The sequence below is a fragment of the Triturus cristatus genome, chromosome 7 (genome assembly GCF_964204655.1).
Source record: "Triturus cristatus chromosome 7, aTriCri1.1, whole genome shotgun sequence".
NCBI classification, from domain to species: domain Eukaryota; kingdom Metazoa; phylum Chordata; class Amphibia; order Caudata; family Salamandridae; genus Triturus; species Triturus cristatus.
The window spans coordinates 682,640,895-682,785,073 of NC_140590.1; positions in this window are offsets into that span (position 1 = coordinate 682,640,895).

Here is a 144,179-nt window from a genome sequence, read left to right on the forward strand (position 1 = left end):
TAAAGATATAATTTCCAATTGACAAGCTAGTTCACAGAGTACTCTGATACATTTATGTCTATTTTATTTTAGTTCAAGTGAAAACAGAGTTACCAGCATCAGCCAAGCCAAAGTTATGGAAACAGAAGAACAGTATGTTTATATTTATAGTACTAAATTATAATTAATTTTTGCAAGGGCGTTCACAAAAATGTGTATGTTTTCTTTAAGGGTATCTTAGATTTATATTTTGTATTTTACAGGGACATTTGTCACTCACAACAAAAATCAAGAATTGATGCTGCAGCGTACAGTTGTCCTAAAATTGATAATGCATCATCTCTTAAAAGAATGCTGGAAGTATTTCCAGTGTCTCTAAATGGGCAACCACCAAAAAAGAAGCTCCGCGTTGAACTGGCTGGGGAGCATGCACGGTACTGCTATCGCAGTTGGAGAAATGTGCAAAAAACATTGCGAAAGGACGAAGTGCTGAGTAAGTCTCCTTTTAAAGGAAGTTTATGAACAGGGTGTATATTTGATGTAAAAATATATCATGTTATATGAATCTGAAGTACTGTTTTATTTCTTTTTCTGCAGAGCACTTTATGAGACGACAGCCAACAGAACATCAAATAAAGCAATTCTTCAAGAAAATGGAATGGAACAAGAACCTGCCAAGAGTAAAAGACATTATTGAGGGCTGGGTTCCTACAGCAGCCACTAAAGGGGAAGTCAGCAATCAACAAATAGCATCGTTGGTGGAAAGTCAGCTATGGAGAGGGCTCCATGTCACAACTGATGGGACAAAGGGGAAGAAAGTAATCACTACACAAGTCTTCAGAAAAGGTGACATAATTTGCGATTACCACGGGATGGTAATCACAGCAGAGCAAGGGAAAAAAATTATGCAAGAGACGCAAGAAGATGAGATGGGGTACTTATTCTTCTTTCAGGAACCCTCTGGTAGGAAAATGTGTGTTGATGCAAAAACAGTGCCCTGTGTGTGTCACCCAACAGAGCAAACAATTGGACGGTTGATAAATCATTCTAGGAAAGTGTGCAACATTAAGCCAAATCACAAAACATTACTGGTATTTGGCCAAATGCAAAATGTAATTTTATTCACTGCATTAAGAGATATTAATGTTGAAGAAGAGCTGCTGTTTGATTATGGAGTGTCAAGAAAATCATTTAGGGGAGAAGGAGAAGATTTAAACTGGTTAGATACATGATCAAAAAAAGAATAAAAGGCTCTGATCTGATGCATTGAAGGGGTTTTTAATATTATCAGGGTGACCATCAGTTAACATTTAACATTTATTTTCAGCTATGTTTAATTATATTTAAATGTATGACTACAGTGGAGTGATGTGACACGCCAAGTGATTCTTCTTTACCTACATGTTTTGTCTATGTCACCAGCACTATTTTTAAAAGATCCTGAGTAAATCCAGATTCTAAGGCACTGGCTGAAACATGTTGGAGTCGTAACTCACGACCATAACATCATCTAGCCTTATTGAACCGCTGACGATCCTCCAGGTACATGTCTGACTCCTATTTCTGACATTTCAAGGTATTTGGTGTCAAACTCATTTTTCCATTACAGGCCAGAGAGCTCAGACTGGACCCAAGGACCACATAGTAACCTCAGATGACATACCAGGAGTGTCTAAGACCCAGTTCTTCCCTGCAGGGAGGACTTTTTGAAGTTTTTGGGTTTAAGGGGCAAAAGTCACTTCTTCCACCCAGCCCAAGGTGCTCAAAATCGGGTACGATATCAGGTTTTTCCCTTGGCTGGAAGCTGAAAAAAAACTTTATATAATACCAAAGGTATATATATCACATGAAAGCATCAGATCTGATCTTTCTAACAAGTGTATTTATGTCTTGTACACTCAAACAGTGTCTCTGATATCCAGTATGAGCTATTTGAAAAATTAGCAAAACTCGCTAAAAGTGCTCACTATTAGCAAGTTTTGCTAATTTTCAGTATCAACCCTAATGACTGTTTTTAGGTCCCTGTGGCCACCAGGACCCTATATTATATCTTAGGTGATATAGCAAGAGTGGCTAGGGCTCATTTCCTGCCTCCAGGTACATGTCTGACTCCTATTTCTGACATTTTGAGGTGTTTGGTGTCAAACTCATTTTTTCCATTATAGGCCATAGAGCCCAGAGTCACATCACATTTCTAGTTCTGGAGCCAAGGACCCCATAGTGTACCTCAGATGACATAGCAGGAGTGTCTAAGACCAATTTCTGGCCTCCAGGGGTGACTTTTTGAAGTTTTTGGGTTTAAGGGGCAAAAGTCACTTCTTCCACCCAGCCCAAGGTGCTCAAAATCGGGTACGATATTATGTTTTTACCTTGGCTGGAAGCTGAAAACAAACTTTATATAATACCAAAGGTATATATATCACATGAAAGCATCATATCTGACCTTTCTAACAAGTGTATTCATATCTTGTGCACTCAAACAGTGTCTCTGATATCCAATCTGAGCTATTTGGAAAATTAGCAAATCTTGTCAAAAAAATATTTTTGGACGATTTATGCTAATTTTCAGTATCAACCCTCCTGACTGTTTTTGGGTCCCTGTTGCCACCAGGACACTATATTATATCTCAGGTGATATAGCAAGAGTGGCTAGGGCTCATTTCCAGCCTCCAGGTACATGTCTGACTCATATTTCTGACATTTTGAGGTGTTTGGTGTCAAACTCATTTTTTCCATTATATGCCATAGAGCCCAGAGTCACATCACTTTTCTAGTTCTGGAGCCAAGGACCCCATAGTGTACCTCAGATGACATTGCAGGAGTGTCTATGACCCATTTCTAGACTCCAGGGGTGACTTTTTGGGTTTAAGGGGCAAAAGTCACTTCTTCCACCCAGCCCAAGGTGCTCAAAATCGGGTACGATATCAGGTTTTTCCCTTGGCTGGAAGCTGAAAAAAAAACTTTATATAATACCTAAGGTATATATATCACATGAAAGCATCAGATCTGACCTTTCTAACAAGTGTATTTATGTCTTGTACACTCAAACAGTGTCTCTGATATCCAGTATGAGCTATTTGGAAAATTAGCAAAACTCGCTAAAAGTGCTCACTATTAGCGGGTTTTGCTAATTTTCAGTATCAACCCTAATGACTGTTTTTGGGTCCCTGTGGCCACCAGGACCCTATATTATATCTCAGGTGATATAGTAAGAGTGTCTAAGGCACATTTCCAGCCTCCAGGTACATGTCTGAGTCCTATTTCTGACATTTTGAGGTGTTTGGTGTCAAACTCATTTTTTCCATTATAGGCCATAGAGCCCAGAGTCACATCACATTTCTAGTTCTGGACCCAAGAACACCATAGTATACCTCAGATGACATAGCAGGAGTGTCTAAGACCAATTTCTGGCCTCCAGGGGTGTCTTTTTGAAGTTTTTGGGTTTAAGGGGCAAAAGTCACTTCTTCCACCCAGCCCAAGGTGCTCAAAATCGGGTACGATATCAGGTTTTTCCCTTGGCTGGAAGCTGAAAAAAAAACTTTATATAATACCAAAGGTATATATATCACATGAAAGCATCAGATCTGACCTTTCTAACATGTGTATTTATGTCTTGTACACTCAAACAGTGTCTCTGATATCCAGTATGAGCTATTTGAAAATTAGCAAAACTCGCTAAAAGTGCTCACTATTAGCGAGTTTTGCTAATTTTCAGTATCAACCCTAATGACTGTTTGTGGGTCCCTGTGGCCACCAGGACCCTTTATTATATCTCAGGTGATGTAGCAAGAGTGGCTAGGGCCCATTTCCAGCCTCCAGGTACATGTCTGAGTCCTATTTCTGACATTTTGAGGTGTTTGGTGTCAAACTCATTTTTTCCATTATAGGCCATAGAGCCCAGAGTCACATCGCATTTCTAGTTCTGGAGCCAAGGACCCCATAGTGTACCTCAGATGACATTGCAGGAGTGTCTATGACCGATTTCTAGACTCCAGGGGTGACTTTTTGAAGTTTTTGGGTTTAAGGGGGCAAAGTTGGAGTCTCCATGAAGTGAAAAATGACTAAGTCCAAAAAAGGTCAAAATGGTGTTAAAATTAAAAAAACATACTGCTACAGTGGCCCAATGGCATGCTAAACATATAATGAATGATATAGAATGAATAGTTTTACAAAAACATTGGAAAATTGTTATTTTAAATTTCAGGGGGACAAGGTCACGAAAGTCATGGAACTCCGAGCGGGGTAAAAGTTCAGCTTGATGGCCCTCCCCATGGAGGTCAAAAATTTTATCACATCAAAATCATTTAAAAACTATATAGGTGTAATTGCAGTGTCCTAATTGCTATATAACTGCATTTGCACTGTTCTGTGTACCTCCAAAATCAATTCCCAACACTTTTGAAGTCTCCATGAAGTGAAAAATGACCAAGTCCAAAACCATCATTGGTGCATCAAAGTGTTCAAAAAAGGTCAAAATTGTGTTAAAATTAAAAAAACATACTGCTACAGTGGCCCAATGGCATGCTAAACATATAATGAATGATATAGAATGAATAGTTTTACAAAAACATTGGAAAATTGTTATTTTAAATTTCAGGGGGACGAGGTCACGAAAGTCATGGAACTCCGAGCGGGGTAAAAGTTCAGCTTAGTGGCCTTCCCTATGGAGGTCAAACATTTTATCACATCAAAATCATTTAAAAACTATATAGGTGTAATTGCAGTGTCCTAAATGCTATATAACTGCATTTGCACTGTTCTCTGTACCTCCAAAATGACTTTCTAACACTTTTGAAGTCTCCATGAAGCAGAAAATGGCTAAGTCCAAAGAGCATCAAAGTGTCCCAAAACTGTCAAAAATGTCTAAAAATGTAAAAAAAACAAGTGCTACAGTGGCCCAATAGCATGCTAAACACATAATGAATGACACAGAATGAATAGATTTACAGATAACTTGGAAAATGCAATTTTAAATTTTAGGGGGACAAGGTCACGGAAGTCATGGAACTCCGAGCGGGGTAAAAGTTCAGCTTGATGGCCCTCCCCATGGAGGTCAAAAATTTTATCACATCAAAATCATTTAAAAACTATATAGGTGTAATTGCAGTGTCCTAATTGCTATATAACTGCATTTGCACTGTTCTGTGTACCTCCAAAATCAATTCCCAACACTTTTGAAGTCTCCATGAAGTGAAAAATGACCAAGTCCAAAACCATCATTGGTGCATCAAAGTGTTCAAAAAAGGTCAAAATTGTGTTAAAATTAAAAAAACATAGTGCTACAGTGGCCCAATGGCATGCTAAACATATAATGAATGATATAGAATGAATAGTTTTACAAAAACATTGGAAAATTGTTATTTTAAATTTCAGGGGGACGAGGTCACGAAAGTCATGGAACTCCGAGCGGGGTAAAAGTTCAGCTTGGTGGCCCTCCCTATGGAGGTCAAAAATTTTATCACATCAAAATCATTTAAAAACTATATAGGTGTAATTGCAGTGTCCTAAATGCTATATAACTGCATTTGCACTGTTCTCTGTACCTCCAAAATGACTTTCTAACACTTTTGAAGTCTCCATGAAGCAGAAAATGGCTAAGTCCAAAGAGCATCAAAGTGTCCCAAAACTGTCAAAAATGTCTAAAAATGTAAAAAAGCAAGTGCTACAGTGGCACAATAGCATGCTAAACACATAATGAATGACACAGAATGAAAAGATTTATAGATAACTTGGAAAATGCAATTTTAAATTTTAGGGGGACAAGGTCATGGAAGTCATGGAACTCCGAGCGGGGTAAAAGTTCAAACTTCCCCCCCCTTATGGAGGTCAAAATTTTAAATTAATCAAAATCATTTAAAAACTATATAGGTGGAATTGGAGTGTCCTGAATGCTATATAGGTGAATTTGCACTGTTCTGTGTACCTCCAAAATGAATTTCTAACACTTTTGAAGTCTCCATGAAGCAGAAAATGACTAAGTCCAAAGACCATTCGGAGCATCAAAGTGTTCCAAAATGGTCAAAAATACATAAAAATTAAAAAAACAAAGTGCTACAGCTGGCCAATAGCAAGCTAAACACACTATGAATGACACAGAATGAATAGTTTTACAAATTACTTGGAAAATGCCATTTAAAATTTCAGGGGGACAAGGTCCCGAAAGTCATGGAACTCCGAGTGGGGTAAAAGTTCAACCTTTCCCCCCTTATGGAGGTCAAAATTTTAATACATCAAAATCATTTAAAAACTATATAGGTGTGATTGCAGTGTCTTGGATACATGCCACATGAATTTTAAACACATTAGGAGCATCTCTGATCAAATTAATCATTAAAATCCCAAAGCTCCACCGGTGCTTCAAAGTGCTCCAAAACGCTCAAAAATGGTGGAAAATGAAAAAAATTCATCATTTCCGAGGCTTTATAACATTCCTTAGATAATGTATATCTTCAATTAATTTTAAATCCCTTTATTAAAAAAATACCTTTTTATGCTCCACCTGTGCAACGCCTCAAGTCTGAGAAGCTGCACCAGTGGAGCAAAAGCTACACTGGTGCAGCCGAAGCTGCACTGGTGCAACAAGAGTCAAGCTCTGTAGCTTGACTTGACTGGCTGCTCTTCATCACGGAGTGAGTGAGATTATAGAGCAAGAGATAAATCAATAGGCCACTTTAGGGCATTAATAGGGCACGTATGTGGAAAACTGTAACACATTGGGACATGACTGCACACTAGGAGAGTACTACTTCCGCCCCCGGCAGCTGAGGGATGCAGGCACTCTGGGGCATATTATCAAGGACGGCGTTAAAATTATCACCGCTTTAGCGGCAGAAAGCTGGGGCTAAAGCGGCGATAATGGGCTTGATAATATGCTGTAGAGAATTCCAATAGAAGCCCAGGCTGACACCAGAACATGGGCTTCTATGGGAATTCTCAAGGGCATATTATCAAGCCCATTATCGCCGCTTTAAACTGCCGCTAAAGCGGCGATAATTTTAACGCCGTTTCTTGATGATATGCCCCTCTGTTATTACAAGAAGAATATAACGTTATCTGGCAAGAAAGTTCAGTGAGTTAGATGTTTGTTATTGTCATCTGATGTGAAATAAAGTTTACATGCCAGTAAGGCTAGCTCAAACTTTTCTTCCTTTGTACTTAATTATTTCATCTTTGCTGACGCTTCATAATGAGCTCAAACATAACTGCACAAGGCTACTAGCTGGCTTATATGCCCCTATCAAGACGTATAAAACCTTTTTATAGCTAGTTAGAGTTTATCAGCTGCAGTATCCACATAATTGTCTACTCTCTGTATATTTGCTAGACCCCCAAGCCCTTCCAGCAGAGGGTGCTATAAGTACAGCTGCATCACCAGCATGGGTGACTACAACTCTTTGTCCTGTAACCGTTACAAAAAGAGAGCCGCTAACCTGTGGCACAAACATTTACTCGACCTAGGTTCCACAGCGACAAAGTTAAATGAGACTGTGTCAATGCTTGCACCTTTTTTCTCATGAGAAAAAGAGACAAATCTGCAACTCTAGTTCTGCTTGTGAATGACTAGAAAACAACATAGAGTTAAAGACAAAGCGATTCGCATTCCTGAAAGTTCCCATCCAGGGTAATTTGCAAATGGAGTGATCACTGAGTAAGACACATCATTGGATTACCATACAATGAATGCATCAAAGCTATGAACGTTTCACCATCACCCTGCTATAAGCAAATGTGTTCCTTCCCCTGCCATAAAGGAATCTGTGCCCCCTCTGAAGATATGGAATGTCAAATACCTGTGCCCTCCAAGGGTGGCAGAGGTTGTTTCTTCATCATGGAATTATTTTCTTCGGTTTGGGTGGTGACCTCATAAAGGGACCTTAGAGCACAAAAAATAGGAATATAAAAGTGAAGCCTGCAATAACTATAAAACAACCAGACTCACATTCTCTTATTGCATTCTCATTTGGAATTAGTAAGGATCCTAGGATCTCTGGTTGACTCAACCATATAACCAAACAACCTCGGAGTTGATAAACTGCTATTTATATGCGAGAATGCTTTGGAAATTAATGCAGAATTACAGATAATTATGCAATTACTCCTGCCTGCGCAATTGGGGGGAAAAAATCCTACCGCAAGGGTACATTTAGTGATCGGCCGCTCAAGTAATAGCGTTCTGCTGCTTTAGAGCTATTTTCTAGTGCAAAAATGCATTCTCACATCCATTCTGCGCTAAGAAAATTGCACTAAATGCTGGGAGTAAGTTGAGGAAAAATCCTACCCCAAAAGCACATTTAGCCCAGGGGCATTTTATTGTAAGAAATAGCGCCAAACTCAGAATTACTCTCTCACTTAGGGGCATATTTACTAGGACAGCGATAAATAAACGCAAAGCGCGCTTAGCGCTTAGCGCTTGTTTATTTATCGCCGTCTATCGCAGGAATTTATTGCCCTGGTAACGCGTTATTAACAACGCGTTACTCCAGGGCGATAATATTCCAGGGAAATGGGCCAACATCGCTGTAAAACCAGCGATGTTGCACCCAAAACGGAGATAGCCTTGGTGATACGACCCAGTGGTCGTATCACCATAATCCACCTCCCATGTTAGCTATGCCTTAGTCAGGAATTTAACAGACGTTAAATTCCTGCGTTAAGGCATAGTTAAACGGAATTTAAAATATCGCCACCCCTCGTTGATGATATCACGAAGCTGGGGTAGCGATATTTTCCCATGGTGTTTTGTCATGCACGCCTCCTTTGCATCTCTTTAGAGATGCAAAGCGAGGCGTGAAAAAAACAGGAGCTGAAATAAGGAAACATGCATTAGCGTGTCCTTGCAAATAATGCGATAATTATGTCGCCAGCCCTATGCCCCTTAATTCTGCATAATCTCACAGAATTCTTTGGTAATTCTGTGTGATTACTCTACATGAAATTACACTAGCTGCACCTACCCCTAGAGGATTCTACTAAATCTACTGGGTTCCAATAAAGAGAATTATTTGTAAATCTCTATGCATGGAGCAAATAATTTATCATTGTTCATGTCCATACTTCCAAGCAAACAGAAAGTCTACTTATTGGTCTGGCATAGGTTGTGTTCTGTCTGGCACCCTGCACCACCTTTTACCTGTGCTTAAATTCACGCCAAACCTATTTGGAGGTCTATGCTTCAGGGTTTAGGGCAAAGAATTTTAGAATTGTTTGCCCCTGTGTTTCAGGTTGGTTTAATATTATCCTATGTTTAGAAAGCAATATCAAATATCTGCATGCCTCATACACTGTAGACCAGTTTTGAAAGTGACTTACTTTCAATTTCTTAGCTTGTGTATTTGCAACAAATTAAATCTGTATATTGATATGACATACATTTTTCTGCATATCTGCAAAAAATGTTGTCTCTCTCGGGCCACTCTTTGGGTTTGACCCCAACAGGTTGCAGTACGTTTTAACTTTTGAACTATCTCAAATTATGTTACATTTAATGGAAAAAATATATGGACCCCACCAGCATGTCATAGAGGTCCAGGACTCTCTAATGAGCATTCCTTATCTGTAGATCTCTCCCTGCAGATACCTTCTGGGGAGATAGGCCTTTCCACCACCAAGATCCAGCTGGCACAAGTATCCTGTAAAGCAGTGACAGGGACACTTTCACTGTGACCCTCCAGAAGTACTTACTGAAAATCTTGGGATCAGCATCTTATATTCTGGTTCCATCTCCTAAGTAAGGGACACTAAGAAATGCTCTTTGATTCCTATTGGGCCACATTGAACTGGTGGAATTGTTTAATCTTTGTAAAGAACATCACCTTTTTTCCTTTGAGTCACATGCTCTTGCCAGCCCTACCCAATGAAGTGTGAAAAACTGCTTTGTAGGCTTGGAATTTTAGTGGGTGGTGAGAACAAAAACTGAGGGCTTACTTCTGAAGTTTGTGTGTGGGGAAAGTCAAATACAGTAATTATAAGACTAGTACACAACAAATGAGATTGCCCGTCACGTCTAGCTCTTCAGTAGGAAAAAAATAGGAGTGTGTTTAAAGTACATTTCTCTAAAATATAACCACTACTATTGTTAGTGCATAGGAATGGCCTAGGTGCGGAACATCTAAACAGAGACAACTCTGGGCTAGCAAAGAACTGATTGCCTTATTCTTAAATTACAGCATATTCTACAGCAGTTGTATATGTTTACCTGTCTTTTGGTGTTACAGTATGTTGGGGCATTCAAGGGGCGTGCAGCCCTCTAGTTGCCATCAAGTCTTTCATTTCTGCTGCATCAGGGAGCCAGTTGGAAGGCACATTGCACAATGAGATGTTGAAAATGGAAAGCAGTGCAATGGCATGACTTGGAAATCAATATTGTTGCTGGCAGATCTGTGGTTAGGAGCTGTCTGCTTCTCCACAAGTCTTCTTGAATTCTCGCACTTAATCAGTGGTTGCAGCTGGGTTGTCACACTCATAGGTCTCTCTCACACATGAGATGATGCAGAGAGATCAGCACATAAATCTTTACTGAGGTGTTATCTTTATGGCACGGTTTAGCTGTGGCAGCAGCACTCCAATCTACGGATCAAGGGGCATATTATCAAGACAGGCGATAAAATTATCGCCGCTTTAGCGGCAGAAAACTGCAGCTAAAACGGCGATAATGGGCTTGATAATATGCTCTATGGAATTCCAATTAAAGATCAGGTTAGATGTCCTTCACATCTAACATGGGCTTCAATTGGAATTCCATAGAGCATAATATCAAGCCCATTATCGCCGTTTTAGCTGCAGTTTTCTACCGCTAAAGCGGCGAGAATTTTATCGCCTGTCTTGATAATATGCCCCCAAGTGTTTTTTCCAGCAAGTGCAGCAAGGTTTCAGTTCACAAGGCAGTCAATCTTTTTTATCAAGCAAGAGTACATTTTTATTATTCAGTGCTGAAGTATGATCCTTTCCTTCAGAGGAGCAGTCAAACCTCTATCCCTGATCCAGCCACTGTTTCTTTGCTCGTAGTTAGAGGTCCTTACAGTAAAGAATTGCATCTGGTATCTGGCTTACAGGGCAAATCTAGAAGCAGTGTCAGTTTGACCCGAGCTAGCTTGCCACTCAAATTCAAAGCTACACTGAAATATTTGGGGCAATCCATTCACAAATGCGTGAAACCTAGTCACAGAAGGCACTGCATAAAGACTCCTGAATTTGTGCATCAGAACCATACCACCACTCACAAAACAGGGGTTGTTTTTGAGTTCAGCTATCCCTGCCCAAGGTCAGCACAGGATGTGGGAATTTGTTGGCAATCAGTTCCTTTTGTGAAGATGCTTTGTAGTCAGCTTGCCCTTGGCTACAGCTCTTTGTGCAGGTGTTCCATCAACAGGCCTCTTACCAGTCACTTGAAACTGTCTTTACATAAGGAAGGGGAACACAGATACATCTTTCTGCACAAATGAAAGAGATGTGAATCCAATTCCAGGCACATAACACTTAGCATGCAAATGCTAATGCAGGATGAGGGTCAGAGGCGAGAAAGCTCAGAGGCGCATTCATAAAGAAGAGTCATCCTTTTTTCTGGAAACCACTAACTCTGTGAAGTGCCCTACAACCCTTGGGCTACAAACTTTCAGAGGGTTTCTAACACTGGGGTATACCACCCCCACTACTTACACATGCTTCTCACACTTATGTGTACCACAAAGCCCCCAGGGAGGACGGCTTACCACCCAATTCTATCCGTGGACCAGGGCTGATGTGGTAAACCTCCTTCACCGTGCCTTTATAGAGGCCAACCGGTCTGGCTCAATGGGCCTCCTTTCCAGTAAATCCCTGATCACAGTTCTACCCAAGCTGGGAAAGGACCCACTCCTCTGTAGTAATTGTAGAATCCTACTTAAATGAATACCAACTCTGTCAGCACATATGATGAAAGAGAAAATGTATTATAATATGTGCAGCATGGGGACAGGCAGCTTGGCAGGCGAATGTTCAAAAAGGAGAAGTCTCACACAATCTTTTATTGTCTAAAACCACAGAAAGGTGGTGTAGTAAACGTCCAATTTAATCACAAGAATACTACAGTTTCTCAGAAATGATGGACCGAGGTGTCACATGCTCATCACCAGACTCCACAGGTTACACAATTATTGAACACCGAGCCAATCAGGAGAGGCCAACACCGAGTGACACTTGCATTTTGTAAGATGGTGAGGCTTTTCCATCCCACGTTTCCTTTGATTGTGACAGTTGGGACTTTCCAAGCTAATGCAATTTGCTAGTAATGGTAACTGCTGTCTGAAAGATTTGTAATATTTGTCCAATCAGAGCCAAATAAGCTTTGCCACTTCTAAATAAGGTGTGGCCAAATGCCTGTTGCTTAACTAGCATCATGTGCCGTGTGGATGATGTCCTTGAGCAAGCCTTGCATTGAGATACCAGCTGACTTACAGTAAAAGTAGATCTGTTCACCACAGGTCATTTCTCTTCTATGCATGTTCTATAGGCCATCTGTAGGCATTAGGGAGCAGAAGCAAAATGGCTTCCACATTCTTCAGATACTCAATCACTAACCTGTACCCTAGCTCATTCTTTGTCGTTATTTCCGTACCCTCTTCTCCAATGTAATTCCTAGAGAGGAGTGTATGTGATGTAGCACCCCTTGCCATGCAATGTCCACAACTACTCATTAGTGCAGACAGGCGAGCAGGGCATACCTGGATAATTATGCATAGCATAACCAACAGTGCTATTCCTAATATTACTTCCAATATCCATGACCCCCAGCCATTAAACCATGTCAGGGCTTGTTCCCATATGCCCCCATGTGTGTGTCATGTGCCTCATCTTTCACTTCCTTTATCTTATTGATCGCTTTGTTTATGTTGGCGCTGTTATCCGGAATGTAGGAACAACATGTCTGGTAGATGAACTGGCATAACCCTTCTTCTTTGGTGAGAATGATGTATGAGGCAATAAAGTTTTGAATAATTACCACCCTCATGGCAGCAAGCTCCTCTGTAATGTTACCCAAAGCTGGCGTTTTTTAACTTTCCAAATCTTCTATCCTCCTTGCCAACTGATGTATCCTACAGGATGTGTATACCACCCCAACACTGGGCATCATTACTCCACAGCCCATCATAACACTCTCAAGATTGACAGAGATGTCAAGATCTTGGCAAGCATACTGGGAGCCCGCCTTAAGTGTGTTCTTCCCTCTCTCATTGATCACACTCAGGTCGGGTTCAATCTGAGCCACTCATCATGCAACCATATGCAAAAGCTGGCACACAGCCTGGATCGTGTTGGACCTGCCGGAAGAGGCTCTGCATCTGTCGCTGGATGTCGAGAAGGCCTTAGCCAGAATAGAGTGGGATTATCTGTTTGCAGCATCCCGCAGGTCTCGGCTTGGCATAGATTTTATTTCCAGAGTTTGCTGGCTGAAAGACTCCCCCTCAGCACAGGTCGACTGGGATGGCTTCCTGTCACAACCTTTTCCAGTCCACTGCGCCATGTGCCAAGGCTGCTAGCTCTCCATGCTGCTTTTCCTCCTTGCTATGGAGCCCTTGGGGGTGGCACTGTGCCAGTCGGACCGGATTGTGGGAATACCCACACCCGGGGGGCCTTTCAATCAATCAATCAATCAATCAATCAAGGACATTTATAGAGCGCACTACCTACCCATAGGGTCTCAAGGCGCTGGGGGGAGAGGGGTGCCGTTACTGCTCGAACAGCCAGGTCTTCAGCTTCTTCCTGAAGGAGAGGTGGTCTTGGGTCAGTCGCAGGTCGGTCGAGAGGGAGTTCCAGGTCTTGGCGGCCAGGTAGGCGAAGGACCTTCCTCCTGTTGTCGCTCTTCGGATGCGGGGGACGGCGGCGAGGGCGTGGTTGGCTGAGCGGAGGTGGCGTTTGGGAGCGTAGAAGTTGATTCGGTTGTTGAGGTAGCTCGGGCCTTGGTCGTGTAGGGCTTTGTGTGCGTGGGTGAGGAGGCGGAAGGTGATTCTTTTGTTGACGGGGAGCCAATGCAGGTCTCTGAGATGTCCGGAGATGTGGCTGGTTCGCGGGATGTCGAGGATGAGTCTGGCTGAGGCGTTCTGGATCCGCTGGAGTCTCTTCTGGAGCTTGGCGGTGGTGCCGGCGTAGAGGGTGTTGCCGTAGTCCAGTCGACTGGTGACGAGGGCCTGGGTGACGGTCTTCCTGGTCTCGGTGGGGATCCACCAGAAGATCTTCCGTAGCATGCGTAGGATGTTGAAGCACGCCGAGGAGACGGTGTTGACTTGCCTGGTCATGGAGAGAGAGGAGTCCAGGATGAAGCCCAGGTTGCGTGCGTGGTCTGTCGGTTTGGGTGCGGTGCCCAGGGCGGGGGGCCACCAGGAGTCGTCCCAGGCGGAGGGTGAAGAGCCTAGGATGAGGACCTCCGTCTTGTCTGAGTTCAGTTTCAGGCGGCTGGTCGTCATCCACTCGGCTACCTCTTTCATCCCTTCGTGCAGATTGGCTCTGGCGGCGGCGGGGTCGTTGGTCAGGGAGAGGATCAGCTGGGTGTCGTCGGCGTAGGAGATTATGTTGAGGTTGTGTTGGCGTGCGATGGCCGCGAGGGGGCTCATGTAGATGTTGAAGAGGGTGGGGCTCAGCGAGAATCCTTGAGGGACGCTGCAGATGACTTCGGTGGCCTCTGACTTGTACGGTGGTAGACGGACTCTCTGTGTTCTTCCGTCGAGGAAGGAGATGAGCCATTCCAGAGCCTTCTCCTGGATTCTGACGTTGCTGAGGCGCTGTACTAGGGTGCGGTGGCAGACAGTGTTGAATGCCGCGGAGAGGTCTAGGAGGATGAGGGCCGCTGTTTCTCCGTTGTCCATTAGGGCTCGGATGTCATCGGTGGCGGCGATGAGGGCGGTCTCGGTGCTGTGGTTGGCTCGGAAGCCAGACTGTGAGGGGTCGAGGGATCCATTCATCTCAAGGAAGGCGGCCAGCTGCTTGTTGACGGTCTTCTCGATGACTTTGGCTGGAAACGGGAGGAGCGAAATGGGGCGGTAATTCTTGAGTTCGGTGGGGTCCGCTGTGGGTTTCTTGAGTAGAGCGCTGAGTTCGGCGTGCTTCCAGCTCTCAGGGAAGGTGGCGGTGTCGAAGGATGTGTTGATGATGTCTCGCAGGTGGGGTGCGATGACAGCGTCGGCTTTGTTGAAGACGTGGTGGGGGCAGGGGTCGGTCGGAGATCCTGAGTGGATGGAGTTCATCGTGCGGACAGTGTCTTCGGTGCTGATCGGAGTCCAGGCGCGGAGGGTGGTGGTGGGGGGTGGTGGTTCGGTCGTGGTGTGCGTTGGTTGGTTGTTGAAGCTGTTGTGTATGTCCGCGATCTTGTTGTGGAAGTATGAGGCGAGGGAGTTGCAGAGGTCTTGCGATGGGGTGATGTCGTTGTTTCCTGCGCTGGGGTTGGAAAGCTCTTTCACGATGTTGAAGAGTTCCTTGCAGTTGTGTGCGTTGTTGTCCAGCCGGTCCTTGAATGCAGTTTTCTTGGCGGCGCGGATCAGCTGGTGGTGCTTCCGGGTGGCAAGCTTGAAGGTGGTCCTGTTGTCCGGTGTTGGTTCCCTTCTCCAGACTTTCTCGAGGGCTCGGCAGTTCTTCTTGGAGCTCTTGAGTTCGTCGGTGAACCATGGGGCTTTCTTGCTGCCGGGTTTGCTGGGCCGGGTCCTCAGTGGGGCGAGCTCGTCCGCGCAGTTGCTGATCCACTTCGTGAGGTTGTCTGCGGCCTGGCTGGGGTTCGCTGAGCTGGCAGGAGGGTGCTGGCTCAAGGAGGTGGTGAGCTGGTCGGCTGTGATCTTGTTCCAGCTTCTGCGGGCAACCTGTTGCTGGTGGTGGTGGGTCATCGTTCTTTTGAAGGTGAAGTGGACACAGCTGTGGTCCGTCCATTGAAGCTCTGTGGCGTGGCTGAAGGCGATGTCTGTGCTGGATGAGAAGACTGCGTCGAGTGTGTGTCCGGCGAGGTGGGTGGGGGTGGACACCAGCTGCTTGAGTCCAAGATTGGCGAGGTTGTCGAGCAGGGTGCTGGTGTTGCGGTCGTTGTTGTTCTCCAGGTGGAAGTTGAGGTCCCCCAGGAGGATGTAGTCAGCGGAGGGGAGGGCATGCGGGCTGACGAAGTCGGCGATGTCCTCGCTGAATTGGGTGCGTGGTCCCGGAGGTCGGTAGATCAGGGTGCCTCTGAGGGTGGTCTTCGGGTCGGTGTGGATCTGGAAATGCAGGTGTTCGGCGGTGGTAAGGGTGTTGTCGGTGCTGGTCGTGATACGGATGGTGTTTCTGTGGATGATGGCGATGCCTCCTCCCATCTGGTTGGCGGTGCGGTCCCTCCGGGTGATCTTGTAGCCCTCTGGGATGGCGATGGCGATGTCGGGTGCTGAAGAGGCGTTCATCCAGGTCTCCGTGAGGAAGGCAATGTCAGGGGCTGTGGTGTCGAGGAGGTTCCAGAGTTCGATGGCGTGTCTGTGGACGGAGCGGGTGTTGAGCAGGATGCACTTGAGGTGGGTGCTGCTGGTGTTCGACTTGGCGGGTGCTGGTGCGGGGCAGGTCCGGATGCAGGTGAACTTGCAGGCGTGGCAGCTGAAGGGTCCGTGGGTGCGTCGTGGTGTGGCTTGGTAGCATCCTGGGAGTCGACCGGCGTTGAGTGCGCTGAGGTTGGCGGCGGTGTACGTCAGGCGGGTCGGTCGGGGTCTTCGAGGGCCAGGGGTCCTGGCACTGGGCGCGGTCCAGGCGCGGACGGGCGTAGACGGGCTTTCCTTTGGCGCGCCTTCGGCGCACAATCGGCGCGCCCGCTGCGCGTGACCGCTGCGCGTTCGCACGGTCGCCATATATGGGGAAGTGCGCGGGGGGGCGGAGCAGCTGGGAGGCGGGAGCGGGGAGGGTACACAAAGAAAAGGGGCGGGGCTAGCGGTGATGGCGGGAAGCGGGGAGCGGGGAGGGATGAGACGGGGACGTGAAAAAAACGAAGGTGAAGTCAGGCACAAGTGGGGAAAGAAAACAAATCAACAGCAAACAGCACAATACAAATTAGCAGATCACTATGGCAACAACGGGGAGACGGGTGCGTGAAGAAAAAACGAAGGCGATATCAGGCACAAGTGGGGAAAGAGAAACAACAGCAAACAGCACAATGCAATACAATACAAATTAGCAGATCACTATGGCAACAACAGACAGGAAGCTGGCACAGACCACGCCGCTCGATGTTAGGGGGCGTGATCACGCGGCGGAGCCGGGGCAGCGAGGCAGAAGGCGGGGAGGCACACGCAGCAGCTGGTGGCCGTGCGGCGCGGGGGTGTCCCAGAACTGGGTCACACTCACCTGCGTCGCACGGTCGCCATATATGGCCAAGTGCGCGGGGGGGGGGGCGGAGCAGCTGGGAGGCGGGAGCGGGGAGGGTACACAAAGAAAAGGGGCGGGGCTAGCGGTGATGGCGGGAAGCGGGGAGCGGGGAGGGATGAGACGGGGACGTGAAAAAAACGAAGGTGAAGTCAGGCACAAGTGGGGAAAGAAAACAAATCAACAGCAAACAGCACAATACAAATTAGCAGATCACTATGGCAACAACGGGGAGACGGGTGCGTGAAGAAAAAACGAAGGCGATATCAGGCACAAGTGGGGAAAGAGAAACAACAGCAAACAGCACAATGCAATACAATACAAATTAGCAGATCACTATGGCAACAACAGACAGGAAGCTGGCACAGACCACGCCGCTCGATGTCAGGGGGCGTGGTCACGCGGCGGAGCCGGGGCAGCGAGGCAGAAGGCGGGGAGGCACACGCAGCAGCTGGTGGCCGTGCGGCGCGGGGGTGTCCCAGAACTGACGCTCTACCTCTATGCAGATGACATCCTTCTACCCTCTTAGCACTACCCTCTTTTTTACCCGCCGGTTTGGAGACTATTGATGCATTTGCAGCCTTTTCTGGCTATAGGGTCAATTCGGGGAAGAGTGAGGCCCTCCCGCTCTCGAGGATTACCACCTGGGCCACCATCATAGGGTATTCATTCCAATAAAAATCCACCGTCTCAGGTACCTGGGTATCTGTCTCAATAGGGGTTTAGTGCACACGATGGCAGACAACATGGACCCGCTATTTGACCGAATGCGGATCGACTTCGAGAAGTGGTCCCATCTGAACCTATTGCTATGGGGAAGGACGCAGGCAGTGATGATGGTGACCCTCCCGAGGTTCACGTATGTGCTGGGCATGCTTCCCCTGCTTATGCCCCTTACGATGCTCCGGTGGGTAGACAAAGTCATCAAGGCCTTCATTTGGGGGCCGATGAGGCCCCGGTTGGACATTAAGAAAGTCATCGCCCTTAGGCAAGTGGGGGGCTTTGGCCTCCTGTCCTTGGAGCATTACTGAATGGTCATTCTCCTGGTGCAATTGGTGTATATACACAATTGTGGGTCATGATACAGAACCAGAGCCCGGAAGGCCCACTGGGAGTACACTTCCTCCACCTGCCTGACTCCTATGGAGCTGAGACCCCAAGCCCCATGCTGCAGGCGATCTAAAAGGATATGGATGCGGGCTCACATTCTGGAGCAACCATGGTATCTGCATAGATGAGACCATGCTTAATTTGGTACCCTGGCACTCAGCAGTGATCAATACCTTGACTCATCTGCTTTACCGTGGTGAACTTAAATCCTTTGCGGCACTGGAGGAGGTGTAAGGCCTGCCTCTTACGCGGGTGGTGCTACAAACAATGGCACCATTGTCTCACAAGAAGACTGGGTACACAGCTCTGGTGTGCCCCTCCCTCCGCCGTGCTTGTCTACCTTAACACTTTAAGGGTGTGATGTCTGAGTTGTACAGCCTCTTGATATGCCACCTCAACTCGTGCCCACAGGTGGAGAGCCTGAGGGTGTCCTGGCAAGCATGCCTTCAGGTAGAAAACAAGGAGGATAACTGGGTGAAGCTTCTGTAGAACCTAGGCCAGGGAGCACCGGAGGCTGGCTGAAGTTCAGCCTCTTCAAGATCCTTCAGGGGTGGCACTGGAAGCCAGTGCCGCTTAGATCCACAGGGTTATTGCTCCAATTCTCCAGCTGGTGGTGTGACCATAGCCTTGTGACATTGTGCATATATAAGTCGAATGTCCCGCCCTCTGCCCCTTTCTTGACCAAGGTGGGATCCACGCGATGGAAGTCAATGGACATGCTCACCCCACTGCCGTGCCCGCTAGTCCTCCTGCATGACCTGGCAGACCTCCCCAATTTGGCTCGACGTTTCCTAACTACCACCCTTGCAGCAGCCAAGATTTGCATCCTGTGCCATTGGCGCTCCCAGCAAATGGCGACGCATAAGGAATGGGCCACGGCCAACCCACCTTATAAGAGAAGATAATCTACAACCAAATGGACAAGCCCAATGTGTTCTTTCTTATTTGGTCCCCTTTCCTATGGGAGGACTTGTACAGAGCATATATGGGAAACCTATAGCTGCTTTAGTAGCTCAGTCTCTTGACCTATCATCTCTGTGGTCCTTCTCCTTTCTTTCCTCCCCCTTTTCCCTCCCTCTTTCACTCCTCCCCTCTTCTCCAATCCTCCCCCCGTAACCCCATCCCCTGACATACCTCTTTGCCCTATCCCTTTGCCTTACTGTGCCCTTTCCCCTCTATTTCCTAACCCCACCTTCCCATCTCCAGAGCTCCATCCTGCTCTTCATTTGGGATGCTCGCCACTGTTACCCCCACCCTCCAGTTTTTCCCCCTCCCTTTTTCCTCTCTCCTCTCCTTCTCTTTTCTGCATACCACCCTTACCCATTGTCCTTGATCTCCAGTTGAAATGGTTATAGGCCCTTGCTGGGACCCATGTTCAGTCCCTGCTGATCCGATCAGTACATTATACTTCCGTCCTTTTGATGCTATGTGTCCTTACGAATTGTGCATGCCATTGTCTTCTTTGTTTCCCCTGAACTTTCAATAACAAATTACAACACAAAAAACAGATTGAACAATGGGGTTAATATATAAAATACCATTAGCAGAAGAAGTGGCTCTGCTTGGTGAACCACAGGCTAAGCTAGGGGGCAGGCATAAAATGTGTAGATAGTGGTGTTAGAGTTTGCAGTGGGAATTGATCAGTGAAACAGAGGGAGTGACTGTGAAGAGGGACCCGCATGCTGTCCAGCATGGGGTGGAGCAGAGTGTTCCCGCAAATATTTGTTTTTTGCTGTGCAGCAATACAGTGTCAATGTGCTCACTTTTCTGAGCTTTGTGCACAATAATAAAAGGCATTTGTTGAGTGCGCAGCTACCCCAAATGACAGTGATCAAGGCAGAGGACAGCGTTAGACTAGTCATTCCGATTAAAAATCCAGGTCTTCAAGGCCCTTCTGAATTCCTGTTCGGACTGCATCATGTGTAGGTGAGTGGGAAGGTTATTCCAACATTTGGTGGTACCCACTTCGAATGTTCTGCCTCCCAATCTTGCTTTCACAAAGCGCATTGTGGAGAGGAAGCATTTGTGATTGGACATTAGAGGTCTGTCTTGTTGATAGGGGTGGAGTCTCCTTCTCAGATAGACAGGCCCTCTACCTATGTCTGCTCGAAAGGCAAATGTCAGTGCCTTAAATTCAATCCGCTTGGCTATCGGTAGCCAGTGCGGTTGTCTGAGGTACGGAGAGATGCAGTGTCGGAGCGGGACCCCACAGACCAGTCAGGCTGCCGCATTTTGAATGAACTGGAGTCTATGGATCTGTCCAAGTGGCAGACCCATGTACAGGCCGTTCGCATAATCAAGATGGGAAGTGATTAAGGCATGGACCACGGCTTTGCGGGTTGAGTCCGGCAGAAGGTTTATAAATTTCCTGATTGTTTTAATTTGGCCAAAACAAACCGCCGAAACCGATTGTACATGGGTCGTGAGGGACACATCTTTGTCCCACCTCACTCCCAGATTTTTGACCGAGTCCTTCGGGGTGGGAGCATCACCCAGTTTCGATGGCCACCATACATTGGACGGTGGGGGGCAGTTGATTAAAAAATGAAACCTCTGTCTTGTCCGCATTAAGTTTTAGGAAATTGCGGTTCATCCAGTCAGCGATGTTTTTGAGACATTCTTTTAGCGGGTTAAAGGTGGAATCTGATACCCCGCTAAAAGAAAACAATAGTTGAGTATCATCAGCGTAGGAAGTCAAAAAAATCCCCATTTTGGTGATAAGCTCTGCCAAAGATGTTAAATAAACATTAAAGAGAAAGGGGCATAGGGCCGAACCCTGGGGTACCCCCCAATTCAGAGGTTTGGTAGGCGAGGTGAAGGGGTGGGTCAGGACCTGTTGGTTTCGGTCATGCAAAAAATATGTCAACCAGTTCAGAGCTGTACCCTGGATGCCTATGTCCTTCAGGCGGTCTAATAAGATGGGATAAGACACAGAGTCGAATGCTGCAGATAAATCTAACAGCACCAACATGGCCTTAGCGCATCCATCCACAGCCCAGCGTATGGAATCTGCCATTTCAATTAGAACAGATTCTGTGCTAAATCCAAGGCGAAAGCCGGATTGAGACTCATATAGGATGTTATCAGACTCAATAAACGCTGCCAATTGCTGGTGTCCTAATTTCTGTACATTGAGTCATAACAGGAGTCACTGTGAAAGAGCGCAGTGTGCTACCTCTAAAAGTGTGAAAGGCAACACCTCTCTTTCATTTTTGGACAAAATGGGAGGAAGAGTGCATGGCTGAAAGCTTTTTTTAAATAAGTGCTATGATGCAGCCAGCAATGGCAGCATTGTATCTCTTTTTTTGCTGTGGCAGGTGGTGGGTGCAATATGGACTTCAAAAGGAGAGAGAGAGGGAGCAAGCAAGAACACAGACAGTGGTTCGGGGCAAGCAAGAACACGGACAGCAGTTGGGGGGTAACGACACCTTGGAGAGCAGGAGCAGCAAGCAACAATACGGACTGCGAGTGGGAGTAAGCTACAACACGGACAGCGGAAATAGGGTGGAAGGGGCAAGTAACAGAACAGAGAGTGGTAGGGAGCAAGCAACATCAAAGACAGATGGAGGAAGGTAGGAGAGGGCAAGGTCCAACACGGGAAATGGGCAGAAGGGGCAACAACACTGACAGCAGGAAGGGGGAAAAGTAAATGAGGGAGCCAGATGAATAAGAAACTCTCTGGTAGAGTGCTTAAACCTAAAGAAACAAGCATTGGCATAGCCAATAGGTCTCACTTTTGGGACCTTATAAGTATTTAGTTATGCAGCACAATATCCTTGGTGCAACAACATTAACTGTTGCATGGCTCAACACATATAAGGTCCCAAAGGCGAGACCTATTGGCTATGCCAATGCTTGTTTTTACTTGAATTGCGCTGGTCTTTTGGTTAAATATTGGATTGTATTGTAATTGCATTTATATAGTGCTTACTATCCCTGATGAGGCGTCGAAGCGCTTTTTTCGGCAAGTAGCACGCTACTCTGGAAACCATAAAGGATTAGTGTCGAATTAGTTTAGTGAAATATGAAAGTAATTTGAGTGGTGAGTAGGTTAGTTAGTTATATGGATTCGAAAGGATAGCAACAACAAATATGTTGATTTTCAGTGTTTCTACTTGTTTGGGTGATGCACATACACCGGTGATGTGCATTAGAGAATTGATAGGCAGCCTGCAGAGCTGGAGTGAATGATACTGGAGTGTTATGTGCATCTTAAGCCACAAGTCTATGGTTAAAGGGACAGCAAATTCTTCTGCAATCAGACGTGCAGCATTAGAGGAGTTGTATACTTCTGTACGTGCTGTCATCTCTTGTGTACTCTCACTCACCTGAGCATTTTTTTAAATGGATTTGTAGTCTTTGGTATGCAATAGGTGTGTCCTGGCTTTTGGGACCAGAAAAATAAACAGACTATTCTGAAAAGCCACTAAAACTCTCCTCTGTTCATTCCAGTGCGTATGTTTTCATTGGACGTTTGGTGTGCATAGTAAATGTATGGAAAGATTCAATAAAAGATGAAGTGCCACTCAGCACAGCTGATAACACGAGCAAGCCAAAATAATGAGCAGCATTTCTTTTTGGTTATACTCACAATGGATTGCAGTTTTTCGGAAATATTTGTGTTCAGTTTTTCAGAGGTTTCTCTCTTGCTGTTGCATTTTAAACATTTATGGCGCTTCATAACGAGAATAGAATCCCCTTTTATTTGCCAAAAATTCGTACAGTCACATGGCAACCAATGCAGTAATAACCAACATGTCACACAGATTTCATCTGAAACCCTATTTCAGCACACAACCCTTATCTTTGTGTCAACAGCCTCCTAAGACGGAGAGAGAAGGGGAAAACGAGGACCCAATAGGGATGGCCCCTATTAGGAGTGCCAAACAGAGCTGACCCTGCCAAACCTGCCAGCTAATATATCCGGGTGGTATTTGTTTGGTGCCAATGCCACTGACGGTACAAAACAATGGGTAATTCAATCTCATCAGGAGTGTACTTTGTGAGAAGCATCAGTTTCTTAACAAATACTCCTGGCTTTAGACATAAGACCTCTGGGAGGGCGGCAGCACTGTATATAATTTAGAGTGTGCACAAAAGTACAAAAACAAAATGTATGCAGCTTACACATTAAAATGAATTGTCTCAGTGCCCAATAAGAGGTGCTACTACCGAGCTAAGCGGCACCCAGTTATTTCTTTTAGTGTGCATGAAGTGCTGAGTGGAAATCTGAAAACAAAACCCACAGAAATCTGCAACATTTACCTCACCCACTGTGCCAGCTGACCCGGAGAGTACTCGTCACTGAGCGACGACCAATGGATCCCTTAGTCTGAATTCAAAGTTTCACTTGGAAAAATGCAGGTACTGTTTAGTGCATCGAGAGGATGAAACAAAGCTGTCTGGCAGCATTAAGCGCTAGATTGCCGTATTCCTGAAGCGCTAGTGCACAAAGCTTTTGGCGCCAACATGTCTAAATGAACTAAGTTCCTTATTTATGACGTCACGCCTATTAATCCGCAGTCGATCCAATGAATATGACATAGGGATTGTTTGCTCCCAGAGCGCTATACAAATGTTTCATTCATTCACTAATGCTTCGTGCCTGGAAACTTCCCTGGCAATGTGAGATATATCGAAGAGCAGAACATGTCCCGGCGAATGGAATGATTCGCTTCGAATCTGGAACAATAGCTGCCGTTTGGAGCGCTATTCAATGAGCTGCAAATAACGCGTGTCATTAGTTCCATATTTTAAGGCATGCTATTTACTGAAGTCAGCGAGGGGATGTTGGTGATGCTGGGATTCGAACCCACGACCGTCAAGCTAATGAACTGTACAACGGGGACAAGTGTAAATTACTGAGCCATTTTGCCAACTTTAACCCACTTTGTATGACGTTCTCGTTATGTAGGGTTTTCGTCTTCCAATAGGAGGAACTTATTTACGTCCAGTTGTGGATTATTTTCCCAAACAAAACAACACCCAGTAGTGTTACACGGAAGCTCTAAGCTGTACGAGCACTTTAGAAACAAGCGCGCGTGCCTCGCGCTCACAAGTGGGGGGACTGCTGGCCGAGAGAAGGGACGCGCAGCGTTTCCCTTTCGGGAGCGAGCGCGATAATTGCTACCATATGGCGCCGCTCGCTCCCGCAAGGGAATCTCCAAACGTGCTCGCGCTTCCATTCTAAGCAATGCAATGCATGCACATTTTTAGGGCAAAAACGGAATCAATTACATGAGGTCCCCTCCTATCAGCACATGCGTGCTGCGTAGGCGAGACCTAAAAAGCAGCACCTAATAAAAATGAGCAGTGGAAGGACCCAAGTAATGCATCAATATGCCAGGGCAGGGACAAACACACAAAAAAGAAGGAAACCTACGGCAGCTGACCAATAAGATGCAAACAAATGAAAAAACAATGAAGCCAACTAACAGTAAGTACTAGGTGGCCTCCAAGCCCACTGTATACAAAACAAAAGATCATGTATGTGTTGTCTTAGGCAAGACGTAAAAAATGGTACGATTTTCTGGTGCTCAAGTAAAGCAATCCACTATATAAAATTGCTGAAAGAAAAGGGTTTTTAGGTGTATTAGCCTCAGCAGTCCACCATCCTTCTGATGGCTGAGAATCATAGTGGGTCATATTTTTATGACCTACCTTATTAGTATTACTGAGGTATCTCGAATTGATATTTTTGCAAACTGACCTATTCGTACATAGGTCGGTTCGCAAAATACCACACTGGTTGCAAAAATACTGGCCACAAGGTACGACCAGTATTTCGTGACCAATGCTTCCTAGCCCTGTGCTTCCTAAGCTTTTTAGAACCACAAACCACTTTTTAGTATAAGAAACGTTCGTAGTCCATCTAGCTTTAATGAACATGAGGCGGGCATGGAGTGTTAGGACATTGTCATTTACAGAGAGCACATTTCCATTTAAATGGTCATACATTTTTCAAACATTACAGTTTTAAACTATATTGCACACAACTGATAATGTGGAAATCAGTTTCAGTCAATATTTAGGGCTTGATTACAAGTTTGGCGGTCCATGGGACAACCAAACTCGCGGTTGAGGTGCAGTGGTGGTCGGGGACAGCCACACCAGTGGTTGGACAACTGTATTACAAGTACGATAGTCGGACTACTCTAGCAGCGCCGCAACCACCAGGGATCCACAATCCTTGGCAGTGGCGCAATGGTCATGAGGTTGCAATATGTTTGGTGGTGCCCTGCGGCACCACCAAGCATATTATGACTTTCTTCATCATCAGCTGTCTCATGAATGTTCTCACCCCATGAAACTGCTGGCAGTGAGGACAGCGGTGCAAGCGGGGGGCACATGTTATGCGACCCATTCTTGTACAGCATGGACTATGCCGTGCAGGAACATGCACTGGCTGTCCCGCGGTGGTGCAGTTTAAGGCTCATGTATGAGCCTTTCTAATGCACTGCCGCAGGTCCGCTATACCATGATTTAACTCATAATCTTACGGGCGGGCGACAATTCTTTTTGGCGGTCTTAGAGCTGGACGCTGGCGTGGCAGACCTCTCCAGGACCGCTAATCTCATAATCAGGACCTTAGTTTTTTGTGCTACACAGAGTAAAGGGTCTTGATTTGTTCTGATCCTATAAAAGTCTTTGTCTCAATCACACTTCGGAATTATACAGGAAAGTACTTCATTTTTGCTTTTCTAAATGCTGAGTTTATACAGATTACTTACAGGTATTTACATCTTGTTGTGTGCTATGGAAATATGACATGCTATAGCCTCTCCTTTTTTCACACTTTATGTACCCCAGCAAGACTGGCTCATAATGAACTTTACTTTTGTTTCTCCAATTGCAAACTGAGAGGAGTTTATAAACATCAGTTGTGTTAAAAAAACATAAATAGCAGAAGAAATAGCCTGACTTTTGACGTATGTGTTTGAATCAGGCAGCAAAGGGGACAAGATGAATACAGAATTTAGCATGTTTATTTATAGCTTGGACATACCACCATAAATCAAAGGTTTGAGAAGCACTGGTGTAGAGCTCAAATTAAAGGAATGTCTGTAAACAGTCAAATTTAGAATGGCAGAAACAGAATATAGTCTATGCCGAAAAAGAAAAAATATCACTCTTTGTAGTATGTTTAAACTTTAGATCGACAGTGCTCTGCCTATTCGAATCTGTAGCAGAACAAATGCCACAACAGTCACAGACTACAGTAAACTACCTCCTATGGTCAAATATGATCCATTCTGCTCTTCTTTGACTAAAGAGAGCCATCTACCCCTACCCTGTGTTGTTTTTTTATTGCTGAAGTCTGTGTCTTTGTTGTCTTTAGTTCTCGGCTCAAGACGGTGTGCAAGTGCTATCTCAAAAAGAGACCTATTGTATGTGACCATAAGCTTGCCATTTGCTGACAGCCTCATTGCTCCCCATTTGCCCATGGCATGCATGCGTCATGCCTCTTCCCGTCTTTAGCCCTTCTCAAGAGCAGTGACCAATTACTACTAAACATACGCAGGAGCCATTTTAAGGCATTGTTTTGTGGCTATTTTTTTATTACCTTAAGAGTGCTTATCACAAGCGCTACTGTTTTTTCTCACACTGCACTTTGTTTTCTTCTCAAGCCACCTCTTTATTTCTCTTTGCCTCTTGTGATCCCTTTATGTTCCTCTATCACACCCTCTTCTTTCACTGTCTGTTGTTTCATCCTCTCTCTGACTCCTGCTAGTTTTTTTTAGTTAAGTTTTTTATTACACAAGAATACATGCATTTCTTGGTTGCCCATTGGAGATTAAGTGATTTGCCCAGAATCACAGGATATTGAGCCATTGCTGAGGTGCAAACTGAGTTCCTCAGCTCCAAAGTCAGCAACTCTGAGCGTTTAGCCACATCCTCTCTCCAGCAGTTGGACAATGAACAGTACAGACCTAGGGGATGAGTGCAACTTTGGCGATGCCTGAGCAGGGCGGCATGCCACTGCCCGTTCCCACACTGCCAAAGTCGACCGTCGGCTGCCCACCAGATTAGAAGTTTTCTCCTGGTCTGGCAGGTGGTCCTTTGGCATCCCCATGGAAATGCCTTTAGAAAAGGCCCCTCAATTAGTATGCTAAAGCAAGTTCTGTAAGCATGAACTGTTAAGTCAATGCGGTTCAGGAACTGGGCATGCATGCAGACATGGGGGCTCACCATGTTTCCCTCTGCATGCAACCCCATGGCATGAGGCACTAGGGGCCCTATGTTTCCTCACTGTCAGCAGTTTTGCGGTGTTAACACTGCCATGAGACTGTTGGCAGTGAGGAAACTCGTAATATGCTTGGCTGGGCCGCAGCGACCCTGCCAAGCTTATTGTGGCCTCACACCACCGCATCACTGCCAGGTTGTGTCAGTGCCATGGAGGTCTGAACACTGTAGTTGTAATACGGCGGTCTGACCACTGGTGTGGCGGTTCCTGACCACCACCACACCTCCACCATGGGTCCAGCAGTTCAATGGTCAGCCAAACTCATAATCAGGCCCCAAGTTTTCACAGGGGTGAGTCATCACATGCCTTTCCTTTCTGCTGTTACTCATGCTGCACTTTTTTTTCCATAGGGAAACTCTTTGTTCTTGAATCTCAAAAGCAAAAAAACCCACACACACACAGGACACATATCAGTTTGAATCCGTTTTAAACAGGCAACTGCTATTTTCATAGTTGAACAGCAATCGGACGGTTCACATGTCATTGTATTTGATCTTTTTAGCTTTGTTCACTATATATCGAGCATCAAAATCTCAAGCTTGGGTCATTTCCCTTTGATATGTGAAAACGGAAAAACACACCTGGCAAGGAAACACTGAAATGAACATTTCTAAACACTGCCGGCACTCCCCATAGTGTGTGTTTTCACCAGAACCGGCTGCGCAGACCCTTTGGACCCATGGACGTGCGCTTCGAAAGTACAGCAGCAGCACCTAGTGAAGGACAGAGTTTGACGGAGCAACCCCCAGTATCACATTTTATCTGTGCACATCTCGGTCCCACTACAATAGCTATAAGTGTTGATGGGGGCCTCTTGGTTGATTAGGTGGTATTCGTTCCATATATAAAATAAGCGCATTTTCAGAAATTCAAGTAAGCGGAAGCCTCGTTATTACAAAAATCAGTTTTATCAGGTAATGCTAGACATATGTACTCAGCTTTTATTTTTGCGGGAGGCATTGTGGAAGCATATTTTACATTGAAATTGACAATCACAGTTTTGTACACATCTAGCACCGCATACAAAATTCCCTATCTATCTTTTATCTATCTATCTTACTTTTATCTAACTAGCTATCTTTTAACTGTCTGTCTTTTGTCTATCTATCCATCTATCCATCTATCCATCTATCTATCTATCTATCTATCTATCTATCTATCTATCTATCTATCTATCTATCTATCTATCTATCTATCTATCTATCTATCTATCTATCTATCTATCTATCTATCTATCTATCTATCTATCTATCCTTCTATCTATTTATCTATCTAGGTATCCATCTTTTATCTATCTATGTATCTATCTATCTATATTCTATCTATCTATCTATCTATCTATCTATCTATCTATCTATCTATCTATCTATCTATCTATCTATCTATCTATCTATCTATCTATCTATCTATCTATCTATCTATCTATCTATCTATCTATCTATCTATCTATCATATGTCTTTTATCTATATTTATCTATCTAGCTATCTTTTATCTAGCTATCTTTTATCCATCTATCTATCTTTTTTTATCTATATATCTATATCTTATCTAGCTATTAAATTTTAAGTCACTTAAGCACTATGGGCTTGATTCTGAGTTTGGCAGTGCGACAACGGTCCGCCCCGCCGCCGCACCACCAAACCTGTGGTGAGGCTACCCACCAGATTACGGGTTTTCTTGAGTCTGGTGGGCATTTTTTTGGCGGTGCCTTTAAAGACAGGCACCACAATGGTAACGTCAAAATCAGTTCCTGGACTGCATGCACTCGAAAGTCCATGCCGTGCAGGAACTGATGTGCATGCACACAAGGGGGCACATGTTGTGCCCACCTGTGTACATCCACACGGCTTGAGGCACAAGGGGGCCCTGTAGGACCCCCTTTGATTCCTCTCCGCCAGGGTTTATATGGAGAGGAAACTCGTAATATGCTTGGCAGGACTACAGCGGTCGGGCCAAGCATATTACGGCCTCATGACTGCTGCACCACCTCCAGGGAACGGTGGTTCCCTGGCGGCGTCAGCGGTCCATGGCAGTCCCACCACCGAGTCATAATCGGGTGGTCAGGGGACCGCCACCCCGTGCCCACACAAGTCTGACAGTCCTCGGACTCATAATCGAGTCCTTAACGTTTCATATCCTTCCAGTTTTTGAGCAGCGTTTGTTTTGAGAAGCTGGAGCACTCTGCTGACACATCTGTTAACAACCACTATGGACCTGGGTGGGACAGGGCCCAGTATGGTGTGAGGGAGGATGAGTTGGAGGATATCGCTGGAGGACTTTGTTCCCTGGGATGAGTCTACCCCCGTCAGTGCACATCCCGCTAGCCAACGTGCCAGCCACTGGAGATGGGCTGCCAAATAGTATTTTTCAAACGGTATTCAGACAAAATATCGAATATAAAATATCGTCAGACCAAATTATTGTCTCCAAAATATCCTGATATGGAAATATCGTCTGAAACAATATCGTTGTCAGGAATATCGATTTTAAGGTAAGTTATGTCGATTTTTGAAATATTGAAGTCATTAATATAGTTTTCAAAAATTCAAAAATATAGTTGTTTATAACATAGTTTTTTAATTATTGTTATGTATTTTAGTATACATTTTAAATGAATATGATGTGATTTTTTTTAAATGATTGTTTATGCTTTTAATATAGTTGTTACATTTTTAGTAGTTATGAAATTTAACTAAATTATTTTTTGAGATTTTTAGTACCATAGCGGGTTGTGGTTTAATAGGGTTACAGGGTGGGAAAACATGTAATTATAATAATTTAATGATTAGGGTGTAATAACTATTATTTATTTAATTGGTAATTAATTATGTTAATTGTCCAATTATTATTTTTATTTAAATTTTAGGTGTGAGTTGTCGGGTTAATAGGTATATAGGATGGGAAGTAATTTAATTTTAATTAATTCATAATTAGTTGTTCATTAATATTATTTAATTAATGTATAATTAATTATGTTAATTGTGTAAATAATTTTATTTTTATTTTTTTTATTTTAGGGGTGGGGTGTGGGGTTTATAGGGGTACAGGGTGGGTAGTAAATTAATTATAAGTAATTAATATACAGTTTTTAATTAATAATAATTATTTATTGATAATTAATTATGTTAATTTTTTTGTGGTAACAATGTTATCAAAGTCATTGCTCACACAGGGTTACGGCTCGAGGAGCCTCTCCTTTTCCGCAATGATGGAGTGCACCTTTCGTACATTACATGGGTAATGCTTATTATATGATGGAGATGAGGGATGTCATCAGTAGATTGTGGAATGAGTCCATTTGGTGCAGATGGATTTGATGATGAAAGGTGCACTTGAGCTGTGTGGGGCAGGTAACTGCCCTCCGGGGTTTCCTGGTTGGCGGTACTTGGGAGGGGGGAGTCCATGACGGGCATACTCACCCTTCCGGGGAGGGGAATACAGGTGCAAGGTGGAGGTCCGGCATGCAGGAGTGCAATGGCTGGAGATGCTGAAGGAGGTTGAAAGAGAAGTGAGGAAGCAAATGGGATACGTGAAGAGGTCGCTGGGTGATTTGGGAATGAGTAATTGGAGTGTGGGAGTGAATGGAGGGATGAAAGACATGAGGTTGGGGATTGTTGAAGGTTATTGATGTTGTGTTGTATATTTGGTTGTCAACCCTGTCCTAATAAATGGCCTTTTACGCTAACCAACAGCGTGGAGTGGTTATTGCGCAATGCGGCCCCAGGGGAAGTGAGGTCGACAGGCCAGTCTTCCCATGGGGTATTCGCGCGAGACACAGGACAGGGTTTGGCTAGTTTAGGGGGTGGGGTTTTAGGTAAGGTTTAAAAGGGGGTAGGAGAGGAAGTTCTTCCTCTTCCTGTCCCCAGCGCCGTTAGAGAAGGGTTAGGGAATAAGTTTGGACCACCCTCCCACACTACTTGTTTTAGGAGTGGGAAAGGGTTTGGATTTGAATAAAGCGTGCCAGTTTAGGACGGGTTGAAGTGGTGTGTTGGCGGTACTTGGGAGGGGGGGGGGAGTCCATGACTGGCATACTCACCCTTCCGGGGAGGGGGATACAGGTGCAAGGTGGGGGTGCGGCATGCAGGAGTGCGATGGCTGGAGATGCTGGAGGAGGTTGAAAGAGAAGTGAGGAAGCAAATGGGATAATTGAAGAGGTCACTGGGTGATTTGGGAGTGAGTAATTGGAGTGTGGGAGTGTATGGAGGGATGAAAGACATGAGGTTGGGGATTGCTAAGGGTTATTGATGTTGTGTTGTATATTTGGTTGTCAAACCCTGTCCTTTTACGCTAACTAACAGCCTGTAGTGGTTATTGCGCGATGCATCTAATTTGTCCTCCGTGGTCTGCTGGCTCAGGATTTAACAGAGGGAATGTATCAGCCATTGTGTCCGACGGGAGCTCCTGGGTCGAGATGCATTGTGGTGTCTTAGCAGACCTGGTGCAGCCTATCCTAGATGTCAAAGTTCAGATGTGGTGGGGGCAACCAGCACGCCAGCCCTACAGCTCTATATAAGCAGGCAACATAGCAAACCCAGCCTGCAGGTGCTCTTTACTCAGGTGTGGGGGTACGGCAAGGATGCAGACCACTGCCAGGCAGGCGGGAGAAGCAGCCCTGTCTAGAGATTGGTGGGCCGTCAGCAAAGCAGTACCAGGCAAAGTGTACAGCAATGTTTTGGAGGCAGGCAGCACGTTCCATCTGGTCGCCGCCTCAGCGAGCCACGGGGGTCCACGACAAGCGAGGGTGTCCCAGGACACGCTTTTAAGAAGTCCCTCTGATCTCTCTGGCCTGATTCAGGGATGTCTTGAGTGGAGATTTAGGCCTGCAGTTGTTCTCAGTGTCCCATTGAGGCTTTGTCTTGTTTCCTCAGCATTTCCGAAGCTGCCAGGGTAGCACAGTCATATGTGCTCTGGCAGCAGGGGCCAATTCCGCCCCTACAGCCATCGGCACAGTACCATACTTCACTGCCGGGGGCCTACCTTTCGGTTTCACTGCCCTGATTTCAATCTGCAGCGAGACCCTGCAGTAGAACAGGCCACAGCCTCATCCGTTAGTCAGTTCAGAGTTCCAGACTCAGTCCTCGCCCAGGATTATTGACACTGCTTGTGGTCAGGCCCCTACTACATCTGCCCATCCGGCCACACTGTTCAGCATACTCTCAGGCATGAGCCCCAGCAACAGTCAGGATGGAGGGTGAGGTCTCAGAGCAGCATCAGGGGCTGCGGTCCCCACAATGCATCAGACCTGCTCTCCAGGCGGCAGATCAATATATCTGGGCCTCCGGGCCCTCAAAGATGCATCAAGTGCTGCAGGGTGCCACCATGACCCAGTCCAGTTCTCCAGGCAGCATAGCAATGCGGCTGGGCCTCCAGGCGACTGTGGTGGAACCCTCTCACAGGAAAACAGGTTGCGGGCCCATCCGCTGGGTGGCCCAGTGCTGTGGGCTCAGTTCAGGCCCAGAATGATTGCCGCAAACAGTATCCAGGCGACCTCTCCACATTGGCTCTGGCAGGCCACAGTGTCCTGCGCATCCCCCCATTCGCAAGCCCCAGCAGCAGTTGGGGGGTTGGGCTTCACAGCTGCAATGAGGGATGTGGGGCACCGTAAGGCCTTTGTCCTGTTTCCTAGGAAGAGAATCAGTGTCGCTGGGCCTCCTAGCTCTCCAGGCAATGCTGGCAGCTCCTTCTCACTGTACCAGTGGAGTCATCGCCAGAAGCTCCCGGAACTCTTAGATTTTATCCTTGCCGCTAGATGGTGCGTGGCAGGCCAGGATTAATACAGGTGTTGAGGGAATTGAGACGGAGTCGGCTAATGTGCGTCACAATATTGAATGCCTTGGTCACGCCCCCTATGATATTGCTGATGTACACAATGTTACTGGCTGAATAATAGAAAAAAAAGGGATTGGACCTGGAACTGTCAGTCAATGAGATTCAAACAAGTTCACAAATACCTTGGCAAATTGATCAATTTAACTAATCTAAGGAGTCTAATAAATTAATTGAGAAATATGTCCCCAAATGTCTTTGGACATTGCTTAAATGCAACAGCGCAACAGATCTCTCCTTCTGCGGTGTAGTGATTGAGAGGGACCCGCGCACAGCACTACCGGCTCCTGGACTGCTCCACCAGGGGGGACTTCAGCCCCCAGACTGCCATGCTGCTTGTCGCGCCTGGAGGCGCCGTCACCATCCTGCGATCCCGGAGACGCATAAAGTCATTCGCGGGACGTGAGTGGGCATGCCCGGACTAAGGGCAGGCCCATCCTTGCCCGTCAGTGACCGGAAGAGACCGGGCAGGGCCACCCCTCTGTTATCTGCCCCTCGGGCTTGGACTACACTGGCGAACCCCTTCTGTTGTAGAGGTACTGTGTGTCTTTTCCTATTTTCACTTCTCTTTGGTTCCTGTGTGAAGGACTGAGCCGGATTTTGGCACCCACAAACTATTGCTATCCCTACGGACTGCTAACTAACATATGGAACTTTTGAGTGTAGGGTTTAATGTACCAGACATTGGTCAGCCTGTGGAGATAGTCTTTGTCCTAGTCCTGGTGCCTGTTTTTCTTTTTGTTTAATTTTTGTTTATACATTTGAACCATGGGAAAAAGAAAGTCTATGGAAGGCAGTAGGGGCAGGAGCGAAGAGGGCAATAGTGGTAGAGTCCGCAAGGGAAGAAAAGCTAGAAAGTTATCCAAACAAGCTGGTAGCAACTGTGTAATGGACAGGATTGACATGCTCATTGAGGAGTGTGAGGACATACTAACAGTTGAAACAAACGCGTGATCAGCCAGAAAAAAGTCCCCATCCAGATCTACACAAACTAATAGTGGAAGCCCAAATCGACATGTTGCTATCCCGGGCATGTTCCTCAAAACACATAAAAAAGGTCCGTTTCCCAAAAGTGGTGAGTTAAATCAGAACCCAGAAAAGACGGGCGATCCTTCTCCCTGCAAATCCCTCCCTAGCCCTTCTATTACAGAAGAAGATAACACTCTCTAACATGTTGATCCCCTAATCATATGCACAAGTAGGTATACGGTATCCAATGCCACAGAGGAAATGACGCCCCAGGTACCCGAGGCTCCCCTAGTAAGTACTATAGGGACGGTAGCGACTCACACTGTAGACTCCCAGACGGGAATCAAACTGGTGCAAACGCTAAGGGCTGAAATAGGGGCCATGAAAGTTATGATTGAGGATCTATCCACAATGGTTAGACTTTTATCGAAAAAGAATTTTTCTTGCCCAGAATGCACTAACATCCGACCTACTAACCCTTTACCACCTAGCCAAACATCTGACGCAGAGAGAGTAAATGTTTTTCCTCAAAACGATGGCAAGCACATAGGTAACCCGCTGTTTTCTGAGGTGGTGAATCCCAAAAAGTTGGCACCATTACTACCTACCCTCAAGTGGGTTCATAGCACTAAGTTCTATGCCTCTGCCTACCACAATGTAAACTTGAACACCACAGAAAACCCCCAAAAACATTTTCTGGGTGGCAGAGGGATTTACCCTCTCCAGTCTCAAAATCTGCAGAGTAGCACTCACACGGGGTCGGGGGGACAGAATGCAGACAAGGCACACAACACGCATAGAATCTACATGGTAAACGTCCCCAAGCTTGATACCAGCAAAGGTATAGAACACGCGGATTCACTAACAAATAAAGCCATTCACTGGATTAGGCACATTAGGGGTTGCCGCTCTGTGATTAGGAAGGATATTATCAGGGCGTGCAGACTTTCTTCTCCCACCCAACAGTCATACTGCATTGAACTCACCCTCAGTAGGAAGGATCTAGTCGACAATCTCTTTGCCCTCGAGTTTTGTACCTGCTCCCCCGATTCATCATCCACTCAGTTTAGACAGGCTCCACTGAGTAGTCAGCCTAGGGACTCCATTGCACAGTCGTCAACAATGCGGATGGGTTGTTCCACATTGGAGAGCATTGACTGACTAGGAGGCTCATTCACAACAAGTGTAGGTGATACAGGAGATACACCAAACAAAAGGGGTAGTCCGCCTACCACTTACCTCCTTACCATTGATGATGATGCGCCCGCTGGACTCCCAGGAAGGACTAACACATCTCCACTTTCAATGAAGAGTTACAGGGAAACTAGCTGTACGTATTCTGTGGACATACCGGGCCCATCGCCATCTTGTAATAATTCCAAATGGGGAACACTTTTATCGTGGAACATAGCAGGGTTGGGTTCAAAATTATCTTCCCCGGAGTGGCATGCCTTTATTGAAGGCCATGACATTTGCCTTTTTCAAGAAACATGGCTCGTGGCTCCACAATTTTGCGTAGGATATTTAAACTATCACTTTCCAGCTGTGAGAGGAACAAAAGGTCACCCCTCAGGGGGATTGACAATCTGGGTGCGACAAGAACTAGGCATCATTATAGAGGAGCTCCCGACTAAGAATAATGACATCCAGGCCTTAAGTTTGAAATTTGACCCACTGGTGTATGTAGACATCTACAACGTATATGCGAGAGGAACTAGAGGGAGGAACTCAGAAGGTATAGCGGCTCTCAACGACCTCCTTGAAAAATACTCAGCAGATACTAATGTTATCATCGCGGGTGATTTAAATAACACTTTTGCGCCCCTTGATAACGAGGAAAGTTACCTCTTAGAGAAAGAAGATGCGCAGTGTGCCATACCGAAGATGGAGCTCGCACCTATAAAAAAATGGACTGATGTGGCTATACAGATTAATTACATCTGCTTAGGAAAGGGCTTTCAGGCGGCAAATGGCAGGACTCTACTAGATAGACTAGGGGCAAATACCTTTAGTAACGTATCCATGGCCAGTCGCATAGACTATATACTAATTTGTCTGAAATGATGGCATACCCTTGGTGACATGGTAGTTAAGGATCGGTTGGAGAGTGACCAGAACCCCTTGTGTGCAACCTTGGGTTTATGGAGACAGCAGATATTTTCACAGAATAGGTGCAACTTGTATTCTTGTGATGTAGTTCCCACCAATGACATGAGGCGCCTAAAGCGGACAAGATTAGCAGAAAAGCCCAAATCTATAGCTAACATTACCAAGGAAATAGATAATGCTTGGAAGCCAACGTGTCCAAAAACGAAATTCATGTCTTTCAACCCTCACAGAGCTTTTAAAAGTAAAATATTAATGAACAACCACCCATTGTTGCAAGGAAAAGCATTTACTTACCTGGGGGTTAATATTCAAAGTGACCTAAAATGGAATAAGCAAATTGACCTGGCAACACTCAAGCATCGACTATTGTCGGCAGTGTTAAACCGGGAGTACAATACCTCACTGACTAAACCAGTTAGCTCAGTGCTCCAGGTATACAACATGAAGGTGGTCAATTCTGCACTTCATGGAGCTGAGCTTTGGGGGTATGAAAACCTGTCTAACCTTACCACTGCAGAAAATAGTTTTTTGCGCAACATCACAAACCTCTCCCAAAGCACTCCAGTGTGTCCCCTACTTTGTGATCTAGGAAGAAAGCCTCTGGCTGAAGTCGCTAAACTACGCCCTTTACTATACTGGCGTAGACTTTGGACCACACCAGAATTGAACCATTATGCTGCGAGCTTCATGGACATAATAAGGGCTGACACATTTCACAAAATAAAATGGTTAAGAGAAATTAGAGATGCCCTTATAAGCATAGGTATGAAGACACTATGGGAAGAACCAGACACAGCTTGCTTTCCCTCGAAAAAGACTCTGAAAGAAAAATATTGGGAGATGATCACGCACAAAACACTAAGAAACAGCTAGTCATCAACATTCACAGGAACCTTTTGGAAGCCAAGCTCATCCCAAGCATAGAACCATACTGGGACATAATTACGAAACCACATGACAGAAAACTATATTTCTAGTATAGGGTGGGCTCATTGCCCACTGGGGCTTTTACAGCCAGATGGTCTAAATCATGCCATAACATGTGTCCTCTATGCCAGACCCAAGAGGAGTCGGCAGCACATATGCTGTTTGTCTGCCCAGCTTATGCCGCTCCTCATCGGGCATGGCTTGTGCCAATTTGTAAATCACTCGGCACCAGAAGGAGCGAAGAAGCAGGAAGAATTTTATGTACAAATACCTCTATTCTAATCATTACAGCTGTATCAAAATTTATAGGTTGGTCATGGGCCATAAGGTCACGCTCCTTATACACTTGACATATGCTATTTTGCACCTGTATTAGGAGACCCATAGCCATACTTTTGCCAAAATGTACTTAGTCTAGTAATGCTGGCCCCATTCACCAGGACCAAAGCTTAGCAGCCCGCAGTAGAGAATTTAAATGGTGCTTGTTTTTAGTGGTTGTTCTTAGTGATAGTTATTAACACTTTTTAACATTATTTTATGGATTTTTGTAAATGGCATGATGATCTAACTGCATTTTTTAAACAAGACCTACAATCATGTTTTGCACTTTTGCACAATGATAATGAAATATTTTTATAGTAACATGTTTTGTATCTCACTTTTATAACTAATTGTCTAATAAAGCTTGTTTGTCTGACTGAGAGGTAGGACAAACTGATATTTTGTCCTCAAACACTGGAAACAACTACAAATCCACCTAGAATTTGCAGAACATCTTCTCCAGTCTTAAGATCTCGTGGCATATACCTTTATCTGCACTGTGATAACATTTAGCGCCTTCCTTCTCTTGGATGTATTATATCAGTCTTTCTCAGTCTAGCAATCTGAGGCCTAAAAGGATGTAAAGGAATGTGAATGAAAAATTAAAGGGAGTTGGTTTAAGCCAGAGTAAACAAAATATGTCTATTTTATTTTTGCTTTTCTTTTTAATGTTAAATACACAATAAGCTTATTATCTGTGAGCAGGCCCTGGGCAGTCCCACTGCAAGAATTCAGCCCAGAAACAGCAAGCCGAACATTAGCATTCAGGGCTGCGAGGTGTCGTATTGTCGTAAGAGGTGAGCTATACATTACTCAGCACTTGCCCCCCCTGAGTATTGTTCCAACGTGTGCATTTTGCAAATCTTTGCATTTCCAAGTAGGCTTTCACTCATCACTGTGTATGCTAACTCTCTCCGAATTGAGCCTTGCATGTCAACATGTACAATTGAAATCTATACTCTGCGGACTCTAATGGCTCCACTGTAAGTCAAAATGCACTGCTGAGGCAGGGAGCCAAGCCCCATTTGTAAGATTTTATTTCCTGTTTATATGTAGAAGCTCTTAACGCAAAAGGACAGAAAATGTATTAACCAGATGCAATTCAGATCTTACAAAGTGCTGTATCCTTTTGCTGCCTCTATCTGAAGGACCATGCGTGTGGCTCAGCGATACACACCCAGCCAGAGCATGTTTTAAATGTATTCTCTTACTCATTGCTTCTTTTGCGTTTTTTTTTTTTAGGGGCAGCAAACGCATCTTTTTAAGTGGATTTTTAGACTCTGAGTAGTTGTGTTAACAACTGCACTTTTTCAGTCTCTTCCACTTTCTGATGCACATCTGCGGATCCACTACCAGCCTCAGGTAAGGGCTGGAATGGTCAATCAAAGGGACTGTCCCTGAATAGAAGTCACTTCTTACAAGCCATGGAACGCGTGGCCCATAAATGGCACCCATCATTCTAAAGCAGAAGCTTTTTTGTTGTTGTTGTGTGGTGTGTCGAAGAGATCTGAAAGCAGCTACTTAATGGGAAGAACATTTTACCACCACAGGGCCTTGCAAGCATCGGCATTGCAACGACGGGTCAAGCGTGGAGTATCAAAGAAATAGAACAAATTGGTAAGCAACCTGCAGATCACTGGCTTGACTCTGCCATCCATGCTTCCAAGCCAGATGAAATAAGTCATATTAAACTAGTTAATTGCACTTCTATAAACTACAGAATCAGTCAGCCAGAATGCACGTTATTTCTTTGTAGGAGGAGCAACATAAAATGTACCCTCAAATCTCTCCATTGGCCCTAGTAAATGCCAGGGCTACATTCAAGGCTTGTGCACCATCCATGTAGCATACTGAGGAAAGGTCTACGAATGGCTGCATAAACTAGCACATCATTATGCCTCAACCACACTCCTTCATTTAACATTTGACCATTGGCAAACATTGAAGGTCTTATGTACCATCCATTGAGCATAGTGGAGAAACGTCTCTTATGTCTTCAGAACCTGGCACACCATTATGCCCCAACCATTCTCCTCTTTCTTTCTTGAAATTCCTTTTTCATTTAGTTTGCATACAGTCTTGAACATGAATATCATTGATGTATTTTGAAGGTGCCATGGAGTAGGTTTATGCAGGGATCCTGATCGAAGAAAATGTGTAAGGAGCTGCATGTCACCTTTTAGACATTTTAAACCCTTGACTAACTAGACTAACAGTCATCTAGCATTCTCTTGTTGATGATACAATGCCCCTCTTTTAATTGAATGTCTGTCAAAATAATGCAGTTTCCTGATTCGAAGGAAGTTTGGCTTGGCCCTTAAGCACAAGCAAAGACCCTCTATTAACCCAAGAGAAGATTACATCTGCAGAACAATAATTTACTAAGAACCCAAACTGCTCTCTACCTCTGCTCCTCGGGAGGTTTGCTAAATTAATACAAGCTACCGAATTAATAGGTTTTTCTATACTAACTCTTGTTTTTCGTCTGGGTGCTTCACAAAATCTAAGCTTCCCATCCCATATCTTCTTGCTACATTTATACTTCTTATAATTAGGAATGAAGTTGGTGATTTGCAATTTACTCTATTACTACTTACTATACGTGTTACATTAATCAGTTCAGGTTTACTTTGACTCAGCTAGATGACCACCCTGCCAGCAGCACACTGGCATGCTGCAAGCAAGTCATTCTGATGAAAAGAACTATGGGAAAATGGATGCTCACCGCCTCTCACTCACTACAACACGCTCATTTGCGTTTCGCGTCGCTCCCATCTCTCCATCCTGGTCTGAAGATGGCCCACCGCACAGCAGCTCATGGCGTCACTACTCCAACCCACCTGCTGCTAATCCTAGTGCGCTTTCCCCTCTCTCTTCTATCCATGGTCCTGTGACTCCCCACTACACCGACCCTTAAAGTTTACCATCCCCCTTCCTATTTCGAGAAATAACTTATCCACATAAAACATCATATCAGTGGTCAAAAGTTGCCTCAGTGGACATCTCCATCAAGCACAAAGCTGGGATAGCCACGGTTCTGGCACTCTGCTTTGGACTGACATCTAGCACTTGCCCGCATCCACGGGACTGTGACTGACTTGCTTAGTCAGCACCTGGCACATCCTTATTTTAATAAAAAAATAATTTCATTTTGCACTGTATTAGAATTCCTAAACTATATTTTTTTCTTCTACTGGCTTCTATATCTATTCTTCGTTTACAAGCTTTCCTCTTACTCCTCGCGCCAGTCGAAGGGATGCTGCCCAACTCATCTACACCCGTAGGCCGTCAGCATTCTTTGGATATGGACTTGCTGTGAAACTATAGCATGCCACGGCCGACAGGTATTTTTGCAGTGAAAACTCTGGTACTTTTAGTTAACAACTAATGAGAACCTCCATGCGATGGAAACAAATCGCAGCACATTAATCTGCTCTCTACTCTGGGTTTTTTTCGTGCAGTAAGTCACTTTTTCAAACCTCCTTTTAATATACAGGTCTGAGGATTCCAAGAAACCGACTCACGCTGAGCAGTTTGATAAGAACAACATATTAAACATTCCACAGGAGCCGGTGGAAGGGATTTTGTGAAATCGAATATGAGAAAAAATATCTGGTTTATTACCCCTGGCAAGATTTTCCCAATAACACATTTCTGAATAGAGACAGATTTAGAAACTGGAAACGGCACAAGGTCCAAACATTCATTTTTTCTCCACTTTTAGTACTTAAAGACAGTAAAGTCTGTCTTTTCACCAGCATCACCAGCGTTAAAAAAATAAGTTTAAGATGTGTGTTTTTCAGACTCGAGATGTTCTCTGTAATTGAATTATGTGGTGGCTCTGGCGAGGAAAACGTTGAAGCAGATCTAACCTGCATGACTAACAACTAACACCATATAACTCAAGCTTTGAGCACCTAATAAATACATTATAAAAACGCATTGCTTTTTGGACATTATCTCGGGAGTCCGCAAAGGTTTCCAGCGGCTTGATGACGTCCTTCGACGACCCTTTGAGAATGACTTTAGACTCGGGGAGGGGTGCAGAGAACTAACTATAAGGCTTAGCTAGCGTTGCCACTCACCTGCTAAATAATGGTGATTATTTGCATAAAAAAAGATGCACAGATGGCTCAAAAAGTTATCGAAATTGGAGAAATGTGCAGTAATGGGATTACCACCAATTTATGACACTCTTACAGGTCTTGCCGTAACACTGCATTGCAACACATAAATGGTTCAGCTAGGCATAGGCCGCTCCTAACCAAATACTAATGAATATAATCATATACGTTACAGTGAGGGTGACATTAGCACCTATTGTACGGCATGGTTTATCACATTTATTTGGCTCTGCATGTTAAATCCAAGGGTAATATCACCCTTCTCAACTGACTGGCAGGATTCAAAGGAACACATTTGTACTGCAGAAAATATTTCAAGGATATATTTCTGTTTCACTAGACGAAAGATATGGGAAGACATATCTGCTTTAGGAGACAAGCCTTGAGAGGGAAGACTGGTGGCTATAGAAAAAGTAAAGAACAAAATGCAATAATATTCCCAAACTAATTTAGGAAAATAGAGACGACGTTAATGAACAAGAAGATACCTTGACCATCAAAATGAAATAGGAGGCACAGAAGATGTGAATTGTTAACGTTTTAAGCAAAACGTACTAAGTAAAACTAAACTTACACTGATAAACAATAGGAGGTGGTTGATCAGTACCTAGGTGCAGTTTCAGGCTGGCTGTGATGAAGTGTAGTTCTGATGCACCATGCTGGTAATCCCCGTCAAAGTTTTTATCTTCGGACTTAGGGCCTCATTACGATGTCAGTCGGGAACTAAACCGCCCGACTCCTTGTCGGATTCGGTTACAATGACTCACGGTCGGCGGTTCCGCCTGCCCGGTTATGATGCTTCCGAACACCGTTCGGAAGGAATCCCATTGACTTCAATGGGAGCCTGTGTTCGTTACAATAACACAGACTCCTATGGGGAAAATGGGTGCCTGAGGAAAACCTTGCACCCTGTCGCGGGCACCCCATTATGCCTGCCACACTGTGCATGGCTTTACAGGGAAGTACCTTGGATAACCCCTCAACCCCAAACCAGAGGACTCAGAATGAAGGGGGGCCTGCTAGGGGCCCCCAAAGTCATTTTCTCACAGCCTTTTTGTGTTGGAGAGACTGTTGGAATGTGACATCATAATCGATCAGTCGGAAACGCAGTCCTTTGAGCTGTATGAATCAGCTCAGACTGACTCTGATTCTCTGAATACCAGTCAGAATCGATTCGGAATGACCGAACGGTTTCCCTTCTGACCGCAAGCATCGTAATAGGTCAGTTGGAATTGTTTCCAACCGAGTCGTGCAGGGTGGGTTCCAACATGGTCTAGAGGAATCCAACTGTCGGTCGGAGGCTTTCCGACTGGAATCATAACGAGGCCCTTAGTGTTTGAAATTGAAGTCTGAATCTTCTAATGGGGCAAGTTCCACGGATGTAGCCAGCGTGACTCCCTCAAAGTAAGATACATCATTATTAAGCTCCAGCTAAAGCCATTTGTTTTGGCACCAAAAGCTCCGATCAAAACTATGCTTTCATTGCCGCCAAGGGTGCTTTGCCAGTTTAACAGATTTGTCTCCTCACCACAGTCCAAGATTTTACTCTCAGACTTAGTCACTTTTTTGGAAGTCAAATTCCTTCAGTGGGGCCATGCTGTAACCTGTAGCAAGGTGGGGCTCCTGGAAGTCAGATGCCTTTACCATGAGGTCCCACTGAACCTGTTTTCAGAGCACCAAAAGCCCTGGGTAGGAAGAACACGGTTCTATTGCAAACTTAAGGTATAACCTTGCTGGGCAATACTCGGCACCTTGTCCCGGTTGTCCAGAGATGGGCACAATGGCCCTACTTTTGGGATTCATGCCACCCAAATAGGACTATTTTCTCACAGTCACCCCACCTCCTGTTGCAGTACTTCCTTCTTGCCTTAAGACAAATTACCTAGAAACCCCCTGTTTAACATATGCCAGACCTGCACTGCCAACAGGCAAGCCTGTCTGCAGCTGCTTGATCACTCCACTATTTGGGTGAGCTTTCCTGTCCCTGAATTAGATCCAAACCGGTTATTTCTCTCACTTTGACTGAAGCCTGGATGTCTAGGAGGGTGCTAGGAATGAATAGAGAAGCCCTTCATGGCATCTCCAAGTCAAAAGAGGTAATGCTAATGCTGTACTTTGTTCTACAAGCAGTTACAAGCAACTTGATCTTCCTCTGCTCAGAGCCAGGCCATTTATCGTCTGAGCCAGGGATGGTAACCTTTCCCTGTCAAGGATGTGTATTCCAGCTCTGGGGGTGTGATAAGGGGCATAACTGGCTTTAAAGCAATTTTTCCTCAGACAGCTTAAAGTAAATCTTTTATAAAGTTACTTTCCCACATTAGATGTAAAAGGTATGATTTCACCATTAAATCAGTCACTGAAATTAAGCAGGAAATAACTTTAAAGGACTTTTAAACATTTTTCCCAGCAGAGATATACAATTAAATATTTTGATCATACCTAGGCCCGTCCAGCGCAGACCTACATAGTGATAGAGCTTTTAGGCCTTCAAGTCACTGTGAGGGCACTTAGCTGGACTACACAGTGAATCAGCTTTTATCCTGTGAGAGCACATAGCTGGAAATACACAGTGAAATATGTTTTAGGCCTTCAGTCACTGTGAGGGCAAACTTTGAAATATACAGTGTGCTATATTTTATATATTAGGTACCCTCCTTTATGGGTTTATAGGGCAAGCTCTAGTTATGCCTGCCTTATAAGCTTTTTATGGTCTATTGATGAATACTTAATACTTATACATAGGGCTCTATTACAATGTCGATCAGAGTTGCCTCTGACCGACACAGTCGCGGTCTTGGGAACAACTGACCTCCAGTTGGCGGTCCGACACTGCAGTCACAATGGGACCGCACATGGCGCGTTCGCATACTCCCATTTCTCAAAGGGAGCTTGTGCTGTGGTAGTAAACTGGCTGTAGCGCAAGATCTCATACAGAAATGGGAAATTCTGTTAATCCCTTGACCACATGGCAGGCACCTCAAGGTGTCTGCCACATGGTGCAGGAATTAACAGGGGGCACCTATGCCCCCAATCTGAGGCCGCAGGGAGAAGGAGACCCTGCTAGGGGCCCCCAAACTCACTTTCCGACGGACTTTCCATGTCAGGAAAGCCCGGCATGTAAAACCTGTCAGAAACCGAGCATCGTGATCCCAACAGCGGAAACGCCATCCATTCGGATTACGTGCCGGTCTCTGACTGGCTGACGGGCTCCCTTGAGCCCGTCTGAATCCAGCTGGAATGACTGGCTGGTTTCACTTTCAACCGCCTGCATTGTAATGTAGCGATCAGAATTTAAACCACGATGGTGCTCGAAAAGCCTCCGACCTGTGGTCATTGTCTTTGTGAGCCTCATCGTAATAAGGCCCTTAATGTATAAAAATAGGTTTGTCTACATGATAAAGGCATTTTTCCTTGCCATGTACTACTTCAGTGACTTTTATCTGTAGAAAAGCCAGGGCACAGTAGGGCTCCTGGATGCCGTATATTTTGTCATATATGTGGGAGGAGTAAATACACATTTCAAGCTGCATATGATACTTAACTCATTTTCTGTGCCATCTGCTATGGCATTGCAGGAACATTAAACCAATTGGTTGAAACCAATTTTACCAGCACAATTTGTGGACCGAAGCACATGCACTGTGGTACTGAATAGCTGTGTTACCATGCATAGAGTCCTGATATCAGCAAATATAGGATCCAGAAAAGGCAAAACTCAGGAAAAATTAGAAAAGGCAAATTTGTCAGAGTAACCAGGCAGACCGGTGCAAGGCTGACTCAGGGAGGTGCTGTGTGCTAGAAACTCATAATACAGTAAAACATAACACACAATAAATCACTGTCCAGACAGTGCTTTTTCTTTAAAGGAAAAGTAATTTTATGCTCGGGCAACAAAATGATGTACTCTAAATAATAAATATATAAAGTTATATTTACTCCTGTTGGAATTCTAAATTGGAATTCCTCCTTAAAGGTGACGATGAAAAATCAGGGTGCGAATTGCATAATATAAAGAGGTATCACAGAAGCAGCAAACCAGGCAAATGCAGTCTGCTCCTGTTTCTGTGAGGAATCATGTGGTAATTCCAACATCAGCAGCTAAAAACCAACAATGCTCTTATGTGGATCGATAGGGAAACTGGAGGCTTTTCACAAGCAAAAATGCCTTGTCAAGTCATTCACTACATAAAATAGGAACCCCATGGCTTTTGCCACCATTTTTAATCCTCCACAATGCAAGCCTGATTACTTTATTTTGAACATAAACAGAACCGCGACCTCAGTGCCTGGAGAGACCTGTCAAACAGCTGAGGCAGAATCAAAGTATATAAACACTCGAACTTTAACTCTCATCCTGAAGACACATAGGGGCATATCAACAACCGGTGATAATTATCGCTAAGCGCACTTAGCGCTAGGATAATTATCGCCGGCTAGCGTGGATTTTTATCACTGAGATAGCGTGCTATTAACAACACTTATCTCAATAGCGATAAAAATCCTCACGCTAAGTGGCTAACGTGAGATTATCGCTGGAAACCCAGCGATAATCTCACGTTAGATTGTTGATAGGGACAGACAAATTTAGCCATGATATCCTCCTTCCATAGGATATCATGGCTAAGTCAGAAAAATACCAGATGAAAAAAAGCAGCGTTAACCGCGGTTAGCGCTGCTTTTTTTGTTTCTAACAGGGTTAGCGATATTCTTGATAATAGGAGAAATGTTGCTTAGCGACATTTCTCCTATTATTTTACTCTGGAACGCCTCCTTTGCATCTCATTAGAGATGCAAGGGGAAGCGTAGAGTAAAAGGGTGCTAACATGCCAATTTGCATGTTAGCACCCTGTTGTTGATAGGGTGCTAGTTTTATCTCTGCTTTTTTGGCTTTTAAAGCCAAAAAAGCAGAGATAAAGCCCTTGTTGATATGCCCCCAAGCCTTTCAAGTCACTGGACCAAAAGAGATATATGTATTAATTCTTCCCTATTGCATCTTTAAGAAAGTTGGCAGTGTAAAGCCCATTCCTGTTGTATTTATTAAATATGTCAACATGCAAATCCTCTTCCCAAGGTGACTGTTATGAAGGACAGAATGTAAAAACCTTCTCTAATGCATTTCTTAGAGAGAGAGTTCATAATGTGACCCCCTGTTTATTGCATTAGTGAAAGACCACAATATAATACATATTTCCATTACATTTTTCAAAGGTTAACAATGTAAAGCCCCTCCCTTTGGCATGTGTCATCGATTTCATAATGTAAAACCCTTTATTGCATTAGTCACAGTTAACAGTGTAATGATCTCTTCGTATAATATTTGTCAGAGAGTTCACAATGTTAAACTCCTTCCTTAATTATTGGTCATAGGTTAACACTATGTGCAACCCATTTCTACTGTCTTTGACCTGAAGTCAAAGTTAACAATGTCAATATTAGTTAATATGCAAATCTTTAAATCAGTCAGTACTCACCAGTACTGAGTACTGGCACTTTTCAGTTTCCTCCCTTGGAGAACCAGAAGTTCTCTTTGGCTAACAAGAGCATCTGTACCCATGACGTACAACCAGAGGCCTGACCAGGTCCAAGTGGTGGTGGAAAGTGATTTAAATAGGTTATCTGAGCAAAAACGATCTGGTCACCTCTCTGTCAGCTGAATACCAGTGTGCCATGCCCCGGCTGACCCGTGGCTCAAAATTTCAAGAGAGGTTCACTTTCGTATGAAGACAATGTGGATCACCAATACGATTATAGGCTCTGCATCACACTATTGTTAAAATGCTGGGACCAATCAAACCCCATGCTGTCAAACACCATATACGTGCACTGTAGGGTGTGCCATCTGTATTGTAATGGTGTTGTTTTGTTAATAATATTGAGGAGGTATGAGCCTGAGGTTTCCTAACAAGTAACAGTGTGTACCAATTAAAAAGGACTGGGCCAGCTGGAGGGAAGGGTAATGGGTGGGGTTAGACTCATTCCTTTGCAGGTACTTCAAGAAGTAAGGGACATTCTTGGCACCATTAATATATACATAAAACCATAAGCTGCTGAAAATACAACTGTAAACCCCTACTCAAGTGCATGTCATACAGCCCAGTTGTATATCAAATTTTATTCAACAATACTATAAGCTAAGCATGCCACAGTGATCCCATGTTTATAAAGTGCAGGGCAATGCACATCCATATACAGAAACTGGAGCAACTAAACGTTCCATCATAGCTAAAAGACTAACCCTGACTTGGTGGCCTGCCATCACTACTGTTGAAATCACTGCTACCACGAATGCCATCCACCATGGAGCCCCATCTTTGGCTCCCACCACGCCTTCTCCAAAGGGCCCCTACTGATCAGCAAAGCACTGATAACCTTTGTTAAAGTTTTCATCCAATTGCCACATTCCCGGACAAATAGAAACATGCCTCCATCATGTCCTTCCTCCAGAAATCCCTCGCTTTCCCTGCCAAACTTTCCAACTACTGACCCATCTCCCACCTATCATACCCAGCAAAGGTCTTAGAGAAACAAATCAACCGATGCCTCGCCGGCCACCTTAGCAACCACCAGCTCCTCAACATGATGTAGTCCAGATTCAAGCCCAACCACAGTACAGAAACATCACTCATCACTTTCACAGATGACATCTGTAAGATCTTTGACAGAGTAGACATGGCAGCCCTCATTTTCCTGGCTCTCTCTGCAGTATTTGACATGGTCTCACAACCCACCCTCCTTAGGCACCTGCATGAGATTGGCATCCTAAGACCCACTCTTTGCTGAATCTTCCTCTTTTTAACAGCTAGAACACAAGTTGTCAGACTAGCAACTCACTCCTCAAAAGCCTGCAAACCCATCTGCAGAGTGCGTTAAGATTCAAACCTCAGCCACACCCTCTTCAAAGCATACAAGATCCCTCTGGCCAGTGTCATCTGTGCACAGAACATCATCATCCTTTCGTATGCTGACTACATGCAACTTGTACTCTCCCTCTCAGATAAGCCCCTTGACACAAGAAACAAATTCACCCTGCGCATGACCGAAGTTGCTAACTGGATAAAGCCTACTGTCTCAAGCTCAACACTGACATGACAGAAGTAGTGATCTTCGGCAAGAACTGGTGGATGGCCGAACTCAGACCCACACCCAGCATCCATGCTAGAAACCTCAGAATAATCACCAACAGCAAACTGGACATGACAGCATAAGTCAACACAGTCACCGCATCTTGCTTCCTCTACCTGAAGATGTTTAAGGAAGATCTTCAACTGGCTCCTAACTAAGCAGCACCAGAAAAACTGTCACTCACGCCCTAGTCACCAGCAAGTAGGACTACGGGAACACACTCTACACTGGTCTCCACAAACAACTCACTAGAAGACTACAAACCATCCAGAACTCAGCAGCCAGACTCATCCTCAACCTCCAACACAGAATTCATATCACACCATACCTCTGGGAGCTCCAATGGCTCTTGATACGCAAACACTCTCATTTCAAACTTCTCACTCACACAATTTAGTCCTCACCTACATAAACAGTCATCTCCTTCCACCAACCCCCAGACACCTCCACTCTGCAAGACTCCTACTCTCACACATCCCACAAATACATAGAACCAGATATGGAGGATGGGTGTTTTCTTACATCACTCATAGAGTGTGAAACAGACTCCCATTCCACATCATGGCATCCTCCTCTTTTCATGAATTCCACAAGAAGCTGAAGACCTAGCTTTTAAATTAACCAATCTGCTATAGGCAGGGCTATGCACACACTCCTGCTCAGCAGCACCAGGATACCCCCGTGGGTGATAGTATAATACATAATAACAATGCCACAATCCCATGAAATGAACTACTACATATGCAGCATTGTCATCACTGGTCCAGGCAAGTGAACTTAGGGACTGTAAGACCTTTTGGGAAACAGTTAATCGCAGTTTCTTTGAAGCAAAAAGAGCACCAGACATTGACACTGTTATTCAATCTGAATCTTGGGTTGCCCATTTCACTAAGCTTTATGCTGACCCTTATTCAGGAAATCAAGAGATCCCTGATTACAATCTTTTAGTCTCTCCTCAGCCTCAGACTAGCAGCTCAAATGTCCACCAGTGTTCCGCAAAGTATTCTGCAGGTCCAGTCAGTGAAATGGAAGAGGCTGTGGCTAGCTGTTCCATTGGGCGTTCTGGTCCAGACTGGCTTCCCTCAGACATGTTTAAAGCGAACACCCCACTGTGGGCCCCTTTACTAACAAACTTACTCAATGGCACCAATAGTGACTATCCCACCTAAAAACTGGTCCCATGCGAGTGTTGTTCCTATTTTTAAAAAGGGCTCGAAAAGTGACCCCACTGTTATCGCCCTATTTCCCTGATTAATTCCGCCACAAAGATTATGGGTCCAATTCTGTTGGACAATTTGCAACTTTGGGCCAAGGAACGTAGCATACTCTTGGATCTTCAATTTGATCTGGCCTTGGTGCAGTCAAGTAGAATAAATCTATATCTTCTAATTGCCAAATACACAGTGGCTAAGTGTGGTAGGTTTGGCTTTTATGGATTTAAGTTCTGCTTTCGACACTGTCCAAATTGTGGAACATCGTGATTGATATGGGGGTAGATCTCTATAGTGTTAACATTCTTAGAGATCTGCACAATGATGTCACTGCTAGCGTAAGGTACGGCCCAGGAGGAGAAATGACACCATCTTCCAGCTTGGCTAGGGACAAACTGCAGGGCTGTATCCTGGATCCTTTTCTGTTTTCCATTTACATAAACAGCCTGGAGGATAAATTGGTTAATCTCAGGGTTGATTGCCCTTGTATAGGTGTTTGGAGTATCCCCACACTAATTCATGTGGACGAAAAAGTCCTAATTGCTAGGACTGCTAATTGCTTGCAATGTCTGCTTGATGGTTTTTAGTGAATTTATGGCTAGTTTAGATCTTAAGGTCAACCAAACAAGACCCACATAATGGATTTTGGGGGAAGGAAGAAGGATAATGTTTCCTTTTTAGTGAACAAGAAGAAGGTTGGTTCTGTTCCCACTTTCACCTACTTTGGCATCCCCTTTGACAGCCGACTCATATGGGGACCGCCAAAGATCAGTAGAGCTACTGCCTTCCCCAAATCAGTGGAGGCTGTCCTTATCTTTGCCTGAAAACTTGGTCAAAAACCAATAAAGGAACTCTCAAAAGCCTACAAAACCAAATGCTGTGCTATTGCTTCGTAAGGGGCAGGGGTGTGGGGCATTAAAGATAAGGGGGCCCTTGAAAAAATTGATTTACACCATACATTTTTACTGATGAGACTCAGGCTTTGCACAGTGCACTTTTCTGCTGCTTCTCCATCACGAGGCACTTATTTCTCACAACTCCCTTCATGCCCATGTGATGACCAGTCTCCACAGACTACCTTGCATTTTATATTATTTTGTAAATTTTCTCGCTGCTGAGGAAACGTTACTTCCTGCCCATTTTCAGGGTGGCCAACATTCATTACTGTAGAACTGCCTTTATTTACCTGCAAACATTACCCACGATCAAGGTTTGCTTCCTTGTTGCTACATATATTGAACGCGCTACTAGGCAGTGGACTTCAGCTCTTATATGATGTTTTAGGAATTTTATGTGGTTATTATGGATTTCATCTTGATTTTTATGATAGATCGTCATGCTTTTCATCCTAGAACTGACTGTCCTCAATATGTTTGATTCTATGCTTAGATAAACCAGTGGACCATAACGGACCCCTCACGAGCTTCCTTTTAGGACTTCTTTTGAGGTTTTTGTTCCATTGGTTTTATCTGAGCTGTGTGGTATTCCATATGACGATTGATGTTGTATGAATATTTATTTTTTGCTATGAATTGAATGATTCGCCATAATATTTTTTAATAATATACACTGTTCTACTTTGTGCACTTTTATGGTCCAAATGAGCTGAAATAAAGTTGATTTATGATATGTATGCGCACGAGGAATGCACTGTGCCACTTCGACACTATGTTTTGCGTTTGGCTAGGGTCACTGAATTGCACATTTTTAAAAAGGGTTCTTTAAAGTAGGTCCCATGTCCAGTCCAATGGCAGAGTCTAATCTAACAACTGTGCAGTGCATTTATGGAATACAGACACGTTTCCATCCCCTGTACAGAACCTGAGTATTCAGCTGGAAATTCAGTTGTACCTGATATTAACCGCACACGTTTGCAGGATAGACAGTACATTTGCATCTTGCTCGGACTCAACCTACTTTTGGAAGGTCCACGCTCAGTGTCTCATTTTGATTGTAGGCCAGCCTTTCAACACATGTTCCCAGTACAATGGAGTTCTGGGGAGATGCTGTCCACAGCATTTCCTTAACAGGGCACTGTGTGGCACTGAGGACAAGGATAGCAGGCCTAGCACTAGCCCTGACCTAGCTTGGATAATGGTGGACAGCAGGAGCAGGATTAGTAGTGTATTAGCCCAGAAGCCAATGAGGCATGTGTATGTGCTGCTGAAGAGCAGGAGTAGTGGCAACTAGGCTGAGGGTGTAGTAAGAGTTTTCATTGACAAAATAAAGAACAGTCCTTAAAAATGTATTAAGTAAAAACTGTGGAACAACAGGAAAAGATTCTCTGTGACTGGCAACATGTGACTGCATAATGCACTCAAAACGACAGGGTTAATATAGGAAAGTGCTGCAGCAGTATAATAAGTGCTCTGACTTGTAGCAAGCAAGACAGATTTCGTCAAAGAGGGTTCTTCTGTGCCTCTCCACAGGGTAAGATAGTGCCTTTAAAATACAAATTTCATATTCCTTTGTCAGAAGTCAAATGCTCTAAAAGGGCATTTGGGAAAATTTCCAGTACATGGTGTACAATGAGGTGTGCATGTTTAAATACAATTTCTAAAATGCTGTAGGTGATAAAGGCATTTCAATAAAATGTAATATTACATGGCCTCTTACGTAACATAGGGGCTGATCATGATGGTGGTCGGACGAGAGTCTGACTACCATCGTTGCGGGAACGGGATAGGACGACAGGTAGTCGGCAGTTCCGTCCGCCAAATTATGATCCGACCATCGTCGAGGCAGGCAGAAACATGTCTCTTAGCATTGAGGCTTGTGCTGTGGCAGCAAGATCCCCAATGACAAAAGACATGTTTGTAAACATGAACCACAAAAAACAAACGGGCCCTATACTTCTAGCCCTACCTCTGGGTTTGCACACCTTATTGTGTAGGCATTTCCTCCTCACCGAAAATGCGCATCAACTGGCTGAACACTCTACTTATCCAGTATTATGGATTTACACTGGTGTGCAGAAAAATTGATCAGGATGGCATGACGTGGAGTAAAGTGTAGTGGTGCAGAGTGTAGTGCAGTGGTGTGGAGTTGTGCAGAGTAGAGTGGAGTGGCATAGAGTGGACCTCACTTTTTAATGAAAACTTCTTGGTGAGAGGTATTACGTGGATTAGCTGGATAGTGAGTGCTTTTTAGTGACAGGACAACCAGATATGGGACAACAAAGTGCCCAAAAATGCCACAAAAATCACAACTGAATGCCACAAAATTTCTACTTTGGTGCCGGGGGGTCTGCCTCTTAAAGATAAAGGTGCAACGAATTCCAAAGGTATTATCTCTGGATGAATGTGGATTTTTTCATATTTTTCTGTTGAGTGATCAATTCTGTGTTAATTGATCTGAGACTAGGACTGAAAGTGTAGTGGGGGTATATTGATTCATTGGCTGGAAGTTGCAGTGTGGGTCAAATGTGTTATTGATATTTACAAAGCGATACAGGCTACGAAGAAGAGCTCCGTTTTCAAGAGGTTCTTGTCTATTGGTCAGCAGAGGCTTGGCAGCGGGGTGTTAATGAACTCCAGACTTGGGGTGGAAGATGGACTAAAGGCAATCCATTATAATCTATAGAAGCATCCAACCAAACGTCAACATTCAGGACACACTTGTATGAACCCCTCGTTCTATAGTTGAGGAAGGCACGTTTGTCTCCTCTCCTGTTACCAGGTTAACCATAAAGCCAAACGGGAACTCACACAGAAAAAACAACAACCTATGCCAAATAATCTGAACTACGCACTATTATGCCTAGTCTTCATGCAAATAAATGAAAAAATTAATTTCCCCAGACAATTTTTCCAACATGTCTGTCCTATCCATCTGTCCTACCTGTTACTAAATGTTGGCTTGCATAAATGGGAGGTACTACCTGTTGTTAGTCAGACACAATTTTCTAGAGTGCAATTTAAAATTAAGCACGAGACTCTTTATTTCATGCACACGGTCATGTTTTATTTCTCTGTTAATTGCATTACATCAAAAGAAACCTTATGGAAGGGAAACAAACCACAGAGAGAGAGCCTGAGAAGACAGAGACAAAGACCAGAGACACAGGGCAGGTAAAGAGGTCCACAATCACCAGAGAAAGCCAGCAGCTAACGGATGAGATGGGGAAATTGAGCATTTTTGGTGGGAAGGACAACAGCAATGCATTTATGAGGAACAACACATGGGGTTTATCAAGAGATTTATATAAAAGCACATAAAACTGCAAATTTCTGTTTATTTCATGCGTCATTCATTTAAGACTTGCGCTGAAAGGTTAGGTAAGGATGGCTGGCTGCCCGGGCCACGCACAGTAGGAGGGGTCGGAACGGGCGGTTTTGCCCCCAAAGTTACAGCACCACGTGAGAGGTGAGTATGGATCTCACATAGCTCCAAGGTTTAGAATGCCCCTTTTTTAGGCTGCGCAAACTTACTATCTTAAATGTTCTAAAGGTCGGCAACAACACTCCTCTAACCCTTTGTCCATACTGAGAAATGTTTGAAGATAACCCCTGACAATGGCATACATACACCTTATTCCAGGGTTTTTCACATGAGCAGATCTACACATGCATAGTGGCCCATGACAAAAAAGGCAGTTCACAAACATTTTCCGGGAGTACTATTTCTGTCCTACTTCTGTAAATTCTTGGGATGTCATGAAAGCAGTCTAGCTGCACCTAATGCAAGGACATATTTCATGGGGGCACTTGTGGGACCTTCGATATGGATTGGGCCCCCAATTTGGTCTAGCAGACAAAGACCCTTTGAGTTTATATGGTGGCCCGCCACCTCGAAGACAACAACATCTTGGACCCGTCCCAGTCCGGATTCAGATGAAACCACAGCACCGAGACAGCCCTCATCGCCACCACAGACGACATCAGGCGCCAACTAGACAACGGCGAAACATCAGCCCTCATCCTCCTGGACCTGTCAGCCGCCTTTGACATGGTCTGCCATCACACTCTAAAGACACACCTCCAAGAAGCCGGAATCCAGGAGAAGGCCCTTGACTGGACCACGTCCTTCCTCTCCGGCAAAACCCAGAGAGTCCGCCTCCCACCCTTCCGATCCGATGCCACCGACATCATCTGCAGCGTCCCCCAGTGCTCATCCCTCAGCCCGACGCTGTTCAACGTTCACATGACCCCCCTCGCACAAGTGGCCCGCCACCAAAACCTCAACATCATCTCCTACGCCGACGACACCCAGCTCATCCTCTCCCTCACCAAGGACCCACACATCGCCAAAACCAAGCTCCATGAGGGAATTAAGGCCGTCGCCGACTGGATGAGGAGCAGCCGTCTGAAGCTGAACTCGGACAAGACGGAGGTCCTCATCCTCGGACCCACCCCCTCAGCCTGGGACGACTCCTGGTGGCCGACCACACTGGGAACAAACCCGACACCCACCGACCATGCACGCAACCTGGGATTCATCCTCGACTCCTCCCTCTCCATGTCTAAACAGGTCAACGCCGTCTCCTCCTCCTGCTTCAACACCCTCCGCATGCTCCGCAGGATCTACAAGTAGATCCTGACCGAAACAAGAAGAACGGTGACACAGGCCCTTGTCAGCAGCAGACTGGACTACGGCAACGCACTCTGCGCAGGAATCCCAGCCAAACACCCACGACGACTACAACGCATCCAAAACGTCTCCGCCCGACTGATCGTCAACGTCCCCCGCCGCAGCCACATCACCCCCCACCTGAGAGACCTACACTGGCTCCCCATCGACAAGAGGATCACCTTCAAGCTCCTCACCCACGCACAAAAAGCACTCCACAACGCCGGACCAGCCTACCTGAACAGCAGACTCAGCTTCTACACCCCCACCCGCCAGCTCCACTCCGCCAGCCTCGCCCTTGCCACTGTCCCCCGCATCTAACGAACGACCTCCGGCGGCAGATCCTTCTCCTACCTCGCCGCCAAGACCTGGAACACCCTCCCTACCCACCTACGGCAGACCCAAGACCTACTCACCTTCAGAAGACTCCCCCAAGACCTACTCGCCTTCAGAAGACTCCCCAAGACCTGCAGTAGCAGCACCCCCCCCCCCCCCATCAGCGCCTTGAGACCCTCACGGGTAAATAACGCGCTTTACAAGTACTCTGATTGATTGATTGATATAAAACTCTACCTCTCTCACTGTAGCGGCAGGCCTCAATGTGGGTGACAGCATTCTGCCCCTTTCACGCGGAGGAGACCGGCACACACAGTAGGGTGTGATGATTCATTGCTTTCAAAATAAAAGATTCAAAAAAATTCCATAGAACTTCAGGTACCCCTTTCATTGCAGCATCATTTAATAACATGTGTTGATGCATACTAGTTTCCCCAAAATATTCATACTGGAAAATCAGTGTCACCAGTTGCAAAAAGATTATGGGAAAGACAGATAGTCAAGCCTTGGCAAAGCCAGTAGGTCTGAAAGTGGTGGTCAGCCTTCGTGCTGGCCTCGCGTCTTGGTTGGCATGGGGGCTTGTACAAAGCGTTAGGTGGAGGAGCTGCAGAGCCCCACCATTATAACAAACATGGGCAAAGCTAAAAAAGATTTTTTGTCTCAAAAGGAACACGCTGCCACAGTAGTAGTTAATGGCACTGATCTGCAGATATTTCCACAAAATCAGGGAGCATTCTGGAAGCATTATACATAGCGTCATATTGCTAATCTTTTGAAATGTGGGTACAAATTTGATACTGGAACCACTGGCAGTGGTGTAGTTAAAGCTTCCAGCAGTCACTTAGAGCACTCACCCTATTAAAGAAGGCATCCAAATAAGGACATTTAAATACAAGTCGGAACAGCATCAACATATGGACAGATCTACTACTTTAACTGCAGACAGTGCCCATACCACGATCCATAAGGCGGCACTGCAACTGGCAGCTAAAGGGTTTGGGCAGTAGGGGGTTGGTCCTACTGGTCCCAGGGAGAAAAAAGAAAAAAAATGCACATGAAAGCTTGTTGCAGCGACCCCCAAACAAAAGGTACCGTAGGGCCAACGCCTAGGGTGACTCGTAAGGCTCGGCTTCATAAATCTTAGGTTTCCAGGCTTCCACCAGGAGGGTGGCGTGCACCTAACAGGAGTGGGGAGGGATATGTCCCCGCTAAACATTGTGGGGGCGTTAAAACAAATGGGTTTTTCATATGCGAGGGGAGAGCGTAGGGGAGCAAGGGAGGAGCTCCCTCCGATCAGTGAGACCGTAGGTAGCGTGGCAGAAGGCAACCTAGAAGGTTAGGAAAGGAAGAGAAACTGATAGAAGTAGAGGGAAGGCTCATGCATGTGTCCTTGGGATGCCTCATGGCAGGGACACTGAGGGAGCAAGCAGTGACCAGTAGCCACAGAGAGAGTAGATGGAAGGCTCTCGCAGGGCCCTTGGGATGCCTCATGGCAGGGGTAGCAAAGGAGCAAGAGGTAAAACTCAGACGCAGGCTGGATAGAGGAGGTGCTCACATGGGGTCCTTGGGATGCCACACGGAAGGTACCCTGAAGAGCAGGGAGGAGCCAAGATGGCACTGAAGGCAACCGGGACGGCACTTGCGGCCCGGGAAAGTCCAGACGGACACCCACCAAGTCGGTAGCAAGTTGAAGCCTAACCCCTTCCAACAGCGCCCGCGGTATTGGGGAACAAAGTGGTACAAAAGGGGGTGGTGATGGACGGAGCATCAGAACCAATCAAACACTCACACACAGTCAACAGATCTGGGTTTATACATCACCGTTCTTTAGCCCACTCTGCCACCCCAGTTCAGACATGGCCATATGCAGGTCAGTCTGACCCTGTGTCTCATGGGAACAGTCCAGCCCGAACTGCCAAGTCATGCCTTCCCTGGACTGGAAACAAGCTTCCTAGGACCGGTTTCTGGCATTTCAGCCGTCTTCAGCCAAGCTTGCTTGAATCCAGTGGCAAAGTGAGCAAGGGACTCACGTCTGAGTATACCCTGCCAACTTATGGCGAACAAAGCGGTACAAAAGGGGGTGGTGATGAACGGAGCTTCAGAACCAATCAAACACTCACACCCAGTCAACAGATCTGGGTTTGATCCATCACCGTTCTTTAGCCCACTCTGCCACCCCAGTTCAAGTTGAAGCCTAACCCCTTCCAACAGCGCCCGCGGTATTGAGGACCCCCTCCAGAAGGTGATCTGTCTGAAAGCAGATAAACAACCAATAATGGACTGAATGAGCCACAATGGCAACTCATTAAGCAAGGCGACAAAAATGTTATGTATGACCACGAGAATCAAAATGTATGAATGGTTAAGTGTTTTTTGGCACCAAGAAAGTTGTCCCTGATGTGTTTAGAGGTCAAAGAGGTGCAGTTGGAAAAAGGACTAAGGGAGGGGGAGGTAACTCGACGCCTGGGAGGGGTTGTTTCTCATAAGATTTCGGTTCAGTGTAGACTTACTTGTTCTCGGTTTTCTTTTTTGGGCGGTCTCATTCCAAACCACACGCAGCATCCAAAGACACAAGAGAGCAGGATCCCAGCTCTCTGCGCCTGTGTCTCTTGGCCTCAGCTTAGAGAAAACTCACTTTCTAGAGACCATCAGAACACGTTTGGTCTAAGTGCAGGTAGCCTGCCTCTCAGTGTGTGGAGAGTACCTTAACATCGGAAAGCAAGGACACGTGTTGGGATTACTGCACATTGTGAGTTAGTTACTTGTCTCTGGTTTCTCTTTCAGTACAGTCTGCAAAGATCCCAGCCTGGCACGGGTTCCAATATGACGCGTCCCGTATGAGATGACCGTATGCCTTTGGCAGAGAGTCAGACAGTAGCAAGGAAAAACTTAACTGCTGGAGCTGCCAAACAATATCGAGTTCAGCCCAGTGATGTAGCGCTTAAAAGTTTGAAAATGGTAGGGGTGCATTATACTCACTGTTAGTCGGCACCCGCATATAATCAAATGTGTACTCAGGTATTTTGTGTGCAATGTATTACGAATTGTATAACCTATATCGATTTTAATAGAAGTGCCAGCTATGTACAAGCATCGTATGTATATATTGAAGTCATGCATAGAGCTTAGTCCTTTTTGAACAATGTGATGTTAAAACGTGTAGATTAGACTTCGTGTCTGTGGACTGTTTAGTTTGACCACACATGAAAGAAAGACGTAAATGTCAATACTGTGATTGAAACCTGCTTGTGTAACCCAAGTAGTGGCCAGAATTCGCATATATCGTTGAGGCGAAAGGCCTGGTATTTTCTTATGTTAGCCAAGGGCAATAGGCCAAAAAGGATTTATTCCAGTAGAGGTTTTAGGCTGTAGTAAATTGCAACTTAAAAGATGTGAAGAATGTCTGCTTTGCATGATCTCACCCCAGGTGCAAGGACAGTTGCTCGTTAGTAGAGAAGCTCTTTGTTCACAATTTGACTTATGTAGTAAAAGCCAGACATGGGAGTGTATTGGAATGTGCCAATCGTAACTCCTAGTGCGGATGGCGTCTGGGACTCAAGGCCAAGCGATGGACGATGGAACTGGACAGCGCTCTGTGGAAATTTACTGAAAGACGACCCCGCAGAAGAGGAGGCGCAAAGGGCGTGTTCTGGGATTTGGGGTTCTGTATTAGGGACAGCGCCCCGAGGGTGGAGGCAGATCAGAGCAGCCCAGAGCAGAGGAAGGCTAGGCGAGGAGATAGAGGGGGCAACTTAGACCAAGCTCTCTAAGTGAAGTCTTCTTATGAAGTTTCACTCTGACACCTTTTATTCGATGAGGGTCTCAAGGGATTGCTAAGTAGGGATGTCATCTAGTGCAGAGTAGGGACAGAGATGGTATGGTTCAGTGTCCCTAGTATCGACATTTGCTTGGTGGTGTTCTACCTCATGCTTTTAGAGATTGTACTTTTAGTTATTTTTAGCCGTATGCGGATTCTCCGTAGAGTAGCTTTTGTGTTAGTGCCTATGTACTTGTTGTGCCTCGTATTGAGGACTTTGTATCTTCAAATCTTTATGCTGATAATAAAAACCAGAGAGCCAAGAGATTAAGTCTCGAGTCCTTGATTATGGCAAATTGCGGACAGTAATCTGATAATTGTGTGTTTTCCCTCCACGCTATTGGGCAAGTAAAAAGGTCCATCTGACCAGAGTGGGTTTCAGTAGATAATTGCGAGATACTCAAATGGGCCGGAGCAGTTGGTAGCAAACGAGGATGGTTTCTTACTGATAGCGAGGGAAGATTAGATAAGGATAAGTGACCCTTGAGGCCCAAGAGACGATAAGTGATGCTGAATCATCAGATGGCGAGCGGCAGACGGCAGCAGATGAGCATCGACGGCGAGTAGCGGTGCGGCAGAAAGCAGCAGTTCCAGGAGTGAGTATGAACATAATGAGTGGTTGTAGATTGCGGTGTTGATTTGTTGTGTGATGTCTTGCGGAGTTGTTGTGTATGTCGTGTGATTGTGAGATCAGGCTGTGAGCGCGCGCAGCCCGGGAATTGTGGTGTAGAAGACACCTGAGATAGATTTTGTTGACCACCCAAAGGAGATCGTGAGGTACCATCGATCACCTGGACCGAGATAGGGGGAGCGAATGCGTGTGTGTATGGCAACTTAACGCTGGTCGTGGGTTGTGGTGTGCAGATTGGAGTGTTAGTAACCTATCAGAGGCGAGTCGTCTGGCCGGACGGGGGCAGACGGGCGCCAATCGAGGTCGACAAGGTCGAGAGACTGTGGACGAACAGTCAGAGGCTGTGGACGGACAGCCAGAGAAGTAACTTAATTGGTTATTTCAGTGTGTGAATGGGACGTGAGTAAGCGAAACGAGTTTTGGAGAGGGGAACTGCTGCGAACGAGGGAAGGTGACGTCAGAGGGTGTCGCGCTGTGATAGGCCGGTTGGTGCGAGTCGCGCTGTTATTGGAGGATTTGAGAACAAGAAGTAAATAGAGCGCGAGATCGAATTTGCTCATTATGAAGTGCCTTAGGGCTTTGCGAGAGTTGTGTAGAGGCGATAAGCATGTGGTTGTTCGTGGGGGAGAAGAAGCCCCTCCTGAGGATACCCCGGCACATTACATGGCACAGAATGTGGGGTTACATACTATAGTTTGGATCGAGAACTGGCACAAAGTTACACAAGGTGAAGGGGAATTAGCTCTCCCGAGGTACGGCTCATTTAGATTAGCAGTGCTGTACCAACTGAAGACGGTGATGGGGTCCTTAAAACCCTTGCCAAGACCAGCACAGTTTGAAGCATTACATGCGTGGATTAGAGCAGCGCACGATAAGGAAAAGGGAAGAAGTCAAGAGAGAATGAGGAAGTCGATTAGGGCATTCCAGGATGCCAAGTGGGACGCAGCGGAGAAAAGATGGAGAGTGCAGACAATTGAGGAAGCGAAACTGTATCCCGCGCTAATGGAGGAGACTGGGATAAGGCAGGGGAAACCACAGAGAGAGGAAGATAGTGATTCTGATGATGGGGTATTGCAAAGATTGCTAGACGAGAGACCACCCCCTTATAATCCAGATGAAGAGGATGATAGGTGGGGTGAGAGGGGAGACTCTAGGAGGGTAACAATCCAGCCTGAGACCCGAGTGGAAGGGTTGGTTTCGTTTGAAACAGCGAGTTCACAGGGTCAGTCGGAGACCAGTGGAAGGATTGGGAGAGAGATGAGGTTACCGGATGCCTTAAAGGTACCGGTCACCATTGGACCGATTGTGTCGATATACAGTCCGGAATCAGAGGAAAGAGAGAGGTCAGAGCAAGTGGCAGAAAGAACGAGGAGAGAAAGCGGGGAAAGTGAGTTAGAAGGGGCAACGGCCCGACCTCCAAGCCCTGTACAATGGAGTACACCATTAGCAGCGGTGTCAGACTCATCTAGGGGCGAAGAGGACGAGAGACCGGTGAGGCCGAGGACTCTGATGGAGCCAAGAGCAGATTCAGGGTCATGGGTACCGCCAAAGAAGCAAATGAGCTGGAATATGGGCCGAGCGGGGACAACCCCAGTTGCCTTTACGAGCCATTCTGCTCCCATAGAACTACCAGAAGAAAGGAGAGAGCAGGAGCCGGAATGCGAGTATGATGAGGGACGTGGAGCAAGTTGTCAGGTGTTGAAAGGGGCCTTGAAGGCAGGAATGATAGATGTAGTAAGACTTAAAGCAGAAGCGGATGAAATAATATATGGGAATCTACCTCTTGAGAGGGTAGTGACATATACTCCAGATGAATTGCTTTTTGTAGCAAAAGATGTGACTCGTAAAGCACGAGTGGCACATGAGAAACTGGCGGGTTTGGCTAGAGAATATGGGGTGGATCTATCCAAGACTAGAGCATTGCAAGGGAGCCATAGGATGCATTGTACCGAGCGGGAATTGGAAGAGAAAAGAGTGGTTGGTCTGAGGTCACATACTAGGGAACTGATTGTAGCTATGAGAATATGGCTGATGCTTGACAAATGGCAAGAGAAATGGGCTAGGAAAAAGAATTCTAGGGGAGCGAAAGGAGGGAGCTCTGAAGGAGATTTGCAGGAGGTAAAGATCCTTCCCTTGAGAGAGGTGGCGAATGGAGGATATGTGCATGTACCATGGAGCAGGGGGGATTTGGCATCATTTACGAATGATTTTCCCAGGCTCAGGGAGAAGCCTGCAGAATGGTACAAGCAAGTTGAGCGTTTCGTTAAGATTTCGAAGGTGTTGTGGATAGATCTGAACACCTTATTCGATATCGTGGTTCCGGGAGATCTGTGGAACGCATGTAAAATTGCTGTTGATTGGCCGGACTATGAGCCTGATAGGAACATAGTTACAAATGGTCCGTCGCCCGTGGTAATGAGGCTGTACGATAAGGTAATTACCTGGTTGAAATCGAAGGTTTCACCCCAAGACATCGATTGGGTGAAGATAGACAGGACAGTGCAGGAGCCAAAGGAGACAGTACATGAATTTTATGAGAGACTTTTGAAGGCTTTTAAGCAGTACAGTGGTTTAGATGAGCTGGAAACGAAGGACATGGGACAGTTTGTGTCTAAGTTCGTGCTGGGTTTGAAGCCCGAGGTCAGTCTTATGATACAGCAGCATTTGATCTGTTGGCAGAATAAGCCTGTAGATGAGATCTTGCGGTACGCCAGGTACTGCACGGATGAGATTGAGTCCAAGCACAAGAAGATGAAGGATAACTTATTGCTCATTCAGATGCAAGCTGCTCAGGGACCGCCGAATGGGGGTCAGGTGGTGCGGAGACAGGGAAATTATCAGACAGGGAATCAGAATATGCAGGGTCAGGGAAGGCCGAGGCCCGTTGACCCTAGGACAGGCATAGATGTAGCGATCTTGAAGAAGACGACTGCTTGTCACCAGTGTCACCAGGTGGGACACTGGAGGCGCGAGTGCCCCTTGAACCCCTATAATCAGCCGCAGATGGAGGGAGGAATGGGTCAGGTCCCTGGGGCGGAACAGGTACAGACGGTGACTGTACCGAGAATGATGCAAGGGGGGACCGGCGTCTCGCAGGTGCAGGTTCCCCAGCCACCCCGGATGCAGAACATACAGCAGGGAGCTCGGACTTATTTGCAAATGCCCATGTTCGAAGTGGGAGAGGAGAGGGATGCAGATTTGCTGGCGCAGCTAAGTTTAGGTCAGGACGATGATTGCCTACTTAGGGCTATTCTAGAGGTAGATCAGAGAGGACCCTTTGTGGAAGCAGAACTCGATGGACGCCCGACTACCTTTTTGGTAGATACGGGGGCTACCAGGTCAACTATAAGGTCCGCGGTAGTTCCGGGGGTAGCCCTTTCGGGGGAATGCATACAAGTGGTTGGAGTGGCGAACAAGAGACTAGTGAGCCCCTTAACGGAACCGATTCCAGTCAGGATAGGAAACTTTAGGGATCGTCACCAGTTCGTGGTGTGCGACTCTAGTCCTGTTTTTTTGTTGGGAAGAGACTTATTGTGTAAACTAAATTGCACAATTTACTGTACCCCGAAGGGAGTAAAGGTACAGACAAGAGATGATGACGCGACCTTTAAGGTTGCAAATCAGCGGGTGTGTGTGGAAATGTACCCGGCTTTGACAGTGGAGGAGCTTCCACAGGATTTGAGGGAGTCTGTATCGACCGATGTGTGGGATTTAAGCGGAGAGGAGATCGGTTTAGTCAGGGGAGTGGAACCAGTGAAGATACAGGTTAAACCGAATGCAGAATTCCCGAGAACACCTCAGTATAAATTGTCGCCTGAAACAATTGCAGGGATTAAACCTGTGATTGAGTCTATGATTAGGCAGGGAATACTGGTGGAGATCATGGGTAGTCCATGTAATTCACCCATTATGGGGCTGCAGAAACCAAGTGGGAAGTTCAGGATAGTGCAAGACCTGCGGAAAATAAACGACATAGTTGTTCCATGTTGTCCAGTGGTACCGAATCCATCTGTGATACTGTTCCAGATCCCATGCGAAGCTGGATGGTTCACAGTGATTGACTTGTGTCAGGCATTCTTTTCGATTCCCCTACATGAAGAGAGTAGATTTCTTTTTGCATTTAGGCTAGAGAATCGTATATTAACGTGGTGTCGTATCCCACAGGGGTATACGGAGAGCCCGTCAATTTTTAATCAGCTCTTAAAGAAGAATCTTGAAGGTCTGGTGTTGCCGAAAAACTCTGTTTTGGTGCAATACATTGACGACCTGCTTGTTGCGTCAGAGACAGAAGACGCTTGCAGGGTCGATACCATTGCATTGTTGAACTTCCTGGGAGAGAACGGTCACAAGGTGTCTCCAAACAAGCTGCAATACTGTTTACCTGAGGTACAGTATTTGGGGCACAGAATTGAGAAGGGTAAAAGGAAGGTGTCTCCAGATCGCATTGATGCGATTCTGAGAATGCCAGTTCCCTCGACGCAGAGGGAAGTTAGAATGTTTTTGGGAATGGTGGGTTATTGCCGCCAGTGGATCCCAAACTTTTCATTTGAAGCGAAGCCTTTACAGCGGCTGACGCGAAAGGATGTAAGTGATCCGGTACCATGGGACGACGACTGTTTGAAATCATTTCTGAGGCTGAGAGAAGCCTTATGTAGCGCTCCTGCGTTGGGAATGCCGGATTACAACAAGGCATTTGCATTATTCTGCTGCGAAAGAGAAGGTTGCGCATTAGCAGTGTTAACCCAGAATCATGGAGGTGTCCGTAGACCAGTTGCTTATTTCTCAGCTACTTTAGATCCAGTAGCTTCTGCGTTGCCCGGATGTCTCAGATCCGTTGCGGCAACAGGTGTCAGCATCGAGAGATGTGAGAGCATTGTGATGGGGCATCCTCTTACTGTACATGTGCCACACTCGGTTGAATTGTTGATGACTAGGACTAAAACACAGCACCTCACGAATAATAGGCTGACTCGTTATGAGCAAGTTATCCTTGCAGCCGATAATGTGACATTGAAGAGGTGTGCTGTTTTAAATCCTGCTACATTGTTACCTATTCCAATTATAGATGATAATGAAGATTGTGAGGACCATGATTGTCTCGATGTAACTGAACTATGCACCAAACCGAGACCCGACATTGTCGATGAACCGCTCCCAGTGTCAGATGAGATTTTCCTTGTAGACGGTTCATGTTTAAGAGACAGTGTCGGTCGACTGAGAGCAGCGTTTGCTGTATGCACCATCACGGGTGTGGTTGAAGCCGCTTGTTTAGAAGGAGTACACTCTGCACAGGTGGCTGAGCTCATTGCTTTGACTCGTGCCTGTTTGGCAGCCGACAAGATCCGTGTAACTATTTACACGGACAGCCAGTATGGGTTTGGTGTGGTTCATGACTTCGGACAGCTATGGTCCCAGAGAGGGTTTATGACGTCTTCAGGTTCTCCTATAAGAAATGGTGATCATGTGCGGAAATTGTTAAAAGCATTGCAAGGTCCTGATGAAATTGCTGTTGTTAAATGTGCTGCACACACAAAGGGGAACGATTTTGTTTCGTTGGGAAATAACTATGCTGATGAAGTAGCCCGATTTTGTGCAGAACAGGGATGCAACTTCACTGAGACCCACGTCGAGGAAACTGGGGAGGAGGTGGTGTACGGTCAGATGTTAGCAATGGCCGACTCATGGGAAGAACTGAAACAGCTTCAGGAGGGGGTCTCGGATCAGGAACGTGACAGTTGGATACGAGCGGGATGTGAGAAGGGAGAGGCGGATATATGGGTTTCGAATGATGGACGAGCAGTATTGCCGGAAGGTTTGTTGAATCCCATGGCGAGGTTGATACATGGTGCTGTACATCTTGGTAGGGATGCCATGATGAGAGTGTTTCGTCAGACTTGGTACAATCCGAAGTTTCGTGCAGTGGCTGAAACTGTGTGCCAGAGGTGTGTCACTTGTCAACAGATGAATGTAGGGAAAAGAACTGCTGTGACGTTGAGCCACATAGGGAGGTCAGGGGGACCTTTCAATAGGATGCAGTTGGATTTTGTCGAAATGCCGAAGTGTAATGGGTTGAGGTACATATTAGTGATAGTATGTGTCTTTTCCAGGTGGGTGGAGGCGTACCCTACACGCAGATGCGACACACTCACAGTAGCGAAACTATTATTGAGAGAACTCATTCCAAGGTACGGGTTCCCGACGTCCTTTGAATCGGACAGAGGAACTCATTTCCACAGCGAAGTTATGAAGTTGCTTTGTGCTGCTTTGAATATAGACCAGAAGTTACACTGTAGCTATAGACCAGAAGCTTCAGGGATAGTGGAGCAGGTGAATGGAACTCTGAAGGCTCGGATGGCGAAAGTGTGTTCGTCTACGTCTCTGAAATGGCCTGATGCATTACCTTTGGTCCTTATGAGCCTCCGAAGTGTGCCTGATAGAAGGACTGGGTTGTCACCCCGTGAAATCCTCATGGGAAGAGCGATGCGTTTGCCTGCAATACCTGCTACTGCTCTGATAAATATCACTGATGATATGATCCTGGACTATTGTAAAGGCCTTGCTGACGTGGTCCGTTCTGTGTCTCAGCAGGTGCAGACAGCAACGGTTCCAGCTGCGAGTGACCGGTGCCACGACTTGGACCCAGGCGATTGGGTCCTAGTCCGAAAGCACGTGAAGAAGAGTTGTTTGGATGCTAGGTGGCGCGGCCCTTTCCAAGTGATTCTTGTCACGAACACAGCCGTCAAGTGTGGAGGTTTACCGAACTGGGTGCATGCTTCTCATACCCGTAGAGTTCCAGCACCCTTGGAAGATACAGCCCCTCTCGAGAACCAAGATCCCAGTGAGCCGACAGAGCCTCCTGAGAGGGCCAGTCAAGCTGTAAGGGTTGCTGAAGCGGCTGATGGTGCACTGAATCGAGTTGAGGAAGAACGTGAAAAGAGTACTGACCCAGAAACCGGCGAAAGAGCAAGAGGTGCAGTGGGTAGTACAGAATCAAGTTCGGGCGAAGAAGAGGAAGTCAGTGCACAGGGTATCGGGGAGAAGACTGGAGGTGCCACCGAAGCAGAAAGGGTTTGGCCCGCAAGACAGAACCGGGTAAACCTGAGGTTGGCTCCGGACACAGACCTTGCACCAGTTTCGGAAGAACCAGAAGAAGAATCAGGAGACGAGGAGAATCCTCAAGGTGGTGTGAGAAGGTCCAAGAGAACTCGAGTGCCAAGTCGGAAGTACGCTTCACCCGAGTGGGCATATCAAGTGACTGATGCCAGGGTTACCGAGCACGGGAAGGTTGAGGTCGATGACATTGGTCAACAGTGTCCCGCTCCAGAGGGTGGAAGTGTTGCTGAAGGTTCCGGGATTGGAGATCGAAGGAATTTTGACGATTCATATTCCGAGTCCGCCATTCCTAAGTGTCATTCGAGGTATGATCTTGGACAATTTGGAGTTCCCGACGTTCACGACCGTGCCAGATCCACAAGAACTGATCATTCTTAAGCTCGAAATATTGCAGGGAGTCTTGGAGCTGTTGGGACCAGCGCTTATGTTAGATTGATTTGAGAAGGTTGCAAGCAGAGAAGAAGATAACCTAGATCCGAGCGGAAGAAGAACAAAATCAGGGATTTTTCCGTTATAGAACGAAGAAAAGTTAGGGAGGTTTGCCTAAGTTCCCGAAAGAGACACTGATGAGAAAGAGACTTACCCTTTCAGAGACTGTATTGGACACTGAGTACATTCCGAAGATGGCAGATCCTGCAAACCCACATCGTAGAGCTAAATTGATAATAGGTACATTGGTAGGAGTTGTGATAATCACCATATTTGCGGTAGTGATAAGTTCATACATGGTGGCTCACAGGCAAGAGGGGAAGGTTCAGGGAGCACCCACACCTATTACCCCAGGGCAGAGTGGTGTCAGTATTAGAGAACAGGAAATATCGAAGATGAGGGATGATCGCAGACTCCACATGGATTTGTCCAAGGGTGATTTCAAGCTTAATGCGTATGCAAGGTTGCTGTATGAGTATGTTGATGCGATGGATGTGAAGGATTGCTATGTGTGTATGCAGTTGCCTGCTTCAGTGGATGAGGGTATCAAGTATCATCATCTCCCATTGACTTATGGGATTTCTTGTAGTTTATTATTCAGTTTATTTTATGACAGGAGACAGTTCGAGTATTTCTTTTCAAATTTTGATACGGTACTTCCTGAAGTTCCAGCAATCAAGCATTTGAACAAATATGATTCTAATAAGAAAGAGGACAGACTCCTGAAGTATTTTAGACCGACTATGAAGTTGGATACGGCGCATGCTCACAGGAATAACCTGACATGTGCGTTATCTGAGATAGAGAAGAAATTCATAGACCAGGTAGAGGACAGATACAGACGGTTGACCCAGACACGACACACCGGAGATAGCCCAGTAGATTGGACAGATGAGGAGAGACCTCACAGATCCAAGGGAAGTTATGGACCAATAGCGTTAGATGAGGTACAGAGAGGGAATTTGTGTATTGGACGGCCTCAATCCGATACGGATAAGGTCGCAGTAGGACATAGCACTTGTTCTCAGACCTTCACAGTGGATGCGTCTGCTAAGAATTTTATGGTAGGTCCAGTAGAGGTAATTCCGACAGTATATTATGTATGTGGGAAGAATGCTTATGTCAGGCTACCTGCGAATTGGTATGGCATATGCTATTTGGCCATTATATTCCCGAAGATCTATCACACCGAGGACTTGGAGTTGTTAGAGACGAAGCGACAGTCCAGGAAACGTAGGGCTACGAACGCCGGTGCAGTGATTGGGGACATATACGGAGCAATGATACCTAGTATGGGTGTGGTGTTGAATGATGTGAAGATTAGGAGGTTGGCGACTGTGGTTGATGAGTTGTCTATGAACACGGCGAGATCTTTGTTGTTGGTGGCTGGAGAGATGTTGTCGATACGGAATATGGTTATGCAGAATCGCCTTGCTTTAGATGTATTATTAGCAAAAGAAGGCGGAGTCTGCAAATTATTGAAGGTTCAGGAATGCTGCACATATATTCCAGACAACACGAAGGAGATAGGGAAGTACATAGATAACATCACGACTATTCACAAGGAGATTATGGATTTGACGGAGGAGAATGTGTGGGAGAAGATTGGATTAGGATTTGGAAGAGTGGGAACCTGGTTTGCGAATTTGGGAAGGGGATTTCTGGGATCAGTGTTGAAACCGATTATCATTGCTGTGGTTTGCGTGATTTGTTTGTGGGGATGCGTGAAGGCATGGAAGTGGTATCAAGGAGGCAAGGTTGAAAGGGCTCTTAAGACAAACGAGAAAAGGATGGCGAAGCTCCAGGAGCAGCAATACGAGAGTCTTAAGAGAATGGAGGGAGTTCGACATGGCAAAGTTATGACTAGCGCGGTCTAAATCAGTTCTAAAGAAGAGAAATGTAAGGGTGTGATGACGGATGTCATCAAAGGGGGGAACTGATGTAGCGCTTAAAAGTTTGAAAATGGTAGGGGTGCATTATACTCACTGTTAGTCGGCACCCGCATATAATCAAATGTGTACTCAGGTATTTTGTGTGCAATGTATTACGAATTGTATAACCTATATCGATTTTAATAGAAGTGCCAGCTATGTACAAGCATCGTATGTATATATTGAAGTCATGCATAGAGCTTAGTCCTTTTTGAACAATGTGATGTTAAAACGTGTAGATTAGACTTCGTGTCTGTGGACTGTTTAGTTTGACCACACATGAAAGAAAGACGTAAATGTCAATACTGTGATTGAAACCTGCTTGTGTAACCCAAGTAGTGGCCAGAATTCGCATATATCGTTGAGGCGAAAGGCCTGGTATTTTCTTATGTTAGCCAAGGGCAATAGGCCAAAAAGGATTTATTCCAGTAGAGGTTTTAGGCTGTAGTAAATTGCAACTTAAAAGATGTGAAGAATGTCTGCTTTGCATGATCTCACCCCAGGTGCAAGGACAGTTGCTCGTTAGTAGAGAAGCTCTTTGTTCACAATTTGACTTATGTAGTAAAAGCCAGACATGGGAGTGTATTGGAATGTGCCAATCGTAACTCCTAGTGCGGATGGCGTCTGGGACTCAAGGCCAAGCGATGGACGATGGAACTGGACAGCGCTCTGTGGAAATTTACTGAAAGACGACCCCGCAGAAGAGGAGGCGCAAAGGGCGTGTTCTGGGATTTGGGGTTCTGTATTAGGGACAGCGCCCCGAGGGTGGAGGCAGATCAGAGCAGCCCAGAGCAGAGGAAGGCTAGGCGAGGAGATAGAGGGGGCAACTTAGACCAAGCTCTCTAAGTGAAGTCTTCTTATGAAGTTTCACTCTGACACCTTTTATTCGATGAGGGTCTCAAGGGATTGCTAAGTAGGGATGTCATCTAGTGCAGAGTAGGGACAGAGATGGTATGGTTCAGTGTCCCTAGTATCGACATTTGCTTGGTGGTGTTCTACCTCATGCTTTTAGAGATTGTACTTTTAGTTATTTTTAGCCGTATGCGGATTCTCCGTAGAGTAGCTTTTGTGTTAGTGCCTATGTACTTGTTGTGCCTCGTATTGAGGACTTTGTATCTTCAAATCTTTATGCTGATAATAAAAACCAGAGAGCCAAGAGATTAAGTCTCGAGTCCTTGATTATGGCAAATTGCGGACAGTAATCTGATAATTGTGTGTTTTCCCTCCACGCTATTGGGCAAGTAAAAAGGTCCATCTGACCAGAGTGGGTTTCAGTAGATAATTGCGAGATACTCAAATGGGCCGGAGCACCAGCAAGACGAGATAGCGTCGAAAGAAGAGAGGACTTCAAAGGCCCTGCAGCAGCCCCATGTTTCCCATCGATGAGATGCAGCTGCTCTGCTAAGGCAGCCTGCGTATCATTCTCTTCTTAACTCTAAACATTACTAAAATGTAAAGCGCGAAAACAGCTTGCGGTACGTGAAACGTGATTTATTTTAGGAATGAATAATCCCTGCTGAGTATCCCACCGTAAGTAAGTGTACAGCAAATTATTACGTCATAAATTCTGATTCTTAAGAAAATCCCAATGAGAAGAGATTTAGTGAAGTAGGTAAATGTATTCAAAACACGATCAACCACAGCTGTGCATTGCCCAGACCTAAGTGACTTTGGAAGGTGAGAGAAACTTGAACAGGGATTTCAAGAGAAAACGTTTGTATGTCATGTTCGACAATGCTATTACGCGGAGATTCCGGACTCTGGGTAGGGGTGGGCGGAATTTGCGGAATTAACCTTCGCAAATTATCGCGAGAATGTTTAAAATAATCGCAAACAAGCAGAAATATCGCGAAGATGCGGAAGTTTTTTTCCGGCATGTTCGCGAGATTTTCTGCATGGTTGCGGGTCGCCAACTTACCCATGTGGTTGCTTGCGGGCGCGGCCATCTTGTTTTGAGTTGTTCTCGCGGTGCATGATCGCGAGAAGAAAGACGTGATCGCGCGACGCATGACGTCACTGCGGGCGCGAACTGTCGCGAGACAGCGCAAATGGCTAAAAACAATACAACATCTCATGGAGAACGCGACCGGATCAAGAAAACTTGTCGGCGAACGCAGGGATTCAGGTAAGGCGATCGCGCGCGCGCGAGAATGTATCATTTTACAGCGCGAGCAAGAAACAAATTATCGCCAAGCTGCGGAAACCGGAATTTTTGACATTTTCGCGCTCTCCAAGGAACGCAAAAATGTCAAATTATCGCAATTTCCGCGAACGGAACGAAATTTTTGCCCAGGCCTAACTCTGGGCTGCAACATGCTAACCTGACTTGCGGTGTCTCAAAAGGTTCTACAACGCCCTATGTATTCTGCACGGCAAACAGAAGGTGAAGTCGGGGTTAAGTGTTTCCTTCATCTCCAAGTTGAAAATGACTTTATGTGTGGATATCAAGTTGGTATTTCCACCAGTGTGGGGCTGTTTTTCTTTCGGTTTAAAACAGTCTGTGACATAGGATTACAAAATTCCACTTAAAGTTATTATCAATGAATAATGTGTAAGCGAATGTCCTCTTTCTGCAGATCTCCTTCCTGCCACACCTACTGTTCCAAATGCGTTGAAAGTACTGCTCTGTTAATGACACGTTTCTATAAGCCTGCCTTTAATTCATTTAACATATCATTTACACTAAGAGAACTTTACACAGTTGTTAAACAAGATGCAATTTATGTTCTCCATTGCTTTAAAAATATTCCACGATTTTCGATTTGGAATTTCTTCTCTTGCGATCTTCAATCCATCTCCTGGCCGCCATTCAGAATTAAATAAAGTACATGTCCTTGGTGAATGGTGTTACTCTCTTTCACCTCAGATTTTGTCCAATAATCAGTGAAGGGGGTCACAGAATCCATTACACTATACCAATATTTTAAGAGTATGCTTCGATTAAATCCCATTTTGGGAATGTATGAGCAGGCATGTTCCCCTACCATAATTGCCTGACTGCGTATATCTGGTAACGTAACTTTTTATTTGTGGTCCTGTCATCACGTTAATATAACATGTGTGTAGAAACCTAGGCCTCTCCTTGGATTTGGAACGTTGTCAATGTGTCCTGCGACCTGGAGTAGCACATCAAGCGTGCTCACATTTGTGACAGAGGACTACTGCACTGGCCTTGCCTTTAGTACATAGAGCAGTGGTGGCAACATAACTTGTTTTAAAGATCTATAATGTGAGAAAACCTTTTTTCGGTCACTGGATTGGAGGTCTACTTTGGTCACTTTCTATGTGCTTACCCAGACTTTTGATTTAACATCCTGTTAGACCTGGCAACCTTGGTGTGGTTTCCCCAAACCTTTTGCCTTCAGACCTCCTGTTTTTGCTGACTTCGTTTTTGCTGGCCTTAGGGTTCTGCACACTTTACCACTGCCGACCAGTCCAAAATGTGGTAACATTAGCTTATCCACAATTGGCAAGTTTCTAATAGAGTGCACTATCTGTGCCCAGGGCCTGTAAATTAAATGCTGATAATGGGCCTGCAGCACTGATTGTGTCACTCACTTAAGTAGCCCCTTAAACATGTCTCAGGCCCGCCATTGCAAAGCCTGTGTGTGCATCTTTAAACTATCACGTCGGTCTGGCAAATTAAACCTCAAACTTCCTTTTTTTAATACATATAAGTGCACCCCTAGATTAGGCCCTGGACAGCCCAAAGGACAGGGTGCAATGTATTTAAAAAGCAGCACCTGTACTTTTAAGATTTACATGTCCTGGTAGTGAAAAACTCTTAAATTCGTTTTTCACTATTGCAAGCACTAAATCCCCCATAGGATAACCCTGGGATCACCTTATTACATTTTATATTCATAATTTCAAAATGGGTAGATATAACCGATTCATGTTTGGTGTCTCTGGCATCCCAATTTAATTTCATAACTTATGGTGAAGTTGGATTTTAAATTACAATTCTGAAAATGTAACTTTTAGAGAGTTATTAGCATATTTACAAGCCCCTATAGCTAACACAGCATCACTTTCAGTGACATTGTGATGGCGATAGGGGCTTCGCCTTATTTACAAGGCAGCGTTAAGCCACTTAACATGGCTTAACGCTGCCTTGTAAATAAGGCACTCTTTCATGCTGTACTCAGCGTGAAAGGGGAGGGTAATGGGTGTTGCGGTGGGCGTTCCACCGCAACACCCTTTGATTTTGACACTGCCCCCTATTTACAAGGGCGGTGTAAATAAGAGGCAGCACCAAAATTAAGACCTGGGAAAACCTGGTCTTACCCTGGCGCAATGAGGAGAAATGCTTTATTTCTCCTTGTTTTTGCTGTTTCCATGTGTGCTGCACTGTGCAGCACACATAGAAACAGCAATTTGCCATTGATTGTGTATGTGCAGGAAGGTGACCCTTCCTGCACATAAACAATAACAACATGACTGTTTGCTATAAAAATGACTGTTTACAACACAATAATGACTGTTTGCTAGTTCTATGTGTTCTGCATCTCTGTTGTAGTAGAGTCAGGTCTGCCCGCTCCCTTTAAAAGGGCCCTATAAAGGAGGGTAACTGCACTCATCTTCCCCGATATGTGGAATAAATAATGGAAACATTAGAGTTCTGGAGGTTCTGCGGACCCCAAGCCCCACCAATCATGTACCTTACTGGTCAATGCCCCATACAGAAGAAAGCACCCAACCCAAAGTTCATAACATTCTTGCAGTTCCGGGAAGAGGGTGAGTTCGCCCCCTGTGTACAGGTCACCTAGATCTCGCCTCGGTCCATGTGTGTAGGCCCACCCAGTTCCTTGGTGTAGGAAAATATTTAGCAGTCAACACAGGGAGTTCTGAGGTATAAGGAGCTTTCATGTGTGTCCTTTGCAGTGCCCTGGTCCTGACGTTCCTCGCTGTTCTAATCAGTATGTTCTCATTACGCACCATCAAAGCTGGAGTTGGCTTTTTGCAAACTTTGGTTCAAAAGATCTTGAGACGGCAGACCACGTTTTCCGTGACCTAGGGCGTCTCACAAATGGGAGTGCCACCTGGCCACCCACTGTAACTGCGCATCCAGGTAGTAGACATTAAGGTCCGGGGCTGCCATTCACCCTTTGTCCACTGGAAGCCGCAGCTTCAGTAGGGATAATTATCGTCTAGACGAGCCCCAGTACAGAGTCAATAGAACCCTGTCCAGTTCCTGAAAGAACCTCCCAGGGAGTTCAGCTGGCACAGCCGCAAACAATTAAAGACAGCGTGGCAATTCCACCATCTTTGAGACCACTATCCGGCCACCTACCAAGAGGGGTAGGGTATTCCAAACGGTTATCATGTGTCACAACGTGGCTAGAGCCTTGCCACAATTTCCCTCGAACTGCAGTTCTGCTTTTCTATAGAGAGAGCTACAAGCACCCCTCCAGGTCAGACACCACCCACCCAACGCATATACAAGGGCATATCATCCACATACAGTGAGATACAAGAGAGAGAGGAGAGAGGAAGATACATTGTACCATCTCATGCAGGTGACACAGCTTCAGTTTGATGACAAGCAGTTCATTTGAGGCAGTGGGCAAAGATATATGCTCTGGTCTTTAGTAAGTGTTTTTTATGAAGTATGAGATGAATATGTTATGTTATGTTAATTTTTTTTATATAGCGCATTAATGCCCTGAGGCGTCTAAGCGCTGTTTGTTTTAGCTGCGAGTATAGACAAAAGACTGCTGGAAGAGTTGCCCTGGTCTTTACAGCCTTTCTGAAAGAAAAAAGACTCGGTTAATTTTTTATCCCCAGAGGGAGTGTATTCCATATTTTGGTTGCTTCTATCACAATACTCTTTCTGCCCCATCGTGTTTTTTTTTAATGTGAGCTGTAGCAAAAGGTTGGCAGTAGCTGTGCGAAGTTTTCTAGCTGGAACATACTGCTTGAAACTGTGGCTCAGTAAGGCCGGGTCCAGGTTATGGATTGCTTTGTAGGTTAGACGGAGTACCTTAAAAGTTATTTTTTGTTTAATGGTGAGCCAGTGTAGTGCTGTTTTAGAGTCACTGAGTAAAATTTGTGGATTTTTAGTAGGAGTCTGGCCGCAGCGTCTTGTAAAACCTGAAGTTTATTTAAATTATATTTAGGAGTGGTCAGAAGCAAACTATTACAGTAATCTATTTTTTATAGAATTATTGCTGAAACTAGGGTTATTTGCAGGTTAGCCGGTATGAAAGGCAGGACCTTTTTAATTATTATGAGAGTGTTGAATGTGGAAGAGGTTAGTATATTTACTTGATCTGTAAAAATAAGTTTGGTATAGATAATTACTCCTAAATTTTATGCTTTTTCCACTGGCGTGGGGATTGGACCCATAGCAGTTGGCCATGCCGCAGGGCCCCAGAAATGCAGTTCAGGGCCAAACAGTAGTACCTCGTTTTTTTCCGAGTTCAATTTAAGACAGTTTTTATCCATCCATTTTTGGACAGCTATCATGCAGTTTTGAAATCTTTTTCCAGTGCAACCATCGTTTTTCTCTATGGAGACGGCAATTTGGGTGTCGTCAGCATAGGACGTGAGTGAGAATCCAAACTTTCTTATAAGGACTGCTAATGGGGAGACATAAATGTTAAAAAGAGTCAAGCTAAGCAACAAAACCTGTGGGTCTCCACAAGGCAGGGAAAATGAGTGAGAAGAGAAATTCTCTAACTTCACTACTTTTTCCCGATCTATTAGGTAGGATTTCAGCAAATTCTACGCCTGACCTGTGATTCCACATGTCATTAGGCGGTTTAAAAGTAGTTTGTGGTTGACAGTGTCAAAAGCCGCCGAGAGATCAAGCAGGACCAGGGCAGCCCCTTTTCACTGATCTAATTCCTCCCTGATCTCTTCTGTTGCCTTGAGCAGTGCAGTCTCTGTGCTGTGGCCGGATCGGAAACCAAATTGTGTACTGTCCAAAAGTTTATTTGTTTCAATAAAGGAAACCAATTGATCGTTCAGAAAGTTTCTGCTATTTTCGCTGGTAATGGTAGGCGGGAGATTAGTTAATAGTTTTACGGTTCTTTATGATCAAGAGAAGATTTTTTCAGAAGAGGAATCACAACTGCTTTTTTCCAGATCTTAGGAAACGCTCCTGTTTCACACATAGTTTGAAAAATAGGCGTTAATCTAGATGCAGTGATTTCTGCTGCTAGTTTTGTTATGTTTGGTGGGCATGGATCCTCTGGTGATCCTGAATACTGACATATGTTGTGTGAATTACATCTATCAATGGTTCAGTCATTCTGTGGAGAGATATGAAAATGCACCTTATGCCACAACATCAATAGGAGTGGGAAAGCTCTGGTATGTCCAAATATCACATTTAGGTGTAAAATCATCTCTAGGTGCCACATTACCTTGGTGCATAATTGCCCAATTACACCAACAGAAGCAAAATTACATTTGTATGTCAAACCAATTTTGGTGCAATATCATCAGCACTGTGAAACGCATTTAGTCACAAAAATACATTTGCTTGCAAAGTTACTCTGGGTGCAAAAGCATCAGGTGCATGGTATCACATTTAGCTGAAATGAGATCTCATGGTCCTACGTGCAAACTGAAGTCTGATCTGCTACAAAGATGTCTTTATTTTTGGTTTCATAGCCATAAATTGATCACATGGAAAACGGTTAGGTTTTTGATTTTGAGGCTTAGACTGTGCATGGCACAGAGATGAGATCTTGCCAGGAAGTATCACTCGTTCCAGACAGAAAATGTAGTAGTAAAGTGTCATATTATGTGTAAGGCTGTTTATCAATGTGATATCATATTTAGGTGACATCACCTTAAAGTTCCATATCTAAAATGGAACCAAAACCCAGTTTTTACTTCACGGTTCTACACATGCACATATTTGATAAGTGTTTTTGAAAGTCAAAACAGATTTTATTGGAAGCTCTTCATCAGAGGCAGAATAATGCACTCCTTGACCTAGCATGATACAAACTGGACTAATGGTTACTGAAAATAGTAGTAGTTAACACAGCCCAACTGTGAACTTGCACCTGTACTTAATTCTTGCCTGTGATCATTTTAATTCCTGCTATAACTCTATTGTCTGGTGTGAGATTTCTGTTGAACCTGGCTATAGCCCCTAGCTGTGTTTTGTAGAGCCCTGTATAACCCCCCACTAATTTGTGTGCATTCCATTTTACTGTTAGATTAAAGAAATTCTAATTTAAAAAAAACAGAGGACTGTAAACTATTGTGTCTGTTTGTTGACTTCTTGAGTTCTGAGTCTCTACACCCCACACTAGTTCCCTGAAAAGCTGTTTCTACTTGCACATGCTACTTTTAGAGTCAAGTGTGTAAGTGGTGTACTAGGCCGACTTTGCAAAAAGATTTCCAGGACACACCCCAAGACACCAGAGGCAAACAACATGGTGGTGTCTCAGTAGCCCCTGATTGCTCTCTGCCTCTGCACTCAAACTGGGTCTGATGCAATCTTAATAAATATGATTTACCAATTGCTTGTACATTAGAAGTTTTTTCTGTCCTGGTTTTATTATTTGCATTCCGGAACTTCCATTTGCATTTTCTGCTTTACACATGCGGACCTATCTCTCGATTTCTAAGTTTATGAAATTTTCAGCCAAAAAAAATGTGCTTCATTGATTCTTCACTGCAGTGGAATCCAGCTCTCACTATGACCAGGGACATTTGGTGAAGTTCCCGACACTGGAACATCCATAACAAAGAGCTTGAGCAGACACAGCTACCTAAAACATTTGCATGCACCCTGAGCACCCTCTTCCTCCTTGCCTATCTGTCTCTCATCATCTCTAACCCCCTGCAGTCCCTGCTGCCCTAAACCATCCAAGCGCTCAAGCACCCCACCTCCCATCAGCATTTGTATCTGATAGTCATTCCACGCCACAAGATATCTTACCCTTTGTGGGTGTGACATTTTGCAGCTTTACATTATCCCTCATGAGGGCTTCCATAGTTACATATTTTCTTCACCTACCTTTGCATAGATGTAGCAGATCTGTGGCAGATCTGTCCTAGAGTCATCAGGTACATACTTTTCTACTTTTTCTAACAATTCCTATTCCAGCCTCTCCCCTCCTCCCTTCTGTCTTCATCATGTATCCCCCTACACTTACTACCCCAGATACTCTGACCCCAGAACAAGTTTGTCGTACCAAAATCAAGACTCAGTAGGTGTTCAAAAGAATCACAATTCTATCTCATTGTGCGATTTTATAATAGAACAGAAATCAATATCAATATTTTTCTTAGACCTAATTTTGCTTCTCTCTATGTTTTGGCCGATGTTTGTGTCCTGATCCTTTCTCTTGAATATTGAATAATCAAGATATAAAGCACCACCATAAACAAAGAAAATTTGTGAAATTAAAATTACTAATATGAATAGATAATACTATTAAAAGTTTAATATATTTATAATAATAAGTGGCAGAAATGTTGCTTGTGCTATGGGGCATTTACTTAAAGAACAGTATGAGAGCCTTCCCTTTCTGGGCAACAATGACTTGAGGGAAAATGACACATGCTACCTAGCCATATGCCTTGATTAATGCCACTCTTTTCTAACATCAGTGTTTTAATGGTAAAACATTTGTGTCAGTTTCTCTCTGCCTTACTGTAATTGTCCTTGTTGCAGTGCCCTAGTTACTTCTTGTATCACTGAAATTACTTTGTGTTGGACTTGGTCCGTTCTTCAGGATCATCCCCAAACATTTTGCCTTCACCCTTCTGTTTTCTGAACCCATTTTTGTTGGCTTTAGGACTCTGTGTACTTTACCACTGCTTACCAGTGATAAAATGCTTGCACTCTCTCCTTTAAACATGGTAACATTGCTGTTAATTTACTTGTTAGTACCTAACAAAGTGGTAGTACATATATCCAGGGCCCGCTAATTTAAATGCCACTAGTGGGCCTGCAGCACTCATTTTGCACCCACTTAAGCCCTTTAAAAATGTCTCAGGCCTGCCACTGCAGCCCCTGTGCACAGTTTTAAACTGCTATTTCTACCTGGCAAAATAAAAACTTTTACCAGGCCTAACCCTTCCTTTTTAATAAATATAAGTCACCACTAGGACAGGCCCTAAACAGCCAAAGGGCAAGATGCAGCAGTGTATTGAAAAAGTTGGACATGTACTTTTAATTTTAACATGTCCTGGTAGTGAAAAACTCTTAAATATATTTTTCACTACTTCAAGACTTGCCTCTCGCTCAGGATAACTTTGGATTAACCTATTTTATTTAATTGGTAATAATTTACAATTGGGAGACGGTGGGAATGTCGAGTTTGGTGTCTAAAGAATTGCAATCTAAAACCCCCTTGAATAGTAAAGTCGGAGTGCACACCAGTTTTTTCTTTTCATAAACTCTTATTCCTCCTTTGAATCTAATTGCGTGCAAGCCCGGAATCGTGGTCTGCCCTAAACCACGTGGGTGATTAAACCTGTTGAGATGGGGCGACACATCACCCCGATGTCGGATGCACAGCATTATTCAAGCATAACTCTGATGCCAAAAATGTAACCAATTTCACTATTTTTATTCCAATTTCATCCATGTTTCACTTGTTCATCCGTTGGTGTTCAAAGTGCAGGTCTAGGAGAGTGAGTAGTACGTCGAAGCCTGTAATTCAGCTGGGAGGTGTTCACGGAAGCAGATTTTGAAGGTAAAGGCCTGGGGAGACTTTGTCATTGGGTAATAATTGGCTCAGAAAGGGGTTTTATGCGGGTTTACCGGAAAGAAGGTTCAAGGGCTTGTAGTGATGGTTTGCTATAGGAGAGAAATGTGGGAGGATGAGAGAGGTGGTTCTGGGCATCAACTTAGTAGTAGCTTTTTGGTTACGTTTAGCAGGAAGACGTTGATTATAGCTAATGCATACACGGCAAGCAAAATTCAGCACAGATATTAATCTGTTGCACTGACTCAAAAACACTGTTTCACAATAATGTTTTTAAATTGTAGAGTACCCTAGACTAAGGGCCAGGAAGAGGCCCGGAATACATTGGGTTATCAGGACACGCAAATGAGGATTAGTTATGTAGAATTCCGCGCTACAGTATAAGGCCAGGATTGGCATGTCTGCAGCTTTTAAGGACATAGTAAAATACATAAGATGTCCCTCATGTGACAAGAAGACAACGGATGAAAAAGTGAAACATGGATGAAATTGGAATAAAAATAATGAAATTGGATTAATTTTTGGCATCAGAGTTATGCTTGAATAATGCTGTGCGTCCGACATTGGGGTGATGTGTCGCCCCATCTCATCACTTTTGAAAAGTTGCCATTTTCGTGTCCTAACCATTTGCTGTCTGCAACCTGTTTCCTGGGTCACGTGACTAGGTGTATCTGGCAGCTGGTCATAGTATATTGCTCCCAAACAGTGAGACAAAGGAGAATCTCTGTCTTGATTTGGGGAGGAGCTATCACCTAATACACTTGCACATCACAAAGGCTTTGCCTGAGCATGCACACAAAGGGTTTGACACTATTGTGACCCCAGACAATCTGGGGCCAGGGTAGGGAGGCAGGAAATTCCAAGCACCTCTGGGGGGTGGAAGTCACCGGAACTTCTACTTCAAATTGAGCACCAGGTATAAATATTCGACCCTCAGACCTAACTCTTCAAGACACTTCTGGACCTGGGGAAGACTCAGAAGGACCACTGTAATGTTCTTCAAGAAGAACTGCTACTTTGTTGCTAAACTTCTCTGATGCCTGATGCCCTGTTGCCTGAGTAAACAACTGGACCTGTATCTTGACCATAGTTCCCTCTAACATGCGCGCTCGAGTGGGCGCACACAATGTTTTTTCCTCTGCGCATTGAGTGTGATGCAGCGCACACCTTCCCGAGCTCTGGCTGCCATTAAATGCTTCGGTGAAGAGTTTCAAGTGACTCCTCCTTTCTTTCTGCTGAGATGCGAGGAAGGCACGCGTTGTCAATCCGATGTGATGTGTTCTCCTGATACGCCAGGTTTTAGAGACAGGAGACTAAGGTGATGTATATCTATGCCCTCCATCAGCCAGCATTTCTTCTGTGCATGGGGACTGGGCCTGGAGGTGTCTGTTATCCAGTCACTGTGCATAAAAGAAGTGTCTTAGAGCGGCTTGCATTTGTAAGAAGCTATCAGTGATGATGCTGCCGCACAGATAACGAGCTGTGAAATGCCGCTTTCGGGACAGTTCTTTTTTTTTTATTTCGAGAGACCATTGAGAGGAATGTGAACACATGCAGTGGAGCTCGGCCCTAAATCAGCAGGGGAGGGCGAGCGGATCCAATGCCTTGATAGCGGACGGGAAAGTTTAGTACTCATTGCTTCACCCCCCCCCCCCCCCCCTCTGGCTGAGACAGCTTCCCGGGCACACACACAGCCGCACCAGAGTACTTCAGTGGTCTTTTTAAACGACCATTCACTTGTTAACGAGGTTCTGTTGTTTTTCACCCGTTCTTGAGCCCCTGCATCTCCACTCTATCACTGGAAGGATCAGCCCCTCCTCCACCCCAAATGTGCCTCTAATTGTGGCTCTGAATCTTCAGCACACTGAAAAAAGACAGAGCAGCTGTTCACTTAATGGCTGCTCTATTTGCAGGCGCAGGGCTGGCAATGCTGTGCCTGCCCTGGGTCTGTCTTTCTGTATAGACTGTATCTTAATTTATTTAATTTTGCTCTGCTTGAACATGAGAAGGAGGAAGCATCAAACATCTGATTTTTACTAGATGGTGCCCGGATTTCTGAATTTTGTCATGCCCTCCAAGAAATTATAATTCAGCCATGATGCAGGGCATGTTTTCTCTATCTAATTTGAATTGTTTATTCCAAGCTACGAAAAACAGGCACAAGCAATAGTGTCTGTGTGGCAGTCAACAAGTAGGAGTAAAAGGTGGAACTGAAGAAAATAAACTATGGAGTGTGATAGAAATAGATAATGAACATAAGAGAAAACAAGGAAATATGAATGTAACAAAGAGGAAAAGTGTATGCGAAGAGTGAGAACTAAGGAGAGCAAAGAAGAGAAATGCGCATGATGGAGTGACCATGGATGTGTTCATTTGGCTAGTATCTCATGTTCAGGCATTTTACACCCCAGTAATGTGCAGGCCTTTCACGGCACATTTTATGTGGCCCAGTGACAGGTGAACAGTGTGTTATTGTCAGAGTGATCTATGGTCAGGTATTCTGTGGCACATCAATCTGACAGTTTGCTACCACTCTGTCTTACTTTATTTAGTTATTTTTCATATTGTTAACCTTATATTCCAGATGCTGCACTTTATAATTAAAATGTCAGAAAAATTCATTTCCAGCAAAAATGTTTGTCTTTTTTTCATCCATTTCACAGGGGAGCAAATAAAAGAAAGGAGAGGAAAGAGTGAGAACCCCGTCTTGAAGTCACGGTTATCAGTAAGAGAAGAACTGCTAGACAGAAAGAGAGTGAAAAAGGAAAGAGTGGGGGGGGCGGTAGCTGAAGCGGTAGAGCAGAAGTGGACACAGTTTTTTTTTCTCCTCTGGGCAAGAAGAAAAAGACAGAGTCCTGTTACTTCTCTGCCGCCCGTCCTCGAACGCCTGGAACGCAGAGCTTTATTTATAGGTGATGGTGATTTCTTGTGTCCTGGGGCGCCTTTTCAAAATAAAAAAGTAGGGGAACGGAATCATTGGAATTGAAGAAGTAGGGGCACGCCGTGCCCTGCCGATCCCGCCCACTTCGACCACTGGGCACAGTGACTAGTAGACAAGCAAAGGCACTGTAGTGCTTCCTCTCCGTTAAAAGTGCAACCACAGAACATCTTTATATATGCTCACATACATTTTGCTATATTCCAAACACCAAGAAATGGATGACTGCACCGTTCTATATTGTACTGTTGATTGCCTTCTTTTGTGTCACAGGTATTTGAGATACATATTGTAGTCTAGATCCTGTCCCTGGTTCCAAGATGCTTATTTTTTGGGCTGGCATATATATTTGAATGGTCGATATTTTTGCTGTGGCACTTTTTCACATGGGCATATTTCCTCTTGTTGCACATTTTTTTTGTGTGGTCTAGAAGTGATGTGTTGTTTTTTTACATATGAAAAAACGAATACTCCAGACTTTCATATGATTTCTTTCATTCCAGTACAGTGTCTATGATTGAAGTACTAGTCAATTTTGTGAGCTATCAGTTTCAACAGTATCTAAACCTAACACATTTAAGTCAGTATCATTGGGAAAATGTGCTATAAAATGCACACTTTAGAAAAGTGAAAACTAGCGTGGATGGCCAAAGGAGATTTCGAAAAGGTGGGTTCCCTTCCTTTAGACCTACTTTTAAGCAGTACCTGGTTCACCTGCATAGTTAACATCATATAACTCGGTTGCACTCACAGGCAAGAAAAGTGTGCACGCAAACATTCCGCTGCCGCACAAGAGGAAGCATAATTAGAGGGAACATTCATCTTGACCCCAGGGCCACCATAGTGACTTCTAGGGCTAGTTGATAGGCATCCTGATCAGCGCCTGAGAGACAGAAAAGGTTCCAAGCACCTTGAACCTAGCACCTCGACTCTGCTTTCTGTGAGTCCTACCCCCAAGTGGTGCCACCCCAGTCCTGGACCCTTGGAAGTGGGCCTAAAGGTGCTCTGCCAACCCAGGTGTGGTCCTGTGGGCAGAAACTATGAAGTGAGATGCATTCAGATGCAGGACTTTGCATCATAGCCTGAAGTCTCCTCTGATCCAACGTTGCGTGACACATCCTCAAGGAAGGCCTTCACCCTGCAAGCCCCTTGTTGATTGCATCCTTGACGATGACGCAAGCCTCCATTTCACACCTTTGCAGCTTCCTCAGAACTGCCGGTGTGCAACACATCTTTGACAGAGGACTTTCCATCTCCACTCCCTTGTCAACTTCATCTTCATCGATGACACAGAACCTTGCATAGCAGCCTCTCTTTGCACCTTGGAACTGCTGCTACATTATACATCCTCAATGTGGGATCTCACAACACTCAGCAACATTCCGCAACCAGGATTTAAGGTTGTTTTTTCAGCTGGCCTAACCTGGTCCCTGTATCCAGACTGCACTCCATCGCAGTCAGCCTGAACTCGTGCCTTTGTCCCGGTCCGGCGTGACCTGATAACCACAGTTGTCACCTTGTGCTCCTAGGCACTATTTTTTATAACAATTTTTATTGATAATAAATGGCAAACATGTCAGGCAATACAGAGTTAGCAGTGGCAAGGCAGAGGATACAATAGGATACATTACCAGTTATGCAGATTAACCCCTTCAGCGCGGCGCGGATTTCCGCGCAACGCTGAAGGTTCTGAGCGCGGGCGGGGCCATGACGGAACGGTTCCGTCATAAGCACAGCCCAACCGACGTGCATGACGGAACCGTTCCGTCATCGGCGTCGAAGGGGTTAAGAGGACGCTTAACATGGTGTCTGCCCGGTACCATGGCAACTGATTGGGTTTTTGGTGTTTTGTTCTCAAATAATTTATTACATTTGACTTTATTCTTCTAAATTGGTGTGGGTTTTTTCATGCGTTGTGTTTTCACTTTATTACTTTTTTAAGTGCTGCATAAATACTTTACACATTGCCTCTAAGTTAAGCCTGACTGCTTTGTGCCAAGCTACCAGAGCATTAAGCACGGGTTGATTTGGGGTTTGCTTGTGTTTCATCCTGATAGAGATTGTAGTTGCTGCTTGAGTAGCGTTTCACCAACCTCAACCAGTAACCCAATTTCCTACACTTTGTTATTGGACTGTTTTGGTATCCCTGGGTATCCCTTTGTAGCCCAGTTCCAGTTTTAGCGTTTCTCTTCCCCACCATCAGATATCTCTTTTTCTTTTGTGCTAGAGTCAGTGTCTCCCTTCCCTGTGACAGAGATTAATCTGTATGCCATTATCATAACATTGGTGCGAATATATAGATGTCCTTATGTCAGTGTACCACTCTGTAAATATTCAGTTGTCTTTTTGTCAGCGCACCCACAGTCCCAACAGCAGTGTTTCCACTGTCTCAGTGTCAGTGTTCCACATGTTCTATCATCAGCACTTCTCCTTTCACTGAGCATGTCACATTACATCACGTGTTCATGTTTTCCCATTCTCCCTTCATCAACTTCTCTATTGTAGAATATTTCCTACACAGCAGGAATTCTCTCTGCCATTCAGGGCTTCTTCTCCCATTGCCATACTACTAAGTGCATCCTCTGTACAAGCTTAGGTTTGTATCTATGTACAACTGGAGCCCTGATGTACCATTGCGATTCACAAACCATCGATATGCAATCTGAGCACCAACTGGTTTGAGAATTGAAATGCAATGTGTGATGTGAAGAATGTACTGAAAGGGCACCTCACAAACTGAATATTTGCATGGGAGCTACAAATCAGTCAGAACAGGGAATGTTGATTAAGTAGGTCCCAGTTTGCATCTCCCTGTGAATGGCTGTAAATGTAGTGATGGAGACCGCCCTGAGACCGTCTGGTGATATGCGCGCTCTACAAAAACATTTGACATTGACATTTGACATTGACATGGACCGCTAAGGGACAGGAGACTTTCGTACCTGCATTTGCATTTTCAAATGGCAAAAATTTTTTGAAGCAGCCTGTGCCCATTAAAGGGATAGGTGATTATTTTTATAAATGATAAATACATTCTCCTTTGGGCAGACATTGAGGAGGGCAGGCAGTAGTCCACTGTCATGAGAGACATCTACCCCTTTAGAAATCAGATACCACTCCCTTTGAGTGGTCTGTATCTGATGGTCAATGGTGTGTGACCGCAATTGAGGTCACAAACTCTTGAGACATTCGTGTTCAAATTGCAGATAGTAGGGTGATGTCCCTTTCACGCTGCTTCGTATTTGCTATGTTGACTCAGTCATAAAAAACCCTTTTAGAAGTTGGAAAAACTTTTCTGACTCATTAAGGGGCTTTTGTAAATGGCAAAAAGCAGTTTTGCATTACAAACCCTGGGCTTTGTCAAATTGCAGTCTTTGCAGCCCAAAAATACCTTTGCACATTAGGCCCCTAAGTGCCTACACATCGTCTATACTGTACACAAACCCTATTTATTTTTACCCTTGAATCATGAGCACAGTGTAAAACTGCTAAAATTAAAATTATAAATTCAGGAATACTTATAATCTCTTGCCTCAGTGCAACACCTCATGAGGGGAATCTATGACAAATTGAAATACATGGAATTTCGACCAGGAAGAGTCACAGTAACATATTATTCTCAAAGAGAACAGCGGCTGACCTTGTAAAGCAAGCATGCTCAAATAAACAGTAACACCTCCCAAATCTAATACTTGTGTTAATCCTCATAAACGCGTTCATTGGTTGCAAGGTGTGCATTCAATTACTGGACAGTCACACATGTTACCTTATTTTATTGCCTTAATGAAAAAGCACAGATTTATTGGTAAAGCCAATAAACGCAAGAAAACACAACACACAGCTAAGCCAGCAGGCAATGTGTGGGCGAAAACGGCATTTAAAAAAAAAATACAAAAGTCATCCAAATAAGACATGAAGTGTAGCCATCATTCGAAACCCAGACAGGCGGCCTGTGAAATTTCAGACACGTTTCATCACCTTTCCTAGGGCCAGCCGCCTTCAGACAAAGCACTTCCGCCGCTATCTGCCACTCTCTGAGATGTCTCCGTGGAAGCGTAGATTAAAAGAGGAGATGGACAGTTAAAAGTAACCATTGGGGAGTCCAGAAAATTAACAGACAAAGTCCCTCTGTCTGAAGTGAATTTAAAATGGCTGATACACTGGTGCATGGAACTGAGAGGTGCATTTGGTAAAAGGAAGAAGTGTGGTCATGCAGCAGATTCCCAGGGGTTTACTTCACATTGTCATGACAGTGTACAGGGTTTGCAGCAGAGCCACTACTATCCAACGGCGGTGGGTCTCTTTTTATCAGTAATGGAGTGAGGTGAGCCTGAGTCGACCCACAGGGGTATTTACTAAACCTGTGGCTTGAAGGACATTCACAGATCTCTGCACAATAAGCACTTCATAACAGAAGTCATGGTTGATAAGGCCTTCACCAAGCTAACATTTTCATTGTATTGAGACAGGAATATCCCCTAGATGGTAAAGGTGTGTTATTTTCTGTAGCACTACCACTTTTCTTTTGTAGTGGATAATGGCACACTCATTTTTTTGTGGGATAATTTTATAGGCTTTCGTTCCAATACTATTTTTTCACCTGGTCTACAAGGTCACCGAGGCCAATCTCCTTTAGCACATGGTGCCTTTTCACTTGATATCATGCACAATGTCACTCTTCTCTCTCCAGACAGTGGTTGAGGTAACGCTCTTGTGGCCACCACTTCACCAATAGCGCTGAATAGTGTTACAGCCTTGAAAACGTTCCATTCAGGAACAAAACGTGTCGGCTGTTTCTCTGTGTCCTACATCCTAATAAACTGATGTTGACCACAAACATCCACAACGTTGACGTGTTGACCCTTTCATTAATGGATATGTCGCATCTCTACAAACCTTTTGTAGCTGATGTCTAAATTTCGCTTAGGGAACAAAAAGGCTTGGCTTCAATTGTCATGGGCAAACTTCACTGCATGTAACTGCACTGTATAATTGCACGCTTGTTTTGGAGAAACTCTTTGTTACCTCACCAAAATACACTGCTATGTACATGCAAATAAGCGTGTGAATACCCATGTCCTGAGGGACCCACTGCATGTGAAACTTTTTGTTTGGCCCTGGAACCATTTTGGGTAGCCCCTGGTTTTGCATGCCCAAGATTGTGTGTGGATACAGATTCATCAAACTGTGGAATGGTATTGACTTCATTTCTGTGGCTACAGGTTGGAGATCAAGAAACTGAAGTGAAGAAGTTTGAAGACAGGGCTACCCTTAGATAATATTCAGCGAGGGCCTTGTAGGCGAAAGCTGCTGATGAATTCTTCCCAAGCACTGCCATCTGGTAGCTAGTAGTGGTGAGGAGTGAGACTGCAGTTTCTGTTCAAGGGAAAGAAGTTTCTATGCAGGGCATGGTCTATTTTTTCTGTTTCTGCTTACTGTGTCATAAAAGCTTATGACAGCTCGGTGCAAAGATCGCCCACTTCATGTTTTCGGCTGCTCTGCTTGGGGCAGCATGTTTTCTACATGAGAGCCATCAACTTGCCATGTGAGGTAACTGTCTTGGCCTCTGCAGTAAAAGTGCCTGAAGAGGCCCACTGCTTGCACCCAATCCACAGGGCCAGAAATGCATCCACAATAATGAAGGCAACCTTGGGACATAACTGTAAGTGGAATGAGAGACTGAGAGAGCAGAACATCTCCGCTGTACAAACTTAGAATTGTATCTGGTGAACTTGAATTGGTGAACGCAAATTGAACGGTTATGGACAGCTAAACCTTAGGGTACTTTTGGTGAACTGCACCTGGAACAAAATCCATGCTCAGACCCATTCTATACATCTGGGGTTGTAGACACCTAGGGGTATATTTACAATGGAAGTGACAGAGTGCAGTGTTATCCTTCTTGGCTTAACACAGCGCTCCGCCACATCTGAAACGCAGGGCTGCACCATATTTACAATTATACGGTGCAGCCCTGCATTTCACCCTGCGCTAGTGCTAAATTTAGCTGCCTACCACCAATGCAAGCACACTTGCACCATAGTGCAAGGGTGTCTGCGTGGCAGGGGAAGGTGTCCCTTCCTGCACATAAACAATCTTTAAATGGCTTTTTGTACTTATGTGTGCTGAATAATGCAGCACACATAGAAGTTGCAACATGTCATTTTATTTTAAAGATTGTTTATGTGCAGGAAGGGACACCTTCCTGCACATAAACAATCAATGGCGTTTTGCTGTTTCCATGTGTCCTGCACAATGCAGCACACATGAAAAGAGCATAAACGAGGAGTAATTGAACGTTTTGCCGAGGTAAGATCAGGTTTTCCCTGGACTTAATTTTGGCGTTGCCCCATATTTATGCCACCCTTGTAAATATGGGGAAGCATCGAAATCAATGGGTGTTGCGGTGGAACACCCACTGCAACACCCATTGCTCTCCCCTTTCACGCTAAGTATAGCATGATAGGGTGTCTTATTTATAAGGCGGCATTAAGCCACGTTAAGTGGCTTAATGGTGCCTTGTGATGAAGGCAAAGTCCCTATCGTCACCGTAATATCAACAAAAGTGACGTTGTGATAGCGATATGGGCTTGTAAACATGCTCCTTAGACCCTCCGGATAGCAGAAGAAACATACTGAAGGGGTGTAATGCCTCACTGAAGATCGCAAACAGGGGTGCAATCTTGTAACTGAGACCACATTTTGCTTTGTAGTATTTTGTCTTCCTGTGTGATGTGGGATAAGCACCAGACTGGTTAATATCTTATTGAGTCTGTTAGTTGACTCTTTAGTCCTGAGCTCTTCTAGTCAAGTGAAGAAAGGGTGTACATGGCATTGTTTGCAGAGCCAGGACACAAGTAGCAATAGATATCGACCGCCACAATTAGGGCTCTGTAGCCCCCGTCTGCCCTGTGGACCCCTGAGCAAGATTTGACCAACACACACTTCTATCATTTCAGCAATGAAAGAAAATAATAAAATAATTTAATATCCGAGTACTGTTTTTATCAAGATAATACAAGTAATGTAACATGAGACACCTTTCTCTTCTTTATGCACTGTGAACCATTTTCTTTAGAAGGTCCAGGCCACCGAGCTGCTGAGCCGCTCTGTAACCTTGACTTAACAGAAAGCCCAGAAATTTTAAATTAGGCTTTCTTTTCCTGCCCCAGTTCTGACATGTTTTCTCTTTTGATATGGAATTACATTTGCCACTAGATAACCACTTTTGTCCATCGAGTCTAAGACAGTAAGACTAACTTCTGCTGTAGCCACAGTCTTGTCATTCAGCACATATCCAGTGCTCACTTAAAAGCTCAGGCAATAAAAACTGAAATTATGGTGCTTCATGCAAACTATCAGGGGTGGATGCCACTCTCTGACGTTGAGGCCAGCATGTCAGAGGTTGCTTGAAGATGCCATTCACATGGGTGAAGGGTTAATCCCTTTTCAGTGAGGACAAGTGCAAAACGAGAGGCCCTGGTAGCTTACCAACTATAAGCTGAGTATATATGCATCAATGAGATGAGGATATAGGTATATTTATCGATATGGCCCTCTGTGGTGACTTCTACAGCTGATGAATGTAATACTCAACACAATGGTGCAGCATGCTTAGAAGCTGCAGAGTTGTTTGGTTTTGTGATGGTCTGCACAAGATGCTACAGCTAATGGAAGGAGAAACTCCCTATGTTAGTTGCAACCAGATATAGCACAGCTGTCCCTTGCTAATTACCTGTGAGAGTATTCAGGTGCTGAGCATGGGGGAAGAGGGGATCATGCATGTTTTATCTGGAAGTGCCATGTCTTGAGTTTCCTTTGGAAGTTCATGACGGAGGAGTAGGTTCTGAGGTGTTTTGGGACATTGTTCCAGGTCTTGGCTATGAGGTGTGAGAAGAGGCGTCCTCTGCTTCTGGTCTTCTTAATGCGAGGAATGTGTGCCTCTGCCTGGGGCGCACTTGGAAATCTTGCATAGCATTCACAGGATGTGGGATCATGATGAGGAGACGGCATTGATCTGTCTACTCATGGAGAGGTTAGTGTCCAGGATGATCCCGTCGTTCTTGGCATGGTCCGGTGGGTGGGTGGGGGGCCAAGTTTGGAGGCCCACCACAAGGAGTCGTGGTGGAGTGGTTGTTGCTGAAGATTAAGACTTTGATTTTGTCTGTGGTGAGCTGGAGGTAGTTGTTTCTAACCAAGCAGCGACATTCCTTATGCAGCTAGCAAATTTTGCTCTGATGGTGCTGGTTGAGTTGGTAAGGGAGAGGATGATTTGTGTGTCATTGACGTAGGATACTACAGTGATGCCGTGGGGTGGCGATGTCTGTGAGAGGCGTTGTGTAGACTTTGAAGAGTGCTGGGCTGAGCAACAATCCTTAAGGGTCTCTGTAGATGTGTTTCTTGGATTCTGAGGTGTAGAGGGGGAAGTCTAACCTTTTGAGCTCTGTCCTTGAGGAAGGAGGATATCCACTTGAGGGCCGGTTCGCAGATACCCAAGTACTAAAGCTTTCTGATGAGTGACTTGTAAGTTGGGGAGAGGTTGAGGAGGATGAGGGTGAGATTGCTTCTGATGGCTTGGTGGCCTTAATGAGGTCTGTCTCTGTACTGTGATTTGTGTGAAAGCCTGATTTATATCTGTCTAGGAGTAGATTGAGTTCTAGGTGATCTGCGAGTTAGGTATTGATTAACCCTGGGCGTAATAGGTGTAGTGGGGCTACGCAGAGCATCACGGAGTGGGGGGAATCTATGCACATTCCGCACACTCCGCATAGCCCTGCTACGCACCGCCCACCTCCCTCCCGTCCTCTTTTAAATGCCCTTACAATCTTTCAAAGCGTTTTAAAAGTAATTAAAATGACTTACCTGATCTGCGGCATCCCAGGGCTCCCTCTTCCTGCTTTATCGCCGACTTCTTCCTCAGAAATGCACATGCGCATGCGCCCGCGCATGTGCATTTGTGAGGTAGAAGGAGGCGATAAAGCAGGAAGAGGGACCCCGGGACGCCGCAGCTCAGGTAAGTCATTTTAATTACTTTTAAAATGCCTTTAAAGATTGTAAGGGCATTTAAAAGAGGGCGGGAGGGAAGCGGGGGCGGGCAACTCCGCTCTGCCGTGGCGTGTGCGTATCCTGCCTACTACGCCTACTTTGCGGACCGTGAAGTAGGCAACATTACGCGCACTCCACGGGCAGAGCAGAGCACTACGCTCATGGTTACTATTGATGTCTTTCTCAATGACTTTACCTTAAAAAGGCAGGAGCGAAATGGGTCTGTAGCTGCTGAGCATGTTGGAGTCTGCTGTTGGTTTCTTCTTTAAACGGGTATAGACTTCAGCATTTTTCCAGTAGAGCAAGAAGGGAAGGTGGAGGTGGTTGTGAGGGTGTTGATGATAGCGGGGAGAGCACAAGGGAGATAATGGTTCTTCCAAGGTTATATATGAAGTGGGGGTATGGGTCTGAGGAGGCTCCTGAGTGTATGTCATTCATCAAGGCAGTGGATGTTATTAATCAAGCTAGTGGTTTCTTCGTTTGAGAGGAGCTTCTAGTTGCTTAGCTGCTGTTTGGCAATGAAGGTGTCCAGCTGGTCGGTGGAGTTTGTATCGCTATGATGTGAGTCAAATATGTTGTAGATCTTAGCAATCTTCTGTTCAACAAAGTTTGAGAGGTCATTGCAGAGTGCTTGGGATGGGATGATGTTGATGTTGGCAGCTGCAGAATTGGAGAACTACTTGATGATGATGAAGTGTTATTTGCCGGTGTTGGAGCCAGCTTTGAGTCTGAGAGTTAGGACCCTTTTCTATGTATCTTGTAGTTGTTGATGGTAGAGGTTGAGGGCTGCTTTGTAAGGGGATCTTGTTGTGGTGTTTTTGTTGAGTTTCCATTTTCTCTCAAGTTGTTTGCAGTGGCATTTGACTCTCTGAGGTCGATCGTGTACCAGCTGGATCATCTGTTGTTTTTGTAGGTCTTTTTTATGGTGGGATCAGTGTGGTTAGAGCAGCCAATGAGCCATTTCTTGAAGGCCTTGGTGTTGACATTGAGGTTCCCAGTGTGGTTGGGTGGATGTTCCTGAAGGACTTTGGTCCAGTTTGTCTCTGATATTTTACCCCAGTGTCTTGATGGTGCTCTGGTTTCTCAGTTTTTTTTCTGGCTTTGTGGACAGGTATCTTGAAATGTATGATGTAGTGGTCGGACCATGAGAGCGGGTTCGTTAGGGTGATGGTGGTCCTGTTGTTGGAATAGAAAATAGGGTTGAGGAAGTGGCCTGCTGTGTGGGTTGGTCCTTGGATGAACTGGGTGAGTCTGAGGTTGATGAGGCTGTCAGAGAGAACCATGGAGTTAGGGTCTGTGATGTCTTCCTGGTGGAAATTGAGGTCCCCGAGGAGGATGTAGTTAATTGATCTGATGGAGAGGGGAGCGATGAAGTCTTAGTTTGGTTGCAAAATTCTGCTTGGGAGACCTGCGGAATGGTAGGCGAAGGTTCCTTTAAGGGTGGCATTGTAGTCCATTAGCATTTTGAAATGAAATGGAGGTGTTCAATGAAGTTGGTGGCAAAGTCAATGGAAATGATGCAGTCAATCGTGTTTTGTAGATGATTTTGAGCCCTCTGCCTGGTTTGTGGGTTCTGCCCTGGTGTATGATTTGTAGGCAGGTGGGATGGCTGCGGCCATGTTGAGGTTGTTGACTTGGTTGAGCCATGTTTTAGTCAGGAAGAAAAGTTTGGACGTGTTGCTGTTGAGGTGATCTCAGATTTTGGTGGTGTGTTTCCCAATCGAGTGGACATTGAGGAACCTGGCAGATAGTTGGGGTGGGGTGGTTGTGTGCGCCAGTTGTTTGGAGGTGGTGGTGTCGGTGTCTACGGTGTTGCAGGTGAAATAGCAATGGGTGCAGGGGAAAAGTTCTACCATGGTGTGGGAGATGTGCGACAGCTGCCTGTTTTCCGATGTTTACTGTTCAAGTTGCGAAGAATGGCAGAGTAGTAGTGGCAGCGTTTGTCGGCTCCAGTGATGGCTACAGACTGTGATTGCGGTGTTTGGTCGGATGGCCGTGGGGCAGGGTTTCTGGAGCTGGCGGCAGTCCAGGCATGGTCAGGCGCAGACAGGCTTACCTTTGGCGTGCCAGTGGCATGCCCGCTGCATTGTCTCTCTGCGGCCTCCATTAAGTAAGTCCTGGGGTGGTCGGGGCTTCAGTTGGCAGGAAGAATGGTGATTGGGAAAAACCAGGCAGAAAAACCCAGGCAGCGGTGGTGTGACTCGTTCAAAAGGTGGTAACTGGATCAGGCTAGAATGAGCAGGAACTGGAGGCCACTGGAAAGTGGTAAGTTTGGTTCCCGGGTGTCTACTAATGGGTTGCGCTGTGGCCTGCATTAAGTAGGTCCTGGAGTGGGCAGGGCTTCTGTTGGTGGGAAGAACCGTGATTGGTAAAACCCAGATTGGAAAACCCGGGCTGCGGTTTTGAAACACGATCAAAAGGTGGCAACTGGATCAGGCTAGAACAAGCAGGAAATAGAAGCTGATGGCAAGTGGCAAGTGGCAAGGTAGGTGCCCAGGTGAACTTTATTTCTACAGTCATATAATTTGGGCAACACATATCAGATGGACAGTTTTCAAAAGGTTCTTTTATTTTCTTCTAAGAAGGCTTCTCGAAAGTGAATTCTGTGGGTCAAACATTTTAAGTCTTATCTATGGATAAGCTATTTTTAGGCCGAGCCTGGGCAGCTCATGCACTTCTCTGCAAGGCATGTGGTATTAAAGTATAGACATGAAGCTCCGCCCAGTTTTTTCATTGGCTTGTGTCATTGTCCATTGTAAACTATGGCTTTTCAATAGTAAATAGGCTTAGTAGTCCCTCCTTAGTACCACCTTTTCCCATTTTGTAACCTCCCATGAGGACACCCCATGTTACGTTTGTTGTTGCTCGGTAGGCATTAATTACAGCCTCCGAACACTATTTTCTCATAGAGCTTTGTCCTGCCTGTTGTTGCCGGCAGGAAAAGGCAGGACACGCTCTCTCCTAACACATTTGCAATGAATAGGTCTCGCATTTGCGAGAGTTTAAGCTCTTGGCATTGTATATCACAGTGACTTTTATTTATGTTTTGTTTAAAAACACATGAATAAAAGGCATTGCCATTTACAATGCCAATAGCTCAAACTCTCGTAAATGCAAGACCTATTGCATTCCAAATGCTTGTTTGATATTTCATCCAGTATGCATGCATCCACCTGTACCAGTATATGGACAGCGCAGCTTTAACACTTCGATATTCAATATAATAGCGAATGTGATTTAATTCTAACCTCGAATCTTGCAGGAATTGATTCACAGCACAAGAGACTCACTGAAGGGTTTACTTTATGTTCAGTTTCCAGTAGTGGTCTATCCTCTCCCTTCAATGTGACTCAGACTTGACGCAAGACTTTTTACCACAGAAGCATTAAAAATCTCACTGTGCCAAAGGAAACTCCAAAAGAATGAGTCCAACTGTTCCTTTTGTTGCAGGTTGGTCGGTCAAGTTAATGGACCATGATGCCTGTTTTTACATTTATAGGTCACAGTCATTAATGTGATTGGCTGGTCTGTAGATGTTGACAGAAAAGACTTACTTCACATTTATTTATTTTAAAAGCTAGGGCTGGCTTTAGGCTTGTACAGAGAATCCAGCCGAGAGCTCATGAAGCCAGTTTTGAAGCTGCCCATCCATTTATCTTTTACCTGCAGAAGTTATCTGCTAAGAGGGCCAGTCCTTTTTTTTTATCGAACTGAATCTAATGATTGCCGGCGAGCGATTGTCTTTTAAGGACTTGTTCTGCTGCTGCATATTGCTGATGCGGAGATTAAAATGGCCGGAGAGCTCTTATGAGGCAATAACAGTGATGGCTATTTCAAGTCTGTAAAAAATGCGCAAGTGAAAACGGAGACCACATCCTTCTGACTGTTTAATGGCGGGTCTGTGTAGTTTGCACAGGTATTACATGCTGCACTTCATCACAAACCTCTCTAAATTGCATTACGGAACATTAGTTTGTGAAAGTTTGTAACCATTTAATAAGCCCCGGTGTGACCATAACCAGGCCTTGCAAAGAATTGAAGCCAGCCCCACACACATCCGTGGTACCGGGCTCAGGAAAGGAGCCGACCTCCTGGAGGGCGACTTGGAGAGGGGCACTCAACTTGAGGCCAAATACTCCGTTTTACAAGTCTTTTTAAATATATTGGTAACAACATTCAATTTATATTTGCAACTGAAGGAGATCCAATGAAATGTTCCAGTATTCCACGGTCTACAACACTACCTGCGAGCAATTCGTCTACGAAACACAGATTCATGTTTCTATGCATAAATGACGGGGTACCTAAAAAACTGGAAGCATATCAGGCATTTGTGTGCGCCACAGCTACTAAGCCCCCACCCACTGTCCCCCCCCACAACAGAAATGCATATACAAAATCCCAAATGGAGGGAAAAAAACTCTAAATGTAAACAGTATCCTTCGCTGTCTCTGTGCCCACTTTAGTGCCCATCAAAACTGTCATTTTTACTATGGTGATGAATTTGCTATGCTGGTAGTGCTGACGTTTTGCTCGAAATGCCGGATGTGATCACCAGTACACCATAAGGCCATAAGCTCAGTTGTGCTCACTGTCACAGTAAATATGTGTAGCTCACAGTTTCGAGGGGCTGTGCCCATTCTCAGGGTGTTTGTTCACAGTATTTGGATGAGTGCAGATATCTCTAATGCCCAAATCTGAAGCCTCAAGCATTGAAGTTATGTATTAAATTAGACGTAGCGCCAAGATGCCTCCACACATTGCCGTAACAGTTCCTTTATTGCCCCAGTATTGTTCCTGGGGGCAAAGCACCACTATCATACCAAATCCATATTGCCCAGGTGTTTACAGAGTCGTTGTCAATGATGCTAGAACCCACATTGCCCAGTTATGTAATGCACCATTGTCATATCATAATTCACATTGTGATTGTGTGTGCAGTACCAGACACCAAATAGCTCCTAAATAGACCAATTTGAATTCAAACCCACTTACCAGCACCTACTCCGTCCATTTCTTATGTCTCCCGCATCCCTTCTGTCCCTCCTTCGCGAAGGGGTCTAGGCTGTGATGCTCTTGTACCTGCTGCTATAAAAGAGCGCTGCTTTGATTCAGGGAAGCAAGCAGACTGTGAGTCCACATGTGGCCACTGACATGGGTTGAGGGAACAGAATGAAGCAATGGACACTGAACCACTGCATGATGGCAGTCCATCAAGCTCGTAAAGCAGAAGGAGAATGTGGGAAGGCTCTGGATATAAATGTGACAGCTAGGCGAGTGTCCAGAGCAAGGGGATTCAAGCGCATCAGTATGTTCTCCTCACTATCAAGTGGCTCCCGATAGAGGCTAATTGCTTCCTCAAGGTAGCTTGCATTACTCGTAAAGCTCTGCACTTTGGCACCCCAAAACATATAGCCCCAAAAAATCAACCTATTAGGATGCAATTGCAAACTGCGAAGCGATGATTTTTAACTCATCATTGGTCAAAAACCTTAATTGTCACATTCTTACCTTAGGGCTGCCCTACCTGTGATTCGAATCTGCCCCAGAACTAAACCCTGCAACAGTGCCAGGAACAGTGCCAACTTATACTGATGTGCCTTATCTGTGCCTATTCCAAATTTTAGTGAGGTACAACTACAAGTCCTAAATTAATTCTGAATAAATGGATAAAATATGTATGTGTGTCCCTAGCTTACACTCCAAAGAACTTTGGGTCAGATGCACTAAAAACTTGCAGCAAGGGTATCTTCTTTTAGTGTTGGGGATAACGCTATGAGTGACCACTTTCCGCTACGTCTTGAGGTTACGGTGCCTCCCCGTAGAACAGGGAAGGTCAAACAAAATTATTCAGTATTAGGTGACCTTGAATTGAGCAGTAAGAATAACTACACCATACGATGGTCTAAAGTTGATCCCGAGGTGATTATTGCGAAATTAATTAAGAACTGCAAACTGGATTTTGATAACTGTTTGTGTGAGATATCTTCCTCCGATAGCATTGTCCATTCCTTTCTAGCTATAGGTAATGAGGTTAGGAGATTATTGACTGCCAATCATCGCAACAAGCGTAAAGACTATGGGGGGTTTGATAAAAAATGCTCCCAAGCGCATTCAAACTTGAAGTATGAGTTGCATAGGCAACCCAGATCCCCTAAAGGGGTCAGACGGGCTAGGGTGGAGTATAAGCAGGAAATTTTGGATAGAAAACGCATCCTGCGGCAGGAAACATGGGAAACACTCCACGCAGTGGCCCAACAAAAAGATAGCGCAGCATTTTGGAGGGCAATAAGTGCTCCCTTTCTACAAGAGGGAGACGGTCCATCTATCGAGATCGCAATATCTGAGGACGTCTGGGTCAATCACTTTTCTAAGGTGTATAATGAACAAGACAACCCAGTTTTTCAACCGCCTGTAACAGCCCCAGTTCAGATTAATAAGGGAGAGCTACAAGTTACCCTGGATGAAGTGTACAGAGCCCTTTCTCTTAGCCTAGGGGGTAAGACTCCAGGACCAGATGGAGTGCCAGTTGATTTATTCAGAGCCAATATTTCACTCTGGGGTCCTATAATAACCCAAATTATAAACACTAGTATTAAGACATCAATACAAAAGACCTGGGTTGAATCTATCATCGTTCCAATTTTCAAGAATGGGGATTGCCATGACCCGGGGTGTTACATGCCGAGCTGCCTACTTGATTCAATGATTAAGGTGGTAGGACGTTTGATCCTGGAACGACTGCAAGATTGGGCGGAAGAAAAACAGATCATTTCTGACTTGCAGTATGGCTTCCGAGAATGGCTAGGCACCATAGAGCAAAGCCTTAATTTATCTATTTTTATAGGTAAATATATACGAGTAAAAAAAGGTTGTTTGTACCTGGCGTTCGTGGATTTTACTTCAGCCTTTGATTCTGTAAGGCACGGGAGACTGTGGGTGATCCTAGCAGATAGGGGGGTGGATCCAAATATTCTAATCCTCCTGCCGTGTTTATATAGAGGAGCTTCTGCCAGTGTCCGTTATGGACAGGGTGGGGAACGCACTAGACCATTCCCCATCAGAAGAGGGATCAGGCAGGGTTGTATCCTGGCCCCTTTCCTTTTTAATTTGTATACCAATGGCCTTGGCAAAGTACTGCTTAATCAGTGTCACGATTTCCCTCAAGCTGGTGGGCAACCAATCCCAGCCCTTCTTTACGCGGACGACGCGGTTCTAATGGCGCACACGCAAAATGGCTTGCAAAAGGCCTTGGATTTGAGTCACTGGTCTTCTAGTATGGACCAAGGCATCCTTCACATCTGAAGCACATTTGAATGTAAATCTGATTTCTTTCCGGAAATGCAGACAACATTAATTACATTGATTAAGAAAATCAATAAGAAATTATACCTCTAAATAGCATGGTAAGTTTTCCTGATATGTTTAACACTTTTTTTGGGACATGTAATGTTACAGGCCAGCCAATGGAAATAAAAAATCATTCTAATGATGAATAATACAATAACAAAGTGGCAAAGGTTAATGATTATAAATAGAATATTGAATCATATTGTGAACTTTCAAACGTTTGTGGAGAGGATGGTCAAATGCATATTGATATATGGTAGGTGTCTGTAATTGTTCAAAAGGAATCTAGAGAATGTTAACCAGTCTAGGTTTGTGCATGTTGCATGAGATATGATTTTAAATGATGTTGTCCCTGATCCTGGCCTTGAATAAGAACACATCCAACCCACCTATGAGACCAATAGTAAGCAGTATTGGGTCAGTGCTAGAACCACTCAGTAGATACGTGGATTTCTTTCTAAGACCCTTAGTACAAAAACAAAGGTCTTATCTCAAAGACACAGCCCATGCTATCTCTAGGTTTGAGGGACAGGGCTTCAATGAGGTGACCCAAATTCTGGTCACCTTAGACATTGAAGCCCTATATACCAACATCCCTCAAGACGACACTATAGAAGTAATTTCCAACATCTTGAACGGGGAAAATCTTAATGGAGGCAACAAAGAGTTCATCATGTCGTGCATAAAAATGGTACTAAAGAACAATGTTTTTCTTTTCAAAGATGAACTATATTTGCAGACGAAAGGGTCCAGTGGGGGCCACTTGTGCCCCAAGTCTGGCATGCCTATATGTGGGTCAATTCGAACAACGCCACATATTCAATGAGGTAGCCCCATACTTTGAAAATGTGACATGCTGGTACCGTTTCATAGATGACATTATCTTCATATGGAACGGTACCAGCAGCCTGTTAAATGTTTTTCTGGAATGGTTAAATTTGGGGATTCCAATTTAAAGTTTACAGCCCAATACAGCAAGTCCAGTGTGGAGTTCCTAGACATTAAGATCAAGAATGTTAATGATGAATTACAGGTAAAACTTTTCACTAAACCCACCGATAAAAACACTCTTTTACAATACACAAGCAACCATCCCCACTCACAAAAAGATAATATACCATTTGGTGAGTTCCTAAGACTACGAAGGAACTGTACGAACATCAATGATTTTTACCATCATGCAGAAATATTGAAAACTAAATTAAAAGCAAGAGGCTATCCAAATAAATTAATCAAAAATTCCTTAAAAAGAGCTAGATTTTATGATAGAGATTGCCTACTGGAACCCAAAAAAGAAAAAGAAAATATAGCCACGGAAATAATAGTCTTTGTTACACAATTCTCAGGTATAAGCAATCAAATCAAAAATATAGTAAACAGAAATTGGAAAATTCTAAACAATGGCACCGATATCCAGCTGAATAAACCCCTCTTTTCCTTTAGAAGGAACAGAACCATCAGAAACTCACTAGTGAGAACTTATGAAGTCAAGAAAGAAAAACAAACTACATTGACAGGGGGAAAAGCCTGTGGTAACAATAAATGTGGAAATTGTTCCATTTGTGCCCAATGCCTAGAAGGCAAAAAGATTACTTTTGCGGGAAAGAATTTGGTTGCCAAAACATTAAACAACTGTCGCAGTAAAAACATTGTATATCTTATAATCTGCTCCTGCGGATTAGGCTACGTAGGAGAAACGAGCAGAGAACTCCGCGTACGCCTTTTAGAACATAAATCAGCAATTAGATCTAAAAAAGAGAATGCCCCATTAACAGATCATTTCCACGAGATGAACCATGATTGTAGTGATTTCAAATGGTTTATATTAGAAAAAATTGTCATGAACAGAAGAGGGGGCAACGTAGATCAAAAAAAAGAAATAAAAATAGGTTGACATTAGGCACAAAACTGAGCGAATAACAGAATAATATATGAAAGTGGGTATTCAACCCATATCATGTAGGAGAATGTGACACCAGGCTTTTCACAACAAGTAAAACAAAGAGGGAGATTGGGCAAAAGCGGGTGTCAATAAAGCTCCAAGACATAAAAAAAATAGGAAGGGAATGACTTGAGAGAGCGGAGATAGCCAATCACAGCTCAGGCTGTAGAAGCGGGAATCAGACCCGTATCACATGATCGCCAAGAACGAATCAGCTAACACGGTACAACATTTAAAAACGAGGAAGTACAGCCGAGAAACAGATGGCGACTTTCTAAACCTGATGCGTGTCCTTTGAACCAGATGACTTCTTAACAAAGGTAAGAATCCCGCGAGAGAAGCAAGATTAGAACGAACAACATTTAATAGTGGGGCTATTATAAAAAGGGAATGTTTATCGTATTCGTCCCTGTAACTGCTCTGTATTTATTTAACTAGATCCGCGTCACTAAGAGAAAGCAACGAAAGTGCTATAATACGCGGAATCTTTCTAATAGCAACGGAAGGCTAAAAAGAACAAAGGACACAAAATAGAGGCATAGTGATCGATTGGGGAACACTTTGAGATCCCGACGCTTACGCTACAGACCAGAGGTCAGAAATATATAGGTAAGGAGTAAATAGACTAAAGTATACTCAAAGTAGTAATGTTAGGGCAAGAGCAAGAAAGACCATTGGTCTTCCCTGTTTCTATAAATACGCTTATGTTTAAATTGCCAGACTCGCCGCATATAAAGAAAGCAACAAGCAGCTGATACGAGCACGACACCCCTCCTAAGGAGATATAGAACGCAGGAAGGGAAGATTGAAGGATAACAGGATAACATTATAGGTAATTATATTTCTACACCTGTATGTCTAAATACGAAATAAATGGAGAGAATTTAACAAAAACACCATACAACAGGGTATAAACTGTGGAGGTAAAGGGAGGTCTTAGACCAAGTAACAAGATATGGATATTTTATTGACACTCCCCCTTCTATGAAAGAACTAAAACCCAGATAGGGCAGGTAATAGTATGCCATATAGATCCCACCCTTTTAGCATTGTGAACTGAGATGTGTCTGAGCAATAAAGAAAAACCAGACAAATGAAACAAGTAATGGAGAATTCATTTTTATTGCCCCCCCTCCATAGCAACTAGAACTTTACGATGGGGTAGAATGTATTTTGAATATTTCATTTTTTTAGAACTACAAATTGAGAGGTGTTGAAATATATAAATTTGTATACACACATATTTAAACCATATATGATGTTGTATACCAACTGAGGGGTTTAAGTACAGTATGCCTCAGGACAGCTCTTCTACGAGTGTCAGTATCACTATTGGAACTATGTCTGTAATCAAGTGAAAAATAGAAGAGCTAATATATTAATTTAGACTAAATGTGACTATGTATATTTGTTTCACTTAGGACTCAACTTAAGAGATAGACAAAATTTTGTGTCTTAATAAAGATGGCAAGAACAAGTTGAAGCCATCGAAACGCGTCGACGCTGTTGAAGGCATAATCCAAGGATCAACGTAGAGAAGTCAAATACTGATTATATCAATGTATTAAGCCCTATGTTGTAAAGCCTCAGTGGATATGCACCCGTAAAGAATAGGAATAATTTTTTAATCTTACGTAGATGTCTATCTCTATTGTGCTGGTCACAGTTGTGATTCATATCTATCGTGTTGTTGAATATAATGTGTGAAATGTTTTTAAGAACAAATGTTTTTTTATGAATTGTGATAACATTGTGTAAGGGTATATTTTATTGTATGTATGTGTAGAATTATGGAATTCATTATATTGTGGTAAATATTTCGTTACCGGTACTATTTTTTATGCGGTAAAGTCTATTAAGAATAACTCAGTAAATATAAGAGGCAGAATCCGTGGTATTAGAGGTTTTAAAAGGCTTTATTCCTATACAAAGGAATACAATTCGAATTGTAGGCATTCTATTCCATCACCACGAAAGTTCAGGAAGGAAGGGCATATTTTATTGACAGATAGGCAGTTTTATAGAAAATACATTACAGTGAAACAGATGCAAGAGGCGTAACAGCTGATAATACAGATAAACTGTGCATACGTAGCTAATAGAGGCGTATACATGGGCGTAATTTAATAAACGTCATCATACATGATGTCACAAGTGGGTGGATCCATAAGAGAATCCTGCAATGTCAGCAGAAATATTTGGCAGAGATGCGCGCGCAGCCGCATGACGTGTGATTGACGTGCAACTAGAGGGTGAAGGGGACTTGACATTTAGCTCTACATGTGGAGACAGAAGTCTGGGGTTATGTCAACCTAATCCCAAATCATATCTAATATCCTATGTTTAAAGAACTGTGTTATCCAAAAAGAGAGGTCTCTTAGGATAGAATCTTATTCTATACTGACTATACTGACTGTTAGTGCGTGTACAAGCGTCTAAGTGTCTACACTAGATGCGAGGGGGTAGGAATATTCCATGGTAACGGGGCTATGAATTACTTGCATGAGGGCAGCGAGGCCTGGCCCTTTGCACGGTAGCTGGAGGAATGTTTACCTAAACTACTAGACAGGAATGCATCGGATGAGGAGCGGAGGAGATAATCTTGAAGGTGAAATACAGTTTTTGGCAGGCGACTGGCTGGATCAGGCACCGTTAGCCGCGCAGGGAGTAGGACAAAGTTCATGGACACAGATGCAGGCTCAGACTGGAGCTTTCAGAGGCAGAAGGCAGAAAAAGGCTTGATGACAGAATTCGGGCCTACTCACCTGAATCTGTAAAATGTGGAAAGTGAACCACATAAAGTCGGTGGCCTTTCATACTTAGGAATGGAATATCTGACCCATTCATGGTGGATCTGAAAGAGGACATGTTGACGGTGGACGCACATATATTTGCGTCTTCAGAACTGGAGCAGGAGGGAACATACATGTACTTATAGCATGTACATGGAGCCGTTGGGGTCTACGATAGGGGACATAACTGATCACAAAATTCATATTTCCTCATTCCCTCCTTGTCCCCTACGGACCCTCAGGAGATATCGATCTTCATCAATCCATCGATCTGTTCATATAGCATCATTTGTTCTTCTTTCTTCTTCCGGGATCTCGAACGAAAACTTGGATGTGGGATACACGAGGTGGCACACAGACCACAAATCGCTGGCCCACATTGTAGACATAAGCAGCAACTGAATAGTACGAGAAAGCCAATACCTAGGAAGGATAGCATTCTCCATCCCCAGGCTGACAACACGCCCCAGAACCAACCGGACCAAGTCCAGGTGCCTGGACTCTGGTGTATCTGGCTTACAATCTTATGAAGGCGAGTTATGGCTTTATATACTGACGGCGAATTTTCTGGTATGAAAATGCAGCAACTTGATCCGATGACCCTACAAGCTCCGCCCCTATCGGCCAGGATGACGTCAAGGACAAGACGATTTTGAAGCACAACAATCCGCATATCAGACTGCTCTTCTGTTAAATTGCCTAAGGCGGAAATAGTTTCGTTCACTACTGCTTCAAGGGTTCTGGTTAATCTACGTATCCGCTTACTATTAGTGACTGTACCTATATAGGGAAAGAAACCTTTATTGAAATCTGTGTATTTTTCCCATGCTGTTTCAGTGTAATCGACAATTGGGAGATCTCTCTGCTGTCTATTGTGTACTAAATGGGTATTTCTATGATAATCAGGAGGAGCTAGGAAAACAGGTGGTAGAAGGAATGCTATGTAACAGGTACCATCCCAATCTAGAGGTAGACGTATATATGCGGTCTGGCCACATATAAAGTAGGAATGGCGAGAAGCTCTGAATGTAGACTTGCCTTGATCACTGAATTTTATTACAGTGGTGCATTTACTATGGCCCATGTGTATGGAGCCATTCTTTCTTATGCATAATTCCCCTTTTACTGGGAATACTGACATGGCGGGCAAGATTGGTGTAGCTTCAGATTCAACGTTCAGGATCATAAGGTTAAGTGTAAAATTACCTAATCCATATACTTCATTTTCTAGATCAGTTCCTGTTCTTTTGGGAAGTCCCTCCTTGTTAGGGTAGCAGACTTTAAGCAAAACTAAGTTCAGGTTTCCCCATACCCAGTTGTCTTGATAAACTGCGGAATTTGAATCTAGGGAATTAATCAAACTAAACCATGCTCCACAGGAGCCATTGTGTGTGAACGGATAGGGAAAGAGGGGCAAAACTCCCTTATAGTTCTGATAGGGAGGGAGTCGGCCACATATCCAACAATTTGTGGCATTGCTGGTTTGATGGGAATGATGTAACATACTAATGAATGTGTTGTTGCGCAGCCCAAATCTATAGGACAACTCATGCGGAGGTAATTCACTAAAAGAATGTTCTGCAGTTATATTGTAAGCACGCTTAGGAATAGGGCAATACATGTGCAATAGTATGCTGACAATGATGATCAGAAGACTTAGGAAAAACAAAATTAATAACGTTACTGTGCAGTGACTACGAAATGATTTACAATACGCATGCTTCTTGAGCTGCATCTGATGATTTCTTTCTCTATTCCGGTCTAGAGGATACATGTCAGGGACAAATTCAACCGATTCACCTTGGAGAGGACTTAAACAATCAAATTGTCTGACTTACTAGACCTCAATCTTAGTTTATAAAATTCTGGTTTTGTTAATTCAGCCAAGGGGAGCTTTGAGTCTGTCTGTGAGGGAATACAGGGTTGAGTATCTACACTGGATGGTAGTCCATAAAATTTCTTGATATGACTCGAGTGCAACCACCCTTTCCGTCCCTCGATTTTCACGGCTGTCCTTGTGGTGAGTAGAACCAACTTCGGTGACTTCCACCTAGGATCCAGTTGGGTCTTCCGGTCAAAATTCCTGACCAGCACCAGGTCCCCAGGAACCACGTCATGGGGCTTCACCTCAGTATTGTCGGGAAAAACTGCGGATACCTGTGAACGACAAGATTGTAGTGCAGACATCAAGGAAGCCAGGTAATCTGTCAGCATATTACAGTCAACATCAGTGATTTTGCGAGGTATAGGCGTCCCCCACATATTTGGTGGTCTACCGAAGATCACCTCGTACGGGGATAGCCCTGTTCGAGAATGTGCTACCATTCTCATGTAAAAGAGCGCAACTGGTAAGGCTACTATCCAATCGACTCCTTTTTCCCTACATATTTTGGACAATCTAATTTTCAGAGTTTGATTATGGCGTTCCACGAGACCTGCCGCCTCGGGATGTCGGACACAGTGGAATTTCCATTGGTAGCCTAATAAAAGGGAAACATGTTTCATTAATTCGGATGAGAACGGCTGGCCATTATCTGAGTAGATAACACGTGGTAAACCGTACCGTGGGAAGAATTCTCGAACTAACTGTTTGGCAGTAGTCGGGGCAGTGTAATCTGAAACCGGGTATGCTTCTGTCCAACGGGAAAGAGCACAGACAACTACGAGAACATATTTGAATCCTCGACATCGTTCCATCTGGATATAATCCATCTGGAGGACTTCAAAAGCATGATCGGGAGTTTGGAATCCACCCTGCTCTACGGGCATGCTTTTACCTGGATTAAACTGACAACATATCATACAGGTACGAACTTTTTGTTTAGCTGCGGCTCGTAAATGTTTGTTGAACCAAATGTGTTGAATGCTGTCTAGCATAGCTTTTCTCCTAGGTGCGCTGGACTATGTATAGTGTTAATGATGACTTGGACCATTGAGTCGGGAAGAAACCATATAGATTTTTCCTTCGTCATCCATCCTTGATCCGTTTGGATCCCTCCTAATTCAGTCCATTTCTTTATTTCTTCTGGTGTAGCATGTGTCTGTATGTCAATTACATCAAGGGCAGGATCCTTAACTGTCATGCAATGTGTTGGTGTCGGAACTATTGTCTTTGTCGTGTCAGTTGGGTGAGTCTGATTCTGAGCAGTCTGTTTAGCTGTTCTGTCAGCTAGGTCATTACCCTGAGAAATGATATCGGTAACTTTTGTATGGGCTTTGCATTTCATAATCGATATTGCAGTAGGTAGATGAATCGCGTCTAATAGGGCTTGAATGAGGGGTCCGTGTTGGATGTGGGCACCGTGAGAAGTTAAATAACCTCTCTCTCGCCACAGTACGCCGAAGTCATGGACGACTCCGAATGCATAACGTGAATCTGTGTATATGTTGACTTTTTTATTTGTGGCTTGAATACAGGCTTGTGTCAGAGCGGTGAGCTCTGCTGCTTGAGCTGACAAAGTATTAATACAATTTGTTTCAATGACTTCAGTGTCTGTTGTGACTGCGTAAGCGGCCACTAACTCTCCTGTACTTGTTCTCATACATGACCCATCTACATACAATGTCAAGTCTGGATCTGACAAAGGGATATCTGTCAAGTCTTGTCTGGGTTTCATCATGATAGTAATGACTTCGACACAATCATGTGCCAATGGATCTGTTCCGCCTACTGGTAACAGTGTGGCAGGATTTAACGTATTACAACGTCTGATTTCTATGTGTGGCTGAAACAATGTCAATTCGTAACCGGTGAGTCTCGCTATAGTCAAATGTTGTGTTTGTGTGCGGTTCAAGAGAACCTCTACTGCGTGTGGTACTTGTACTGTCAATTGATGTCCTAGCACTATGGCATCGCTTTGTCTGATTGCTAAAGCTGTTGCTGCCACCGATTTCAGGCACGCTGGAAGTGCCTGAGCTACTGGATCTAATGTACTAGAGAAATAAGCACATGGTTTATGTGATCCTGCTTGTTCCTGAGTGAGTACTGACAAGGCAGTACCTTCGCGTTCTGTAACAAAGAGTGTAAACTGTTTACTGTAACATGGTGTTGCTAGGACAGGTGCTTGGCATAAAGCTTTCTTTAAGCTTTCAAAGGCATGTGTATGTTCTTGAGTCCAAGGGAGGACAGTCGATGTGGCTGCCTCCTGTGTTGTCAACTGGATGAGTGGTTTTGCTAGAAATGCATATTGAGGGATCCACTGCCTACAGTATGAAGTGAGGCCGATAAAAGCCCGCACCTCCTTTTGTGTCTTGGGTGGTGGCATGTTAGCAATTAACTGGATGCGGTCGGGTGTAAGCTGCCTTCCCTCCTTGGACAGCGAGTGCCCAAGGTAAACAACTCGCTGGACACAGAATTGCAGCTTGGAAGGGGACACCTTGTGCCCCTTGTCGGCCAGAAATTTCAAAACCGTCAGTGACGCTTTCTCACATTCAGGTTCGCTTCGGGCGGTGATCAGCAGATCATCGACATATTGAAGCAAGGCAGTGTTAACTGGCATGTGTATACTGTCAAGTTCTCGTTTCAATGCTTGGCTATAGATGCTGGGGCTTTCTGTGAATCCTTGAGGTGCGCGTGTGAATTTAAAACTTCGTCCATTTAAACTGAATCCGAACAAATATTGACTTTCCGGATCGATTGGGACACTAAAGAAAGCATTCTTGAGATCAATTACAGTGAAAAACGTTGCTTCTGAGTCAATAGCTGTGAGTAATGAAGAGATATCTGGGACCACAGGGTATTGTGGTACAATACATTTATTTAATTCGCGCAGATCAATAACTAATCGATATACTGGTGGTGCTTTTGGATCCGTTCTTTTAAGAATCGGAATTATCGGGGAATTACATACATTGGAGTCGGTTTCGACAACCACTCCTTGTGTAATGAACTCGTCAATGATTTGCAGTAAAGCCACTACAGCATCTGGTGGTAACTTGTATTGTCGCATTCGTGGTAGTACTATTCCTGTTTTCAGTGTAACGCGATATGGTGTAATGTTCATGCAACCAACATCAGTGGGGCCTTGTGCCCATAAATGTGTAGGTAAATTCTGCAGTCGGTGATCCATGTCTCTGGACACGTAGTGACCTTTAAAGTCACGTAAAAATAGTCGTACTCCTTCCGGAGAACAACATATTATGGCTCCTAGAGCTTTCAATGTTTTTATGCCTAACAAGTTTTCTGGACATGATTTAGTAAGCAATAAATCTGTAGTACGTGTCAATGGACCGACTGTAAGTGGAAGAGGTTGTGTTACGTCATTGATTATAGGTTTTCCTGAGAATCCAAGGGAAATATTCTGTGAGCCTGAGAGGGGTGCCCCTGGAACTTCACTGCGTCTTATAGTTGTTCTGCTTGCCCCTGTATCAAGTAAAAACTTTCTGTCTTCCCCTAACAGTTCACTATGTACATAAGGTCCCTCTTGGTCTACAGGAACCTCAATAAGGGGTAAGCCAACTTCCCTCTCTAGGCTATCTCATGAGTATCGCTGATAATCGGGATAATCTGTTTGTGCATACTGATACATCTGTTGTGTTGTTGCTTGGGTTGCAGCAATAGGCTGCGTTTGTGGTGGTGCTACGATCTGTTGTGGAGCTGCCTGTTGCGGAGCTAGTTGTTGCGGAGCTAACCTAGGTTGTGCATTCTGAGGGATTTGTTGTTGATTCTGATCCTGTCTAGGTGGACGTGGTCTCTCATGCGTTCTACCTGTGGCTATATTATGTTTCAGGACTGGACAATCGTGTATATAATGACCTGGTTGTTTACAATAGTTGCATGTCCCTTTCGCAGGACCTGCGGAATCACCCTTTTGGTGACTATCGGCTGGAACTGACTGTGCAACAAGCATTTTCATTTTCGTATCTTTCATACGTCTTTGTTCGTGTTCTTGTTCTTCTCTAATTCTATTGTGGTGATATTGTAACATCTGTAGCATCTGTGATGGGGTATTACCTTGCCAGGTACTTTCGAACTTCAATACTCTATTCTTGACTTGCAGCAGAGAACTTTCAACTAATTTTGTCACAAACAGATGTGGATATGACTCACTACTGGCTTTTATGCCACTATTTATACTAAAACATTTTTCAAATCGGGAATAGAAATCGCTAGTGTCTTCATCTGGTTTTTGTTTACAGGCTGAGATTGCACCCCAGTCTTCCTTTTTCGTAGTTAATAAACGTGGCAGTACCTGTATTAGTAATCCTGCTAGTGCTGTAGTCTTTTCCCCAAGCCCTGCTCCTGCAGCTCGGGCCTTTTCTTCGTTTTCTAATGCTGTCCAATCTATCTGTTGGTCTCCCACCTCCCATTCCTTTTCTTTGAGTTTCTCATAAACACCGGCGGGTAATAGGACTTTTAATATTTTCATAATATCGGGGTAGGTATACTCTCCCATGAGTAACATGTCTTTTATCTCACGGTGGAAACCTGCTGGGTCCTTGTCATGGCTGGGTACTACTTTCTTCATTTCTAATAATTCCAATTTAGTTATAGGCGTGTACACAAACACGCGTGTAAAATTATCACCGGCACCTCTGATTGGGTGCACTTCGCGTAACGGGTTCTGTCTATCTATGTGATACATTTTTCTTCCCATAATGGGAACTGGAACGTGTTCTGGGCATACGAAATTTAAATATTGGTTTCGGGATTCTAGAATTTCCTTAATCAAATCAGTACCTGACCCTCTCCATATGTTCGTGAGTAGTTCTGTCAATATGTCAGGTAAGGGTCCTGGATCGGAGTGTTGGCTTTTATATAATATAAGGAGGTGTTGAATCATGTATATACTAGCTAAACGCTGTTCATATGGGTCTAGATTCAGAAACGTGTGTGCAAGTACATCATCATTGTATTCGCCGGGACTGTCAGCCCATTGTACTGCTGACCTGGCTAATTCTTGTTCGTCCATGGAATCGAGCATGTGGTACCCCCTTCGATCTCGGAGTAATTTATCAGCGGCTTGGAATAGGTGTTCAGGGGATTTTGTATTTAACATAGGGTTTGGAAAATGTCTATTATATTCTGGACGTATTGGACGTATCGGGTCGTTAAAACCTCTGGTATTATTATTGGATCTTCCTCTACCTACATAAGCTATCGTTTCTAATTGCTCTGATTCTTGCTCCTCCTCTTCTTCTGATTCTACTCTGTCGGTTTCTCGTCTTTCTTTATGTATTCGTTCTACTTCCTTGCGGATCTTTCGACACATGGCGATTATACACGCCTGTCTATCATGTTTCTCTTCTGATATGTTCTGACCCCATTTGGCAAGTCTTTGCATGGTTTCGTGATCTGCCCCAGGCCTGTCTTGATTCCTAATTACACAATTTATGAAAAAACGTAGTAGTTGTCTTTGGACATCCACTTTCTGGTATTCCATAGCTTCGTTAATACTTTCTGGACCTTGCCCTGTTTGGACAAAGCGATATATTTCGTCTAGGTGTTCACCCATTCCTGGTATTGTCATTAAATATAATGTAGCTCGTCTTATACGTAGTGATGATATGAGCAATTTATCCTGTCTACCTGGTACTGGGTCGTATCTACAATCCACAAGCTGTTCTTTAAACATGTCGGATGTCGCTAGTTGGGGTGTACGTTGGAGTGCTAAATCTCTAAGGGTCTGTTTATTTCGCGGCGGTGTGGCAAACATGTCTGTCGTACCTCCTGTAGCACCATCTGAGGTGCTAGGCACAAAAGGATTCGTTGGGCGTAGGATAGAGATTGTAGACGCGGGAAAAACTGTAGAAACGGACGGGACTTGCGTAGGAGTCTGTTGCTGCGGGGGCACAGAAGGATGCTCTTGGTGTTGAACACCATCGGCAAGCGGTGTGGGTGGTATGGCATTAGCATACTCGGGAGCTGCGTCATCTAAATAGGAGGAAAGGAAAACGTCTTTTGCTGTATTGGGATGTGCTTTGGGATGTGCTTTTATCGGGAGCAATGGAGGAGTTAAATCTTTTGGTATTTCCGGGGTAGCCTTAGGTAACCCTTCGGCCAGAAGAGGATACATACCATTCATAAGAGCGTTTCTTTGTCTATCTACTTGTTCTGATTTTACTCGGGTACCTTCCTCAAGTAATAGATTTTCTCGGGTTTTATTTGAATTCTCTCTACCTTTCTCTTCCTGTCTGAGTGCTTTTTCTGTACGTCTATATGATTCTTTACGCCATAGTTCAATGGCATCTTTCTGTGACTGTCTGGCTTTCTTTTTCCATAATTCTTCTTCTACTCTCATGATGCCATCTGCATCCCAGGTCCCCGCTGCGGGCCATCTCTGACTCTCTGGTAATTCTTTGGTGTAGTCCACCCATAAATCAAGAAATAATACGGCATCTAGGCCATGCTTATGATACATAAAGTACCCTGGAGTGTCCCTCGGTGGGATGGGAACAGCTTCTTCGAGTACACCTTTCCTAGTTTTGATCTGTCTTAATTTCGAAAAGAGCGGCATTTTTAGACCTTATTACTAGAACACACTTTATACAAAAACACAATAATGAACAGTCATTCACACCACAGTATAAAGAACGTATTTAAAACATTTAACACATAACAGTTTTACGAACAATGATAACTAATAGAAAACTAGTTACTGACATAATACTAACACTAGATAGTACTTATTTAGATGCAAGACATACTATATATACTGCTAAACAGTACAGATACACTGCTAAAACAGTGCAGACCGGATTTGTGTACCCAAACCCGTCTTGACCAGCACAGACTATGTGCACGTTAAATGCCTCCCCGGTAATGGTACTCACCGGGTAGCTCGGAACGGAAGGCCTCGGAACGGAACTGAAACTGGACCGGACTGGACTCGACTCGACTGGACTCGGAACTTCGGAACTTGGCGGGTCTCTGTATACCTCGGATCTTGCTCTCTCAGCTAGGCTCTGGTCGGGATACTTCGCACTTCTCACCGCCTCGTCTGGGTGTTGATCGCAGCCTCAGTCGTCCCCGCTTGGCCGGAGGGAGATACAGGAAATCCTGCAGGTACGCGTTTTTGTCCGTTCAGCTGTGGCAGGAGACCGGGCCTGCAACGCACCGCCGGCGCGTGAGATGAGAAAGTGTCCCTGTTCGGGCGCCAATTTATGTGGAAAATATTCCGTTACCGGTACTATTTTTTATGCGGTAAAGTCTATTAAGAATAACTCAGTAAATATAAGAGGCAGAATCCGTGGTATTAGAGGTTTTAAAAGGCTTTATTCCTATACAAAGGAATACAATTCGAATTGTAGGCATTCTATTCCATCACCACGAAAGTTCAGGAAGGAAGGGCATATTTTATTGACAGATAGGCAGTTTTATAGAAAATACATTACAGTGAAACAGATGCAAGAGGCGTAACAGCTGATAATACAGATAAACTGTGCATACGTAGCTAATAGAGGCGTATACATGGGCGTAATTTAATAAACGTCATCATACATGATGTCACAAGTGGGTGGATCCATAAGAGAATCCTGCAATGTCAGCAGAAATATTTGGCAGAGATGCGCGCGCAGCCGCATGACGTGTGATTGACGTGCAACTAGAGGGTGAAGGGGACTTGACATTTAGCTCTACATGTGGAGACAGAAGTCTGGGGTTATGTCAACCTAATCCCAAATCATATCTAATATCCTATGTTTAAAGAACTGTGTTATCCAAAAAGAGAGGTCTCTTAGGATAGAATCTTATTCTATACTGACTATACTGACTGTTAGTGCGTGTACAAGCGTCTAAGTGTCTACACTAGATGCGAGGGGGTAGGAATATTCCATGGTAACGGGGCTATGAATTACTTGCATGAGGGCAGCGAGGCCTGGTTCTTTGCACGGTAGCTGGAGGAATGTTTACCTAAACTACTAGACAGGAATGCATCGGATGAGGAGCGGAGGAGATAATCTTGAAGGTGAAATACAGTTTTTGGCAGGCGACTGGCTGGATCAGGCACCGTTAGCCGCGCAGGGAGTAGGACAAAGTTCATGGACACAGATGCAGGCTCAGACTGGAGCTTTCAGAGGCAGAAGGCAGAAAAAGGCTTGATGACAGAATTCGGGCCTACTCGCCTGAATCTGTAAAATGTGGAAAGTGAACCACATAAAGTCGGTGGCCTTTCATACTTAGGAATGGAATATCTGACCCATTCATGGTGGATCTGAAAGAGGACATGTTGACGGTGGACGCACATATATTTGCGTCTTCAGAACTGGAGCAGGAGGGAACATACATGTACTTATAGCATGTACATGGAGCCGTTGGGGTCTACGATAGGGGACATAACTGATCACAAAATTCATATTTCCTCAATATATATATGAAAATTCTTTTCAAAAAATCATTGTAACGAAATAGAATCTTTGATTCAACACTTAGCGAGGATATTTCACCTCCTATTATACTCAATAGTGTTTCTATGATCAACGAAACAATAGACAGTTTATTGACCAGGAACTTTAAGAGGGGAAATAAAACGAATTCTGGTTGGTTTGATAATAATTGTACTCGCGCTTTACATGAGCTAAAATTAGCCTTGAGTACTAAACCACGAAACCCTTTAATTATTAAGAACTGTAGAATTTTGTACAAACAATCACTCGCTAATAGGAAAAAAGAACTCCAAGAGGAGGCCTGGGATAATCTCAGCCTGGCCGCAGACACAAAAAACAGCAAATTATACTGGGAGACCATCAACAGTACTTTTTTAAAGAATGACAGCTCCCCAGAGTTAACTTCACATGTTAATTGTAATTCATGGATGGAACATTTTTTAAACATTTTTAATCCAGATGGGATTGTTTTAGACTCTACACTGGATAATGACCTTTCCTGGCCTAGGTTACCACTAAACATAACCTTAGACGAGGTCTTTGAAGGATTAAATAACAGTAAGGGAGGAAAAGCTCCTGGCCCAGATGGGGTCTCGCCCGACCTCTATAAATCTGAAAAGATTTTGTGGGCCCCTCTTTTAACTAGATTTTTTAATGCAACCGCTGAGGGTCAACTACCCACATCATGGGGCCAGTCTTTAATAATTCCTCTTTTCAAAAAAGGCTCAAAATCGGAGGCAAAAAATTATCGTCCTATTTCCTTATTAGATTCCTCCATTAAAATTTTGAGCAGAATATTGTTAAACAGACTCGAAAATTGGGCCACAGATAATTCAATCCTATCAAAGGCACAATATGGATTCAGGAAAGGCCTGGGTATCCTGGAGCAGTGTGTAAATCTTGATCTTTTGATCAATAAATACACTATTGCTAAGGAGGGTAATTTATTCCTTTGTTTTGCTGATTTGAGCAGCGCATTCGATCTTGTGGATCATCAAATTTTATGGGACGTTTTACTAGAACTAAATGCCCCAAAGGAGTGCGTCTACTTTCTGGCGCGGCTATATTCCCAGTTATCCTGCAAGGTTCGTTATGGACCCCAGGGCGAATGCACACCTTTTTTTAAAGTCGCAAGAGGCATCCGTCAGGGTTGTGTTTTAGCTCCGTTTTTATTTTCACTTTTTATTAATCAGATTGACTCAATTTTATGTAAACTTCCCTCGGACGCTCCAATCATCAATGGGAATGTAACCCCAATCTTATTGTACGCCGATGACGCGGTACTTATGTCAAGAACACAGGTTGGGCTACAGCGTCTTATGGACCGATTTGTAACTTTCGTTAAAGAAAGAAAATTGGTAGTCAACAAGTCCAAAACATTTGCAATGGCATGCGGTAGGAAAGCTAAATTATCCACCGCCTCCTTTTATATTGACAAAGTTAAGATCGAAACTGTCAAATGGTTCTGTTATCTAGGAATAACATTTTCAGGAGATGGGAAATGGAACCAAGAAGACGAAAATGTTAGATCCAAGATGACCAGAAATACTACTAGTATTTTTAGATTTGCTGCTAAATTGGGTCAAAGAAGAATAAAAGAAATGATGACTATCTACAATGCTAGATGTATTTCTGCAGCCTTATACGGGGCAGGTGTGTGGGGTCACCATAGTGTAAATGCACTACAGAATGATGAAAACAGATTCTTAAAAAAACTTTTATGTGTTCCCCCATCAGCTTCCACCTTGTTGATACACAAGGAAGTAGGTATTGACTATGTTGAGGACCTAGCCTCTCTACGCCCATTATTACTCTGGCGATCTATTTGGTCGAAAACAGAAACGATCTTTACACAATCAATTATTAAAGATTGCTTGAGGCTTGATAACTCATCATGTATACCATGGCTGAATTACATCTGTTACTGGTTCGATCTTTTGTTTAAATGTAATGTCCGCCTGAACCCTGAGGCCTCAGGATTGATTTCTAAGAAAGACCTAAAATTGAAGTTTCTCTCACACAAGAATGCAACCAGAGAAAAGCAATCTAGAAATCTAACAACTATTGCACAGTATAATGATTTGAACCTAAGTAAAGGCTTCCAGGCGTACCTCTCCTGTGTCACACGCTCTTCTCACCGTTTTGTGCTTACGCGTTTAAGATTGGGGATAGCGCATCACTTAGTCTCTTTTCCACATATGAAAATTAGATCGGACAAGTTGTGCCCTTGCGACAACGTCTCAAAACAAAGCTGCTGCCATTTTTTACTGTTTTGTAAATTTTATACTCATTTTAGGAGATTTTATCTAAAACCCATCTTTTTAAAATACAATGTTCGGTCCACTAAATCTGCACTGAAATTATTAACTACTCTGGATAGCCCCGACATTTGCTTTTTTACTGCAATGTATATGATAAAATGTGTTTTTATGAGGAAGAGTATAGTCATTCCCGTATAATTCTTGTTGTTCTGCGTATTTTTGCACTTCTGTTTAACACACTATGCATTGTAACAGTTTGAGGTCTGTATGAGCTGCACCTGTACTTTTGGCCCTTACTGCTTTTACACTTTTTTGAAGGTCCTTCTATTTCTCCATGCAAAGCGGTTTTAGTTATGTATAAAATATTGTGTATTTCATGTAACAGGTCCTCTTATATAACATGTACATATTTTTAAATTGTCTTATATGTTTATGTGCTTATATGGTTATACTTTTCCAACCGAATAAAGCTTTTGAATTTGAATTTGATTCAACACTCTATTTTTTCACCATAAGAATAGAAGTAAATTGAAACAGTCACCTCAAGGGAATTACTCTCTTCTTTCTCTTGAAAAAGATTCAACATGTGAAGATCGAAACATGTCAACTTGAAGTATGGTAGTTGTTTTTGCTGTCTTTTTTCTTCTGTATAATATGTTGTACATAATTAAAGTTGTATATATTTTCTTACACCATTATGTTTTAAAATATATTTTAACCCGATTATTTTATTATTTTTACTTTGTGGGCACTTCACTCATTATCTGAGATGAGTATTATGACCCTTTATTATTTTATGAAACACAGTGAATATTTTCTGAGTCATTCTTTACATTCCTTTTGCTGAATGGATCGTATACAATTGCTTAACCCATCATATAAATCATATCTTTATTGTATGAGACCTATGTTTACATTTTTAAAGAATAATTAACCCTAGTTGAATAATTAGATTGAAACAATTTCATATGGGCGAATAATTAGCAACAACACACAATTACCTTTCAATTGAGTATAAAGCTGCTTTATATTTTTTGCACATTTCCTATGTTGTACGCTGTCTTGAATACTCAGGACCCTCACACGACACAGGGGGATGCAAACACCAGTGCTGGTCAGCTTTTCCATGCAAACACATATTTTCTCTGAATGTTGCCTTTGCATCATGGACACAAGTTCCTTTTGTAAAATGGGGCACACTAGGGCAGTGAAACTGCAACTACCCATAGGTTTTTGCACAAAGCCAGATCAACTAAAATCACTTGACCTGGATTTGCATAAAAGGCCAAAGGGAACCAGGCACAAAGACAGGTTAGCATAATATTAAGTGAAATTCCTGCATGTAAGATGTGTAACTGCTGCAAAATTACACATCTAATAGGGCTTAACCATGGTTGGTTTTCCTCATGTGTAAATTTTTATTGAATGATTTACTTTGAGTACACATCACAGGAAAGTAACTGCTGGACCATGTTTTCTCTATAGTGGAACATACTAGCATCACACCGAAAGACTTTATTAGCATGACTGAATACATCATCAGCATACATGGTCTTGCTAAATTTACTGAATTCAATTTTGATTACCATTTATTGCAACACTGCGGATTTTTTCATATTACTATGCTTTGCGAATGTTAGTAAACCTGTGACACAGTTTCACAGTCTCAAGCGATGCTCTGGTAGTGAATTGTATTCCAGGCACGGCCCGTATAGAGCGGGCCACCGGGCGGTGACTTGGGGTGGGGGTTGTAAAATGCGGCATGCGGACGATTTCAGGTAAATAACGAAAAAAAAAAAATAATAATTTTGTTGCGCGCGCTGCATCGCATTTGGCGTTGCAGCGCGCGCAACAAAATGCTTTTTTTTTTCATTACGTACCTAAAATCATCTGTATGCTGCATTTTACAACCCCCCACCCTGCCCCACCCCACGTCACCGCCCGGTGGCACGCCCTGTACCGGCCGTGGCTGTTATATTTCATGCATTGGCGGAATGGGGATCGGCCATTAGGAAATACTGAAGATGTATTGATCATCTGCCGCAGTACCTGCTCTTTGTATTATTGTGTCTCTCAGTGTCTCTCAGTGATATAGCAATCGCACTCACATAAAAGTCATGGAACCAGACTATAGTAACAAAAATATTGTCTGAAAGAAATATTGCCTCCTAAATCTTGTTTACAAAAGATTGTCTCATTCAAGTTAATAATAGAAAATCAATACCTGTTGGGATGATATTTATGTAAACAATGTTTAGCGCACCATGGGGTACATTGACAAGAATTGCGGCAAACCATTTTTTGCGTTGGTTAGCGGCAATTTTCTTAACACTGTCTATCGCCGAAAACTATACCCTGTTAGCAACATATTTATAATACGTCGCTACATGGCAATAGTATGAGCTAGCCGCGGCAAAAATTGCTGCTAACACTAGCATCAAGGCGATAACAAATTTGACGTTAGCGAGAAAAAATGAAGAAAGGCCAATTAGTGGCATAAAAATTCACGCTAGTCAGCCCAACGTCACTTTTCAGCCTCTAGATGCAAAAATAGCCTAGAAATACACCTCCAATGAAAAAAAGACAATCTAAACAATGGAATGCAGAATGGAGCAGCCAGGACCAAAGTTTAGCACAGGTCAACAATCCCCCAATAGCCAGGATGACCAGCCAGAGTCCCAGGGGAAGAGGAAATGCAGAATCAGGGCCTCATTTATGAAAAGAGCAGCATCGCTGGGGAAAACCAGTGATGCAGCACTTTTCACAGCGTCATCCTTGCGTCACCATTGTAGCCAATGACTGGAAACACGGACAGTCTCTGGGACCCAGAGGCTTCGCTGGGACTGCGTCTGAGACCCTGAGTGAGAGGAGAAGGTAGTGCTGTGCAGTCACTGTGGCCTGACGGTAGAGGCGGGCCGTGTCTGGCCTAAGCCTGTGGGCCATGGCAGTAGACATTGATGTGTGGCGATCGCCCTTACCTGGTGGCAAAGTCTGGCAGGTCTCATGGAGACATGCTGCTGACCTGTGTGAAAAGACTGCCCAGTGCCCCTTGGAGCTGTGATTGGTAGAGGCACTCCTGCACATTGATGTAGGGAGGTCTGTATTGTATAACACGTGCCACCACTACAGTAAATAAAGAGCAGCCATGGTGTCGCAAGGAGGACGCAGTGAAAAGTGTCCAATCACTGCTTTATCGCAGTGATGCAACACTTTTCGTGAACGGGCCCAGGAATGCGCCCTATCTTATTGATAGGGCGCATTCCTGCCTTTTTGTTTTTGCACAGGGCAGTGTAGCAATATTCCTTGCAGTGCTGTCCAGCACCCAAACATCTTATATGTTGACCCAAGTGTTTTCACCAATTTTAATACCAACTATTTTCTGGCCTTAAAAAACTTGCCTCTAATTGGCTTAGCAGCAGTTTTTTGGGTTTATTGACGTACAGGGAGACCTTGTAAATGTTGCGTTGTGTGTTTAGCAGCAGTTTTTTCATGGGAACGCCTACCTTGCATCTCATTTCTGTTAAATCCCGCAAACAGAAGTGGCGATCTTGAAAATTGCTGTTTACGCTGGAAAATTGCCACTAACTGGAGTTAGCGGCAACTTGTAAATACGGCAATAAAAAAGAAGCTGCTGTAACATCAAAAAATTGATGCTACAGTGGCGTTAAGTTCTTGTAAATATGCCCCTATATTTCTGTCAGACGATATTATTGCCAAAGACATTCTGACCACAAACATAGAAATAGCCTCACAACTTGGTAACAATTGCAGCAGAGAGATTTTATCTTATGCCTAGCTGAATAATAATATATGTGTTGGCACCTAATATTCTGCTTGGATATTGCTTGTATTTTGGGTGACGGTAACAGCTGAGACTAGTGATTCAAACAAGCAGAGTTCGTCAGCATTGATATGAGGTATCCAAGGTATTCCAGATGTTGTGATTCAAGAAATTAAACCTCAGCTGCTGAGTATCACTCTCAGGAGCAATAAAATTCCCACACATGTCCAGGTTTTATGCTCACTACAACATTTAGCCTCTGTGAGCTACCAGGGAGTGATAGCTGCAGCAGTTGGGGTTTCCAGCAGTGCATTATATTGTTTTTTCTCGAAATTACTTGATAACATGGTAATTTAAATTAGTGCCTATATAAGATTTCATACTACTGCACAGCATTTACACTCAAGAAAATGCATTTTGATCAGATTGCACAATTTCCCCATGTAATTGGCTGCATTGATTTTACTCATGTACAAATGTGTCCTCCATCTGCGAATGTGTTTTTATTTAGAAATCAAAAGAATACTCATGCTTTAAAAATGCAAGAGGTATTCAATTCCCCCCAACCTCATTTATTTATACACATCTTCTTAGAGGAGAATGTGGTGAAGAATATTTACTTGGTAGTAATCTAGCATTTACTTGATGTATGTATTGGACATGTAGATACATTTTTGGGACTCAGATAGTTTTTAATGTTTAAATTGTTGGAGAGTGTGCTTAAGCTTTGTGCTCCTAGATTTTGATACTTTAAACCCTGCTACAGTAAGTGAGTGGTTCTACATTGCTGCCCATAAATCAACAACAAATGTAATTCAGTGGGCTGAAAAGTCACTTTTGTTGTCTTCACAAGAGTGGTGGTGCACTACACCTGTAGAAAGCTGCAAAATAGTAGCAACATGTGCAGTATTGCATAACATAGCCACAGAAAGGGGAATATCTGTCATTCTCTCTGATCCCTGCTAGATTAAGTCTGATTGCTAACACCTCACCATCACCCTCCAGAAGGATCAAGGGCAGGAAATGGCAAAGAATTATGTGCAAGGAAATCCAGAAAATTATTTTAAAGTAAGTTACACAATAACGACAAATAGCCTTGTTAATTGTAATTTTCTTTTTACTTACCATTCCTCCATGTTAATTGTTTCATAGACTAAACAAACAATATGAAATACATACCAAAAAAAGAATTTGTCTCAAAGCAAATATGTCATCTTTAACTATACCTTGATTTGAATGAAAATCAAACTAAACAATACGTTCCTTCCTCTTACTACACTCGCCCTTTCTGTGTGCTCAGCACTTTCACTTTGTGAACTCGTGGAACATGCACTTTGAGTATGACGCAGAGATATAGCTTCTGGGGCTGACACTACTTAGGCTGGACAACTCCTCACTTTCCTCTACACCTAAGTCATTGGTTGCAGAGATTTGTGCTGTTTGTAAGATTTCTAATTTTAGACCAAATGACTATAGTTCACGTGGGACAGCATTGACCCACTGGAGCCAAGCTACAAGATTAAATTCAACATATATATGAAAAAAAATTCATAAAGCCCAATACAAGTATTATACAACCTCTAGATCTGTCTAGTTGTCGCCAACAATACAATCTTAGCCTCAAAGTTTTACATACCAAAGGTCAAACGTAAATGTGAAGTAAACAATTTTTTAATCATAAACAAAGAACAATGATTTTCACAGCAACACATATAATGCTGATATAACATATAAAGAAAAAATAGCTGCCACAGATGCAACATTGATGCCATACACATGGTTTAACCTAAGAATTAAACAATATATAGAACAGTTATAAATTACACTTAAGGCAGTCCATAATAATTAGATGGAGGTCGACGTTTCAGCCTAATGATTAATACAGGCATGAAGCAACTTTATTGTTTGGTTAATTAAAACCGTAACAATGTTACATAAAACCATTTTTTGTGAACATAGATAAATGTGACTTCCTTAAACGAAAATTAAAATTGCCATTCAGTGCAATAAAAAAAGTTTTGTTTATATTGTCAGTGGAACTGATATGCTTTTTAAAGCTAATTCATGATACTTTAAAAACTTCAGCAGCTTGCAGTTCAGTTGAGCGTCTAATGGATTAAGGCACTGAGTTATGGCAGCCCTACATGTCCTGATTTTCCTGTTTTTTAATGTCAGGCTGAAGTTAAGTGACTCATGCTGAATAAAAGTATGGGCAAATGCAAATCAGATTAAAAAAATCCTCTTTTGTTTGACCAAAAAATCTACATGTTATGGGGCCAGTGTAATTCCAGCTTGGTATATCTGCTGTTGGTAGATCACCAAACCGGAATGCCATCAATCGTTTCTTGTAAAGGGTAGAGAATGTGGCGCTTAGTTAGGGTGCTTGTTTTAAAGAATCGTAGTTAATAATTACCATCCATGTGTGTGTTCGCCTGCTGAATATTGTTTTGTCTTCCAGAAATGATTTAAGTCTTGCCATTTTGTTGGCAATGCGTCTGAATTCTGAGAAGGATAAAAAAAAAATTCCACAGGTCTTCTGTCCTGGTGTTTTGAAGGGCTTTATGGAAAAAATATTATATGATGATTCTTTATCTTTTTCAATTTCCGTCCATAGTACTTCGCTGAGTGTACAGTGTTCTAGGTTAAGTTTTATTTTGTACCAGCTTTTTACAGTTGAAAACATCCTTCCTAATGTTTCATTTATTATACCACATTCCAGCCTCACCTGAGCTGGTGATGCACGTTTTTAGGAGGATACCTGCAATTTCTTTGGTAATGAGGAATCTTTTCCATGTTGAGAAATGCTGCCATAAGTTAGTGTTGAGAGAATTCTTGCTGCCATCTCTCCTAGTAGTGGCTTAAACGATGGGTACACCAGTTTTTTTGCTAGAGTGCTGAAGACAAATGATAATGCATCAGCCCTTTTTTCCATATAATTCCTTTGTGCTTGTTAGTTGAATTTATTCTCTAGGTAGACTCCTAGGTATTTTTAGTTTGGGACTTCCTCCAACTCTCTGCAGTTCAGCCAGGTCTTGAGATTGCGGCTAGATCTATATTCTATCAGCATGGTTTTCATCTTGTTTATATTGGTTTCCAGTTGATTTATTATTGCATAGTACTGCATTTCTGTCAGCGCCCTCTGGAGACCTACTGGCATAAGGCTCAATAGTACAACCTTGTCAGCGTAAGAAAGGTGTGACAGTGGTAACAGGCCTAGTCGTGGGGTGTGGGTGTTAGTTTGAGCCAACCTCTGCGCTAAGTCACACGTTAACAGGCTGAGTCGATGGGAGGCCAGAACGCATCCTTGTTTCAAACCCTTATTCGTTAGGATTTTCCTTGAGACCCTGGTCCTGTCGCCTACTTTGACTCTTACCCAGGTGTTGGTGTATAATTGGATGATTCTGTGAATATATTTCCTGGGAATTTCCAGTATTTTAGCTTTTTCCATAACCTGTGGAGAACCACGTAGTTGAAAGCTGTCTTTAGGTTGACAAAGCAGAGGTGTAGTCTTTTCCTGTCCAGTTTACATTTGTCGGTGATCTGAGATACTGCTACTATGTCCACGATGGTTCCAGTTCCTTTCTTGAAACTGGTTTTATTGACAGGGATCAAGTTCTGCTTCTCCAACTACTCAGTTAGGTTGGCCAGAATCATTCCCAGTATTTCCATTTTGTTAAATAACATTGAAAGTTGTGTGCCCCAGAATTTTATTTCTCCCTTATAGCTTGTGGTATACTATTTGGACCTGGAGCCCCCCTGCTTCTTCCTCTCTTTATCATATTCATGGTGTCATCTATGGAGAGTTTTTGATAGTGATGGTTTCTTTTTAGTTGTTCTACTTTTGGTAAGACCATCTTGCCTGTTTTGTGTTAAATATTTAATTGATGTTCCAGTGTCTTCGTTTGGGATGTATCTGAAAGGATTTTCCCTTTGAATCTTTTCACCATGAAGTCTACCCAGTGCTCCTCCTGCACATTGAAACTACACAGAATTAGAGTTGACCTGTGCACGTTGGTTATTTGGTCCCAGAAAGCCCTCAAGTTTATTTGCTTTGCATTGAATACTAATTTGCCCCAGTTTGCCTCGCATAAGGTCTATTTCTCTTCCCAGAGATGTTTTTTTTACTCCTTTCTCAACTGGTGTACTTGTTCCCATCCTTGTTGGCCTCTGTCTGTAGTTTTGTTGTTCCTGACGGCCTTTCGCAATTCTTGTAGTGTTTTCAATTTGTGTGAGGTGACTTTATTGTCTTTCCCTGATTTCCTCCTGTTGCTGTTTGGCATTAAAAATGACAATCTGGATGTAAAGATTGTCCAGGCGCTTATTAATTCGATATTTTTGTTATTGCGGATGGTCAGTGCTTGATTCATTATTGTAAGATTCAGTTCTTGTGATGATGTGTTTGTACACCTTAAGCGTTTTAGGTTTATTGTGTTTATAGTGCCGTCCAGTGCTAAATTGTTTTGGTGCCTTCCAGGGTGAACACCAAAAGAAATGCGCTGTTGACTATGGTCACTCTGCGTTGAAAAGTTGATTGAGAACCGGGATAGATGCAGCATCAGGGGTAGGGAGATGATTGTGTAATCCAGTATTGATTGAACTTTTGTACTATGAAATGTACATTTCGGCAGAGAGTTGTTTTCCAATTTACGTCTCACCTTCCTAGGTACTCTAATGTTGTTACAATTTCCCGACCTGTGTTGTCTGGTCAGTACTCTGGCAACTGAAATTGCAATGGAACTTCCAAGTGCACATTGTAAGATGTTAATTTATCGTCTTCGTCTGGTGTATCAATCAGATTGGATTTGAAGTCACCTGTTAGGATTATGTCCCAGAGGGGCTGCGTGTTTCTTGTCTCTGCGACACTTAATACGAGTGACAAGATTGAAAAAAAAATTTGGGTACTTGGGTATTTTTGTATATGTTGATCAATAGTATTGTTCTGCATACCGGTTTACTGGCCTGCTAAATTTTGATTATTTGCAGGCCTGGGTCTGTAGATGTTAGTTGTTCGGATTTGATGTCAAGTGTTGGAGACACGTAAACTGCCAAACCAACTTTCGGGCGGCCGTGAATCTGTTTTTCTTGCTTCCATAAAATAATGTGTGTAGCCTTCTAGGGGGAGATTTTCCAGGGCCCATGTCTCTTGGGGGCATATCAACAAGGGCTTTATCTCTGCTTTTTTGGCTTTAAAAGCCAAAAAAGCAGAGATAAAACTATCACCCTATCAACAACAGGGTGCTAACACGCAAATTTGCATGTTAGCACCCTTTTACTCTACGCTTCCCCTTGCATCTCTAATGAGATGCAAAGGGGGCGTTCCAGAGTAAAATAATAGGAGAAATGTCGCTAAGCGACATTTCTCCTATTATCAAGAATGTCGCTAACCCTGTTAGAGACAAAAAAAGCAGCGCTAACCGCGGTTAACGCTGCTTTTTTACGTCTGCTAATTTTCAGACTTAGCCATGATATCCTATGGAAGGAGGATGTCATGGCTAAGTTTGCCTGTCCCTATCAACAAGGTAACGTGTGATTATCGCTGGGTTTCCAGCGATAATCTCACGTTAGCCTGTTAGCGTGTAGATTTTTATCGCTATTGAGATAAGCGTTGCTAATAGCACGCTATCTCAGCGATAAAAATTCACGCTAGCCGGCGATAATTATCCTCACGCTAAGAGCGCTGAGCGATAATTATCGCCGGTTGTTGTTGATATGCCCCTTGGAGCGCTATTATGTTGTATTCTTCCCAATCATGTGGAGGAATGCCATCCTCAGGCTATTTCTTGGCTCCCGCTATGTTGCATGATTGGAGGTGCTGTTTGTCTTTCTTTGTTTTTGTTAAGTTTATCTCTCTGGGTCATTCTGTCTTGTGTGCATTTAATGTTGCAGCTAGCCAGTGCCACTGTGGAGCAAAGTGCTCTGTTTGCATTTCCGAGTAGTTAGTCTTTGAAGTATGGTTGTGGCTTCTACCTTGCGCGTTGTGCAGTACTGAGTAAACAATGATTTTCCTCAATGGCTTTTTTGTGACAGATGATGTTTTCTGAAGGTGCGTTTTCACCCTTAAGGGTTGGGGATAGCTTTTCTTATGTTGCCTTGTCAGTTTTATGCCCCACATATCGACATTTTATGTATGATTTAATATCAGTTTAGCTATGTCTTCCGACTGCCAAGTAGTTAAGCTGAGTTCCGGGTGAGTGTAGTCCTCGTTAGGGACAAATTCCACTGTTAAAAGATCGGTTGATTCTACGTGTTTCAATTTTGGTATTTCAGCCGTCAGTTTTAATATGTTCCCTCTTTTTAATATGTCATGTAGAGTTTTTGATGTATACAGTGGTGTGAAGATGATTTGTTGTGCGTCCTTGTTCTTTTGGAGATTGGGTGTTTCCGTTCTAACAATTAAGATGGGCAGATTCTATTGTGATTTGCGTTTCATCAGTTTGTGTAGCTTCTTTAGGGGTTGTGTGTAGCCTTAATTTGGTTATTTGCAAACTATTATCCAGAATGGGGATAAGGTGAGCCTGCTGCTCTTCCCTGTTGTTTGACTCTTAGTCGCCTAGAGTGATTCCCTTTACCATGGGCGACGCAGGGTTAGTAATTACGGCGCACTGTGTATGTCAGTCGCTGTTGATTTTTATCCCTTCTACACTGGTTTTGGGCCGAATAGTGTGATTTTTTTTTAGAGAGGCTGTGTGCTGTGTATTCCAGATTCCTGGGGCTGGTACCATTACCACCGCGACTGTGTACTCTGTTTTGTAGGTGTTGATATGATATGTTGCAACAGGTTTGTGAACCACTAGTGGCTTTCCTTTTGTTTTTTATTGATCTTGATTCTTTTGTTACCACATTACAATCATCATTGATATTAGCTGTTATTAGTCTACTGTTTTGTTCATTTCTTGACAGGACTTGTGATGTCAGGCTATTTGTGCCTGATTCTTCTGTTGTATATATTTCCTCTGGGCCCTGGTTAATGGGATCATCTCCTTCCGCTGTGCTGTTATCCTGTGCGTTGGGCACACTGGAATCCACCCCAATCCTGGATGGTTTTTTGAAGCTGGGAAATGGTTTCTGTACTAATTGGTTTAAAATGTGACTTTTTTTTTTTTTTTTTTGCTTTCCTGTCTTGCTTTTTTGTCTTCTTGATGGCTTTCCAGTTTTTCGATTGTGGGTATTCCTACCTTTTACTGACTGGTCTTCCTTTATTAATCCTCTGTTCAGTGATGTTTGCGGCTATGGGCTCTTTGTTTCTCCAGTTGTTTCTCCTGTTGATACACCTGATATGCCACATGCCGCTGCCCTAGTGGTTCCGTCCTTACTTAGTTCTTGTGGGTTATTTCCATGGTTTTCGTTGTTTTTACTAACCCATTGTGGACGGAGGTTTTCATTGGTTGTTTGTGTATTCGCAAAGTGTGCTTTTTTGATGCTTATTATTTCTTCCAGGATTGCTGGTAAGGAAATTAGTTTGTCCATGATGGGCCCACATTGACAGGTTGCTTGTTTTGACCACAAATAGCTTGACCTAAATTTGTGAGTTGTTCTAATTGAGTGTTAATTCCTGAAATGTAAGTGGCTACTATATTCATTAGCTCTATTAGTATGTTTAGCTTGTCGGATTGCCTTACCATTGCCCTTATTGTGGTTTGTAATGTATTTAGTAGCATGGAAAAGAGGCCAGACTGGCAACACTGATCACCTATTGGGTGAACTTTGCCTTCATTTTTGTTGTTGTTGTTTCTGATACTGTCAGTGTGTCTGGTGTTTGTTTCCCCCATGTAAGGGCACCCTGGTACCATCCTAATGTCAGATAATGTTTGGGCTGATGCACTAGAATTAAACCACTTGTTCGTTTGCTACATGTCGCCCATTATCAGGGATGTGTCCTCTGATGAGATTGTAATTATACTATCCTTGTGCTGTCCATTGCTTTTGTTTATGGATACCTGCTTAATTGTTTTTTCGTCCACAGCTTCAAGGAGTTCCCTGCTGCCCGAGAGGGAGAAGGATGTTATCCAGAAGTTTTCCCTTATCATGCGTTTCTTGTTTGACATTTCTGTTTAACACCTCTGAATGCGCATTGGAGGATATTCTCAAAAACGTGCGATAATTGTTGCCAAAATAGGTTAACACAATGTTTCATATCGCCGTCTATCACGGGAAAACAACTCTGTGTTAACGTCCTATTCACAACACAGTGGTAACATTCAATAGTTTCCCGATAACGCATCAAATGTCCGCGATAAAATCACCGGGACAGCAATACAAATCTAAACCCGAAAATGAAAAAAGTTGCGATGGGCCCAACTGCGATATAAAAGTCAGCGATAATCTGTGCCAGGCCTGCAATTCACACACATCAGGCGGGAAAAAACACTATAAAAGTAGAAAAAAAAACAGAAACAAAATCAAAACAACTGCCAAGGACAATGGAGGTAGCCGAAGCAAGTACAGAGGACAACCAGAACCCCACAAGCCCCACGGAGGACCAGCCTGGGACCTCGGGGTCAGGGAAGGGCAAGGAGAACAAGAAGAGGAAGATGCGGTTCAGTTCACAGGAAAACAGAATCTTGATAACGGAGGTGGTAGAACACCATCAACTACTGTTCGTCACCTCCACTGTGTCATTGGCAACAAAAAATGGAATATGGCAGACCATCGTGGACAAGGTGAATGCAGTCGGAGTACTAAGGAGGACAATGGAAGAGGTCAAGAGGTGCTGGAATGATGTGAAGCGCAAAACCAAGCAGAAACTCGGAAACAACCAGAAGGCAGCAATGCAGACTGGAGGTGGAAGTCCAGCGCCACAGGAGGAGCTGGATGAGATGGAGGAAATGGTGTCCACAGTCATCAGTGTGGAGACGGTGGCAGGATTTGGGGGACCGGAAACTGCTCAACATGACCTGACACAACAGCAGCAGGGTAATTAACGACCAGGAACTGAGGGGACGGGGGGAGATGGGCACAATGGCAGACATGCACAATTAAGTATAGCACAGTGCATACCCACAATGACCCTGAACCATGTCCCATAGCCCCTACCACACACCTAGAAACAGCAAGTAGACCCCGGTCGACTATGTGCCCAGAGGGGGCCCTTCTCACACATCACCAATCTCACAACCAACCCATGCACATGTACCAAACCCAGCAAAGCGGCGTGTCTGTGAGCAACACTGACAATGCAAGTAACAGCATGACAATTAGCACTGCTGCAGTCAAGATATCATGACATGTTGCACGCCACAACACTGAGGTGGCTGAGTGTGGACCACATCCGTAAAGGAGCAGGTCACACTCTGACACATCCATGTTCACAAACATCCCCTGATGTCAACAACACATCTGCGGACAAACCATGCCCCAGACTCCCAAATTCCACCAAGAGCCCAATGTATCCAAGTATGCAACATCTCAGCACGGTATAAACACAGAAGTCAAAGGCACACTGCCTGAAAGGGATAAGGGGCAGCAAAATCAGAGCTGCAGGTGCGACTCTCCCAAAATGCAGCACACACACATAACATGCAGAGCACATCAACATTGACAACAATGGAGGAGGAGCCTAGCGCGCATCCAAGATGGTCGCGTGAGCACAGGGCTCCCCGGACCCTTGCTGCTCCTCGGAATTTATCCTGAGAATATCCTGATTTGGTTTGTGGATTCTGGCAGATGAAGACCGGCTGAGCACGTATCTCCTTTCAGAACTCGAATCGGACCTGGGAATCCTGAGTTGTCGTTGTTCGAACTATTGGGACCCACCCGACGGAGGTGCCCGGGGCGAAGGTGAACCGTGGAGCCGTGTCGTAATTGAACAACAGCGGCTGCAGCGCGGTGCCAGTGGCCGCTCTACCACTTTCGGTTTCACTTTCGGACTTCAGGGGGCTGGCCTGCGAGTGCAGTTGATGTGGCGGGGTGTTTCCTTGGCCTCTGTGCGAGGCCTTGTCACCACCGGCCACTAGAGTGCCCATCGCCTTGGGTCCCCCCGCACCGTTATATTGTGGTCTCTGGTGAGGCGCTGGTCTGCGGTGCCGTTGCCCCTACGACTTTTGATCAGCGATCCCCTTCGGTGTCCGTGACCACATGGGGGGCAAGGGGGGCCCCGAGGGGCGTAAGACTAAGGCCTCCCTCCGCGGGGGACCGGTCCAGGCCAACAACATGGACCGCTATACTCAGGGCAGGGGGTCCCCTGGAGCGACCGGCCCCCCCCCGGACGCCGTCGGTGGTGGCACGACCGTCGCTCCAGAGCTCTCCCTGCAGGACATCATGGGCGCCATTGATGGCATCAGAGAAACCATCGCCACGCAATACGACAATACGAGGCCCTGGCCCGTAAAATCGACACGGTGGCGATTGATGTCACCTTAATTCGGGCAGATCTCTCCAAAACAAATGAGAGGGTCCAGGCTCTCGATGTGCGGACCTCCACCCTTGGTACGGATGTGTCGGACCTGCAGGCCGCGCTTGGTGACATTAAGGCGGTCAACGACCAGATGGCCCGGCGGCTGGAGGACTTTGAGGGACGGGCCCGACGCAACAACATCCGTGTCATAGGCGTACCGGAGTCCTCCGATAGCCGCCCGGTTGACCTCCTGGTTGAGGAACTCATCCTCCAACAGTTGGCCCCTGCAGGCCTAAGTAAGTTCTTTGCCGTGGAGCGGGCACATCGAGTTCCGGGCGGTCGGCCACGGCCGGGGGCCCCCCCGAGGCCTATCGTGGCCAAACTGTTCCTCTACAGAGATCGAGATGCGATTCTGCAGGCCTCACGGGTCCACGGCCCGGTGCGTCATGAGAACTCATCCATTAACTTTTATCCGGACTTTACCCAACTTGTTCAGAAACAGCGGATGGGATTCCAGGGGGTGAAGCGCCGTCTCCGTGAACTGGGCCTAAAGTACTCTATGCTCTACCCTGCAAAACTCCGGGTGGAACATGAGGATCGGACTGCCTTTTTTGACTCTCCTGTGGCCGTGAGTGACTGGCTGGACTCGTTGCCGGACAGAGGTGACCGTCCCGGGCCCTCTGCAGGCGCCGAAGGTGACGGGTCCCCTTTGGAGTGACTTTTGGTCCTTGATTTTGCCATTTTGCACTGTTCAGCTGGGTTTTACTTCTTTTGTTCATTTTGTCTCACTAGGACCTGTGTGGGGGGCGGGCGGGGACGGGTCCCTTTCCTCCTCCGGGGTCTTTTCGTAGAATGGGGTTAGTAGGGCGACAGGCACACTGCAAGTTGGGGGGGTTTTCAGGCCCGCAGGGGTGCAGGGTGGGGGGAGTTGGATTTGGGGGGGGGTTGGGGGGAGGGAGGGGTTGTTTTGCTGTGTGTTTTTTTGTTTACAGGGCGAGGTATTGATTTTTGTCCAGATACGGGAACTGTGCTACGGACTGGGGGGCCTTTGATCTATTGGAGGGGATGGGGGGGGACGGGTTGAGACTGATGTCATGGAACGTCAATGGGTTGGGGGATCGTATCAAACGGGGTATAGTACTGCAGTATTTGCGTCGTCTTACTCCTGATGTGGTGTTTATCCAGGAGACGCATCTGGTGGGCAATGTCTGTCATGCAATGAACAGGGGAGGATACCGCCTCGTGGCCCATTCTGGTTTCACAACTGGTTCCAGGGGGGCGGGCATTCTCCTGCGATCCTCACTTCCGTTTGATATCACTAGGGTAGTCTCGGATGACAGAGGGCGCTATGTGTGTCTGTCTGGGAGGTGGGAGGGGCAGCCCCTTTCCCTGGTCTCAGTTTACGTCCCCCCGGGCCTCCAGAACTCCACCTTCGCGGACTTGGGTCGAATGCTGCTTGAACTTCCGGATGGCCTTTTGCTTATGGGCGGGGATTTTAATTCGGTGGTTTCGGGTGACCTGGATCGTCACCCACCCAGGGCCCTCCCGCTGCCCAGGCATGGCTTGGTGGCCTGCTGGAGACCTTCGGCCTGGTAGATAGCTGGAGATTAATGCATCCGACCCAATGTCAGTACACCTTTCACTCTGGGGCGCATGGGAGTCTTTCTAGGTTAGACTATTTCCTTATGCCCGCGGCACAGACTGGTCGGATTCGGGAGGTTAGGCACCTGGCGCGGGGTATTTCCGATCACTCCCCGCTTTGGCTGCTCTTTGACACCGAGACGCGGTCTGCAGGGCGGATTGCTCCCATTAACCCGTGGTACCTGCGAGACCCTATGACTCGCGACAGCCTGGTTAAGGCTATGGACCAATACTTCCTTGACAACGAGGGGTCGGTGTCGTCCGCAATGTCCCTGTGGTAAGCCTTTAAAACCGTAATCCGCGGACACGCCCTCTGCCAGATAGTGGTGGCTAAGAAACTCAAGAGTGAGGCAGTGGTGAAGCTGGAGACTGACATTTCGGGGCTGGAGTCGGCCTTGGAGGTGGGTGTCACTCCGGACGGGCTCCATGCCCTCAGCCTGAAACAGTTTGAATACAGGTCTCTTGTCACTGACGCCGCCAAAACGTTGTATAGGGAACAGCAGGGTCGATTGTATGATGCCGGGGACAAGGCAGGAAAGTTGATTGCGTGGCTGGATAGGAAGGAGAGAGTGAACCGTGTGGTCCCGGAGCTGTGTGTCTCGGAGGGAGTGTGTGTGACTGAGCCTGGTGAGATTGTGGAATGTTTCGCTGACCACCTCCGGGCCGTATACTCCCCGGTGACTGATAGGGATGAAGAAGACTCTCGCCTTCTACTGAGGGATATTGCTTTGCCCGGCCTGTCTGTCGAAGACCGTGAGCAGCTGGACGCCCCCTTGTCGGTAGATGAAATTGCAACGGCGATTCGGTCCCTTCGTTCGGGCAAGGCGATGGGCCCCAACGGGCTGCCTATTGAATTATATAAGTTACGCCCGGATAAACTCGCGCCCTTCCTCCGTCGTATGTTTCAGGAGTCCCTTGAGGCGGGCTTCCTTCCTGATGACCAACGTCTGGCAACGATAGTCGTGATCCCCAAGGACGGTAAGCCACGAGACCGCTGTGCCTCCTACAGGCCTATTTCGCTGCTAAATGCAGAGCCTAAAATCCTGGCGAAAGTCCTTGCCAACCGTTTGTTGAGCGTCATCTGCGATTTGATTCATCCTGATCAATGCGGCTTCATCCCTCACCGTAACACCGCTCTTAACTTGCGGCGTCTTCACGGCGCCCTCGCCAGGGCGGAGTATCTCTCCGAACCAGCCGTGCTTGTTTCTTTAGACGCCACGATGGCCTTTGACACCATCGAGTGGCCATTTCTCTGGGCTGTCTTGACCAAATTCGGCTTTGGGGAGGGATTTCTTGGCTGCGTGAAGCTTCTTTACACGGGACCCATGGCTCAGGTGGTGGTTAATGGGCGGGTCTCTCGGCCCTTCGCTCTCGGTAGGGGTACGAGGCAGGGGTGCCCATTGTCCCCTCTGCTCTTTGCTCTTGCCTTGGAGCCGCTCGCTGCTTGGCTCCGCTGGGAGCCCTCGATCAGAGGGATCCGTTGAGCCCCGGGCTTCGAGGATCGGGTCTCGTTGTATGCGGACGATATTCTCCTGTATCTCACCTCGCCGCGGCAGTCGCTTAATGCTCTCTTTGATGTTCTGACTTCCTTTGGGAGAAATTCGGGTCTAACGATCAACTGGTCTAAATCCTGTGTCTATCCTATCTCCGGTGACCCTCCTCTCTTGCCGCCTCGGCTTCCGATCCAGTTATCTCTGTCCGGCTTTAAATACCTGGGAATATACGTCTCGATGGACCCGGTGGCTCGCTATGAGCAGAATCTCCTGCTTCCACTTCGGCGTTTGAGGGAGGACACGGCTCGGTGGTGTAAGCTGCCCTTGTCCCCGCTGGGTCGGGCAGCACTGTTTAAAATGATGTCTCTTCCCAGATTTCTCTATGCACTTCAAAACTCCTTCGATGTTATTCCTGTGTCCTACTTTCGGGAGGTGGAGAGCCTGCAGAGGAGATTGGTGTGGGACGGACGGGCGCGTATCGCTCTGGCAAAGCTTACTCTCCCCTGGTACGACGGGGGCATCGCGCTTCCCGACATTCGCAGGTATTATTGGGCCTCACAGCTGTCGGCCATTAACCATGCCACGTATGCGCCTGGCTTGAATCCGGCGTATGAGATGGATAAATTCCTGCTTCCCGGCGGCAACTATAACAGGGCACTTTACTCCAGCTCGGCTGGACGGACCCTTACGGGCCCTACTAAGATTGCGGTACGGGTCTGGAAGGCGGCCAATGTAGCCTTGGGCTGGAGTGAGCGTTTAACATGTGCTACTCCTCTGTTTGCCTCCGACCGCCTGGGAAGCCTTTGGACAACGAAGGGGTTTGAACGTTGGGACACGATTGGTATCAGTAGAGTGGGAGACTTATGGATTAAGGGTGCTGTTAAAACATTCGCGGCGCTCCAGAGCGAATACGAACTTACGGAAAGGGAGTTCTTCCGCTACGCCCAGATTCGGCATGCCCTGCTCTCTGTTTTTGGGGAGGGGACCAATATCCCAGCTTCTTCGCCCCTCGAGGACCGCATACTCGACGGTCATGTCCCCGACAGTACTATTTCATTAATTTATAAAAAACTCATCAATAATCGGGCTGACCTCTTGGTGCGCCTCCGGGAGGCGTGGACGGGGGATGGGGTGGAACTGGACGACGAGGACTGGCAGTCCGCACTGTCGTCCCCCAAGGAAGTGGCCATTCCAGCCCGTCTCCGCCTGGTCCAACTTAAGATTCTCCACCGGGTGTATGTGACGGGTCCCCGTCTGGTCTCGATGGGATTTTCTGAAGACGGGCTCTGTAAGCGGGGATGTGGACTCAGTGCCACCTTTCTCCATATCCTTTGGGAGTGTCGCGAGGTGGCGGAATACTGGCGTCGGGTTCATGTGATCATGGGACAAGTCACCGGGGTAGTGCTGCTGCCGGAGGTGCGTCGCTGTGTCCTGAATGTGTGGGAGCCGAATGATTATAACGCGGCTCAGACTCGGTGGGCGGCCCTGGGGAACATGATTGCCAAGAGAGATATAGCGCAGCTTTGGGGTTCCCAGCGGCCTCCCACCGTGTCCGTATGGAAGGAGAACTTGGACTGGTGCATGTTCAGGGAGAAGACCGTGTATGTGGCTCGTGGCAAACCGGGGGCATGGGGTAGAATCTGGGGGCAATGGAACGCGTATCGTGGGGGTATCTGTGTTCCCCCCCTAGTGGCCACCGATATTGCCTTGTCCCCCTGACCCTTGATGGTTCCCTGCGACTTTTGGGATAATCGAATATAGACGTTCCTCTCCCGTGACCCCCCCCCCCCCGACCTATCATTACTCCTTCCTTTTAATAGCTATTTGACGGTCAGAAGTAGAGTCCCCCGGATGTAGCCAGACCCACATTTTTTGCGCTTACGCCTCGCCTTTTGTTTTTATTTGTCATTTATGTTAAACCTATGTATCCTGCTTCCCTGGGACTATCCGGAGTCATGTACGGGGCTGGACCCCGGGAGTCGACTACTGCCTTAACCTCTGTATGATCCTTCCCGAATCTAGCGGCCGGCCCTGGTGGTTGTAGGCCCATGCTTGTAATTGATTTATTGTTCAATAAAAATTTCCAAAAAAAAAAAAAAAAACATTGACAACAATGTGGTACAAACTGCAACACGTACACAACAGAACAGAGGACACAACTGGTGCCGCTTGTGTGTGGAAACTGGCCAATCACATTTGGCATAGCAGGAAACTGTTAGATGACAATGTACAAGTACAAACACACATCCGTGATGTTGTCGAAATGTCCACTGTCCCACATCAAATAGGCAGCTCCTCCAAACAATCACAATGGACATTGTCATGCAGTCTGTATGTAAACTTGTACAATGCGTCAGCATACATGCGAACAAAATGCTAAACTGCATCTCCCTTTCACATTGCAGAGGGACAATCAACACCTCCTGCAGAGCAGACCGAACATCTCTTCACTGATGACAAAGAGGACCTCCACACCTTCGACAACGATGCCCTCCAAGAGCTCATGGACAGCTTCAGCATCCCACTTCCAGGAGCAGGGCAGCCCAGCTGCATCGAGGAAACCCCCCACTCTGCACAGGCCACACAGCAGGCTGCCTCCCAAGACCCCCATGAATAACACATGGCCTTCCAATGCCGTGTGTTGGGGTGCCAGGAGAAGATGGCTGAACAGGTGCGGATGGGGTTCGACCTTGAGGCAGCCAAACTAGATGCCATACGTGGGTGTCTAAGTCCCATCAGGGACCACTCACAGTCCCTGGCGGACATGCACAGTCCACTCCATGCTCTCCAACGATCCATGGCTGACATTGCTGGAGTCCTGACTCTGAGACAAGAACAACTGTCTAGTCAGAGTGGCTCCAACGATGTCAGCCGGGATTTGGGACACATGAGGAGGATCATGGAGAACATGGAGCGGGCGTAGGCGGAAAGAACGGCTGCCACCGCTGCACACCAGTGAAAGGTAGCTGGGTTCTTCCATGCCCTGCAGACCCTCATCATGGCATTGCTGCCACTAGGCCTGGCGCAGATGATTGCTGCTGCTACCACTCCATCCTCATCTCCGCCCCCTGAAGTGTCAGTGCCACACAGTGCAGCAGACATTCCACCTCTATCCCCTGGTGTGTCACTGCCACACAGTGATGCAGACAAAACAACACCACCCACATGTGAGGCACATGACACTTCAGATGATTCCGCCTCAGTGGTAAGAAAGATGCAGTAGCATTCATCTTCGCCATATGGCCTGTTCCTGCTTGGTTCTGCCCTCTGTATCATCACCTTCCACTGTCCCCCGATACACTCTGCGCCACTCACCTTGGACCTCGACATGGACTGCCATATTCTGTTTGGTTTGGGCACAGGGTCAAGTCTGATTTGCATATGGCTGGGTCCAAACTGGAATGTCATGGTGAGCAAAAAAACGATGGATTTAGGCCCAGATCTCCGTACTGGGGTGAATGTATGACATTATTATGCATTCTGTCCATCAATAGTTCTTTTTGCATTTGTCACCCCCGAGTGGGATGGGTATGCTCAGACGTGAGTCCCGTGCTCTCCATGCCACTGGAATCAAGCTATTCTGGCTGAAGAGGGGTGAAACTCCGAAACTGGTCCTAGGATGCTTGTTTCCAGTCCAGAGAGGACCTGGCCTGGCAGTTCGGGCTGGACTGTTCCCATTGGGCACAGGGTAAAGATTCATTTGCATATGGCTGGGTCCAAGCTGGAATGGCATGGTGAGCAAACAAACGATGGATTTAGGCCCAGATCTCTGTACTGGGGTGAATGTATGACATTGTTCTCCATTCTGTCCATCAATAGTTCTTTTTGCATTTGTCACCCCGAGTGGGATGGGTATGCTCAGATGTGATTTCTGTGCTCTCCATGCCACTGGAATCAAGCTATCCTGGCTGAAAAGGGGTGAAACTCCGAAACCGGTCCTAGGATGCTTGTTTCCAGTCCAGGGAGGACCTGGCCTGGCAGTTCGGGCTGGACTGTTCCCATTGGGCACAGGGTCAAGACTGATTTGCATACGGCTGGGTCCAAACTGGAATAGCATGGTGAGCAAAAAAACGATGGATTTAGGCCCAGATCTCTGTACTGGGTTGAATGTATGACATTGTTCTGCATTCTGTCCATCAATAGTTCTTTTTGCATTTGTCACCCCGAGTGGGACGGGTATGCTCAGACGTGAGTCCCGTGCTCTCCATGCCACTGGAATCAAGCTATCCTGGCTGAAGAGGGGTGAAACTCCAAAACCGGTCCTAGGATGCCTGTTTCTAGTCCAGGGAGGACCTGGCCTGGCAGTTCGGGCTGGACTGTTCCCATTGGGCACAGGGTCAAGACTGATTTTCATATGGCTGGGTCCAAACTGGAATGGCATGGTGAGCAAAATAACGATGGATTTAGGCCCAGATCTCTGTACTGGGGTGAATGTATGACATTGTTCTGCATTCTGTCCATCAATAGTTCTTTTTGCATTTGTCACCCCGAGTGGGACGGGTATGCTCAGACGTGAGTTCCGTGCTCTCCATGCCACTGGAATCAAGCAATCCTGGCTGAAGAGGGGTGAAACTCCAAAACCGGTCCTAGGGTGCTTGTTTCCAGTCCAGGGAGGACCTGGCCTGACAGTTCGGGCTGGACTGCTCCCATTAGGCATAGGGTCAAGACTGATTTGCATATGGCTGGGTCCAAACTGGAATGGCATGGTGAGCAAAAAAACGATGGATTTAGGCCCAGATCTCTGTACTGGGGTGAATGTATGACATTGTTCTGCATTCTGTCCATCAATAGTATTTTTTGCATTTACCAATGACACACCAAACAGACTGCGGACTGAACTCTTCCTCTTCCGGTGAACTTGTCATTCCCTAAAGGACTCTGGCTGGCCCTCCACGGGGCAACAATGTGAAGTGGGGTTTGCATGGCCCTGTACTGCTTCAGCTTCAACACTCCACTGAATGTGAATAAACATTCAAATTCACACAGATGTGTCATGTCTATGATCATTCAAGTATGAAAGTATGGATGTATGTAGGGTCAGTGATTCCTTCTTACATCCATATTGCTCATGTTGTCGGACTTGAGTCACTAGGTGCAACATTGCCGATTGCGGTCCGGGTGGCGCTGACACCACAACAGAGACACACGCATTAGTTACTTACTTGTCCAGCCCAGAACTGAACCACACCCAGAGCCCTGGGCCCATTGTTCACACCTCTACACTGGACTGGCATACTCCAGCCCAGCCCAGCCCACTCCGCTTACGCTTACAGGGGAGGACGACAATGCTACATGTCCCAGGTCTTACCGGTAGTGATCTGCTGATCACTGGTCTAGTTGTCAGCATGCCACAGCCACTACCTTAGGGCTGGTTTACAACCACACCACACCCATCCAGCACAGGCGTCACAGGACATGTGACCCTGCCAATAAAAGTGGCCTACCACATCACATTCGCCACTGCTGGAGGTGACATGATGGCATCCGCACCACGAGACTCAATCATAAAGGATCCATGACCTGTAGCGGACTGAGTCGGTGGCACCCATTGCACTGCGTCCGGCACTGGCCCACCGCCATGGGACGATGACTTGCCTTGCACAGAGTTGGTGGCACCCGTTGCACTGCGGCTGGCGTTGGCCTACCGCCACGGGACGATGACTTGCATTGCATAGAGTTGGTGGCACCCGTTGCACTGCGGCCAGCAGGGGCCTACTGCCATGCGACGATGACTTGTGGTGCACTGAGGTAGGGGCACCTGAAGAGCTGAGCGGATGTGCAGCCCGCAATGATGATTAGGCCTCAATACACCATCCTGCCAGTCAAGATTCGATATAAATTAAGAGCCCTGCTGGACCGCAGTGTACGCTAAGGCAGCATTCAGCACATACATGACTCCACCATGCGGTGCCGCAGGGTGCGCTGGGGGCCTATGGTGTGGAATCCAGCGATCAGCTGAGGAGGTTGCACTGGCATCGGGTGGGCCCTCTTGGACACACAGCAGGTGTACAGTAAGGCCTGGGTACGCAGGGGCAGCCAGTCATCGCTGGGTGGCAGACGGGTCTGGGGACCAGGGGTGAGGTGCAGCAGGTGCACAGGATTGCGCAGGCATCACCGGTCACAGCGGGGGCCTTGCGACTGGGTGGGGGACACCGCCCTGACAAACACGACCCTGCATGCGATGAAGAGATGTGCACCGGTTGGCTGGGGACGTAGTCTCCGGGTTATTTATTCACGACAAGGCCACTCCGCTCACGCTTACAGGGGGGGACAACTAAGCTACATGTCCAAGGTCTTCCCCACTGCCTGAGGTGACCTGTTTGTGTCCACAGTCCACAACACTACAAACACCAGCAGTATATGTCCACATGGACATGTCTGTGCTCTGCATACTGAAGCCTGTCCAGCACATCACCACCACACTTGGCATTGTGTACATTCTCATTGATGGGTCACTTGCCTCCCTCGCACATACTAGGTTCCCACCTCTCCCCTCATTCTGTAATTGTGTGGCAGAGGTGCCATGACGTGGATCGTTTGCCTACATGGATGGCCAGGGTTACCACAGTTTCTTGTGTTGTCGTGTCTGGTAGTTGGGCATGTTGATTGGCATGTTGTATGTGATTTTGTAACATGTGCATTCCCCCAGTTGTGAGTTGTATGAATGTGGAGTTGAGGTGTGTGGTGTGTTCAGTTGGTACATACCGACGCGCAGTCCATTGCCATAGGTGCCATCCTCAAAGCGCTGGTTGGTGATGGACTGGCAGAAGAAGTAGGAATCATGCACACTGCCTGGTAAGTTTGTGACAACATTGGTGAACAGGCCCTAGTGGTCCAGTTTTGCCTGCACATTGATGGAATGTGTGTGGTTTCTGTTGCGGTGATTGTGTGCAGTGTTGGCATGGGGCACAAGTAGTACATGTGTGCAGTCAATTGGCCCCCAACATGTGGGGGAAGACGGCTATGGCGTAGTTCCCTTGCTTTGTCTCCAGCTGTTCCTGTGCAGTGTTGGGGAAGTGAAGGTTCAGGGGTATCAAGCTGATACAAACCGTGATGCTTACATGTATGATAAATCCTGCATAATAAGACTGTAACAGAAGTTTGTGTGGTCTTAAGTTTCCTTTTCTTTCCTACGAAGGTTACGACCACACGAACTTCTGTTATGGTCTTTTTATGCAGGATTAATCATACCTGTAAGCATTCCGGTTTGTCCAAGTGCAATGCACTCTACCAGATTACGTTTGTGACTATACGGACGCTTGACCATTGTCACCATTTATCCAACAGGTTTCGGAATGCAGACTTTCAGAATATGGGATTGTATTAGGGAGTTCCCACAGCATATGCAGTTAATTGAATCCACACGTTGCCCTGATGAAGTTACCTGTTGGGAATGGAACGCGTTGGCTGAGTTTTTTGTATTGTTGATTTATGTATTTGTAATAAATAACAGTTTTTACACTACTGTTGACTACTGGACTTGATACCTAGGGCGCACCCCATTTCAGTGACTACAATCTTGGATCTGGGGTACAGAGGCGTCAAGCAACGGCTGGTTGCGCAGTAACACTACGAAGTTGAACTAGCGTTGGTGCGGATACAGGGGCCCACTGTTGCTTTTGTGGACATCCATCCAAGACATGTGTGAGGAAGTTTAATAGGGCTGGCTGTGAGACTCCTCCGACTCTGGCAGTTGTTGGTTAGGAGGTACCAGAGTCAACAGGTGCGGCACAGTGGAGGATGGTTGTCCTTTTGAGCCTGTAGTGGGCAATGGCATCCTCTGGGGTTTAGTCTCTGAGGCTGGTGCGTTTTAGGAACGTCCACTGTCTTTTTCTGAGCTGCCTAGGTGTAGTCCGGGGGAAGTCCTGGGGATGGTGGCGGTGGGTGTTGTGGCCGTCTTGGGTGTCCGAGCTGCATGATCAGTGGCTCCATGACATGTGTTGGTCTTCAGATGTGGCTCTGGGCTGGGCTCCCTTTCGCTTTGTGTTGCCGTTTGTTCTTTTGACTCATGTTCCCCTACCTCGTTATCTGTCCCATAGGTGTTAGGTCGAGCCTAGAACAGCTCATGCGCTGCTACTCGACTTTTAGTAAGGGGCTTTTCAAAGTGCTACCCACAAGCTTATCCTGGCATAAAGCTTGCATGCATGCTCGCGTGCACGCCGCCATCTGCCTTTCTTATCCCTTCCTCCGCATCACTGGCTTAATTACTTTCACTTTCGCTGCCACAAACACATGTGGTTCCCTCAGTATATTTACAGAGAGCCCTCGCTCGCCACCTCCCCGGCTTTCTCTTCCTTCTCTGCCCCCACCTTCTTCCGACTCGATTTTGCTTCTGCCCCCTATTCCTAACCCCCCTTCTCTTTTACATGATTGCTATCGCGATCAGTTTCGCTTTCACGGGTGGCCGCGTCACTTTTGCTTGTTCAAAAATGCAGCTGGTCAAAAAGAAAACTATTCGGCATTGTCTCAAAACTGCATCCAGTAGGTGGCAAAACAGCACTGTCAAAGTATTTCCCGCAGACATATTTAGTTAAAAGGGGTTATGCAGACTTGCCCAGTGTTTGACAATTTGTTGTATAATTGATTAATGCATCTGACGAGATTTCAAAGATGCATAAGCATAGCTGAATAAAAACACTTCACAGAACACAGCAGCTGACTCTTTCAAGACCTTTCCGTTCTTGCCTTACCTAAACTCGCAGTGTACCTCTTACTGCAGCACAAATGGCGATGGTGATGCGGGCTACACACACACTCTATGATAAACCCGCAACATTCCGCTTAATAACTGCTGCACCTGGGCAAATTGAGTTAAAGCTACCTGAGCGACAGCGGGATTTCGAAAATGTAAGAACATTCAGGCACACGGTTTTTGGATAATTCAACGGAACCGTAAATTTGTTGAATTGTATGCTGCATGCATGATATTTAAGCCTCTCTTTGCAAGTGGCTGATTTAAAATATTGTGCCTCACTTAAACCCGCCAATTGGTTAGTTTTGATGTGCAAACATTCACAGACACACAAATGCACCAATATGTGGAAGCTATTTGTACTTTGTCTCATACGCCTGTGCCATGCATTTTAGCACTACAAGCTTAGAAACTGCAATATGCGCAAGCACGCATTAGCACATTAAAGCCATATCCGAGCTGTGCTGGAAGAGCGCCTCACTCATCTGAGATGCGGAGACTTCTGGAAGCTCCTCTCTCTCTCTCTGTCTTCTCCTCTCTCTCCCACTTTCACTCTGTCTCTACCTCTCTGCCTCTCTCTCTCCACCTCTCTCCCTCTCAGTTTCTCTCTTTCCTTTCTGTCTCTGTCTCTCCCCGTTCGCTCTTTCTCCTTCTCCCCCTTTCTCTCTCCTCTCTATCCCCCCCTCTCGCCGACTCTCTTTCTCTCTCTCTCTACCTCTCTTGCCCTTTCTCTCTCGATCCCCCTTTCTCCCTCTCTTTCTCTTTCCCCCTCCTTCTCGCTCTCCCCTCTCTATCCCTCTGTCTCTC